Below are 144179 nucleotides of genomic sequence, written 5' to 3' on the forward strand. Positions count from 1 at the left end.
ACCAGTTCCCTCTGCCTCTGAAAGTTGGGCAAATAATAGTACTTTATCACAAATACATAAATAAACAAACCACCTAGATTCTATATTTAATGATATTAAGCTTGCAGTAGTAGGACTGTGCACTCAATTTGCCTTACGAGTAATATAAGTCCCTAGCTGCATGTCACCCTCCCTCTACTGGAGACCAATGAAGGGGTGTGGCCTAGAAAGAAGAGGCAAGTACCTGTAGTGGAGGTGGTAGACAAAGCAGCTGAAATTCAGTTCACTGGTACTTAAGAAATAGTGTTAAGTGAGCTACCTCAGATGCTGTTCACCTGGTGAACTTCATGGTCGTACTGCTTGCGTTGCGATTCGCTTACCGAATGACAACCCTGAAGCTAGCGTTGTGGGTTTGCAAACCCACAAATCCCAATGCTATAGTGGGTTTGCCCCCTTACCTGCACCACAACTATGATGGCTGCTGGCCAACACCTCTCACCCCTTACCCTGGCTCACCATCCTGAAGCCATCCTGTGCCACTGATGTTGCCACCCCCGGCTGGCCCATACATAACTTCCCCTCTAGAGATGGCCCGAACAGTTCGCATGCAAATTTATTCGCACGAACTTCAGTGGTTCGCGTTCGCGGTGAACCGCAAACTATATGCGAGTTCGACCCGCCCCCTATACTACATCATTAGGGTCAACTTTGACCCTCTACATCACAGTCAGCAGACACAGGGTAGCCAATCAGGCTACACTCCCTCCTGGAGCCCCCCCTCCCTTAAAAAAGGCAGGCAGCATCAGCCTTTTCACTAACTCGTGTGGCTGCAGTAATTAGAGAAGGGGAGAACCTGCTGTAGACATAGGGAAAGCTTAGTTAGGCTCTTGTGTTAGGCTTGTTAGCTTGCTCCTTGCTGATACTTATTGCTAAAAAGCAATCATCAACAGCTCTTTTGAGAGGTAATGTTGTTCTTGTGATCAGTGGCGTAGCTACAAACCTCTGGGCCCCGATGCGGAATCTGGATGTGGGCCCCCCCCCTCCCGGCAACAACAGCCCCCCCCCCCCGCAACACCCGAAGCACACACATATCCGAATCCCTATAGCTGTACATGGCATGGCTATATCAATTCAGCTTTCCAGCAGCATGGGTGCCACGTTCAATTTGCAAACATAAGCAGCACCCAGAGGAAATAGGGCAATTAGTAGCAAGATGCCAGTCTGAAGGAAAATAATCGTTATGTGCGCAGCATTCACCAGAAAATAATCGTTATGTGTGCAGCATTCACCAGAAAATAATCGGTATGTGCGCATCATTCACCAGAAAATAATCGCTATGTGCGCAGCATTCATCAGAAAATAATCGTTATGTGGGAGCATTCACCAGAAAATAATAGCAATGTGGGGAGCAGTCACCACAAAATAATCATTATGTGTGCAGCATTCACCAGAAAATAATCGCTATGTGGGGAGCAGTCACCAGAAAATAATCGTTATGTGTCCAGCATTCACCAAAAAATAATCGCTATGTGGGAGCATTCACCAGAAAATAAACGCTATGTGGAGAGCATTCACCAAAAAATAATCGCTATGTGGGAGCATTTACCAGAAAATAAACGCTATGTGGAGAGCATTCACCAAAAAATAATCGCTATGTGGCAGCATTCACCAGAAAATAAACGCAATGTGGGGGCATTCACCAGAAAATAATCGCTATGTGGGAGCATTCACCAGAAAATAATCGTTATGTGGGAGCATTCACCAGAAAATAAACGCTATGTGGGGAGCAGTCACCAGAAAATAAACGCAATGTGGGAGCATTCACCAGAAAATAAACGCTATGTGGGAGTATTCACCAGAAAATAAACGCTATGTGGGGAGCAGTCACCAAAAAATAATTGCTATGTGGGGAGCATTCACCACAAAATAAACGCTATGTGGGAGCATTCACCACAAAATAAACGCTATGTGGGAGCATTCACCACAAAATAAACGCTATGTGGGAGCATTTACCACAAAATAATTGCTATGTGGGGAGCAGTCACCAGAAAATAAACGCTATGTGGGGAGCATTCACTAGAAAATAAACGCTATGTGGGGAGCAGTCACCAGAAAATAAACAATATGTGGGGAGCAGTCACCAGAAAATAAACGTTATGTGGGGAGCAGTCACCAGAAAAAAAACGCTATGTGGGGAGCATTCACCACAAAATAAACGCTATGTGGGAGCATTCACCACAAAATAAACGCTATGTGGGAGCATTCACCACAAAATAAACGCTATGTGGGAGCATTTACCACAAAATAATTGCTATGTGGGGAGCAGTCACCAGAAAATAAACGCTATGTGGGGAGCATTCACTAGAAAATAAACGCTATGTGGGGAGCAGTCACCAGAAAATAAACAATATGTGGGGAGCAGTCACCAGAAAATAAACGTTATGTGGGGAGCAGTCACCAGAAAAAAAACGCTATGTGGGGAGCATTCACCAGAAAATAAACGCTATGTGGGGAGCAGTCACCAGAAAATAAACGCTATGTGGGGAGCAGCCACCAGAAAATAAACGCTATGTGGGGAGCAGTCACCAGAAAATAAACGCTATGTGGGGAGCAGTCACCAGTAAAGAAACGCTATGTGGGGAGCAGTCACCAGTAAAGAAACGCTATGTGGGGAGCATTCACCAGAAAATAAACGCTATGTGGGGAGCATTCACCAGAAAATAAATGCTATGTGGGAGCATTCACCAGAAAATAAACGCTATGTGGGGAGCAGTCACCAGAAAATAAACGCTATGTGGGGAGCAGTCACCAGAAAATAAACGCTATGTGGGGAGCAGTCACCAGAAAATAAACGCTATGTGGGGAGCATTCACCAGAAAATAAACGCTATGTGGGGAGCATTCACCAGAAAATAAACGCTATGTGGGGAGCAGTCACCAGAAAAAAAAACGCTATGTGGGGAGCAGTCACCAGAGAAAAAACGCTATGTGGGGAGCAGTCACCAGAAAAAAAACGCTATGTGGGGAGCAGTCACCAGAAAATAAACGCTATGTGGGGAGCAGTCACCAGAAAAAAAACGTTATGTGGGGAGCAGTCACCAGAAAAAAAACGCTATGTGTGGAGCATTCACCAGAAAAAAACGCTATGTGGGGAGCAGTCACCAGAAAAAAAAACCTGTAGAAATAAAAAAAAAAATTCACTCACCTGGCCAGCCTCTGACGTGAGCTCCCCGACATGCAGCCAGCCTCCCCTGTGCAGCTCCTCCAGCTACGATCCTCTCCTGCAGCCAGTTTCTCCCGCGCTGACAGGCAGAGTGCAGGGCTACGGGAAGATGGCGCCCGAAGCCCTGTACTGGAGACACAAATAGTCTCCAGTGCAGGGCTTCGGCAGCCATCTTCTCGTAGCCCTGCTCTGCCTCCGGGAGCCAGTCCCCGCAGTGCGCTGCGGGGATTTCAACACCTGGGGGGTCCAGGCCCCTGGGCCCCTCCCCTGCCTCTCTAGGAGGTGGGCCCGGTCACCACGGCGACCGTTGCAACCAGAGCCAGGACAAGATCCTCCAGCACCCAAGGCTGAGACACCAAAGTGCGCCCCCCATCCCCCCCACCCCCGCCGTCACACACTGATTGCTATTAGACTAAGAGGCGCCACAGGGCCCACAACCTCCCCAACACCTTAATATCTAGTTATATGGCTTGCAGTCACTGCCATGTATCCCTTTTTCTTATTTCTCTCTGCTTCAAACACAATTAGGAATGACAGCTGAATGAATTCTGCGCCCCCCTCCTACACTGCGCCCTGAGGCTGGAGCCTCTCCAGCCTATGCCTCGGCCCGGCCCTGGTTGCAACCACGGGCCCTACGCCAGTGCTTGTGATCTATTTTTTGTGTGTGTGTGTCCCACAGGCACTTGTGTTGCATATACAGCCCTGTCAGTCAATCTTAGCCGGCCCTTGGCCCCTTGGTAATTCCTACTGTGCCACTGCCAGGACCAGCACATTCAATGACTACCTGTGTTTGTGACAGCTGCACATTTGTAATACCAATCCCTGCATACCTGTTCAGTAGTGCACCTACCTACGTGACCGCGAGCAGTGTTATATTCTATACCCGTCACTCACTGCACCTGTTCACGGTACCTGTGTGTGTGACAGCTGCACATTTGTAATACCAATCACTGCATACATACCTGTTCAGTGCACCTACCTACCTACGTGACCGCAAGTAGTGTTATATACCAGTCTTAAGTATTATATTATATTTATCCCACCCAGGCCATTCATCCTTGCAATTCACACTGCCCTCTGCAATCTATAAATATATAGCTCCTTTTCTCTTCTTCCCCAGTGTCACATGATCATAATGCGGGGAATAGGTAGCAGAAGAGACACATCACTATGAGGAAGAGCTGGAAGATTGCACACAGTGCTTTGAGGTGCAAGAAATAATGGGGGAGTAAATATTCTTGCTGTCACACTCTGCTGTCAGTCTGCAAGAAGAGGTGGGATATTCAGATATTCATTATTACCCTTTGGCAATCACAGCCCTGTGTTCTCCACGCTCCAATGTGCACTCTGGGGAGATATTTTGCTAGGAAGATTTGGTCCACCTTGGAAGCCTCAGGCTGGGTGCACACATAGCAGAAACACTAGAGTTGCGTAAAACGTGGCGGTTTTGCCGCCAATGGAAGTCTATGGGGCGCAGAAAAAAACGCATATAAAACACATATGCGTTTTCTAACCTGCGTTTTTAAAAATGCTGGTTTTGTTGCATAATATTGGTAGATGCATGAAAAACGCACGTAATGAAGGTCAATGGGAACGCAATGGTATGCGTTTTCCATGCATTTTTATATGTTTGTTTCCCCAAAAATATATTTTTTGCTGTATTTCTGCTTCCTGTTGTCTTTCTAGTGATTTGCATAAATGTAAATATAAAAACGCATGGAAGATGCATACAAAACCCATATGCGTTTTGTATTTGTGAATTGCAAACACATTAAAACGCACACAAAATGCATGAAAAAAACTTCGCAAACGCACCAAAAATGCAGTAAAAATGTAAAACGCAGTAAAAATGTAAAAGAAATGCACACATCATTAACATAAAACATTATATAGAATGCAGCCTTTCACGCTATGTTATGTGTGCTCCCAGCCTCAGGATGATGGGCGATGACAGTTTGACAAAGTGCATGGCGGATATTAGGAATGAGCAAAATATGAGCTACTTCCAGTCCGAGATCAGGAAAGATGGAAATTGCTGCAAAAACGGAATATTTTCATTGTCTGTGGCGTGGCATTTCTGACTTTCTGAAACCTGAGATGATATCAGTGGTTGCAAACCATTTATACTTACCTGGGGCTTCCTCCAGCCCCCTTCAGGCTGTGGCCTCCCTCATTGTCTCCTTGGCCCGCTCCAGTCATTCCCTAGTCGCACATGCGCCCTATCATGCTCCCATGGCTGAGAGTGTTCTTCACCTGTGCAGTACCACTGCACAGGCACAGAACATTAACAGATATGTGAGCACAACAGGCCACGCATGCATGACAGACTGCGACTGACCAAAAGTACCGGGACAGCTAGCAAATGACCAGAGCGACCCAGAGAGACGGCAAGGGAGCCTATGGTCTGAAGGGGGCTGGAGGAAGCCCCAGGTAAGTATAAATGTTTTGCATCCTCTTGTCTCAGGTACACTTTTATTGCAAAACCCCTAAACATGATATTGCCACCAAAATTGCTATGTAGGGAACAAGTCCCTGGTGAAAAATATAATTTTATTTTAGAAAATCAAAGTTAAAATTTTAACACCATGAGGTGGAATAACTACCAACTTTTGCAAAGCACCCTTTTCCTAATGTGGACCCCCAAATCCATGGTGAACACCAAGTTTTATTTGTTGACAAAGGGTTAATAGTACTCAGAAAAGGGGGGGGGAGGGGGTGTCACACAGTTTTCTTTTTAAATATGTATTCTCACTTTTAAGCCTAAATGTTTAATTGATTGATGTTTGGAAAACCTGCTGTAGAGTGAAGCATGGGGTACCTATGAGTTAGCACATCCCCCCATGACATTTGAATTTTTTTTTTTTACTGAACTTTAATTTTTATTTACTTATTGTTAATTTTTTTTTATCACTAGGGGCGTGTCCTGACCTCAGTAGCGATTAGCAATTAAAGAGACACTGAAGCGAGAAAAAAAATTATGAAATAATGAATTGGTTGTGTAGTACGGATAATTACTAGAACATTAGTAGCAAAGAAAATATTCTCATATTTTTATTTTTAGTTATACAGCTTTTTTATAACATTGCATCATTCTCTAATATTGGTAGTTTATACATTACTCAGCATTCCTATGTTTTTACAGAACAGGCAGTGAACTTTTGACCTGTCCTGAACTGTTCTCTGCAGAAGAAAAAACAATGCAGTTAAGATAATAGCCTTAAAGGGACTCCGAGCTTTGAATAAAAATGAAATTGGTACTCACCTGGGGCTTTCTGCAGCCCACCTTAGGTCGGGAGGTCCCACGGCATCCATCTGCCTCTTCTCCCAGGGCCTGGCCAGAAATGGCTGCCCGGCGGCTCCCGGCAACACTGGGCCCGATTGTTGGGCTCCATCTTCCTCAAACATCATGGCTGTCGTCACCACGCCGGCCGCCTTGCGTCATCATTGCGGCCGGCGTGACAGTACTGCGCATGCGCGGTTTAATCACGCATGCGCAGTACTGTCACGCCGGCCGCCGTGATGACGCGAGGCAGCCGGCGTGATGACGACAGCCGTGATGTTTGAGGAAGAAGGAGCCCAACACTCAGGCCCAGTGTCACCGGGAGCCGCCGGGCAGCCATTTCTGGCCAGGCCCTGGGAGAAGAGCCAGATGGACGCCGTGGGACCTCCCGACCTACGGTGGGTTGCAGAAAGCCCCAGGTGAGCACCAATTTCATTTTTATTCAGATCTCGGAGTCCCTTTAAGAACACAGCTCTCTGCGACTTTGAAAGTCGTAGAAGTCAATGGCAATTTGCATAGATAACAACTGGAGTTTCTTAACTCTTCCTGTACTGGAAACAACATTAGACTTATGTCTCTGCTCCTAACGTTTTATTTCTTAGCTGTACTACACATACATATATCATAATTTTTTTTTTTGCTTCAGTGTCTCTTTAAGTAGGAATAAAATCCAAGGGAGTCACTCTGTGGACCTCAATGTATTTTAGTCATGATGGTTGAAAGTCAAAATCTGGATAATTCAGAATTGCAATGAAAAGAAATTTGCTGATTCTAGCCATCTTTATCATTTATGTTTAAAGTAGTAAATGTACCAAAACATTTTTAGGAAGAAACTAGAGATGAAGTTAAGAAATTTCCATCTGATAATTTTTTTTGAAAAAAAATGAAAAAAAGTGGTGACTTTTGCATGGGTTTCCCAATTTCCCAACCTACCCTACATGTTTTGGGTGACTTTTAATGGGGGATGGGGGTTAGAGGGGGTAGCAGGAACAGAGTAATGACGATGCACACATCACTACATCAGGCATGGCATATCTGATCGCTAGTGAACAGTTGACAGGGGTTGGGGGACAACTCTACACACTTTGTTAAGGCACTTAAAATAATCACAAAGTGACAAATGTTTTGGGTGACCTACACTGCAAGTGTGTATTTCTAAATATGCAAAACTGACTACCACTCTCCCCCAACCAGTAACAGAGTACATTAGTGAATTACTTCTCACAGTGTTCACAGGGTCAGGAGCCAATGACATGGGATCCTGACCAGCTCACAGAGCTCTGCCATCATAGTGATGGCAGAGCGAGTCACTGTGACGTCAGAACGAGTGGCCTGCAGCAACTGGTGAACAGTGTGAATGGCGAGAGCAGCAGGTCCGTGCAGCGAGATGTTGGTAGGCTCCGTTTTTTGGTTCCAGCAGTCTCTGGTCCATAAGGGGCCACAGATTGCTGGTACGCAAGTGGTTAAAAAAACATGATTATCTTACCAACAGTGTTTGTAAACATACATATGCTGCCTCGCTCTAAGGCCCCGTTCACACTTGCGGTTCTCTGCCAAACGGACCGGATGACCTGACCGGATCCGGACCGGATCCGGTCAGTTTGCATCAGGTGTTCATCAGGATGCGATCCGGATCCGTTTGGCAAAAGATAGTAGAAAAGGAATAAAAATGTTGGGGTCTGGGAGGTCAGCAGAAGGTGGACCTGTGGAATCAGGCCCTCCGCTGTTTAGCACTCACCTCCACCTCCGACATACTGCCAACATCTCCAGCACGTTTAAAATCACTGCTGCTCCACTCCAAAATGCTTGCCCATGTGTCCCCATCCAAAATCGCCGCTTCAATACGCATAGGAAGTGGGGTAGAACATCCGGATTTTTAGCCAGTGTGTTGTGCGCTCTCCGGTTCTCATTGGTTTGTATTGGCCGGATGGTGCAGTCCGGCTCCGCTCCGGATACGGCTGCCGGAGGAGCCGGACCAAAAAATAGCGCATGTTGGGTCTTATGCCAGAGTCCGGATCCGGTCCGGACGAAACGGACGCATGTGAACGGACGCATAGGCTTTCATTGCTATGCCGTGAGTCCGTTCCGTCCATTCTGCATGCGGTCCGGCTCCGGCACAGCGATTCCGGACGGCGACCGCTAATGTGAACCGGGCCTAATACTGTTGGCAGATGTGGTCAGTATGATTATTTCAGTCCACCAAACGAAGTTGCGATCACAATCCTGCCCTCCCAATAGGAGCCTAGGATTTCCCTGTAAAAAAGCAGGAACAATAGTGCAATACTGCCTTTTAAGAAGCACCACGTGAGTCACTTCAATGGTCAGTGCAAATAAGGGCCTCCACCAGGGCTATAAGGAAAACAAGGGGGATCTATGACCCCCTCTGTGAGTCTCACTCACCAGATTCCTTCTTGACTTTTATGCAAACAAGCCCTCCTTCCTGGGCAACAACAGCAGCAATGAACACCTTCAAACACCTTCAAATACAGAGCGGAACTTGCATAGTGTAAAAAAGCTTAAAAGTTTATTACTAAAACACTTAAAAAATCTGCGTACCAGATAGAAGATCATACAAGCGTTTTCTATGTGTGCCAGCACCGCCGCGGTCGGATCTCTACTGCACGCCACAGTCCGCGCTCTGATCACTTCCCCCTTCCGTCCTGCGTGACTCCTAGCTCCGCGGATCCCCATACATAACTGGTGACATTGGTGCTAATATTCAATTATATTTATACGACTGTGGAGCGCTGTCCTTTTCTCCTCTCCTGGGAGTGATCCCAGTATGATTATTTGACAGGGAACACTCAGCTCAACGCCCTTCTGGGAAAGGCATTGTAGCTTTCAAATGTAAAAAAAAGCTCTATAATTAGCTGGTCATCCCAACTGCTGAAGGTACAGTTCTATTTCCATTATACTGAAATTTTACATAATGTAGAAAAACTGGCTACAAAATTTAAGAGAATAAAAGCAAATAATTCACAAAGCCAAGTGGTTTCTGTGTTTCAGTGATGGTAATAGTACACAGCTATAATAAAAAAAAGAAATATTTTTGTTTTGCAATAATGTCCTTTATGTCCTTTAATAGGTATTTAGGGCACTTTCACATTGTACAGGCTACATTATAACAACATTTTTTGGGGCATTGTAACGTGCTGTGATTCAAAGTCAATGAACAGTTAACACCTTATCAATTGTGATGGGATGCAACTGATTCCATTGTTACTAAACAAACAGTTACTGGCTTTCTGCAGTCATGTGACAAGCAGTAGAGGGAGAGAAGAAATTAACCTGACAGATGCAAGCTTAAAGAGACGAAGCACCCTCATGTATTTTATTACATTTATCAGTGGGAACATGACAGTAAACACCTACCCTGCTTTTAGTTTCATTGTTATCTGCTTAATTAGTCTATTAGCAGCTGTGATAAGAATCCTCGACTGGCTCAGTCTAGGTTTGACCTGGAATCATTATAGCCGAGTCACTCTTTTGTGGAGTCTTTTCAAGCCCAAGCCTGCCACCTCCGGGCTCAGATTTCCTTCTTTGCATACTGAGAGCTGTGATGACATGGGAGAGGCTGCTGCTCCTGAGAGAGAAGCTCTGTGGCTGTAATATGATCCCTGTGTGCTCTGTGTGCATAGATACTGATGATGACTGCAGTTTCATTCCTATGAGAGACACTTCCAACAGGCAGCTGCACATCATACCAAAATGAAAGCACATAGATGAAAGGCTGCATTTAGCCTAGATAGCAGCATAGTCTCATATAGCCTAGACAGCACATCCAGAACAACTCATAACCCGGAAGGAGAAGGGATATGAGCCGGCGGCCATATTTGATTTTTCCTGGAGCAATAATGGATAAAAAAAACACTAAAAAAGGCACACCAGAGCGGCGAAATTATCAGGTAGAGCATTTATTCTTTACAAGCTATCGACTGATATGTTTATTTTGTGTGAAACGTTCATCTCTGGTTCCCTTTAATTACACAGCAATAAATGCAAGTGGCTGTTACTTTCTGGATAATCCTTGTATATTTACATACAAACAGCTTAGCTGTACAATGCCACTGCCAGCATAGGGTTAGGAAAACATATGGAGTTGGACTTTCTAAAGGACTAGATTTTCTCTAATGAATTTTGCAATAAAAATTCTCCTTCTCTGTTAGCCCATAAAATATTCTAATAAACTGTCTTGTAAAATACAGATGACTATGTTGCATGTCATTAGGCTGCATATCTTATTTTAGTTTGCAGGCAGTAGCTTTATTTATATTTGCCAACACTAAACAGCCCTGTGTTAAATAAATGAGTGAAATAAAAATTAAATTCAAACTCCGAAGTGACAAAGTCAACTAAAGCGAGAGTTTGGTCACTGCAGAAGCGCTGACTTTGTAAGCATAAACCCGCAACCCTGGGTCAATAGTAATTACCGGCATGTTCTGATGAATCCGAGGCCTAATGTTGCGGCGGCCAATGAGGTCATCTGAGCTTGCTTGTTAAGCTGCTACATGCCCACCCGCTGTTTGCTGCTGTGTTTATTTCACTGGTGTTTATCGACAAAACAGGCGTGCAACAGATAAAGTGACCCAGTTAACATTTGCTATGAATAGCCTGTAATTAATGTCATCTTCCCACTCTGTTTCTTGCTTTCTTATGATTAGCTAATGATCCGGCATCGTGTGCACCACGTCAAGCAGACAAAGCCAGAGTGACAGGCATTGTGGGTTTTCTGCCTGGAACAAGTTATACATTGCCTTGTTATTTCATTGTAGTGTGTGAATTATTTACATGCCTATTCACTTGCAATATTTTGTAAGGGAGAGAACTAAGCCAATGTTGCTTGAGTCATAGACACAGGCAGGAAGGAAGCTGAGGGCATTCATACAGAGAACATTGTTAGCAGACAGTTTATAACTCAGGGTAGCAAACAAGTAAATGTTTCTGGATTGCTTATACCAACCATACACACACACACACACACACACACACACACACACACACACACACACACACACACACACACACACACACACACACACACACACACACACACACACACACACACACACACACACACACACTTATTCAGGGCCTGTTCTAGACAGGCACATATGAGGGGGCAGTCAGAAATGTGAAAGGGACATCATGTTTGAGCACATTTTTTCTAGACATGGTAGTGCGATGTGTGAAGGGCGGGGCTAACTGTAATGTAGTTAAGCCAACTAATGTAGTTACATAAAAAAAATGAAGTAAATGCACATAATGGCAGACAGCATTTCTCCAGTAAATGCATGTAATGAGAGACAGTGTTTCACCAGTAAATGCACATAATGATAGACTGTGTTTCACTGGTAAGTGCACATAATGACAGACTGCATTTCACTAGTAAATACACATAATGAAATACAGTGTTTCACTAGTAAATGCACATAATGACAGACAGTGTTTCCCCAGTAAATGCACATAATGACAGACAGCGTTTCCCCAGTAAATGCACATAATGACAGACAGCCGGTGCCCCCAGTATATGTAGCCAGGTCTGTAGGTGTCCCCAGTATATGTAGCCAGGCCTATAGGTGTCAGGCATAGATGTCCCTAGAATAGGTAGCCAGGCATACAGTATAGATGTCCCCAGAATAGGTAGCAGGCATACAGTATAGATGTCCCCAGAATAGGTAGTCAGGTCTATAGGTGTCCCCTGAATAGGTAGCCAGGTGGCTGGCAGCGAGCGGAGACTTTCCTACGTCTTGTTGCAGGCGTGGGATGAAGCTCTGCATTGCCGCTTGTCTGGTCTGGTCTAGACCAGAGCAGCGGCATGCAGAACTTCCTTCGGCACTTGGAACAAGGCAGATGTAAGTCCCGCCCACTGCCACAAAACTTAGTTCTGGAGGGGGGAGTGAGGAAGGGGGAGCCCCAGGTAAGGGAAGGGGGGAGACGTCCTTCTCTGCACTGCCACCCTTCATGCACACAGCGCTCTGGCACCAACCCCCCTGACCACGGCTGTGCGGCAACCCTATTTGAGGGGGCAAGACATTTGTTTGAGGGGGCCCTGCCCCCTCTCTCCCCACGCTATAGCCGGCCCCGCACTTATTTATTTATTTAAAGTATTTATATAGCGCTGACATATTGTGCAGCGCTGTACAGAGTATATTGTCTTGTCATTACCTGTCCCTCAGAGGGGCTCACAATGTACTCACTACCATAGTCATATATCATGTAGGGCATGTATCATAGTCTAGGGTCAATTTAGAGGGAAGCCAATTAACTTATCTGTATGTTTTTGGGGTGTGGGAGGAAACCAGAGTTCCGGGAGAAAACCCACACAGACACGGGGAGAACATACTAACTCCTTGCAGAACTCCTGACAGCTTTCATGCGTCGGCGGTTAAAAAAGGTATTCCTAAGGGACAATTTTTAAAGGGCCAGGCGGATCTCATCTAGGATTGAGGATTATGACGTTGCAGCAGAGAGTCTTGTCAGGAAGATGGTGGAAAAGGGGTATGTTGAGCATGTCCTTCAAAAGGTCAGTGAGTAAGGGAGATCTATAGACAGACGCTCATTGTTGCTCCCCAAACAAAAAGGTACATCTAAACGGATACCCTTTGTTTGCAACTATGGTCACTTATCTGATAAGATCCGGTCTGCGGTGCGGAGATTCTGGCCAATCCTTGGCCAAGTTCCGGAATTTGGTAAACTATTTATGGACCCACCAGTCTTTGCGTACCACAGAGGTAGGACCATCAGAAATTGGGTTTGCAAATCTGACATTGGTCAGAAAAGAAAAAACACAGTACCTATTTCCAGGAAAGGAACAGTCCCCTGTCTCAGTTGTAATTGTTGCAGTGCCATTATTAAAGGCAATTACATCTCCCATCCGTCTTCCGGGGAGAAAATGTTTGTCAGGGACAGGTATTCCTGCTTGAGCCCATATGTGGTGTATGGGCTCAAGTGTCCCTGCGGATATGTGTATATCGGGAAGACGGAAAGGGCGGTGAAACAACGTATCCAAGAGCATAAAAGAGACATCAGTAATTTCGCAATGGGGAAGAAAGAGTACGAGACTTCGGTCTCACGCCATTTCTTGAAAATGCATCACACTTCAGCCCAATTACGGTGGTTTGTCATTGATGGGGTATCGGTACTCCCAAGAGGGGGTGACAGGAAAAAGTTCTTGCTGCAATGTGAAGCTAGGTGGATTAAGAATTGTGTGCACCCCAATGGTCTGAATGAATCTCTGAGCCTGAAATGCTTCCTTTAATGTGCTTCTCTCCTTAGGTTGGAATTGTGGCCGCCTCTGAAAGCTTGATACAGGACTGTTAAGTGATTGGTATCGTTAATTGTAAAAATGTCAATGTAATATGTGGATTGATTTATGAAGTCCAGAGGTGAGCTTTCCTCAGTGGTCTTCTGGGGTAGACACTTCTGGTGTAGTTCCCTTGATGTAAGATGCATTATTGTGTTTTGTTTGTATTATGTTTTTTTGCACTATGTTAATTACCTGACCTGAATGGGTCAGTAGGTAATTTTCTGTGGGTGGGTATATAGGTGTCACTGGTGTAGGGTGTGACACACCTGAGGAAGGGCGTAGCCCGAAACATGTTGTGTGTCTGGTCTGCTCTGTAAGCTGTAGGTTGTTGTAACAATACAGTTTACTTGAAGAAGTGAACAGTGTGCCGTCTCCTTCTTTTGCTACATAGTCTGTTGGTTGCAGGAGTGGTGTCCCTGCAGGATTCTGGTACAGGCTTCCGGGTCTTGAACTGCAGACCCGTCTGGTGTGGAAGTGTGTTATTACGAAGTGGTCCTTGCAGATGTTGACTTGGCCGGGATTCGAAACAGGGACCCAGCGTTGCAAGGCAAGAGCGCTAACCACTACGCCGCCATGCTGCCCCAACACAACATTTGCTGTACTTTTCCCAGTATGAGCACTAGCCTCTGATAGTTTTACAGGGTTTTTGCTAGGATCCCAGAGTACCTAGCATACCTCTGGGCATCAAAGACTGCGGTGCTAGTGCAGGTGCAGTCAGTGGTTGCCAACCTGGTGTGGTTCATTTTTATGCAAATATATGCAGCTTGAAAATGGACCAATCAAATCCCACCCAGGTTTAAATCGAATTGTCAATTTTCAAGCTGCATACATTTGCATAAAAATTCACATACATTTGCATAAACTCAGAAGTATTTGCATATCATTGATCATCCCTAGTCCACTTTATGAAGTGGCAGCAGATATATTCTATACTATCTGCTCACTGCTTCTGGCAATGCTTCCTTTGAAATGAAAGTGTAGAAAGGACAGAGTTCATCTGATAAAGTGCAAGGTGACTGTGTGTTGTAATGCTTTTGACAAATGTACAATGAGGGTGAGCATAAGATTGGGACACTGAAAAAATGTAAAATAACAGGCATTCAGCAGACATAATAAGGCTAATTAACTAAGCCAGTGATTTGTAAACTTGGCTCTCCAGCTGTTAAGGTACTCCCACAATGCATTGCAGGAGTCTGACAGCCACAGCCATGATTCATAAAGGCAAATGCATTGTGGGACTTGTAGTTCCTTAACAGCTGGAGAGCCAAGTTTGCAGATCACTGTACTAAGCCAAGGGATTGCACATCAGAAGCCCTTTGGTTGAGTGCTGTCATGATTCCCTAAGTAGTAGGCCATTGACAACGTAATATAAAAACGGTAACTATCATGCTATGCTGTGTACCTGGCTGGAGCCCTGCTTTTCTGCTTTTGCAGTTGTGTGCAGCTCCACTATAAATTAATAGAAAAAAAGCGCTCCTATGTGCATAGCTCCCAACCGTCGCTCTTTTGGAAGGGAAAGTCTTTCTTTGGGAACCCAGTCCCTCTGTTCCTCTTTCTCCCTCATTTGTCCCTAATTCAGGAGTGATGTACAGATCTATGTGAATATATGTATTTTTCTAGAGACAAATGTGTGTATTTGTCTCCAAACTTTATTCCCATCATTTAAATTAATTTACTGTATTTCTTATTTTCAAATGTTCATATAAAGGAAAATGAACCAGAATAGAAAGGATCAGTGTAGTTTGAATTATAAAACAACATATTTTTCTTATGAAATTGTTATAGTATGTGTGACTAGGGGTGTGTCAGAGGCTGGGTTAGAGGAGTCGCAGGGGTGTGGCTTAAGTGTCCATCTTTCTGATCTCAAAAAGTTGAGTATGTGCATGTCTCCCAATTCTTTGTCGGACACTGAACTACAAAATTCCTAAAGCATGGTGCCACTCTTGTGTCCGCCCAGCCTCCATAGGTTACGTAACACTGCTTGGATGGGAGCTGATGTGTAAACTGTATATGTACAGCAACCTTTACAGATGACAAACCTCTAAAGTATGTAAACGGTACTAAGAGAAGAAACACAGAGACAATGGGAGCCCAAATTGTGCAGTATGTCACAGATGAATGGGTAGGTATAGGTGTTCAAAAAAGGGAATACTCACAAAGGTGGGTTGCACACGAGGCAACCGACCACTTAAAGCAGGTGGAGTGTCTTATACCTGACTCCACTCAGGTATGCCAGCAATCCTGGAGACGGTCGCTCTCTTGTTGAAAAACCTCATGCACTCTAAAACTGTGAGGTGGTGTGGGTTCCATCTCAGGTTAGGTGTATGGGACTCCCCTCACCAACCCGTTGGGGGGGGGGGGAGTATAACACAGAAGGGGGTAAAGAGGCGCCCAATGAAGTGTAAAAGGTTTAAAAACACACTTAAAACTAAAGATTGAGGTGGCTTACCTCATAGAAGACAACTCACTTAATATTTAGTAACAAGCACAGGCAACATGTTTCATGGAATCTCACCCACTTCCTCAGGCCAAATAAATTGCTAATGCAATCTAACAGCCGTGTTTTATTTGACAAAATGTCACAGGAATGGTGTACCTAATGGCAATCAGGAAAAAAAGTTTGGACACCCCTGCCTTAGAGGTAGACCTTTTAGTATCAGATCCCCTTGGTAAAAGACCCATTAGCAACACATTTCTTAAAGCAGTATCGTCACCATAAAAATCAAATTTCAACAGCAACTGGTCTGAGTGTATTAAGTGATAAAGATGCTAAGCCTGCATTCAAAACTTTGAAAACTTTTTCTGCTGTTATGATTTGGAGTTATCACATACTTAAGGAACACTGGCCCTTTAGTAGTCGTGCCAAAGAATTGCATGCTGGGGGTTCTTTCTATCTATAATCTATTCCTCCTCTTCCCTTTCTTTTCCTGCCAGCTTCTTATCTGAAATATAATCCCCTACTCACTTGTGTTTACAAGCAAGGCTGAGGCGACTCAGCGATTGGAGGAGACAAGAAAAAAAGAAAAGGGCAGAAATGACATCACGAGTTAGCCTTAACTGTGGGCAAAAGACATGGCCCCCACCAGGAACAGAATTCTCGTAATTTACTATATAACATTCACTGAAATCAAAACGTGGACAGTATAATACATGTGTTATGTAAGTAGATCAAGTATTTATCTACTTATATATGAGTTTTTTTTCCCTGGCATAATATGGCTGATCTTACTGCTTTAAGTGACTGACCCCTTACTGACAAACTGCTCAGGGCCAAATTCCACATGTGTAGGCAGTAAGATTATATTACCTGTTTTTGAACTGACTCCCGGTTTTGTGCTCCTGTCTTTGCCTGTTCTCTTTTCCTCTCTCCACTGACCTTCATCCAATTAGATAGCAGTGGCAGAGTCAACTGAAACACAGCATCTTGGATGGCACCGTCTTACAACTGGGGGCACTAGCAAAGGTGCTTCCATGTGGAACACACTGTGTCCTGTGTTCAGTAATTAGTGCGCACGCGTTTGGGGGCTATTACAAAAGGCTTGGCAGCCTGGAGGCGTCTAGCAAGTCATAGCTTTAAGACTGTGACTGACTCTCCAACCTTTGTTTCAGAAAGCACAATTACACTGAGTATCTCAGAACAAGGTATGCCTGGATGAGATAATCCTATCCATTTGTGCTTTGAGATTGTTGCTTAAGCAGGGGGCCCATGTTTTTGTCAATGAATAAAAGTAACTCACTTTTTCAATAAAATACCCTACATATTATCAGTCAAAGGATGTGGCATCAAACCTATAACTCACAACATCTTGTTAATATTTGGAAATAAAATAGCCATACAATGGGCCTGATTCACAAAGCGGTGCTAACAGTTAGCACGCTGGTAAAAAGCCCTTTATCATGCCTAAACTCAGTTTAGGCGTGATAAGTTTAGGTGTGATAAGTTTATGCATGATAAGTTTAGGCGTGATAAGTTTAGGCGTGATAAGTTTAAGCACCATGGCCTATATGCAATTCCCTTTTTCACCTGCGTTTTCTCCTAGGAGATAATTTTTCATCTTCAATTTAAAATAACTTTCCAGCACTTTTCAACTTAAAAAGTACCAAAAAGTAGGTGAGAAAGTACTATTAAAATTATTTTGAGTATTTTCTTGCTTGCTTGTGGCTTAAAATAAATGTTATTGGCATGTTTAAAATTATCGCCTAGGAGAAAACTCAGGTGAAAAAGTGAATTGCATATGGGCCCAACTGGGTTAGCACCGCAGTGCACAGCTGATCAAAAGTTTTGCGCTAGCAAAGTCTGGTGCACTTCGCATAGAGTTTAATGGCGCTGCTTTGCGTGCGGGACTTTGCGCACGATCTAAACTTATCTAAACTTATCATGCCTAAACTTATCATGCCTAAACTGCTTTTCACCAGCGTGGTGCAATGGTTATCACGCCTAGGGCCTGATTCACAAAGCGGTGCTAACAGTTAGCACGCTGGTGAAAAGCCCTTTATCATGCCTAAACTCAGTTTAGGCATGATAAGTTTAGGTGTGATAAGTTTAGGTGTGATAAGTTTAGGCATGATAAGTTTAGGTGTGATAAGTTTAGGCATGATAAGTTTAAGCCCCAACTGCGTTAGCACCCCAGTGCACAGCTGATCAAAAGTTTTACGCTAGCAAAGTCTGGTGCACTTCATATAAAGTTTAATGGCGCTGCTTTGCGTGCGGGACTTTGCAAGCGATCTAAACTTATCTAAACTTAGCATGCCTAAACTTATCACACCTAAACTTATCATGCCTAAACTTATCACACCTAAACTGGCTTTTCACCAGAGTGGTGCAATGGTTATCATGCCTAAAGTCTCTAACTGGGTTAGCACCGCTTTGTGAATCGAGCCCCTAAAGTCTCTAACTAGGTTAGCACAGTGTGCTAACCCAGTTAGAGACTTTAGGCATGATAACCATTGCACCACGCTGGTGAAAAGCCAGTTTAGGCGTGATATGTTTAGGCGTGATAAGTTTAGGCGTGATAAGTTTAGGTGTGATAAGTTTAGGCATGATAAGTTTAGATAAGTTTAGATCGCTTGCAAAGTCCCGCACGCAAAGCAGCGCCATTAAACTTTATGCAAAGTGCACCAGACTTTGCTAGCGCAAAACATTTGATCAGCTGTGCACTGCGGTGCTAACCCAGTTGGCCCACTTATTATGCCTAAACTTATGACGCCTAAACTTATCATGCCTAAACTTATCCCACCTAAACTTATCACACCTAAACTTATCATGCCTAAACTGAGTTTAGGCATGATAAAGGGCTTTTCACCAGCGTGCTAACTGTTAGCACTGCTTTGTGAATCAGGCCCCATGTGTCTTCAATCCTAATGCTTGAAACTTAAAAGAGCACACTAATACATATCTATTCGTCAAAAACATATTTAACACGTTAAAATGCACTGTAAGGCCAGGTGCACACTAGCACAAAAGCAGCGTAAGTGTAAACGGCGTGGTAAGCACATCCGCTCAGGACATGAGCAGATGCACTGGTGCTATTCACACTGGCCTCTACCTTTCTGTTGCCACCTGTCCACTCACCTGTTCATAAACCAATCAGAATTTTCTCTGTTGCAGGAGGATTCCCATGGATTATTTTGCAAACCAACAGGAAGGCCTATACTTCCTGGTCACTGGGACAGGACGAGCAGAACCTTTTTTGTGTGGCTTTAAAGTGAATGTTTACCGTATTAAAAAAGAAAAAGTCAGATACTCACCTAAGGAGAGGGAAGGCTCAGTCCTAATGAGCCTTCCCCCTCCTCTCTCGGTGCCCGGTCCCGCGCAGGATCCCCCGTGGCAGTATTCGACCAGTTCGGTCAAAAACTGCCACTTCCGCATGCCTTCGGGAGCTTTCAGGAGCCTTCGGGCTCCCGATGACGCGGCTGCTCCATACTACGCATGTGCGAGCGCCCTCTATTACGCACTCGCGCATACGTAGTATGGAGCGGCCCGTCTTCGGAAGCCCGAGTGCTCCCGAAGACCTCCGAAGTCCCTGCGGCGGCGGACACGAACGGGGGAGCCAGCGCAGCACCGAGGGCACCGGGAGAGGAGAGGGAAGGCTCATTAGGACCGAGCCCTCCCTCTCCTTAGGTGAGTATCTGACTTTTTCTTTTTTAATACGGTACCCATTGGCTTTAACAAGGAACTTATCTAACGACAGTTGCTGTTGTCTACTTTTGAGTATTTCACGGAAATATGACATTGTACAGTCCCAACACTCAGATTAAGTACAATCCTGCTATTTCAAAAGGGGAAGAACTGTTGGCTTAGTTGTGATGATGTGACGTGTGTACACGTTTTTTCCTTGTATATCAAGACTTTGCTAGTAAATCAAGTCAAAATTTCACAAACATTTTTGCTCGTATTTCAAAGCGCTCTCAAACCAAGTTACATTCAATCCAATGTGTTACTGATTTTCAAATGTGGAAACACTGCCAGACAGATTATGTGTATTTGAGGTTTGATTCACCTTGAGCCTGCAGGTAATCATCTTTGCTACACGCAGACAATAAAAAAATGGACAGCTCCAACTTCTATCATCTACAGTATAAACACACCCACTAACAATATAATTGGCTAAAATGTTGTTTTTGTAATATATAGATGTACAGAGGGAAATACTGCTTGCGTGGCAGTTGGAAACAACCGTTATTTCCCAACAAGGTTCACAGACAGGAAACTGTTGGGTTTCACCACAATACTAACCATTCAGACATAATGATCTATTTGAGAAAAGGAAAAGATTTCTCATGGAAAAGGGGGTATCAGCTATTGATTGGGATGAAGTTCAATTCTGGGTTACATTTCCTCTTTAACCACTTCAGCCTACAGGGGTGAATTTTTTTTGCATCTGAGCAACTTTCACCTCTCATTCATTTGCTAATAACTTTATCACTACTCGGCACAATGAATGGATCTATATCTTGTTTTTTCCGCCACCAATTAGGCTTTCTGTGGGTGATACATTTTGCTGAGAATTAATTTATTGTAAATCCATTTTAACAGGAATATTAAGAAAGAAATGGAAAAAAATCATTATTCCTCAGCTTTTGGCCATTATAGTTTGAAATTAATACATGCTACCATAATTAAAACCTATGTACTTTATTTACCAATTTGTCCCGCTTATTACACCATTTAAATTATGTCCCTATCACAATGTATGGCGCCGATATTCAATTTGCAAATAAAGGTGCATTTTTTCAATTTGCGTCCATCACTATTTAGAAGCCCATAATTTAATAAATCATATTGATATACTCCTTTGACATGAATATTTAAAAAGTTCAGACCCTAAGGTAACTATTTATGTTTTGTTTTTTTTAATTATTGTAATTTTTTTTTTTAATTAAAACTGGTATGTGGGTATTTTTGGTGTGGGAGGTAAACAGGGGATTTTTCATGTTTAAAAATGTATTTATTTAATACAAAGTGTGTTTTTGGTGTAGTTTGTTATTTGGCCACAAGATGGCCACAGTCAAAAAGTCCTGGGAGCGATGGATCTCACTCCCAGGAAGAAGAGAGAAGACCAGAGCTCAGAAAAGCCGCAGCGTCTGAAGAGACGTTGTCGGCTTTTCTCCGGGGGGGGGGGGGGGGGGGGGGGGGTCCGATCAGTGAAAAGGATTTATAATCCCTTTCATTGATCGCTGGGCTAACGGCCAGCAGCGGGGGCGCGCACGGGGAGGGGCCCGCAGGAGCGTGCGCGACCCGCGGGAGTGCGCGCAGAGTAACTGGATGAAAATTTTTGGTTAAAGAGGAACTCCAGTGAAAATAATGTAAAAAAAAAGTGATTCATTTTTACAATAATTATGTATAAATGATTTAGTCAGTGTTTGCCCATTGTAAAATCTTTTAAATCCCTGATTTACATTCTGACATTTATTACATGGTGACATTTTTACTGCTGGCAGGTGATGTAGCTGCTGCATGCTTTTTTGACAGTTGGAAACAGCTGTAAACAGCTATTTCCCACAATGCAACAAGGTTCACAGACAGGAAACTGCCAGGAGTACCACGGTCCTCAGAGTTTCTTGTGGGAGGGGTTTCACCACAATATCAGTCATACAGCGCCCCCTGATGGTCTGTTTGTGAAAAGGAATACATTTCTCATGTAAAAGGGGGTATCAGCTACCGATTGGGATAAAGTTCAATTCTTGGTTGGAGTTTCTCTTTAAGTTGAAGCAGAGGGACCTTTACCTAATAAGCAGAAACTGACTGGCTAGTCATTTCTGAAATGTCATGAAAGACAGATTACTCATTTACAAACATCTGGCCTATTTGTACAATGTTTGTCAGCCAATCCAGCAGGTGAAACTTTAAAAAACATCCTCCCAGTTACCTTTCAAATGACTGTTAGCTATTTTATCTTAATTTCCTTGCTAGAGGTAAAATAACTTCTATTTGGATTCATTCTCTCTTTTTTTAATTGAATTCAATACCAAGTTGGTATAGATGGAGAAGAACTCCTATAGTTTCAAAGTACCTCACAATTTTAGTGAACTGAGCTATTTGCAAGAAAAAGTAAAGAAACTGCACTCATGGGGGGGGGGGCATCACCTAGCAACCATCTTTAGAGAAGAGAAGAGACAACTACAGCAAAACAGCTGCTGCATTGTTTAGCGATGTACAAAACATGCAATAAGCAATTGTTAAAAGAGACTATAGCTCCTAACAAGGACAACAATATCATCCTCTCTAGGACTTATTATCCACTTCCTCTCTTGCCTAACCATTACCAAAGACAAGCTGTGCTGATTTTGTACAAATCATTTCACCTCCTGCCATGATTTGTGTGCTTTCCTGTACAAATGGCCTGTAGAGCTTTATTTAAAAAAAACCCCAAAAAACAAAACAAACCAAAAAAATAAAAAACAACATACAACAAATACAAACCACCAAACAAAAGTTTAGAACCAGCTGCAACCAATACACCATAATATGCCCCACTTCCTGAAAATGCTTTATTATTATTTTTTTTCTCTTGTGCAAACAAAGCTTCAAATGGGAGATTGGAAAATAATACGACAAAATTCATTGGCTTGAAAATTCTTGCATCAATGTCCAAGGCACAAAGGAACAGTTTGTTGTTTTTTCTCCACTTTTCATTCTGTAAAGAGAATAGCTTTATTTCTACACTGTGTCAAAGCCCACGACAATTGTCACTGACTTTTTGTTTTTTGCCATATATTTAGAGGTGAACTCTAAATATATGGCACATGGCTTTTACTTGTGAACCAAAATTCCTTATACAAAAAGAAAAGACTATACAAAAAGAAAAGACTTTGGAACCCCCTGTCACTCTTCCAGTGGGTGCTGAAGGTATATAGGGAGCAGCCAAATGGCGCATCCTATTTATGTGATCAACATAATCACATGATCACACTGATCACATGGGCAGGGAAAGAACCACATGCTGTTGTGGGTCTATTCTCTCCTCAGTCCAGTAATTTGCTTTTAAATGAGTAACATTATTAATTTATCAGGAAAATACAAAACACAAATTAATAACTTAAATTACATAATTAATATGTTTAGAAAGTGTTATTAATCTAAACATACTATTCCAATGATAGTCATAATAATGGCATTATTATAAGCACTAGAAAAGGTATGTTTCTAACACTGAATGAAAAAAGAATCAGCAGAGAACTTCAAGGCAAATAAGCCTTGATTAAAGGCCATCTTTCTTTGAATTTTTTTTTATCAATTTTCTCAAAAACAACAGTCTGTTTGAAAAAATGTTTTTGACTTGCTCCCACTGTTCTCCCTAACCATTCTGGTTTGTGCAAACTTTTCTTTGCAATTTATGCAAAAATTAATTGGCTTGAAAATACTTGCATCATGGTTAATCTCTTTAGTATTTGGCATTTAAATATATGTCACATGGCTGTCACTTGTCAACCAACATTCCTTATACCATGAATGACAAAAGACTTTGGAACCCCCTGTCACTCTGGGTGCTGAAGGTGTATAGGGAGCAGCCAATTGGCGCATTCCACATAATCGCATTGATCACATGGGCAAAGAAAGAACCACATGCTGTTGTGGGTCTAGTCTCTCTTCACATCCAGTAATTAATTTGCTGTTAAATGAATAACATTTTTAATTTATTAGGAAAATACCAAAACACAAATTAATAATTTAATATGAAATAATGAATATTTTTAGAAAGTGTTAATAATCTAAAAATAAATATTCCATTGATGGTTATAGTAATGACATTATAAGCACTAGAAAAGTTATGTTTCTAACACTGAATAAAAAAAGGATGAACATAGAATATCAAGGCAAATATGCCTTGATTAAAGGCAATTTGTCTTTGAATTTTTTTAAATCAATATTCTCAAAAATGACAGTCTTTTTGAAAAAAATGTTCTTGACTTGTTCCCACTATTTTCCCTAACCATTCTGGTTTGTGCAAATGTTTTTCGCAATTTATGCAAAAATTAGCGTACAACTGCCACGTCTGTAATTTTGCATAACATGCAAGATTTACAATTGGATTAGGCAAAATCAATTTAACTTTGAAATCATCATTACATATAATCATCATCTCAAAATGTTATGTGTAGTTTCAACTACCGTAAGTAAAATGAGTACGCTACGATCATTACTATTGGTGGTACATATACAGTATGTGCTTGTCTTTCAATAATCATCCTCTATTTAGATAAAATCTATCATGTGGCAAAAGCAGACAAATGAGGCTCAGTAGTGTGTGTGGCCTCAATGTGCCTGTATAACCTCCCTACCACTCCTGGGCATGTTCCTGAAGAGGTTGCGGATGGTCTTCTGAGGGATCTCCTCCCACACTAAAGCATCCACCAACTCCTGGAAAGTCTGTGGTGCCATGTGGCATTGGTGGATGGAGCGAGACATGATGTGATGTCCCAGATGTGGTCAATTGGATTCAGGTCTGGGGAACGGGCGGGCCAGTTCATAGCATCAATGCCTTTGTCTTGCAGGAACTGCTGACACACTCCAGCCACATGAGGTCTAGCATTGCCTTGCATTAGGAGGAACCCAGGGCCACCGCACCAGCCAGGGGCCTAACTAGAAATCATGGGGCCCCCTGTGAAAATTTGGATGGGCCCCCGCCCTGGGCCTGCTCAGATCTGTTTTGGGGGGCAGGAGAGGTCCCAGCATGGGGGGAGAGCATGGCCACCTACATCGGCGAGGACTCTCCACTCAGCGCTCCCCCTCCAGCATTAATAGGTGGCAGCAGCGGCGGGCAGGAACACAGGCATACCTCTATGTGTTCCACCAGCGGAGGTTCCGCTCTCTAAGTGTCTGACGTTACTTCCTGTTTATCAGGAAGTAGCGCGTGAAACTTAGCGATCGGACGTCTGCGGCGGAACACATAGGGCTTGATTTACTAAAGCGTGTTAATTGTTAGCATGCCAGTGATAAGCCACTTAGCACGTGCAAACTGGCTTTGCACGGGCTAATATGCGCGCAAAAGTTTGCTCGCGCAAAGTTTTGTGCGCACCGCTTTACCGCAGTGTAACTACTGGAGTAACATGTCCACGCATTACTTCCTGTTAGCATACTTATGGTAAGCTAATAGGAAATAATGTGCGAGGACATCTTGTGACCAAATAGTAAAATGACACCTATATTCATTTATTTTAATAAAAAGACCCATATATACATTTAAAATTAACTTCTTACCTCCTACACTCTCCCATAGTTACCTAAATAAATTATATGCATATAAAAAAATGACAAATAAAAAAAATGCCTAAATAGTTTTAATATGTATGTCAAAAGTGTATATTAATGTAATTTATAAAATTATGGGCTTGTAATTAGTGATGGACGCAAAATTGAAAAAATGCACCTTTATTTCTAAATAAAATATTGGCGCCATACATTGTACTAGGGAAATTTTTTAAACCTTTTCATAACTGGGACAAATAGGCAAATTAAATGTGCGGGTTTTAATTACGGTAACATGTATTATTTTAAAAATATAATGTCCGAAAACATATAATTGATTTTCTCCATTTTTTTATTCTTTTTCCATTAAAATGGTTTTAGAATAAAATAATTCTTAGTAAAATGTACCAGCCAAAGAAAGCCTGATTGGTGGCAAAAAAAACAAGATTCAGATCGTTTCATTGTGATAAGTAGTAATAAAGTTACAGGCGAATGAATGGAAGGAGTGCTGAAAGATGAAAATTGTTCTGGTACAGAAGGGGAAAACCCCTCAGTAGTGGTTAAGAGACACAACCTGGGACTAAGGGGCACTTGTCCACTACTTGTGCCAAGCGCCAGCAAGCACTCGGCCGGTGAATTTACTGTCAGCTGCCCATAGAAAAGAGAACTAAATGTTCAGGAAACTGGACTGACTTGGATAAGCTGTCGCCAAGCTTTTTTACATAGATAACAGGTAGGGCTAGTGCTAAATGCGTATTTGTTTATCTCATCATGGGGTGTATGCAATAATCTGTATTTGGCAGAATTATGCTTGTGAACTCGTACTGCATGGTGAGTATCAACAGAATGCAATACATTACATGCAATGCATTACGCTCTACTCATCGTGCGGTAAGACTTTACTCATTTAATTCTGCTCAACGCAGTTTATTGCATATACCCCCATGTCACATGTTACTACAGTTCCACTTTGAGGACCTTATAAACACATAAACAAGCTCTGCAACTGTGTGCTTATTGGGCTTTAATACCATTCAAAGTTTGGTTTCCCAGGATTTAAAATATCAGACTTATTTCTTCCAATTATGTTCCACGCCACTCCAGCAGAATTTGACGTGTAAATCATTTGTGTCTTAAGAAAAGAGAGCTCAGACTACTTTTGCAAATATTTCCCACTATGGGATTGAAAATACGAAGATACGTAAGTTGTACATTTTTTTCAGATTTTTTTTTTGTTTAAATTGAAAAACAGCAATGTGATAGAAGTTGCACGCAATTTACGGGCCTGCTAACAAGCGGCTGTGTTTGCTGAGAAATGCATGTTCTCCTCTTCTGCGGGTCAATGTGGTCCACAGGAATATATTGTACATTTCCTTAGAGAACCCCAATTAGATGAGAAACTAGAACAGATGCTGCAGACTGAGCGTGAATACTGACACTTCAAGCAGATGATGAAAAGACGACTATTCAGGCTCATTGTCACAAAGGGACGGCAGGCAACAAGAGTTATCTTACAAAGCATAATGTCTCCACTTCCCCCCCCCCCCACTTACCCACGGCCATAAGTACCAGGAAGTTCCAGAGATTGTCCAATATGATTGGCGTCCTTGGCTACTCATGCAAAATGATTAATTTCCACTGAAGAATGTGGGCACACTAGAGTCAATGTTGCTAAAAGTGAGATTAGTGATGTAGCAGACAATCTCCTGGACACCATAGTAGTCTCTCCCTGTTGATTCACATACAGGCCTTTTTTTAATTATATGTCAAAACATTAAGATTAACCTGTAGCCATTAAAACCTAAGGTACACCTCCCAACTTTTTGAGATGAGAAATACATTTTAGAACAAATCAACAGTATCTGAGAAAAAAGACCACGCCCCTTGCCACATTTCCAACCATATTTCCAATCACGCCTTTATCATACCTCCATACAGGTATGAGCAAAAGTCATATATTGATATTTCAAATCACACTTGTCCTTCCACCCATCACTAATCTTCCTTTAATATAGCATTTGTTAGTAAACCAGGAAATTATTAAGAGACTGGACATGAAATGTAGTAATATTGGTGTTGTTCCTTATTTGGAAAGCCGGCTTCGAAGGAGGAAGCATCAGTCAAGTGAAGGGCGATGTGAAACTCAACTCCGTGACTCCGATCATAATGGGGCTGCTGGACTGCTTCGGACGGCATCATCTGGGTTCCTGAATAAGGACCAACAACATTCAATCACACAATCTAACCACTTTTTAGTGTGTAAATACATTATGTAAACTACTATAGATCTGGCAAAAAAGAAGTAAATTAGAGAAGAAAAGAGGGACATGGCAACTTGCTTCCAAAGAGGATGAGGAACTTCCAAAGAGTAAATACGAACAGAATGCAATGATTTCCAAATCAATTAAAATGTGTTGAGCATTGTCCATCCCTATTGGTGACAGCTCTCAACTGCAGGCAGGTGAGTTTAGCAGCAGGAGCAATGTGTGGAGAAGGGTTGTTTGCGTGTGTGCGTGTGTGTGTGTGTGTGTGTGTGTGGGGGGGGGGGGGTGTCTGGCCAGAGAGAAGACCCCAGGGAGCTGGGGCTGCAGTGTGGGCTCGTGGAAAACCATTAGGCCCCTCAAACCTCACACAAGCACATTTTAAATGTGGCAGGGTCTCCCCCAAAAATGTACCCCATCCGTAACAACAGTGTGCCCTGTATTTCTTTCACACCAGCCTCCACCTACCCCATAGAAAACTGTCTCCTGACTCTCCTCAACTAGCCCTCCAACCCTACTCCCAGCAAAGTGTGGCCAGTTAACCATGACACTCTCCTGCCCATCCCCCCCCCAAGTGGGACATATCATGACTCCCCCTCTTCCCCCTTAGTGACAAGTTTCCCCCTCACAGAGAGCCCTCTTGCAGCCATGCAGAGCAGCGCGCAGCAGAGCAGCCATACCACATCACCAGGTGCACCATTCTGTGGGCCTGGCCTGGCCTCTCCCTATGTTCAGTCATGTACAGCAGCCCTCAGCAGAGTGTCACCAACCCCTCATACATAGTAGCCATACTCCATAACAAATTACTGCTGCTCCTGCTGGTAAATAATGCCGCTACCACCACTAATTGTGGAAGTGGGAGTTCGGGATATTCTGTAGCGTAACGTCTGCATCCAAATTACCTTCCTGGCGCACCCATAACCTCAATCTCTACAGCGGCCCCCACATTATCAGGCACGATCCACACCCAAATGATCTGATTTGATTGACAAAATCTTTTATTTGCAGGCTGGTCTTGCAGCAGCATCCTGGTTGCAGTCTTTGCTTTTTGTATGCTGGTACAAAGTCAGATGTTATGTTGAATTATAAATGAATCAGTGGTTAATTATTGAAACTTTGGTTATTTTAGATTAATCGATTAGTTAATTGCAAATTAATGACTGTTATTGATACTGCTAATTTAAGACATGAATTATACAGCCTCAAATTCTAGTTCTAACATTTATCATTCAGAATCCCCCACCTCCCCCTCATTATTTCAAATGCTGGATAGTGATTGTCTGCTTTTACTTTGATGTCAACATAATGTTTAGCAGTTCAGCAAAAGCAGTTATTATTTTATTATTATTATGATTATTATTGATTTATAAAGCACCAACATCTTCCGTGGCGCTGTACAAAATAAGAAACAAACACGGGGTACCAAATAATACAGATAATAGTATACGCCAATATAGAAAATACAGAGTTGGTCCAAAGTACAGAATCGGTACAAATTACAGGATTGGTAATAACAGTGACAGAATTAATATGAATAATGTGTTACAAAATCAAAAACACAAAAGAGTGAGAGAGCCCTGCCATTGCGAGCTTACAATCTAAAGGAATGGGGGAAAACGAGAGGTGGGGTAGTATACAATATTTATATCTAGAGGCAGTGTGTTTTCGGTTATCTCTTAGGAAGTACAACTTGGCCAGAGGTCAAAAGGTGAATTGGCCTAAGGTAGAACATATTCTTGATGGAAAAAGTAAGTTTTATGGGCACATTTAAAAATATCAAAGGTTGGGGAGTGACAGATGTGTTGTGGCAGAGGATTCCAGAGGAGGGGTCAAGCACGTGCGACATCTTGTATACTTGAATGGGAGGAGGTGATTCTAGAGGAGGACAATAGAAGGTCATGTGCAGATCTGAGATTGCGATTGGGTTGGTGTCTGGAAACCAGTGAGGAGATGTACAGGGGAGAGAGATTGAGGAGAGCTTTGTAATTTAGAGTTAAGAGTTTAAACTGTATCCTCTGATTAATTGGTAGTCAATGAAGAACTTGCCAGAGAGGAGCAGCAGAGGAAGAGCGGGAAGAAAGATGAGACGAGCAGACGAGATCAGTACATATTGGAGCGGGGCCAGTCTGTTAGTTAGTAGTCCACAAAGTAGTATGTTACAATAGTATAGACGAAATTTAATAAGAGCAAGAACTTTAGTTGTGTCCTAAGTGAGAAAAGGTTGGATGCCAGATATGTGTTTGAGTTGGAGATGACAGGAGCAGGTTAGGAAGTGAATGTTGAGTTCAGGGGAGGATGCTATCCATGCCCAGGTGTCTGTACATTAGTGCAGGAAATATGGGGCTTTGGGCTACTTCCACATCATAGCCAGAGTGTAAAAGCTTGGAGTGACCTTTGTGGGGATATGCAGGGGATGATTTACAAATGAATAATCTCATCATACTTGTGTGGGAAAATAATCACACATGCTGCATGGCAGCATATGCACATTAATAACAATCTCCAAAAACCTAGCAATGGCTACAGCTTCTTATCAAGTGGAAGGAGGGCTTAGCTGCACTCATTTGTTTTATACAGATGAATGGTTCATCCACACATTCAATTTTGATTGACCAATCACTGACCAAATTTACCACTGCCATATACAGTGGCTTGCAAAAGTATTCGGCCTCCTTGAAATTTTCCACATTTTGTCACATTACTGCCACAAACATGAATCAATATTATTGGAATTTCACATGAAAGACCAACACAAAGTGGTGTACACGTGAGACGTGAAACGAAAATCATACATGATTCCAAACATTTTTTACAAATAAATAACTGCAAAGTGGGGTCTGCGTAATTATTCAGCCCCCTTTGGTCTGAGTGCAGTCAGTTGCCCATAGACATTGCCTGAACAAAGAACACACCAGACAGATCAGGGATAAAGTTATTGAGAAATTTAAAGCTGGCTTAGGCTACAAAAAGATTTCCAATGCCTTGAACATCCCACGGAGCACTGTTCAAGCGATCATTCAGAAATGGAAGGAGTATGGCACAACTGTAAACCTACCAAGACAAGGCCGTCCACCTAAACTCACAGGCTGAACAAGGAGAGCGATGATCAGAAATGCAGTCAAGAGGCCCATGGTGACTCTGGACGAGCTGCAGAGATCTACAGCTCAGGTGGGGGAATCTATCCATAGGACAACTATTAGTTGTGCACTGCACAAAGTTGGCCTTTATGGAAGAGTGGCAAGAAGAAAGCCATTGTTAACAGAAAAGCATAAGAAGTCCCGTTTGCAGTTTGCCACAAGCCATATGGGGGACACAGCAAACATGTGGAAGAAGGTGCTCTGGTCAGATGAGACCAAAATGGAACTTTTTGACCAAAATGCAAAACGCTTTGTGTGGCCGAAAACTAACACTGCACATCACTCAGGACACACCATCCCCACTGTCAAATATGGTGATGGCAGCATCATGTTCTGGGGGTGTTTCTCTTCAGCCGGGACAGGGAAGCTGGTCAGAGTTGATTGGAAGATGGATGGAGCCAAATACAGGCCAATCTTGGAAGAAAAACTCTTGGAGTCTGCAAAAGACTTGAGACTGGGGAAGAGGTTCACCTTCAGCAAGACAACAACCCTAAACATAAAGCCAGGGCAACAATGGGAGGGTTTAAAACAAAACATATCCATGTGTTAGAATGGCCCAGTCAAAGTCCAGATATAAATCCAATCGAGAATCTGTGGCAAGATCTGAAAACTGCTGTTCACAAACACTGTCCATCTAATCTGACTGAGCTGGAGCTGTTTTGCAAAGAATGGGCAAGGATTTCAGTCTCTAGATGTGCAAAGCTGGTAGAGACATACCCTAAAAGACTGGCAGCTGTAATTGCAGCAAAAGGTGGTTCTACAAAGTATTGACTCAGGGGGGCTGAATAATTACGCACACCCCACTTTGCAGTTATTTATTTGTAAAAAATGTTTGGAATCATGTATGATTTTCGTTCCATTTCTTACGTGTACACCACTTTGTATTGGTCTTTGCCTTGGAATTCCAATAAAATTGATTCATGTTTGTGGCAGTAATATGACAAAATGTGGAAAACTTCAAGGGGGCCGAATACTTTTGCAAGCCACTGTAGTAGTATATTGTCAACAGGTTTTGGTTACGGGCTGATGGGCTCCCCCCAATTAATATGTCACCCCTGGGAGCCCCTGTAGAGTACTCCCAGAAGCAGAGCACACTTACCTGTCCGGCTGATGAGCTCCCTACATTGTGTGTTTTTCTGTCTTCATCCCAGTTTGCACCTGTGACCCAGCAACATGAATGTACTGGTAACATGCTACTGGGTCACGTTGAATAATAGGCACTGGTATTCGGGGATGGAAATAAACAATAGGACAGGTGAGAGCTCTGCAGGGGCTCTAGGGCAGTGTTTCTCAACATCTTATTGGTATGTACCCCTTTTAAAACCCTGAACTCACCAAGTAGCCCCTAGCATAGTAAACATTATCACAGGTACCCCTTGACAAATAATATTTAATCGTAGTACATGGTAATTGGTTCTAAATCATTTTCAAGCATTTACTATTGCTTTTAATTAGCTAAAACTCTAATTTGTTGTTGTTCAAATAAGACTTATCATTTTCTAAAACACTGAATGTGTTATTCTTGGTTAAGTATATAAAGCCCGAGTACCCCCTGGAACCATCAGAAGTACCCCCTGGGGTACGCGTACCACACGTTGAGAACCTTGGCTCTAGGGGACCACGATTAACTTGGGGGGAGTCCGTATCTGGCTCTGCGACCCTGGCTAAATGCCCAGTTTTTCCCCATGGAAGGCCGTCAATCTATTGTCGCTGTCGATGCACCCACTTTCAAGCAAAAAATGTCATCTACTGTGATTAATAATTTTTAAATCAATCGAAATTATGATTGATCAGCCATGTTCGGGCATTGATCTTGATCTGATCGCTACCGAGGCATCAAAGAGCATTGGGGCGGGGGACTGGGGGGTTGCACTGCTAGATTCTTAGCAGAGGCGGTCATTATCTGCCTCCTTGTCCAAGTTTCATCTTAAGATTGGAGGGATGGCAGTCTATGGGCTTGATTCACAAAGCGGTGCTAACCTAGTTAGCACGCCTAAAGACTTTTGGCCGTGATAAGCATTGCACTAAGTAGGCTAGCACCACTTTGAGGAAAAGCGTGCGAAACTTCGCATAGGGTTTAATGCCGTTGCGCACGTAAAAGTTTGCGCAAAACTTTGCGCGCAAGTTTATTTTATCACGCCTAAACTGAGTTTAGGCGTGATAATGGGCTTTTCACCAGCGTGCTAACAGTTAGCACGGCTTTGTGAATCAAGCCCTATATGTGTTGCAGGCACCAATGGTATAGTTAAATTTTGATCACTCACTGATGATTACGAATGGCAGAACACTCTCGCCGGGGAATGGTTGCCGGCGAACATGCACTACTCACGTGCATGCAAGTAGCGTGAATGATACGGGCTGTTTGCAGCCACACTATACTTTCCCATAGTGCCATTTTTTGACCGTGAAGTCAGATGGGAAAGGACGGTTAATCAGACCTGACCATCACTTGGGCCACTCCCCCCATAAAAGGCACGATCTCGGTGGCCATTTTCATTTTGCATTAGTCAGTGTAGGGAGAGGAGCTGCTGCTGCAGATAAAGGGACATTAACCAGTTCACCCCCAAGGGTTTTTATCCTAACGGACCAGAGCAATTTTCAGTTGTCAGCGCTCCTCCCTTTTATTCCCTAATAACTTTATTACTACTTATCACAAGAAAATGATCTATACCTCGTTTTTTTCGCCACTAATTAGGCTTTCTGTGGATAGTACATTTTGCTAAGAATTTTTTTATTCTAAATGCATTTTAATGAGAAAAACAGAAAAAAAAGAAAAAAAATAATTATTTCTCAGTGTTCAGCCTTTATAGTTTTAAAATTAAACATTCTCCTGTGGATAAAACAAACACGTTTTATTTGCCCAGTGGTCCCGATAATTAAACCGTTTAGATTATGTCCCTACCACAATGTTTGGCGACAGTATATTATTTTGAAATATAAGTGGTTATTTTTCTGTTTGTTCTGGCCATAATTACAAGCCCCTATGTAATAAATTAAAATTAATTTTCCCCCATAAAATATAGAATAAAAAAGCTGAGTCCCTAAGGCAACTATTTTTTTTTTTTTTTTAAGCTGATTTTTTTTTTTACAAGTGTTTTTTTTGGGGGGGAGGGTTGGAAGTGTAATTTTATTAATGATGTGTATATACTTGAAAATGTATGTATTTTGTAGGTGTAATATACTTTTTGGCCACAAGATGGCGCTAGTGAACACTCATAGGACGTGTTCACTTTTTTTTTTTTTTTTTTTTTACACTTTATTAAACTGTTACATTTCCTGTTTATGTGAATGGACGTAGCCGCTGTTCGCGGTCACGTCCATTCACTCCAGGCACTGCGATTGGGTAGAGGACTGTTCGGTCCTCTTCCCCAATCACCCAGCACGGGATCCCGACGGTAATGGCGGCGGTAGCGGCGGACACACGGCGGTAGCAGCGGCGGGAATGCGCGACGTATTAAAACGTCATGTTGCTGTTAATAGCGGTAAGCATGACGTTTTAATACGTTAGGATGGCGGTAAATGGTTAAGAGATAGGCTGTATTGTGATATTGTGTTGTGTAGCTGCCTGCTTCCTAGATGCTCTGCTACTTGTAGTTCACCAGCTAGAAACCCACCAATAGTCCTTTTGAGAACTCTTCCTGAGTCCTGACCAAAAAAAAATAATTTTAAGGACTGACAGTGACCCTGCTGTACTTATTATTTGTTACTTTTGTGTGGTGTGGTATGTTGTAGCAACACAACACCCCCACCAAATACAGTGACATTATGCCTTTGTTGGCAACTACCTGCTGTGTGTGGAACGTGTACTGACCATCTCAGTTCTGTTTCATTTCAACATCTGTGTGACCGTACTGTGTGTGGCTGGGTAACCATTATAGGCCACCGTCACTGTGCATAAGTATTTTATTGTCTGACATTTGTAACGCGCCACGTGCCGTGTTACACCCACACAGCATCCCAGGAACATTTGTGTGACCAACAGTACTGTGTTATCACGTATATCAGTGTGCCAAAAAAAAAAAAGTGTGACAGACATTTGTGACATTATCACATTATCCCTTTGCTGGTCACTGCCTGCTGTGTGTGGAACGTGTACTGACTGTTACCACCATTTCATTTCAACATCTGCGTAACTGTACTGTGTGAGGCTGATTTATTGTTATAGGTCACCGTCACTGCACAAAAGTAATTTATTGTCACATTTGTGACACACCACGTGCTGTGTTACCCCCACACAGTGTCACAGCACTTGTGTAACTGACCATACTGTACTATTGCTGATATCAGTGTGCCAACCCCCCCCCCCAAAAAAAAAAAGTGTGACACATTTGTGACATTATCCCTTTGCTGATCGTGGCCTGCTGCACGTGGAACATGTACTGACTGTTACCATTTCACTTCAATATCTGTGTGTGGCTACATCACTGTTATAAGACACCTTCAGTGCACAAAAGTAATTTATTGGTAATAGAATGCCGGATATTTCATGGCTCTCCTATAGTGGAGGCAACTAACAATGTTTATTCTGCCGCCTGCTGCCTTCTCATGGCCCATGCTACAGTGCCTGCTGCGAATAATGTCAAAAATTGTCATTTTAAAAATAACTTCAGAAAAATTTGGTAATAGATAGAGGTGTACCGAACGGTTCGCCGGCGAACGGTTCCAGGCGAACATTGGGGGTTCGCGTTCGCCTGCGCCAGGCGAACTTTTCCGGAAGTATGATTCGCCCCATAATGCACTATGAGGGTCAACTTTGACCCTCTGCATCACAGTCAGCAGGCACATTGTAGCCATTCAGGCTACAGTAAGCCCTGGAGCCCCACCCCCCCTTATATAAGGCAGCCTCCGGCGGCCATTACAGTCACTTGTGTGTCTGCTAGAGAGAGGAAAGGGACAGCTGCTGCAGACTTTTTCTCTTAGGGACAGATTAGTTAGGTTCTAGGCTGCTTTGCTTGTTCCTGACTGAGTAATATTGCTTTTAAAGCACCCAGCAACAGCTCTTTTCAGAGCTCAACCTGTACATTTTTTTTTCTGACACTTTTGTTGCATGCACAGCCTTGCTAATTGATAGTGTGTGTGCCACTGCCAGCAGCCCAGCACATTCAGTGACTGACTGCCTGTGTGTGTGACAGGGAGCTGCACATTGTACTACCCAGTACTGCATATACCCCAGTACCTGTTGTGTTTACTTAACCCACCTCATCACTGCATATACCTAGCTTTGCGTTGAGTGAACCCAGCTCACTGCATCTAACTACCCAGTACCTGTTGTGTTTACTTAACCCACCTCATCACTGCATATACCTAGCGTTGTGTTGAGTGAACCCAGCTCACTGCATCTAAGTCTAACTACCTGTTGTGTTGAGTGAGAACCCACCTCACTGCATCTTAAGTACCTTTACTGTATACTGTTCAGTGAACCCAGCTCACTGCATCTAACTACCCAGTACCTGTTGTGTTTACTTAACCCACATCATCACTGCATATACCTAGCGTGGTGTTGAGTGAACCCAGCTCACTGCATCTAACTACCTGTTGTGTTGAGTGTGAACCCACCTGGCCACCTCACTGCATCTAACTACCTGTTGTGTTGAGTGAGAACCCACCTCACTGCATCTTAAGTACCTTTACTGTTGAGTGAACCCAGCTCACTGCATCTAACTACCTGTTGTGTTGAGTGTGAACCCACCTGGCCACCTCACTGCATCTAACTACCTGTTGTGTTGAGTGAGAACCCACCTCACTGCATCTTAAGTACCTTTACTGTTGAGTGAACCCAGCTCACTGCATCTAACTACCCAGTACCTGTTGTGTTTACTTAACCCACCTCATCACTGCATATACCTAGCCTTGTGTTGAGTGAACCCACCTCACTGCATCTTAAGTACCTTTACTGTTGAGTGAACCCAGCTCACTGCATCTAACTACCCAGTACCTGTTGTGTTTACTTAACCCACCTCATCACTGCATATACCTAGCGTTGTGTTGAGTGAACCCAGCTCACTGCATCTAAGTCTAACTACCTGTTGTGTTGAGTGAGAACCCACCTCACTGCATCTTAAGTACCTTTACTGTATACTGTTCAGTGAACCCAGCTCACTGCATCTAACTACCCAGTACCTGTTGTGTTTACTTAAACCACATCATCACTGCATATACCTAGCGTGGTGTTGAGTGAACCCAGCTCACTGCATCTAACTACCTGTTGTGTTGAGTGTGAACCCACCTGGCCACCGCACTGCATCTAACTACCTGTTGTGTTGAGTGAGAACCCACCTCACTGCATCTTAAGTACCTTTACTGTTGAGTGAACCCAGCTCACTGCATCTAACTACCTGTTGTGTTGAGTGTGAACCCACCTGGCCACCTCACTGCATCTAACTACCTGTTGTATTGAGTGAGAACCCACCTCACTGCATCTTAAGTACCTTTACTGTTGAGTGAACCCAGCTCACTGCATCTAACTACCCAGTACCTGTTGTGTTTACTTAACCCACCTCATCACTGCATATACCTAGCCTTGTGTTGAGTGAACCCAGCTCACTGCATCTAATTACCTGTTGTGTTGAGTGTGAACCCACCTGGCCACCTCACTGCATCTAACTACCTGTTGTGTTGAGTGAGAACCCACCTCACTGCATCTTAAGTACCTTTACTGTTGAGTGAACCCAGCTCACTGCATCTAACTACCTGTTGTGTTGAGTGTGAACCCACCTGGCCACCTCACTGCATCTAACTACCTGTTGTGTTGAGTGAGAACTCACCTCACTGCATCTTAAGTACCTTTACTGTTGAGTGAACCCAGCTCACTGCATCTAACTACCCAGTACCTGTTGTGTTTACTTAACCCACCTCATCACTGCATATACCTAGCCTTGTGTTGAGTGAACCCAGCTCACTGCATCTAATTACCTGTTGTGTTGAGTGTGAACCCACCTGGCCACCTCACTGCATCTAACTACCTGTTGTGTTGAGTGAGAACCCACCTCACTGCATCTTAAGTACCTTTACTGTTGAGTGAACCCAGCTCACTGCATCTAACTACCTGTTGTGTTGAGTGAGAACCCACCTGGCCACCTCACTGCATCTAACTACCTGTTGTGTTGAGTGAGAACCCACCTCACTGCATCTTAAGTACCTTTACTGTTGAGTGAACCCAGCTCACTGCATCTAACTACCCAGTACCTGTTGTGTTTACTTAACCCACCTCATCACTGCATATACCTAGCCTTGTGTTGAGTGAACCCAGCTCACTGCATCTAATTACCTGTTGTGTTGAGTGTCAACCCACCTGGCCACCTCACTGCATCTAACTACCTGTTGTGTTGAGTGAGAACCCACCTCACTGCATCTTAAGTACCTTTACTGTTGAGTGAACCCAGCTCACTGCATCTAACTACCTGTTGTGTTGAGTGTGAACCCACCTGGCCACCTCACTGCATCTAACTACCTGTTGTGTTGAGTGAGAACCCACCTCACTGCATCTTAAGTACCTTTACTGTTGAGTGAACCCAGCTCACTGCATCTAACTACTTGTTGTGTTGAGTGAGAACCCACCTCACTGCATATAGCTAGCATACCCCCGAGATGGACAAAATGGACAAACCAGGTAGAGGAAGAGGTAGAGGCAGACCCAGAGGAAGGCCACCAGGCACCGGCAGATCTGTGGCTGTGCGAGGTGGTGTTGCTGTGATTTCATGCAGACCTGCCCCAAAATACAGTGCTCAGAAGAAGGCACGTGCCATCACTTCCCAAAATCGTGAGGAGGTGATTGAGTATTTAACACAGAACACCTCATCTCCCGCAGCCACCAGCGCTACAACAAGCACCACATCCGCTGCATTTGACACTTCGCAGGAGTTATTTGGTGGTGGTGGTGAAATCACTGATTCCCAGCCACTACTGCAACAACAACAAGAAGGCGCAGGTACACCACCTCATACGTCTGAGTTAGGTGGCGATAGTATGGACGTAACGTGTGTGGATGGGGATGATGGTGGACCACCTGAAGTTGGTGCACTTGAGGAGGTGTCTGAGGAAAGCGCAGCTGGCCAGGAGGATTATGATGACGATTATACGGATAGCACATATGTTCCCGGTAGAGGAGATGACCAGGGGGACAGTTCAGAGGAGGAGTCAGAGAGGAGTAGGAGGAGACGACTCCATGATAGAAGCAGAGGGAGCTCGTCCTCAGAAACAGCTGGGGGCAGTGTCCGGTGCCATGTATCGCCAGCTATGGCCAGGGAGCACACATGCCCTTCAACGTCAGCTGCTGCTGATGCCACCGTAGCGCCATCACCCCAGGGGGCCTCAGCGGTTTGGAAATTTTTTCACGTGTGTGTCTCAGATCGGAGCAAAGCCATCTGTTGTCTCTGCCAGCAAAAATTGAGCCGTGGAAAAGCCAACTCTCACGTAGGGACAAGTGCCTTACGAAGGCACCTGGAGAGAAGGCACAAACAGCTATGGCAAGAACACCTGAGTAAAAGCAGCACTCCTCAAAAGACAAGCCAAACTCCTTCTCCTCTTCCTCCTTCAGGTGCATCGTCTTCATCCACTTTCTCCCTTGCACCTTCACAGCCACCCTCCTCCACACCGCCTCTTCCCTTGAGCGGTTCCTTCTCCTCTGCCCACAGCAGTACCCAGCTGTCCGTGAAGGAAGTATTTGAGCGGAAGAAGCAAATGTCTGCCAGTCACCCTCTTGCCCGGCGTCTGACAGCTGGCGTGGCGGAACTATTAGCTCGCCAGCTATTACCATACAAGCTGGTGGAGTCGGAGGCTTTCCGTAAGTTTGTGGCCATTGGTACACCGCAGTGGAAGATACCAGGCCGCAATTATTTTTCTCAAAAGGCCATACCCAAACTGTACCGTGCAGTTGAGAGGCAAGTGGTGTCATCTCTGGCACACAGCGTTGGGTCAAGGGTCCACCTGACCACGGATGCCTGGTCTGCCAAGCACGGGCAGGGCCACTACATTACATACACAGCCCATTGGGTCAACCTGGTGACCGATGGCAGCAAGCAGGGAGTACGTGGCTGCGCAGAGGACCGACTTGTCACACCTCCACGGCTTGCAGGCAGGCCTCCAGCCACCTCCTCTCCACCTGCTATCACCGCTTCGCTGTCGTCATCCTCCTCCTCCTTGGCTGGTGCCGCCATCTCCTCCCCAGCTACACAGCCCCAGCACCCCAGGGCCTATGCTGCATGCCAGGTGCGACGGTGTCATGCAGTGTTAGACATGTCTTGCCTGAAAGCGGAGAGTCACACTGGAGCAGCTCTCCTGGCTGCTCTTAACAAACAGGTGGAGCAATGGCTGACCCCGCACAAGCTTGAGATCGGCAACGTGGTGTGTGACAACGGCAGCAATCTCATTGCTGCGTTGAATTTGGGAAAGCTGACACACATACCCTGCATGGCACATGTGCTTAATCTGGTCGTGCAAAGATTTGTGTCCAAGTACCCAGGCTTAGAGGACGTCCTGAAGCAGGCCAGGAAGTTGTGTGGGCATTTCAGGCGCTCTTACAAGGCCATGGCACGCTTTGCAGAGATTCAGCGTAGAAACAACTTGCCGGTGAGACGCCTGATTTGCGATAGCCCGACTCGCTGGAATTCCACCCTGCTGATGTTCTCTCGCCTGCTAGACCAGGAGAAAGCCGTCACCCACAACCTGTATCATTACAGTACAAGGACACAATCTGGGAGGATGGGGATGTTGTGGCCCAACAACTGGACACTGATGCGAAATGCATGCAGGGTCATGGAGCCCTTTGAGGAGGTGACCAAACTGGTGAGTCGCGATGAGGGCACCATCAGCGACTTGATCCCCTACGCCTACTTCCTGGAGCGTGCCGTGCGTAGAGTGGTGGATACAGCTGTGGAGGAGCGTGAACAAGAAGAGTTAGGGCAGCAGGATTCATTGGAGCCATTTACACACGAACCCGATGTTTCCACAACACCGGCGGCAGCACAGAGGGGGGAGGAGGAGGAAGAAGAGGAGTCGTGTGGGGAAGGAGAGGAGTCAGACTCTAATGATGGTGATGATGAGGAAGGTGTTTCTGTAGAGGAGGAAGAGGCGGCGGAAGGAGAACAACCGCGGCAGCCATCACAGGGGGCTTCTGCTGCTCCACGTTCCCGTGGTATTGTTCGTGGCTGGGGGGAGGAAGAGGAGTTGCGTCCCGTCACTGAGGAAGAGCATGAGGAGATGGAGAGTACCTCTGCATCCAGCTTTGTGCAGATGTCCTCTTTCATGTTGTCCAGCCTGTTGAGGGACCCCCGTATCAAAAAACTCAAGACGAATGACCTGTACTGGGTGGCCACGCTACTAGACCCTCGGTACAGGCACAAAGTGGCGGACCTCTTACCAACTCAACAAAAGGCGGAAAGGATGCAGCACTTGCAGAACAAGCTGTCGATGATGCTTTACAATGCGTTTAAGGGTGATGTGGCTGCACAACGCAATCAAGGTACCACTGGCAGTAACCCTCCTCCTCCCAAGTCCACGCAGGCAAGAACAGGACGCTCCAGCGATCTCAGGGTGATGTCGGACATGCGGACGTTCTTTACTCCAACTCCTCGCCATAGTCCTTCCGGATCCACCCTCCACCAACGCCTGGACCGGCAGGTAGCCGACTACCTGGCCTTGAGTGTGGATGTAGACTCTGCGAAAAGCGACGATGAACCCTTGGACTACTGGTTGCGCAGGCTTGACCTGTGGCCAGAGCTGTCCCAATTTGCCATACAACTCCTCTCTTGCCCTGCCGCAAGCGTCCTGTCAGAAAGGACCTTCAGTGCAGCTGGAGGCATAGTTACTGAGAAGAGAAGTCGCCTAAGTCACGACAGTGTTCAGTACCTGACCTTTATCAAAATGAATGAGGAATGGATCACGGAGGGCTACTGCACGACCGAAGACTAAGTCAGTCCACTCCCCACACACAGCATCTCTGCCTGCAGGCCGCTTGACTGCCTTCTCCGCCACTACCAACAGGGTCCAGGACTCTAGGCGGATTCCTGAATTTTTAAGGCCGCTGCTAGCAGCGGCCGCTACACTAATTTTTCTGGTGCGTGTACATGTGCCCATCCCCCTTCGTGATCATTACCTTGCCGCGGTGAAGGGGCTTGCGCATCACAATGAAGCAATGACCGCCGGCTATTTGAGTGTCTCGGGTGGGGGTGGCACACAAAAGATATTAAGGTCGTTGCTTCATTGTGGTCAGACCAAATTTGATCAGCTGGAAAGTCACTGTTCTGTCATTCAGCTACATCAGCCGGGCAAGCATATGAGCTGAAAAGCCACCATCACCTGCACTCTCGTCACGGTGCGCACCAGTCCAGCACGGCCGTCACTACACAAACGGCTGTTTGCAGTCACTGCATACCTTTCACTGCATCTGTGACTGCACATTATACCTGGCAGTCAGTGCATAACTTGCACTTGAATGGATACACTTTCAAACAATTTAAAAATACAACCATCTAAACTTTCAAACAATTTAAAAATACAACCATCTAAACTTTCAAACAATTTAAAAATACAACCATCTATCATTTTCAAAAAATTTAAAAAAAAGGCAAAAAAACTTGCCCTCCGTAAAACATTCCTGGCAAATGCTTTCGACTTGGTTTGTCTTCCGCTGGCTCAAGGGTCCATCTGACCACAGATGCCTGGTCTGCAAAGCACGGTCAGGGCAGCTACAGCATGGGTCTCAGCAGGCTCCCACTTCGAACCTTCATTCCCCGCGGTGACAATGGCAGACTTGCCCTCCATAACGGATTCCCGTTAAAGGATTTAAAGTTAATTCATTTCAAATACACAGCAGGGCCTCGAAAGTCCGCCTCCTGTATTGTTATTTTTGATCACTACCTCGGGGCGGGCGTGCATGCCTACCTGCTGCCCTCCTTGGATGTGTAGTGGTAGCCGTTTCTCAGGCTCCACACCGGATTCCATCCCTCATTTCCCGGCCATTACCCGGGGTCACAAATGACAGACTTGCCCGCCTCCATATGATTCTCGTGAAAGGAATGTGGTGTCATCTTTGCCCGCCATAACTGGTTCTCGTTAAAGGATTTAAAGTACATTCATTTCAAATACACAGCAGGGCCTCGAAAGTCCGCCTCCTGTATTGTTATTTTTGGTCACTACCTCGGGGCGGGCGTGCATGCCTACCTGCTGCCCTCCTTGGATGTGTAGTGGTAGCCGTTTCTCAGGCTCCACACCGGATTCCATCCCTCATTTCCCGGCCATTACCCGGGGTCACAAATGACAGACTTGCCCGCCTCCATATGATTCTCGTGAAAGGAATGTGGTGTCATCTTTGCCCGCCATAACTGGTTCTCGTTAAAGGATTTAAAGTACATTCATTTCAAATACACAGCAGGGCCTCGAAAGTCCGCCTCCTGTATTGTTATTTTTGGTCACTACCTCGGGGCGGGTGTGCATGCCTACCTGCTGCCCTCCTTGGATGTGTGGTGGTAGCCGTTTCTCAGGCTCCACACCGGATTCCATCCCTCATTCCCCGGCCATTACCCGGGGTCACAAATGACAGACTTGCCCGCCTCCATATGATTCTCGTGAAAGGAATGTGGTGTCATCTTTGCCCGCCATAACTGGTTCTCGTTAAAGGATTTAAAGTATATTCATTTCAAATACACAGCAGGGCCTCGAAAGTCCTCCTCCTGTATTGTTATTTTTGGTCACTACCTCGGGGCGGGCGGGCGTGCATGCCTGCCCGCTGCCCTCCTTGGATGTGTAGTGGTAGCCGTTGCTCAGGCTCCACACCGGATTCAAACCTCTCATTCCCCGGCCATTACCCGGGGTCACAATGGCAGACTTGCCCGCCTCCACAGGATTCTCATTGTAGCGGTACTGAACAAGTACACAGCAAGTAGAAAATGTAAATTAAAAACAAAACGTAAGCTTTTTAACAATGCCATGGAAAGTTGAGAAGGAAGTCACACATTACCTGACATCACTGAGTGAGGAAGAGCAATTACGCCATGTTGCGCAGTAGTCCAGCATGGCCGTCACTACACAAACAGCTGTTTGCGGTGCGTTACACAGTGAGTTTGGTGTGTCAGTGTGAAGCAGTACTCTAATTACACTCCCTGTTTGATGTATACACATGCAAGATGTTGTAAAGCACTTTATGCCTCCAATTTAGCATTCAATGTGATTTCTGCCCTTAAAACGCTGCTTTGCGTCACATCCACATTTTTCACCGGGACTTTTGTCATGTATCCCACTCCGCCATGCCCCCCTCCAGGTGTTAGACCCCTTGAAACATCTTTTCCATCACTTTTGTGGCCAGCATAATTTTTTCTATTTTTCAAAGTTCGCCTCCCCATTGAAGTCTATTGCGGTTCGCGAATTTTTCCACGAACCGAACCTTCTGCGGAAGTTCGCGAACCCGGTTCGCGAACCGAAAATCGGAGGTTCGCGACATCTCTAGTAATAGAATGCTGGATATTTCAGGCCTCTCATACAGTGGAGGCAACTAACAATGTTTACTCTGCCGCCTTCTTCAAGCCTATGCTACAGTGCCTGCAACTAATGTGTTATCAGAGTGGAAACATTTTGGTGACATAAAATATTTAAAAATGTCATAGATCATTTATCAATACCACAAATGACAGGCCTCTCTGAGGACTGGCGTTATTTTCCATTGGGCAGGAAGTATGGTGTGGCTCTAGAGTGGAGTTTCTCGCACCACATATTTTTCAGGCCACTCATACAGTGGATGCAGTTACAACATTGTACACCAGTTGACATAACATATTTGAAATTTAACATTTTGATGTCATACAATTTTTAAAAATGTAATACATACATTTGGAATGACACATATTTCAGGCGTCTTTGAGGACTGGCGTTCTTTTTCGTTGGGCAGGAAGTATGGTCTAGCTGTAGAGTGAAGTTGTAGGCAGCGTGACACGTTGAGTTGAAATATTTAAAACGTTGAAATTTTAGGTCACAAAAAGTTTCTAAATGTGATAGATAAATTTGCAATGACACACATTTGTGGTCTCTGCTGAAGTGGCTGCAATTTTTAGGCAGGAAACAGCAGCGGACATTCTACAGACTTTTTTTTTTAAATCTAGAAACGTGTGATTTTTGGCATTTATGCATGAATAAAGCCTCTGCGTAAAACACACATTTTTTGTGGAATATTTCGCACTTGATCCACCTTCGCTATGTCACTGTCCGGGTTTTGTACTTTTTACAACTTTTTTTTAAAGAAATTGGGACTGCAGAGATACCCAGAAGTTTGTAAGCCATTAAAGTCAATGGAGTTTGCCACAAACGATTGGTTTATGATAACATTTGTTAACATCTTTGTGAATGTGAAATTGTGCTGTTTGGCCATGCCTACTGATAATGTCCATGATAAATAACAATGTATAAGATGTAACTGTAAATGGAATGAAAGGAAGGAAGTGCATCCTGTATCCTTAGGGGAAGTTGTTAATTGCATAATTTCAGACTTGCTCTTTGGACATGATTGGGCAGTGATTGCGTTGCTGCTTAGCCCACCATTTTGCACTGTGTTTATAGCATATGCGTATATAATAAATATGGGTATATATAAGTGCTAAAGGGATTCTGTAGTGAGAAGGGTAGGGAAGTTGCCGTATTTATTTCCTTTTAAACAATGTTGATTGTCTTGCTGCTCTGCTGATCCTTTGCCTCCAATTCTTTAAGCCACAGACCCAGAAAAACTATGTAGATCAATTGCTTTGACTAAAGCTACGTACACACTAGCAATTATCCTTGCCCATTGGGGAATTGGAAACGATCCCTCGGATGACAAATTGGGGATTGATGCTGTACAGACACATCTCTAGCATTCCAGCTAGCAATGCAATCTGTTGATATGGAGAGGGGTGGAGGGACGATGTTCTGCACATGACGGAGTGGCTTCCCACTGTCGAAGGGAGCAGAAATAACATTTCAATTGGACATGCTCAGCCATTGAGGGTCATTAAGGATCCAGCATTTGGGATCCAAAGTGATGTCAAGCGTACATTGTACACACTGTAGAAAGGCAGACAATTAATGGCCGAAGCAGTCAATTTTATCAAATGTGAATACGTACCTTAACACTACCGAAGCTAGATCAGCAGGGCAGTCAAATCAGGGACGGATTTGTGGGCAGGCCAAGTAGGCCATGGCTTAGGGCGGGGCTTGAACTAGGGTGGCTTGCAGCTGACAGCAGATCAGCTGTTTTTTATTTACTCTGTGTGTGGTGCTTTGATTGAGTCCTCGTACCGCCATTGATCCGTCTGCCGCCCGCATGATGACAGTCCCTGCTTACTCTCCTTTCCCGCTCACTGCACTGCATACAAAAAGTCACCGATCAGCAGCAGCGTGATGAGCGGTGCCCAGTAATGAATGGCAGCCGTATACAGGAAGTAATCACTTGCTGGCTCTCTCATCATCACTTTGAGCCACCATGCTGCTAACGATCTGTAGCTCTCAGTATGCGGTGAAGCAAGTGAGGGGAACTCTGTGACGTAGACAAGAGCAAGGCTATCACTGACATTGCGCAGAAGGCCCAGACAGTGGTGCTATGAGAACAGAAACATACACAGGGGTCATTAGAAACAGATGAAAGCAAAGAGTCCAGCACAGACTAGAGACTTGTAAGTAAACAAGCTTGCCTGATTTATTGCCCATTCCGTCTCTCCACTGTGACAGGTAAAAGGTCTTCTTACCTGCTCTACCCTTTCCTTCAGATCACACTCTCCCTTTCTTGTCCTCTCCCATCTTTTGCTATATTTCTGTCTCCCCCCCCCCCCCCCCCCGTACCCTCTTCCCTATTGTGTTCCCTCTATCTTTTCCTCTTCCATCTTGTGCTGTCTCTCCCTTGCTTTTCCCTCCTCCCCATCTCTCTCCTATCTCTTTTGACTTTCAACTGTCCTCACAGGAACTCACAATCTAATCCCTACTATAGTCTGTTCACCGTATTATCATTATATATTTATATAGCACTAACATCTTCTGCAGCACTTTACAGAGCGCATAGTCATGTCACTGACTGTCCTCAGAGGAGCTCACAATCTAATCCTACCATAGTCATATTCTAATGTCCTACCATACTATTATTATGAATTTATATAGCTCTGACATCTTCTGCAGCACTTCACGGAGTACATAGTCATGTCACTGTTCTCAGAGGAGCTCACAATGTAATTCATTACATAATCCTAGTCTAATGTCCTACTATATTATTATTATGTATTTTAATCATAGTCTAATGTCCTACCACATTAATATGAATTTATATAGCGCTGACATCTTCGGAAGCACTATAGAATATATACAGTGGAATGCGAAAGTTTGGGCAACCTTGTTCATTGTTATGATTTTCCTGTATAAATCGTTGGTTGTTATGGTAAAAAATGTCAGTTAAATATACTGTATATTCCTGCGTATAAGACTACTTTTTAACCCTTGAAAATCTTCTGAAAAGTTGGGGGTCGTCTTATACGCCGGGTGTCATTGATGCTGGGAGATACGGCCTATTCTGTTACTGCCTGTCAGATCTCCCTGCTGAGGGAGCGCAATCTATTCTTCCATACCGCTCTGATAAACAGGTAGACAAGGAGAGCTGACCAGTCTACTTAAAGAGACACTGAAGCGAAAAAAAAAAATATGATATAGTGCATTGGTTGTGTACTATGAATAATTACTAGAAGATTAGCAGCAAAGAAAATATTCTCATACTTTTATTTTCAGGTATATAGTGTTTTTTCTAACATTGCATCAATCTATAATATGTGCAGATTACACAACACTCAGCATTCAAAATGAGTCTTTCAGAGCAGTCTGTGAAGTAATGACCTCTCCTCTAGCAGAGGAAAAGTAAATAGTCCAGGAACAGTTGAGATAATAAAAGTCAGATAACAACCCTCTCCACGACTAACTTAGTCGGAGAGCTTAATGGCTTGTTTGCATAGAGATAACAACTGGAGTTTCTCAACTCTTCCTGTACTGGAAACAATCACACTGATGTATCTAATCTTAAAGAGGAACTCCAGTGAAAATAATTTAATAAAAAAAAGTGCTTCATTTTTACAATAATTATGTATAAATGATTTAGTCAGTGTTTGCTCATTGTAAAATCTTTCCTCTCCCAGATTCACATTCTGACATGTATTACATGGTGACATTGTTACTGTGGGCAAGTTATGTAGATGTTTCTAGCTGCTCTGGCTATTACAGACAGCTTTAAACAGCCATTTCCTGTCTGTGAACATTGTTACATTGTGGCAGTTTGCCCAGAGTACCGCGGTATTCAGAGCCTCTTGTGGGAGGGGTTTCAGCACAAAATTAGTCACACAGCGCCCCCTGATGGTCTGTTTGTGAAAATCATTCTATTTCTCATGTAAAAGGGGGTATCAGCTACTGATTGGGATAAAGTTCAATTCTTGGTCGGAGTTTCTCTTTAATGTTTTATTTCTTAGCTGTGCTACACATACAAATCATAATATCATCATTTTTTTTTTGCTTCAGTGTCTCTTTAGGGAGAGTTGACCAATGCAACAAGTCAATTGACTATATAACCCATACAGTACTGCACCAGTATCTGTTCATACATAGCCCCAGTACATGATTTTTTAATTTTTATTTTAATTTGGTGTGTGTTGGAAGAGGGGTAGTCTTATACGGCGAGTATATCCCAAACTCTATATTTTAACTGGAAAAGTTGGGGGGTCGTCTTATACGCCCAGTCGTCTTATACGCCGGAATATACGGTATCATATTGGAGACACACACAGTGGTATTTGAGAAGTGAAATGAAGTTTATTGGATTTACAGAAAGTGCGCAATAATTGTTTAAATAAAATTAGGTGGGTGCGTAAATTTGGGCACTGTTGTCAGTTTATTGACTCCAAAACCTTTAGAACTAACTATTGGAATTCAAATTGGCTTGGTAAGCTCAGTGACCCCTGACCTACATACACAGGTGAATCCAATCATGAGAAAGAGTATTAAAGGTGGTCAATTGTATGTTTCCCTCCTCTTTTAATTTTCTCAGAAGAGTAGAAACATGGATGTCTCAAAACAACTCTCAAATGACCTGAAGACAAAGATTGTTCACCATCATGGTTTATTTATTTATTCATTTATTTATTTTTATATGGTTTAGGGGAAGGATACAAAAAACTGTCTCAGAGATTTCAGCTACAAAACTGGGGAAAAAGGTATACCTCAACAACTCCGCACCAGACTGGATGTAGGCAATACAATATATTCTTTATAAACATCAATTAAAAACACTTAAAAATCCATTGTTCAAAGGTAGGACTGTATACCAAATAGAACCAAATGATTACATCTATAGGGGGTCCCTTTAAGAGGGAAAAATGAGTGCCAATATAATAATATAATAAAGTGCCTAGTGCAATCACAACAGTATAATCATGATACAAATTCCTATATAAACAATATATAATGTATTATATTAACTACTAGCCGACCGCGTCACGCCGATGGACATGGCTGCGGCGGCAGCCCCAGGACTGCCTAATGCCGATCGGCGTAAAGTCCTGGGGCTCTGTTTTGCAGGAGATCGCAAGCGCATCTATGCTTGGTGGGTGGAGCGGAGCTCTGCCTTCAGTCTCTGAGCGGCTATTGCCACTCGGGAGACTGTTAGACGGTGTAACCGCCGTCTAATTACATGTACAGTGCTGCGATCTGCAGCAGCGCTGTACTGGGGACAGCCGTGTGACACGGCTGTCCCCTCCTGAGACACAGAGGTGATCGGCTGTCATAGGCTGAAGCCTATGACAGCTGATCATGGGGATTGGCTGGCGGGGGGAGGGAGGGGGGTTACAGTAGTAAAAAAAAACACATTTATTTTTATTAAAAAACACACACAAACAAACATGGGGGGGCCGATCAGACCCCACCAACAGAGAGCTCAGTTGGTGGGGAGAAAAGGGGGGAGGAATCACTTGTGTGCTGTGTCGAGTGGCCCTGCAGCTTCGCCTTAAACCCGCAGTGGCCAATTTAATGCAAAATGGCCTGATCTTTAGGGGGGTTTAACATTGAGGTCCTCAAGTGGTTAAAGTGCAGGATAGATCAATTCATCAATCAATACAGTGCAAAATAATAAAATCAAATCACAGCAAGAATAGCAACTAATCTAAAGTGCAGTGCATAAAGAGGAAAAGGACAACAGTATATAAAACCATAAAGATGAATCACCAAAGTGATACACAGTGTGAATGCAAAGGACCCCGGAAGGGGAGCTGTATGAAAAGCAAGGTGAATAGAGAAAGAGTCCCTCAGACCAGGAGCACCCAAAAGTCCATACCTGTGCTATCGCGATTCGCCGACTGCTGCGGCTTCCTCAAAGCTAATAAGTGAGAGATTGTGGCCCTGTTATATATCATCATCCAGAGCGGTCATTAGGGAGAGGGAGACGTCCACAGCGTGGCCATGCAGCAGCTCCAGCAGTGCTGTGTTGCTATGCAACACTAGCGTGCTGTCGGCTTCCTGACTACAGTGGCCTAAATAGACCACAATTAGAGGAAAGGCGCAACTCTGTCATAGGTGCCATCTAGTGTCTAAATAAGAGATGACCGCTATAGATTAAAAAAAGAGAGCCAGAGTCAATGATACTAAGGCGGAGCCAGGAGCGCCTGACGCCACAGGGAGTGTGGTGGATTATCGGTCGGGAGGACAGTCTGAAGCAGACACGGGAACGCCATAGCGGGAACGGGACGCCGCGACTGCAGTGGAGGCGACACCGCTGGGCTATTGTGCCCGATACGCGCAGAATACAACTGGATTATGGGAGTGCGCACTCAGCGCAGGGCACTATTGGAAATTTTAAAAGGTTTTATGGATATCTGCTACTACTGAGTCGTTGGCTGGTTTTGCCTCTGCTTTAGACCCACCTGGATTTGAGGTGGTGTATATCTGGTGAGCCTGCATTTTTTAAGGGAACTACGTAGATGTTCACAGTCCAAGTGGAGCACGAGTGAAGCACTTTAAAGGGGAACTGAAGAGAGAGGTATATGGAGGCTGCCATGTTTATTTCCTTTTAAGCAATACCAGTTGCCTGGCTCTCCTGCTGATCCTCTGCCTCTAATACTATTAGCCATAGCCCCTGGACAAGCATGCAGCAGATCAGGTGTTTCAGACTTTAAAGTCAGATCTGACAAGACTAGCTGCATGCTTGTTTCTGGTGTTATTCAGATACTACTGCAGAGAAATAGACCAGCAGGGCTGCCAGGCAACTGGTATTGATTAAAAGGAAATAAATATGGCAGCCTCCGTATACCTCTTACTTCAGTTCCCCTTTAACACTTTGGGTGTTTGCATGACCGTGTTATTTTAGCAGTGATGCACTATGTCTAGTTTTATTTGATTTTACAGGTGGCATAACAGAAGAAGAGGAGCGCTGTCTTCTGTTGTGATTGCACTAGGCACTTTATTATATTATTATATTGGCACTCATTTTTCCCTCTTAAAGGGACCCCCTATAGATGTAATTATTTGATTCTATTTGGTATACAGTCCTACCTTTGTACAATGGATTTTTTAAATGTTGTTTTTAATTGATGTTTCAATAAAGAATATATTGTATTGCCTACATCCAGTCTGGTGTGGAGTTGTAGAGGTGTTCCTTTTTCCCCAGTTTTGTAGTTCATGTCTACACCATTCTGCACATTCTGGTTTAAGTGATAGGCTAATTAGTATTGTTTCCAATAAATTTTCTGGTTCCCTATGTATTTAATTTTATGGATGGTGCTTATCCACACAATTATATCAGAGATTTCAGCTCTCTGTTTCCACAGTTAGGAACATATTGAGGAAATGGAAGACCACAGGCCCAGTTCAAGTTAAGGCTCGAAGTGGCAGACCAAGAAAAATCTTGGATAAACAGAAGCAACAAATGGTGAGAACAGTCAGAGTCAACCCACAGACTAGCACCAAAGACCTACAACATCATCTTGCTGCAGATGGGGCCACTGTGCATCGTTTTACCATTCGGCACACTTTACACAAGGAGATGCTGTATGCGAGAGTGATGCAGAGGAAGCCTTTTCTATGCCCACAACACAAACAGAGCCACTTGAGGTATGCTAAAGCACATTTGGACAAGCCAACTTAATTTTGGAATAAGGTGCTGTGGACTGATGAAACTAAAATTTAGTTATTTGAATATAACAAGGGGCGTTTGCATGGAGGAAAAACAACACAGCATTTCAAGAAAAACACCTGCTACCTACAGTAAAATGTGGTGGTGGTTCCATCATGCTGTGCGGCTTTGTGGCCAGTGCAGGGACTGCGGATCTTGTCAAAGTTGAGGGACGCATGCATTCCACTCAGTATCAGCAGATTCTGGAGACCAATGTCCAGGAATCAGTGACAAAGCTGAAGTTGCGCTGGGGCTGGATCTTTCAACAAGACAATGACCCTAAACACTGCTCAAAATCCACTAAGGCATTCATTCAGAGGAACAAGTACAATGTTCTGGAATGACCATCTCAGTCTCCAGACCTGAATATCATTGATAATCTGTGGTGTGAGTTAAAGAGAGAGCTGTCCATGCACGGAAGCCATCAAACCTGAATGAACTAGAGATGTTTTGTAAAGAAGAATGGTCCAAAATACCTTCAACCATAATCCAGACTCTCATTGTAACCTACAGAAAGCATTTAGAGGCTGTAATTTCTGCAAATAAAGGTTCTACTAAATATTGATTTCATTTCTTTTTTGTGGTGCCCAAATTTATGCACCTGCCTAATTCTGTTTAAACAATTATTGTACTCTTTCTGTAAATCCAATAAACTTCATTTTACTTCTCAAATATCACTGTGTGTCTCCTATATGATATATTAAACTGACATTTTTTATCGTAACAACCAATGATTTATACAGGAAAATCATGACAATTAACAAGGTTGCCCAAACTTTTGCATCCCACTGTAGTCGTGTCACTGACTGTCGGCCTAGGGCGGTAAAAAGTACAAATCCGGCCCTGAGCCAAATTATTGTCATTGTTTTCAAAATAATTACATATGACAGCCTCCATATCCCTCTGAATTCAGCAAAAATGACTCTCAGGGGAGTGGGAATTTAAATTTGTTAAAAGGTATATGACTACAAAGGCTGAAATGTTCATAGTCCATCTTGAAAAACAAGGAATAAAGTTGTATTCAGTAAATCTGACTAATGAGCCCTGCAAGTATATTTGACAATAAAATGAGTGTGTTTTGCAGGACATCCATTAATTACAGCCATGTGGCATTGCATAGAAATGAGCTCAATACAGTAATGACTAGGGCTATTAAAAGGGCACATCCTTAGCCTAAGGTAAAGTCATCAATAGAAATAAACTGATTTTTAAAGAAAAAATAAATATGTTGTGTCTGTTACTTTGTCAGTAAAATGCACTAAAGCTAGTATTGTTTTTTCTGATTACATTTTTAGATTATAAGGTCAAATGAATCCTATGAAAAAGGAAAAGACAAAGATAATACAGAGAGTCAGTTTAAGGCCTCTTGCACACTGCAAGCGATTCCGATTCAGATTCCGCTTTTTAATCTGTTTTTACATCCGATTCAGATTCCGATTTGCAGTGTGCAGGGAGCAAACTGCCTAAGGCCTCTTGCACACTGCATGCATTTCAGATTCCGATTCCGCTTTTTAATCTGTTTTTACATCCGATTCCGATCCAGATTTTTAATCTTAACTGCATGCTGCGTTTTTTGATCCGTTTTTCTGTTGAATGTATTCAGGGAAAATCGGAAACGGAATCGGAAACGGAATCGGAATCGGAATCGGAAAACGGATTTGCAGTGTGCAGGGAGCCTAATAGAGTCATTTATCCTATTGATCACTACTTAGCTTTGACCTATGAGGTCTGTGATTTTATCTACACTGAACTTTATGCAAACTTAAAAGCCGCAGAATTGTCTACAAAAAGAAAACAGTGTCTTAACAATTCAGCTGCAGTACAATGTGGATTTAGAAACTTATTTTCCTTTCTTTTTACAAATATAGTTTTCACATTGTTGTAATACATGACAGGGTATTTTTTCTTCTGATGAATATGATATAGGCTTTCTGTATTATTTGTATCAGTGATGAAGTCTACAGTATATTCTTTCAAGTAGGGCCGAATTTACCTTAAGGTACTGTAGGCACGTGCCTACACGTGCCTGATGATGGAAAAGCAGCATACTCTCATCCCTTTGAGCCTTTCTTCCTCCTTCCTTATGCAGAGTCCTGAGCAGAGCATGAATTAGAGGTTACTCAACCAGCTCTTGGTATTCCACTGCTGAGATCTCCCGTCAGTCAGGAACACCAGTAGCTACTTAATACTGAGGGTACCTCTAGCTACCTAAAGCTAAGGGGCACCTGTAGCTACCTATGACAGTTAAGGGAGAAGTGACAGCTGGGCTAGCCAGCACACTTTTGGTTCGGCAGGGTGTTTGTAGGTTCATGGAGGGCGAGGTCTGGGGTGCGAGGACATCTGTGCCCATAGGCTACTGTGATGTAAATGTGGACCTGCTTCCAGGCATGGAGGAGAATGAATAGAAGGATATGACTGGGCATAGGTAGAGGGATGGGAAGTGTGTGGGGATAGACAGTTGGGTGGGTTTTATAGCATAAAGATGTCTTGATGGCATTATTGGTGGTGTAGTAGGTCATGTATTGTCTGCTAAATGGATTACCATCTGAAACATACGAATATTCAGTCTTTGCCGTGTATCGGATGGCAAGAGCTGTAGATCATGTGGCATTAAATGTAAATAAAAAAAACACACTGTCCATCTTCTTAGACTCTTGTCTTTGGTCCAGCTTTGAACTCATACATTGTATGATCTCTGCTAATTTGTTCTTCTGTCTTTCTCTTCGGCTGTGACCAAGTTTTGTAGGCCTAAATGACTCAGTGACACAGTTAATGCTTCTATCTCTGGGGTTTCATATTCGGTTACCCCAGTGCCCATCTCTTATTGCATCTTGTAAATGCTCAGTAAAGAGGCGGTCTCACTTTTTGGATCAGTAGGTTGTTCCATGTTACCTGAAATACCAATGAGAACCTTGCATACATTATTCATTGCAGTTGTAAAGGCAGGTTGAATTATACGTCTTCTGTACTGACAACATTGTTTCTCATGAGGTCCAAAGCAGCGTGCCTCATCACATCTTCATAACTAGGGGGTAGGGTATTTTGAACAAAAGGTTTACATTGGTGGTTAATAAATAGTGTAACGTTTGTGGAATATCTCCGTGGTCAGTGCACAGGATGTGCGCTGACACTGCGGAAATCCTCCACAAATGCCTGAATAACAGAACCCAGCTGTAGTGCAACACACCTGTAGAGGGGAATTCCCACTGGCAGATGGAGCTGTGGAGTGCAGAGGAATAAATCCTCCGCACTGCCACAGATGCCAAATAGGAATTGTACGAAGGGAAGCAATATAGGGCAAGATAGCCCCTAGTGAAAGAGAGTGAGCACAGAGACAGAATGTATGTATGTCCAACAATCTAGTCGCCACCTGGCGATGGTGAACACACAACAGAAGACCAAGTGTAAAGGCCATCGCAAGAGATGGCGATTGCTAACAGCGACACAAGACTGAGTAAAGACAGAGCATAGATATAGTAAGAAAGACACAGCACACAATAATGATCAGAACGCCAAAGAAAATAACAAACGCGGTCACCGCGCGAAAAGCGCAACAGCGACAAAACACGTTAATGGCGCGGTCTCCGCACAAAAAGCGCCACAGAGACAAAACACGCCAACTTTAACTAACACATGAATCCAGAAACACAAACAAACAAATAACGGAAACGCTTGCTAATCGGTTGCCTTACTTCAGGCAATAGCAAGCATTTGCTCTGGACAAACAGACAACAGGAACAAGACAGATAGGATCCACTGCTCTTCCGCAAGAGCGAGTGTGATCCGTACAACAAGACAGACAAAAGGAGTAACCAGCAGCAACCGCAGCTGAGGTTAAACTCAAAGACAGAATACAGTGAGATCCACCACCTCTAACGCTAGGGCGAGTGCGATCCAAACAGACAGATCGATTTCCTGTCGACCGCCGCTGGCAACCGGACAATCGCAACAGAAGGACAGTACAAGGCAATACAGGTAACAAAGAACCTGACTATGCTAGCAGGAATGCTAGGGCACTCCCAAGGAACTACTCTAAGATAGCAATATTAGCAAACAATAAGCAAAGGGCTGAGACTCCAGGTAAGTTAGCAGAAACAAACCATCATGACCAGCAAGGAATTCTGGGAGAAAATGGAATTTATACTGCAAGCCATCAAAGCAATTTGCATGACAAGTGGATGCAAATTCCTCACCAGAACAGCAACTCTGCAAGTTGCGGAGTGAAGACAGGTCTCTTTTCAGGGACCTGCAGCACTCAGACCTAAAAAATGGTCAAAAAGCTGTCTGCCTGTGCAGACAGCAGAGCAGATCATTACAGTCCAGATGTTCCTTAAAACTGATATTTTCAACAAAATAGTCTAACTGAACACTCATGAAGGTCGGGTCAGCCCGACACAAGGCCCAATTCCAGAGTAAATCCTCCCGAAACCGAACTCATCGGAAGCAGAAGCCACTGAAACATGCCCATCAGTACTACAAGCCTCAGCGTAACACCCATCAGAACTGTGAGTGCCAGAGAAGAACCCATCGAAACTCTCCGAGCAATACCCACCACCTTCCAGGGACCGTCCAAAAATACCAAACCTCCCACAATACCTATTCGAAGTGTCCCTATCAACACAGAAGCCACTGTTGATCCCATCCAGGGTACCCAAAACAATTTCTCCCAGAATCTCCCATAACACTTTGAAGCTCCGCAGAGATCCCAAGAGGCCAGAATGCTCATTAGGCTCACATGGAGAACTATCAAGATCCCCTATAGAACCCATGACAATTCCGGATTCAGGATTACCAGGACAACCATCAAGATCAGGGCTTTCAGGGACCACTTCTGGGCATGCAGGCAGGCAGGCAATATCAGAACATGTCTCCACCGAGGAAGCATCTGAGCATGCTGGTAACCGAGACACACTTGGGCATTCTGGCTCACAGAGCGCATCAGGGTACACTACTACAAGAGAAACATCAGGATATGTCGAGGAACTGCAAACCTCAGAGTCCGTCACGACAAGACCAAAACCAGGACCGGGTAGAAAATCATCACGAGTAGTGGTTACAAGTACTGGTGTTTCAAAAGAAGACTTGGACTCAGACTTAGAAGTCTCTGTGACTGTAATTGCATCTAACGGAAACTCATCATAGACTATGCATGACTGAAGCTCCACAAGAGCTGCAAAGGTAGTCAGCATAACAGCAATGCCCACAGAAGTGGGCAATACCTCAGAAAGATCTGGGGGGCAGGAGGCATCTCCTAAAAATTCTGCACCCTTTGGGAGAAACTTGGAGACCTCCAGAACACCCAACAAAACCTCAGGAGTATCATTTCCCAAGTTTTCTGACAAAGTCATTGAGGATTCTGAACTATCCATGTTACAGGGCAAAACATCAAATACATCTTGCGGACCGGGCAAATGTCCCAGGGATGGTTCTACAAAATGCTGAGACTGAATTTCATCTTCAACAACAGGATGCACAGGAATATCTACTGGAACAAACACTGACTCCCTGGCTCTAATCTCACTGCACACAGAATCCTGCATAGCAGTCAAACTAGACTGCAATTCCAAACTGGCAGAAAGACAGGTGAGAGTAGTTGCAATACCTGAACGAGCCTCTAGGTTTACTGCAGGAGATTTTATGCAAGGCAACATTGACTCATCCAGAGTACAGGGTGGAGAGTCCGTGCTTTCTTCAGAGCAAGAAAGGGACTCACAAATGTCAGTGCAAGTGGACATCATTGTTTCATTCATGATACAGGGTGGACTCACAGAAATATTCTCTGGGCTAGGCAAAGATCCCTCAAAATCAGAGTGAGACATAGATTTATTTGCAGACGAAGTTGCGACAACAACATGAGTAACTTTATTAGTCATGTTAACATTACTCTTGAGGTTGCATAGTTTAGTAATTTTCCCCATAGCAGGATCATAGATGGACGATCCTAAAGAATCACTGGGAGAAAAAGATCTGTTTTCAAACGACAAGGGATCCCATACATCTCTGAGAAAACTGACACATTCATTCAATTCAGATCGCACAGGGTCTAAACTCACTTGCTTTACCCCAGAAATGCAGGAACACTCATCCGATAACGGTGTCTCCTTATTGGAGTCAATTGGTTGGTGTCTGTGCAATTCATCCAAAATCGTCTGCCACACACAAATCACCGTATCCACAAAACACTCGTCACACTCATCAGATTCAATCAAAGTGTACACAGAATCAACACAAGCATTAAGAATCTCTTTGCTTTCTGCGATGTAAAAATCGCAAAACGCCTTCCAATCAATCTCGAACTACTCAATCAAAGCCCCAATCTCCCACGGAGCAAATGGAGGCTCAAATAACTCTGTATCAAGGTAACACTCATATGGGTTGGGATCAGGAACATGCATAGATTTTCTTACTGCTTTAATATACTGAATGGTTTTGCATGGAAGGGATAGAACAGCTGACTGATTAGCAGGTACACACTCATCAAGAATGGGTGGTAAACAAGGCAGTTTAAACCAGTGGGAAAAAATCAATGTAAGAAACTGATAAGGATTATCATTCCAGGAATTGCTTTTCAAAATCTCATAAGCGCACACAAACAGATCTCCTTGCAATAGAGTATAAGCTAATTGGAGAGCCGACGTGGACGAATCAGTAATTTAAAAGGTAGAATTCAGAAAAAATCTTACACATTCAGAAAAGAAGTCCTCTTTGGTTTCAGAGTCGAGTTTTTTAAAGCTCTTAAAGGTATAAGAACCATATTTGACAAAATCGTACAAATCGGAAATTCCCTCTACACTGGAAATTTCGGTTTGGCTGGTCATACTGTAACGATTGTGGAATATCTCCGTGGTCAGCGCACAGGATGTTTTCTGACACTGCGGAAATCCTCCACAAACGCCTGAATAACAGAACCCAGCTGTGGTGCAACGCACCTGTAGAGGGGAATTCCCACTGGCAGATGGAGCTCTGGAGTGCAGAGGAATAAATCCTCCGCACTGCCACAGATGCCAGGTAGGAATTGTACGAATGGAAGCAATATAGGGCAAGATAGCCCCTAGTGAAAGAGAGTGAGCACAGAGACAGAATGTGGTGTTCAGCGCTTCACCTTTTTTATCCATATATGTTTAAGATTGCCTACCTCCTTTATTTCTGTCTTTTTCAGTAAGTGCTGTCCGTCTTGGCACAAACATGTGGGACACTTCTTCCTAGGCTATTCCATTATATGAGGCAGAAGAGAGGTCATATGGAAGTGCCCTGATCTCTACTACATATATGATCTCTGATGGGTCTGCAGACTGGGCTATTCTTGCTGCACGCTGACACTTCGATGGAGCTCATAGACAATAAAGTAGCCCATTTTGGCACTCACTGTCTTTCCACTAGAGGATTCTGAGCAACTTTCTGTGATTTTTAGACCATCGGAGAACTTGTGAAATCCAAAATCGTTTTCCTCTGACCTTTCCTTACATTATTTCACTTTGAACATCCATCAGGCACTGTAGGTAATGCTTTTTGGCACTAGAAAAACATTAAGCTGGCATGATGCTAGAACAAAGGCTGACACAATAAATGTTATTTCTATTGTGGTTCTTTACACAGTGTTAAAAAATGCCTGAACTCTGGATGTCTTTTTTAAGTGAAAACTACTTCAGTGTTCTGAGCCAGAATTATGTATTTAACTTAAGTATGCTTCTGTGTTGTCTCATTAAGCATCTTCATCTTCACTTTCTCAATAGCTGATTCTGCTAACAGTCAGCAGCAGTTTCGAGCTTCCATCTCTGCCCCAGTCCTTGTGTGAGCAGTGTTATTTCTGAACAGTCTAGAAGCAGAAATTAACATTTGAGAGTCAGAAAAACAGTGCCAAATGCATTTAATTTAATTTTTTATTTGCACGATGGTGGCCACCATGACAAAGGGACAATGCATTCTGCAGCTCTGAACAGATAGATTAAATGGCAGTATTAGAGAAACAATGTTATTTAGATCTGTAGAACATAACAGAGAGTAGATCGAGTGAAGGATGCTTTAGTTCAGGTGTGCACCAGGGGTCTAGTCCTGGGAAAAAAGGTGAGGACTCACCCTAAAAACCCCTGCGCCACGCGTAGCCAAAAAATGGGCATGGTCAAGCATGGCGTGGGCGTGGTCATGGATGGGGCCAATTATACATGAACTTAGCAGTGGTGTAAAAGGTCTGCCGGGGAAGTCTGAGCTCTACCGTAGTGTATCCCCCAAAAATAGATGTAATCTGACAGCATTTCACCAAAAAGACACGTAATCTGGCAGAAATTCCTCCAAAATACAGATAATATGGCAGTGGTTCCCCCAAAATAGACAATCTGGCAGGAGCAGTTCTCCCAACATACACATAATCTGGAAGCCGTTCCCCAAAATACGCGAAACCTGGCAGTGGATCACCCAAAATACACGTAACACCTAAAATACATGTAATCTGGCAGCAGTGGTCCCCCAAACATACACAATCTGGCAGCAGTTCCCCAAAATACACATAATCTGGCAGCAGCCATTCCCCTAACATACACATAATCTGGCAGCTGTTCCCCAAAATACACTTAATCTGTTAACAGCGGTTATCTGCTAATCTGACAGCAGATCACCCAAAATAGGTACCCCCAGCATAGGTAGCCAGGTCTATAGGTGTCCCCAGTATAAGTAGCCATGAGTATAGTTGTCCCCAGAATCGGTAGCAAGGTGTATAATGTCCCCAGAATAGGTAGCCAGGTCTTTGGGTGTCCCCAGAATAATTAGCCAGGTCTATAGGTGTCTCGAGTACAGATAGCCAGGTGTAGGTGACCCCAGTACAGATAGCCAGATTTTTAGGTGTCCCCAGAATAGTTAGACAGGTCTATAGGTGTCCCCAGTATATGTAGCCAGGGCTTTAGGTGCCCCCAGAATAGATAGCCAAGTCTATAGGTGTATCCAGTACAGATAGCCAGGTGTATAGTGTCCCCAGTACAGATAGCCAGGTATATAGGTGTCTCCATTATATGAAGCCAGGCCTATAGGTGTTCCCAGTATATTTAGCCAGGTCTATAGGTGTCCCCAGTATATGTAGCCAGGTCTATAGGAGTCCCCAGTATATTTAGCCAGGTCTATAGGTGTCCCTAGTATATTTAGCCGCGTACATACAAAAAGGGCGCCCGGACAAAAAGGGCGCGGGGTGTAAACGCTAATTAATAATTAATCATTAATAGCGTTTATAAAAATAGTGTGCTATATTTCGTTTACAAATAATGTTTTACAAAATTATAAATCATTAAATTATGTTTATGAAATCGGCAATTGTGAAAACGTTAATCTTCCCTGTTTCAAAAGTGAAACTTATAATTACGTTTATTAAAAAAACGATAATATATGTTTAACCTCCCCGGCGTTCTATTGAGATCGCCAGGGAGGCTGCGGGAGGGTTTTTTTTTAATTAAAAAAAAACTATTTCATGCAGCCAACTGAAAGTTGGCTGCATGAAAGCCCACTAGAGGGCGCTCCGGAGGCGTTCTTCCGATCGCCTCCGGCGCCCAGAATAAACAAGGAAGGCCGCAATGAGCGGCCTTCCTTGTTTTGCTTAGATCGTCGCCATAGCGACGAGCGGAGTGACGTCATGCCGACGTCCTGACGTCAGCCGCCTCCGATCCAGCCCTTAGCGCTGGCCGGAACTTTTTGTTCCGGCTGCGCAGGGCTCAGGCGGCTAGGGGGGCCCTCTTTCGCCGCTGCTCGCGGCGAATCGCCGCAGAGCGGCGGCGATCAGGCAGCACACGCGGCTGGCAAAGTGCCGGCTGCGTGTGCTGCACTTTATTTGAAGAAAATCGGCCCAGCAGGGCCTGAGCGGCAGCCTCCGGCGGTGATGGACGAGCTGAGCTCGTCCATACCGCTCAGGAGGTTAATTGTTATAATTGTATATTATTGTGAATAACCTTCATTTATGGTTTGTTCTTATAATAAAATCTGAAAATATTCTTTATAAAGATGAAATAAATATAACTACGTTTGTAATAAGTGTTGTAAAACATTAGTAAGTATTACTAAAATTTTACTAAAACTATACCTAAGCCTACTCTTACACAGAACCCTCCCTGTACCTATCCCTAACCCCTAGACCCCCCTGGTGGTGCCTAAACCTAAGACCCCCCTGGTGGTGTCTAACCCTAAGACCCCCCTGGTGGTGCCTAACCCTAACCACCCCCCTGGTGGTGCCTAAACCTAAGACCCCCCTGGTGGTGCCTAACCCTAACCACCCCCCTGGTGGTGCCTAAACCTAAGACCCCCCTTACTGATCGCTTTATTATGTGGATAATAATGTTTTACTAATTGTGGCTGCAAAAAATATATTGCAATTTACGTTACGTACTGATCGCTTTATTTTGTGAATAATAATGTTTTACAAACAGTAAGGGATAAAACTTTAAATAATGTTTTAATTAGTTAAATAAGATAAATATGTTTAGTATTTTTATAAATGTTAATTCAGCACGGGTGCATTTTATAAACGTAAATCACCACAAGCAGACTTATAAATCATTAAAAATCTCCTGGCGCCGTTTGTAAACGTTATTTATCTCCGGCGCCCTTTTTTCCTGCTCAGCGCCCATTAAACGTTTTTTATTATGAGAGTGAATGGCGGCGCCCTTTTTGTCCACTAGCTGCCTGCGCCCTTTTTTCCTGCTTCCTATTTAGCCAGGTCTATAGGTGTCCCTAGTATATATAGCCAGGTGTCCCCCTAGCAGGAGGGGTGAGCTCAGAGAAGGGGGAGCGGTAGGTACAGCAGTAGAGAAGGAGGGACGTCTCCCCCCCTTCCCTCACCTTAGGGCTCCCCCTCTCTCGCTCTCCCCTCCAGAACTAAAATGTTGCTGGCAGCCGTCGGGATTTACCTCTTCCTCATTCTGGCGTGAGATTGAGCTTTCCATTGCCGCTACTCTGGTCTGGTCTAGACCAGAGCAGCGGCACGCAGTAAGCTAAAATCCACCTGATGAAAGCCATCGTTAATTGGCTGAAACGCGTTGAGGTGAAGAAACGCTATTGATTTGTGTGGGCAACGCAAATATAGGATTGGAACCGGGTATGCAGTGAAAGTGCGCAGCTGCTGCCCGTGAACGAAGTTCCAAAGTCCTATGGTGACGTCACCGTGTTAAGCTAATCCCAGTGTAGCCCAGCCGGGCGGAAGTGCTGAGAGCGGCTCGCTGAGCCTGACGGGCGGAAGTGACGCGGCCTGTGCGAGATCGCCGGTTTGGAGTAGACGCCTGGGAGTTGCAGCTAAAGTAACTATTACGCTTTTGAGGAGCGCTGAGGTGGACACAGGTGGACAAGCTATTTGGAAAAAGTAATACTGACACAAGGACACGTGAGTTTTGTACAGCCTGTCTAAGTATATACCACTTATGAAGGTGCTGGACAAGGAAGTGTAATTTCTTAAAAGGAACTTTAGACACCACCGATATTGCGGTGAAGTGGATGTTTTTTACAATTTTTGCAGTTTTTTTTCAATAGTAAAAAGGAGAAAATCCATTTTTATTGCTTTCATAACTTTGAGAATATTGAAGGGCCCTTCAATTTGGGTGTGTGGTGTATGAATGATTGACTAAACCATTGAAATTATATATGGGATAACTTGTGATTTTATTGAAATTTCGTATTCTTTGGGTTTGAGAATAAAATAGTATTTGGAGTATATGGCACGCAGTACTTACCCGGCGCTTGGAACGAGGAGGAGGTAAGTCCCGCCTGCTGCCAACCGCCTGCACATTTTAGTTTGGGAGGGGAGAGCTAGGGAGGGGGAGCTCCAAGGTGAGGGAAGGAGGGGAGACATCCCCCCTTCCCTACCACTCTGCCCAATGCTCCCCCTTCACTGTGCTCTCTCCCTCCACACATGCCAGGGTAGGCGACGTGAACCCTCTGAAAAAGCTGGTGGACATCGTCCACACGCGTTCACGCCCTACTAGACCGCTGGTGTGCACTAAACTATGCTTTCTAAATGACAAATAGCTAACATCTAAAGTCTTGTGTAAATGTAGCCTTAAAGTAAACCTGTACGTTTATAAAAGTAAAAAATCTGATACTTACCTTGGGGAGAAATTCTTGAAGCTTGGGCATGTGCTAAAAAAAAAGATATGTTAAAATGTACAAACGTTATTTACTTATGTATTTAATCAACACATAAGAATAACATGATTTTAAACAGCATGCAAAAGATGGTCCCCTTTGGGTGGTGGCCAACCCTTGGGGTGAGCTGTCTGCAGTGCCCCCCCCCCCCCCTCCGGGTGCAGTTGCTGCTCTCCTTAGCAGTGATAGGGGACAAACAGTATCTCGCTAGTAGTACGAAGTGGACAGAGGCGCTATTCATGCTACTAGCGAGATACTGTTTGTCCCCTATCTTATTACCTGATGAAGTGGGCTGTGCCTGCGAAACGCATTGCACCTTTGGGAGTACTAATAATAAAAGTGTTTATGCAATTCAGATAGTCTATCGTATCTGCTTTCCGGAGGTAAGTCCACCGCTTCCTCCCAGCTACTTTTAAAAATGTTTATTACTTTTTATCCTGCTGGCGCCTCTGTTCTCTAGTGATTAGTTTAGACCCAGCACATTCTGGCAAGCTTATGCACTATGCATTTGTGCCATTTTAATTAGTCAGTAGACAATTGACAGCCAGTATATAAGTCAGGTGATACCTGGTCTGAGCACACACCTCTTTTTTCTTTTGTATGCATAGCATGATCTTATCAGGCAGACCAAAATGTTGACAGAAAGAACTCCTGAGAGACAAAAGTGCATCATGTGTGCAAGCATTTACATGTGGTTTAGGCTGTTATTGTCATAATATAGCAGCCATTTGTGATATTGTATATAATACAGAAGCATTTTTTTGTTCATTTTCTGTCTGCTGTGTACTATTTTAGATGTGTATGTGTAATGCTGGGGCGGTATACTTTCTGAGTCAGCGTGTGTGCTCAAGACTATGTAGCTGGGTAATGGTAGAGGCTACACAGATGGACACAGGAGTAATGAACCAGGTTACTCAATCCTGAGTCAGCTTGATTACAACCTGCTAGCTGAAAGACTCTCATAACAAATACATGCAATATTATGCAACAACATGCATGTAGGAAATCCAGGGCTATCTGGCTACAGTTCAACTGCAGCAAGCAAAAAAAGGAGTTATGACAGCATCCTGAGCTGCTCTGAACTGCAGAGTGATTGCAATTGACAATGAGACTTATTGCGAATGCGCAACCGAATGCAAGCAGATAAGTCAGAACTGCCTGGTTGCAGTTCCACTGCAACCGACAGAACATGCTACAGGAGAATTCCTGACAGTATGTATTTTAAGAGGCCATTGAGGCAGCTGGCTTTGGAAATAATTGTAATCTTGCTGAAGGAAGCTGCTAATTTGATTGTCTGTATGGCAGTGTAAAGTACATTTGCATTCAGTTTCCTCTGGACACTGTGGCCTCCAGCAAGGAAACAGTTAATTAGATAATGACCAACTCCTTTGTCCTGCATCCTGAAAAGGTGCTGCATTGCTTTGAAACCTATACATGTAAACGGCTACCTGTTATTCTGAATATTGGTCTAGATACTAAGTGGGACAGGAAACCCTTGAAATTTGCATGTCACAGCAAGCCCAGATGTGACAGGGGGCTCTGCAAATGGTGATATCACAATCTGGGGAAATTGCATTATTTCTGGAATTGCACATTAAGTGCCTCCAGGCTACAAATCAGCCTATAAGAGCCAGCATAGAACACTCAAAACTTGTACTTCCCCAGGAGCTAGCAACACACTAGAAGTGCCCCGGCTACTGGTCGGAACCGGGGACTCCTCGCAAACATGCTCTGATCTGTATGCGGGTAACGTTTTATTCCCGCTTTTATTTTGTTCATGAGCAAACTGTGTTTTTGTGGGTGTTTTTGTCATTTTTACTTTGTTTTTGTAAATGTTTTGTATATTCACCTTTCTGCACTATTCCACTTTTTGTCTGGAATATAAAATATTTATTTAAAGGGGCGCTACTGTGAAAAACTGTAACATTTAAAATATGTGCAAACATATACAAATAAGAAGTACATTTTTTCCAGAGTAAAATGAGCCATAAATTACTTTTCTTCTATGTTGCTGTCACTTACAGTAGGCAGTAGAAATCTGACAGAAGTGACTAGTCCGTCTGTTTATAGGGAATTCTCAGGGATATATTTATTTTTTAAAAGCACTGCCAAAAAACTGTGTAGCGAGCAGGGAAGCTGCCAGCATCATTATTTAAATCCTTTTTCAGGAATATCTTTATAAAGAATAAAAGCCTTGCTGAGAATCCCCTATGAAGAGATGGACTAGTCCGAAACCTGTCACTTCTGTCAGACTTCTACTGCCTACTGTAAGTGACAGCAACATAGGAGAAAAGTAATTTATGGCTCATTTTACTCTGGAAAAAATGTACTTCTTATTTGTATATGTTTGCATATATTTTAAATTTTACAGTTTTTTGCTGTAGTGCCCCTTTTATAAATTCTTCTGATGTACTAGCAAAACTCATAGTCGTGGAGAGACTGCAGTGTAATTTGCATTACAAGTTCAGTGCCTGATTGTGTCTTGCTACTGTGTGATTGTATTTTGTGTGTGGCGTTCACGTATTTTGGCCTAAGCGCAAAGCTGACCCAAATACAAAAACGCTGGACTGAGTTCAGACCACTCGACAGCAGAGTGGGAATTGTTGGAGTGTCTAGCAGCAGCTAGTGGTGGCAGTGAGAAGTGCTTTTGAGGGGTGACAGCCTTGTGTTAGCTTGAATAAGGCTGCTTCCCCTAGCGATCTGGTCCAACCCCCAGTCGGGAACCGTTTCTGCAGGCTTGCCATGGGGCCGGTTCCTGAAATTATTGGTGGCAGTGTGGTGGAATCGCTTAGTACATTAGTATGCAGTTTAACTCCCTATCCTGTGTACTAAAGGCTGGAACTGTTAGAAGCAACTAGCCTACAGAAGTCTACTCAGTGCAGAATCTATATACTTTTTTTTCACAAAGGTACACACTTGGCATTTTGCTTCCCCTTCCCCCTTATTTCAATTTTTTTGTTTGGCAATACGATGGCTCAGAAAGCAACCAGCTACGAGAAACAGAATCAAAATGACTTACTCAACCTGTGTGAGCACAGAGGCATCGAGACGGTGAGAGGCCCGACTAAGGACCAGTTAGTGTCACGGAAGAGCCATGAGACCAGGGAACACAATCACAATTAGTTTCCTGCACTGATTGGTGTAGTGTTGCCAGATCAAGATTTTATGTCTAGGGGGTAGCAGACTGTGAGCCTGTGAGTCTCTGGTTTCATAGCTGCTATAGGAACTCTTTTGTCTCTGACTGTCCCAAGTTTGTTTAATTAGCAAGGAACAAAGGATTTCTTGTCACAGGCAGATCACAGCTAGGTGAAAAAAGATACCATTTGGTGAACCTAGCAAACTGAGCCTTCCACACAGCATGGCTCAGACTCAGTGGAGCCATGTAGACAGCTTAGAAATACGTGGAGTTTATGATTTTTAGCCCGTTTAAGGAATACCCTTCATATGAGAGGTATGAAAGTTATCTCATTCTGCTGGCTTGGATCTTATGAATATTTTAATATTAAATTGAGGCCACTGACATACCCAGAACCCGAGGTATTCCGCTACTTCGTAACCGGGCATGCAAAAGCACCCAAGTTTGATGTCATATGAACTGTCATATTCTGAGGAATATGAATCTGTGACTGTTGTGTGTGCAGGAAGCGTAAGCTGAGATATGAAAAATGTCATATTTGGTGGGCATCAGAAACCCACCCAGGAGGTGAACCGCACCCTGTCCAGCCCCTGGGCTGAACCTGAGACCCCACCCAAAAAGTGGATCATTCAAAAGTGCTTGCCAGAGACTCCTCCTTTATTCCCCCAATTCCATCTACAGGGAAGCCTGCTGCTGCTTTGAGGAAGAGTAGTGGCTATCTTGTCTGAACTGGCTCATGAACTGAAACATAGAACTGCACGTGTTTTCGCAGAAAGGACATATTTCACCTGACTTTAAGTATACATATTTTCTTCCATTTTTATTTTCATACTGCGCTACTAATGTCTCTATAATTGTTGATTTTAATGATTTTCTGTATATATTAATTATTTATATTGCATTAATAATAAAGACTTCTAAAAAGTCATTTTATTTGTTCAGCTACCCCTGCTATTCAGCCCCACAAACTGAACTCTAGCTTCTGTAGAGTCGCTACTATTGTTGATGGCTAGATAAAATAGAGTGTGTTTAACTGTTTTATTTGCAGGTATTAGTCTCTGTATAGTTAGGACTCCTACCATTCTGTAGGAGTGGTGGCAGTTATACCCTGAAATAGTGTGTAGTCTGTATTACCGTAACTCACAAGCTCCCTTCTAGTCGGTCTGCTGCCAAAATCCCAGTGGTTTCTGTGCACCGATTGCGACCACATATTGCATGGTCTGTGTGCTGAAACTGATTGGAAGGCATTGTGCAGTCCGGCCACTAGGGGGCTTGTGACAGTTAGTTTGTGCCCTCCAAGAGTATGATGAGGCAGAGCAAGCCTGCGCTCCAATGCCAGCAGAGACAGCTCACAACACATCAGAGGATGAATCCCTTCCACCACAGGATGCGAGTGCGACGATGTCCTGGATATGGATACGGAAATGACATCTCTGGAAGCTGATCTACAGCTACTAGGCTCGGCTGATCCCGAACTGCGCCTAAAGCTGATCCTGGAACATCGGCAAGCAGAGAAGGAAATACGACAAGCAGAGAGGGAAATACAACAAGCCGAGAGGGAACAAGCTGAACAGCGACATCAGGCAGAGAGAGAAAGTGCTGACCGGTGACACCAGGCAGAAAGGGATAGAGCCCATCACCAAAACCAGCTGGAGCTGGCTAACCTTCAGCAGCAGAACTGGTCTGCTGGACCCGCAGAACGCGAAGGTGAGCGAGTCCACAGAATCCCCCTGCATAATTTCCCCGCTATGGACAAGGACTCTGACATATACACTTTCTTACAGGGGTTTGAAAGGACTTGTCGTCAATATGGGGTGCCCCGAGAGCAGTGGGCAAGATATCTCACACCAGGGCTGAGAGGCAAGGCCCTGGAGGCATTTATGAGTCTTCCCCAGGAGGAAGAAGCGGTCCTTGAGGCGATTAACCACCCTGGCGTTCTATTAAGATCGCCAGGGCGGCTGCGGGAGGGTTTTTTTTAAATTAAAAAAAAACTATTTCATGCAGCCAACTGAAAGTTGGCTGCATGAAAGCCCACTAGAGGGCGCTCCGGAGGCGTTCTTCCGATCGCCTCCGGCGCCCAGAATAAACAAGGAAGGCCGCAATGAGCGGCCTTCCTTGTTTTGCTTAGATCGTCGCCATAGCGACGAGCGGAGTGACGTCATGGACGTCAGCCGACGTCCTGACGTCAGCCGCCTCCGATCCAGCCCTTAGCGCTGGCCGGAACTTTTTGTTCCGGCTACGCTGGGCTCAGGCGGCTGGGGGGACCCTCTTTCGCCGCTGCTCGCGGCGAATCGCCGCAGAGCGGCGGCGATCGGGCAGCACACGCGGCTGGCAAAGTGCCGGCTGCGTGTGCTGCTCTTTATTTGAACAAAATCGGCCCAGCAGGGCCTGAGCGGCAGCCATCGGCGGTGATGGACGAGCTGAGCTCGTCCATACCGCTAAGAGCAAGCCATCATTAAGCGATACCACCTCACGCCAGAGGTGTATCGCAAACGTTTCAGGACAGTACAGCAAGGTCCTTATAACAGTTACCTGGATCATGCTTGCAACCTGCGCACTGCCTTCCAGCAGTGGTTAAAAGGACTGTCTGTTGAAACCTTTGATGCCCTGCAGGAACTGTTGATCAAGGACCAGTTCCTACACACTTGTCCTGCTGAGGTCCGGCTGTTTGTGCTGGATCGAGAGCCAAAGACAGTGGTTGAGGCTGCTGAAATTGCAGATTCCTACACAGCCCATCGAGCATCCGAGTCCCGGAGGACTACTGCACCCAGCTAGAGGGGAGAATTGATCGCTAAACCTGCTTCTCCCATCACCCAGAGGAGGCAAGCACCGCTGTCTCCTGGATTCAAGCCACCAAACACTGACACCTGGAAATGCTTTGTATGTGACAAGGTGGATCCTATCAGCGTGACTTGCCAAGAGAGGAAGAGGGAGGCTCCAAAATCCACTGAGGCTCCAAACCCCAGTGAATTCCAAGCATTTTTGTGTTCTACCAGGAATGCCACTAGCTATGCAGATAATCTGCAGCTTGTCATGATTGAGGGTACAGTTGCCACTGGGCTGAGAGACACTGGAGCAGAAGTGACTCTCATACATCCCCAGCTTGTAAATCCAGAGCAGTACATTCCTGGGAAGATGATTGCTGTCAAAGGAGTTGGGTGTGTCACCCCAGCCATACCCACCGCATTGGTCCACCTGGATTGGGGGGCGGCAGTGGAATGAAAGAAGTTGGGGTAACTGATAAAATCCCCACCAACGTTTTGCTGGGTACTGACCTGGGATGGTTAGTAGCCCGGTATGAGCCTAGTCACACCCCCGTGGTGCCTGCATCTCCACCAGAAGTCCCGAACTCATGTAAGGTACTGTGTGATAACTCTTTGCAAATGGGGGAGGGTGCTGGTGAGTCTCCAGGGGATAAGGACAGTTTTCTATGAGCGAACCCTAGTAAATCTCCAGTGCCTAGGCCTGGAAGGGGACATGTTGATACAAAGAATGCAGATACTGATGATGTCATGTATGACGCATGGACTATCAATGCAGAAACTGTTGATGCTACTTGTGAAGTGCTGAATAGCGATTTGTGTAATGCAGATAATGTCGATATTGTATGTGGTGTTCTAAATGACAATATGTGTAGGGCAGATAATGTTGATGTCATATGTGTTGTGATACATAATGCTGTGTGTCATGTGGACACTCCGTCAGCTGCAGGAGTAACCAGCAGTGTTCGTTGGCTGCAGCAGATGAACTGCCCACTGAAGGGGCAGATGGCACCAGGCCAGATCCTTCCCCTTCAGATGATTTTTAGATCAAATGTATGAGCGATGATATGTGTAATGCGGACACTCTTTCAGCTGCAATGGTAACCAGCAGTGCTAGCGGGTCTACAGCGGAGGGACTATATCCACCAAAGTGGCATATGTTGCCGGGTCAGCAGCACCCGCTTCGGAATCTGGCCCTGAGGGCTCGGGAGCCTCTCAGTTTGCAGCCTCCCTGGCGCAGGTGACAGGCAACACTGAGCTCTCTGGGGCTGTTCGATTTGACAGCAGCCTGGAAGAGCTCAGGGGTCTGGCCAGCAGGTCCCCAGCTGGGAGGGGCAGGCAGAGAGGGTTCTGGGAAGTTATTCCCTCAGAGCCGTCTGAAGTGGAGGAGGCAGACCGACAGATAATCGTTCCCCAAAGGGACAGAGAGGTAGCTCCTGCCACTATAGAGAAAGTACGCATAGTGACCCTTCACCAGCTGCAGCACTGTCTCTATGGTCGCAAATTCACGGACGTCACTGACCATCATCCCCCTGGTTGGTTACGTCAGGTTGCCGGGGGCAATGGCACATTGCAGCAACCTGGCCTAGTTTTCCAGTCGTGTAGCTTGGAGCTAACTGCCAGGTGGGAAACCCTCCTGAGAATGCTAAGAAGTTACCCCACCAGGCCAGGCGGTCAGTGTAGGTGCTGGCAAGACGATTCGTGGGAATTATCTGTGGTGCGCCATTTTAAAAAGGGGAGGTGTCATAATATAGCAGCTATTTGTGATATTGTATATAATACAGAAGCATTTTTTTCTTCATTTTCTGTCTGCTGTGTACTATTTCAGATGTGTATGTATGTTAAGAAGCCAGTCTGGCAGCTGGCTTTGGAAATAATTGTCACCTGGCTGAAGGAAGCTGCTAATTTGATTGCCTGTATGGCAGTGTAAAGTACATTTGCATTTAGTTTCCTCTGGACACTGCGGCCTTCAGCAAGGAAACAGTTAATTAGATAACGACCCACTCCTATGTCCTGCATCCTGAAAAGGTGCTGCATTGTTTTGAAGCCTATACATGTAAACGGCTACCTGTTGTTCTGAATACTGGTCTAGATTCTAAGTGGGACGGTCTATCGGTGGACTCAATCCCGCTGTCACAAGCTACTTAACAAACCTGATCATTGGCTTGTTGCCAAACTCAGGGAGAAACAACAGCTAAATGGTGTCAGGAAGATCAGGCTATCTAATGGCAGGGAAACCTGCAACCCTGACGAAATCCATGACCGATTTCTTCAGTATTATGCCTCATTGTACTCCCAACCTTCCTCCTCGCCCACTCAAGACCCCCAGTCCTTCCTGTCGAACCTGCCAATCCCATACCTTTCACCTTTATCAGCAAGCTCACTTAACCTCCCTATCTCTTTAGATGAAGTCAAAGAGGTAATAAAACACCTCAAGAGTCACAAAGCCCCGGGTCCTGACGGTTTCGCTAAATTTTCTGCTATCTTAATCCCCCACCTAACTTCACTATTTAACTCTATCCTTAGAGGTGCCCCGGTCCCCCTTGAATTCTTAGCTTCCTCAATAGTAGTTATCCCAAAAGCAGGTCGCGACCCTTTAAATCCTCCTAACTACCGTCCCATATCCCTACTAAACTCTGACTATAAAATTTTTACCTCAGTCCTCGTTTCTCGCCTTCATAAATTCCTACCTTTACTCATTCACAAAGACCAGGTGGGATTTATCCCCCAACGTCAGGCCACCGACAACATCCGGAAACTCCTTAATATTGTCCACCATGCTCATCGCCTTAAACATCCCTTGGCAGTGCTCCTTCTTGATATTGAAAAGGCCTTCGATACCCTGTCTTGGCCCTTTATGCTTCATACCTTACAAAGATTTGGTATCACTGGTTCCTTTCTCTAGGCAATCAAATTGGTGTACTCCCTTCCAACCGCATCCCTCAAACTTCCCTCCACACGTCAATCTTCAATTAACATAGAAAGGGGAACACGGCAAGGTTTCCCCCTATCCCCAGCATTATTTGCTCTCTGCATGGAGCCTCTCGCAATCAAGGTTAGACAGGAATCAGACATTCAGGGTTACCAAATAGGCAGACGTATCTACAAATTATTATTTGCAGACGATTTGGCCTTAACTTTAACCAGTCCCACTACATCTATTCCCTTATTACTAAATCTATTATCAAGTTTTAAAGATCTGTCCGGTTTGTCTCTGAACATTACAAAATCAGAATTTCTTCCCTGCAACATTCCTAGCTCCACCGTTTCTGCACATGCCTCTCACTTTGGGTTTCATATCCAACATAAGTATGTAAAATATCTAGGTGTGAAACTTGCTAAAAATCCCTCTGATATGTTTCACCTCAACTATATACCCCTCTCTTATCTAATCTCCTAAACCTACTCGCTACCTGGACCAAGCTCCCGATTTCACTTAGTGGACGGATTCATGCAGTACGCATGACCCTGCTCCCTAAGATTCTCTACTACTTCAGGGTTCTCCCTATTTTAGTTCCTAAAGACTCTTTGGCCCCTCTTCAGAAGAGAAGTCTCTAAATTTATATGGGCTCACAAGCCTCCCCGAATATCCTCTAAGAGGATGCAACTTCCTAAGTATGCAGGGGGCCCAGCCTGTCCCCAACTTCTACAATTACTACATAGCTTCTCAATTAGCTCATATCCCACCTTCCCAGGCTGGACCTAGCGCACCTTTATGGGTAAGCATTGAATCATCTTTACTGAAGCCATTCACAGTTGAGTCCCTGGTTTGGTCTTCACTGGTGCACTCTTCCCAACTTTTATCTGCCTCCCCCTACACCCTACATACCTTAACCACTTAAGGACCAGGGGTGTTTTGCAGGATCTTTGCTGCGTGGGCTCTCCAGCCTGCAGCACAGATCAGGATTTAGCCAGGGCGATCAGAGTTACCCCCTTTTTTCCCCACTAGGGGATGTCCTGCTGGGGGGGTCTGATCGCCGCCGGCTTGCTGCGCTTTGCGGGGGGGGGCTCTTCAAAGCCCCCCTCCGCAGCGTTTTCGGCGCTCCCTGCCTTCCCGTCCCTCCCTCTCCCTCCATGGGCTGCGCAGGACGGATATCCATCCTGCGCATTGAAGGATAGGCTTCAGCCTATCATATGCCAATCAGAGGCTGGGGATTGCCGATCTGCCTTACGGCGCTGCTGCGCAGCAGCACCGTATGATGTAAACAGCGGGGATTTCTTCCCCGCGTGTTTACATTTTGCCGGTGAGCCGCGATTGGCGGCTCTCCGGCTGTTCACGGAGACACCCTCCGTGGACTGACATGGAAAGGCCGCTCGTTTCCATGGGAAACAACTTAAGACCTGCCGACGCCTATGGGCGTTAGCTGGTCCTTATTAAAGATTTGGAAAAGATATCGCTTTGTATTAAGCCTACAGGCTACCCCCTCGCTATCTACTCGACTATTTGGTAACCCTGACTTTCCTCCAGGTCTAAACTCTGATCTGGCATGGCTAATCTCCTCCCATCATACTAACTTAGCTAATTATCAAAGGCTAGGGATCCTGATCCCCCCTTCCACCTTATCTGAATCGCTTTCTTGTAGGCCTCATCAATTTTTCCACCTTCAACAAGTCTACCATTTCTGGTCTACCCTAGGTCCACTATCATCTGACACTTCATTTACTTATTTTGAAAATGTTTGCAAAGTCTCACCCCTAGAGGGCGGAATTATCTCATATCTATATGCCCAACAGGCTGCTCGAGCCCAAGCTGCCATGGACACTGTTCTGGAGAAATGGGAGGCCGATCTCAATTTTCATCTTACACCTAAAAGGTGGGTGCATTGTTTTGAAACCCTAATGAAAGGAAGCCTCTATTACTCTATTTTAGAGACCAACGTTAAACTCCTTCATACAGCCTACCTAACTCCGGAGCGGGTCTCTGGCATCTTCCCTCAAGCTTCCCCCTTGTGCTATAGAGGCTGTGGCACCAAGGGCACTCTAGCTCACATGTGGTGGACCTGCCCCCTGGTTACCAGATTTTGGTCACAAGTTGCTGGACTGATAGCTTCTGTTCTTCAGATACCATTCTCTCCTACCCAATCTGTCTTTCTGATGGGAGATAAACCTAATAACATAAAACACCCAGCTCATAGGCTAATCCAACACATCCTAAATTCCGCATAGACATACCTAGCTTCACGTTGGAAGGATCCTCTCTTATCTCTAGATCATGTGATCGACAAAGTTCACAGAATTATGATTTTGGAGAGAATGATAGCTATATCAGATGACCGGATGCTGCAGTTTAGCAACACATGGTCACCCTGGGTTGATTATGCGAATAACAATGGTCTTCGTTATGCCACCTTCTTTACCTAATTTTTAGGCACCATACTTGTCCTGTATAGTAAAGAATCTGTTTCAGTATTTGCAACATTTCAAGCCTACTTTTCTGCTGCACTGGTACCCTGTTTATACTATTCTGTTGTTATTGTTATTGTTTGTTTATGATATCTTGCTACTACTTTTGCCCCCTGCGTGGGGTATCTATATATACACTTTTGTCCGATCTTTTTGCTAACATTTAATAAAAAATGTTGAAACTAGATTCTAAGTGGGACAGGAAACCCTTGAAATTTGCATGTCACAGCAAGCCCAGATGTGACAGGGGGCTCTGCAAACGGTGATGTCACAATCTGGGGAAATTGCATTATTTCTGGAATTGCACATTAAGTGCCTCCGGGCTACAAATCGGCCTATAAGAGCCAGCAGAGAACACTCAAAACTTGTACTTCCCCAGTAGCTAGCAACATGCTAGAAGTTCCCCGGCTACTAGTCGGAACCGCGGGCTCCTCGCAAACAATGCTCTGATCTGTATGCTGGTAACGTTTTATTTCCGCTTGTTGTGTGTCTTTGTAATTTTTACTTTGTTTTTGTAAATATTTTGTATATTTACCTTTCTGCACTGTTCCACTTTTTTTCTGGGATTTTAAATATTTATTTAATAAGCTTGACTTCTGATGTACTAGCAAAACTCATAGTCTTGGAGAGTCTGCAGTGTAATTTGCGTTACAAGTTCATTGCCTGATTGTGCCTTGCTACTGTGTGATTGTATTGTGTGTGGAGTTTCCACATTTTGGCCCAAGCGCAAAGCTGACCCAAATACAAAATGCTGGACTGAGTGCAGACCACTCGTGTAATGCTGGGAGGTCATACGTTCTGACCACCCAGCACAACAAGGCTAAGAGCTGGATAATGGAAGCGGTTACACAGGCTGCCCAGAGCAACTGCAGCTCTGGGCTTCCGATATCGCTACAAATAAAACACAATGGCAGCGCAGTGGGATGTTGCACTGCCTTAGTTTGCACTGTGCTGCCTTAGCGATAGCAAGTATTCAGACAGGTACAAGACAGGACTATTATAAGCGTAACTAGTAGCAAACACAGCTCACAGTCACGTCCACAGAAGCAGAGCAAGCTGGCTAACAACAGTCACCAGCAAGCATCTACCCAGGCAAGACTACAGGATAGAACGTAACTAGTAGCAACTGCAGCCTATATTTACGTTCCCAGAAACTAGAATAGCAGGAATACTACCAGTCACTAACGTGGTGATGGCAGAATCCAAGCTATCTGGATAATGGACTTCACTGATCCACCATGGATGCAGCAAACGTCCATCAAGCATGGAACTAGGCAAGACAAGACAAGACAAATAAGACAAGACAAATAACATTTATATAGCGCTTTTCTCCTGGCGGACTCAAAGCGCCAGAGCTGCAGCCACTAGGACACGCTCTATAGGCAGTAGCAGAGTTAGGGAGACTTGCCTAAGGTCTCCTACTGAATAGCAGTTGGCTTACTGAATAGGCAGAGCCGAGATTCGAACCCTGGTCTCCTGTGTCAGAGGCAGAACCCTTAACCATTATACCATCCAGCCACAGCAATACACCATGATAAGAAAAATAACTAACAACTAACAGATAAATATATATTAGCAAGTCTGCATATATATTTATCAAGAACTAGCTAAAGCACAAGTAATACTGTCGCTTAGAACTACAATAACAGAACTATACAGAGTACCACGGTGCCCAGTAGATCAGCGTAGTGACGGGCGGGGTATGAAATGGGAGGCAGACCTTTATGCTGGCATCAGCCAGTGGATGCAGGTATGCAAATCTCCACACAGCTAATGGGTAATCACTCAATCCTGAGCTGGCTTGATTACTATTTGCTAGCTGGCTGTGAATGCAAAGGACCCCCATAAGAAATACATGCAGAATTATGTAACAACATGCATGCAGGAAATCCAGGCCTATCTGGCCGCAGCTCAGCTGCAACAAGCAATTGGTGGAATGATGACAGCATCCTGAGCTGCCCAGAACTGCAGAGCAATTGCAAATGACACAACCAAATGCAAGCAGATAAGTCAGAACTGTCCGCCTGCAGCTCCACTGCAACGGACACAACCCGCTACAGGAGGGATCCTTACAACTCGACAGCAGAGTGAAAATTGTTGAATTGTCTAGCAGCAGCTAGTGGTGGCAGTGAGAAGTGTTTTTGAGGGGTGATAGCCTTGTGTTAGCTTGAATAAGGCTGCTTCCCCTCGCAATCTGGTCCAACTCCCAGTCGGGAACCATTTCTGCAGGCTTGCCGTGGGGCCGGTTCCTGACTGTTATATACAAAAGCTAAACATTGAACATGTAGAAGAGTGGATGACTGAGCATAGGTCAATTTAAACCACCACCTCTTCCTTCTCTTTCTCTCAGGCACAAAACATATAATTTGTGGTGAGCAATGAACAGGCTTTCTATACATCCAGCAGTGCCATATCCCTAGATATTCTGTAGTAGTTGTCAATGAGAACATTGTAGAACTTTGTTTTCAGCATTACATGTTGGGGCTGTCTGTGGAACTAAAAAACTATAGGGAGAGATCCAACAGACACCGTACACTTATTCCCAACCCTTAGTTTCCTTGGAAGAGTGAACAGAGAATGACTAGTTAGTGGATGAAGAGCAGGGGAGTCAGTGTCCTTCACCAGCTCTCCTTAAGACATGTCTGAGAAAGGGGACAACAGGCATGCAGATCCAATCACTTACTGAGAGAGTAAGCCAGGACAGGAGGTGGAAGAGATGGCAGATGATGAGCTGCGTGGCTGCATTTTGGGTGTTGAAGGTAACTTTGTCTGCATTTCATGTGTTGGAGGTAACATTTGCTGTATGTCATAAGTCACAGGTAACATTTGCTGCATTTCATGTATGGGAGGTATTGTTGATCTGCATTTCATGTGTGGGAGGTAACGATTGAGGTTACACTGTTACATTAAAGTTAGCTCCACCCACATCATGTTATGCCCACCCCCATTTTCTGCTGCAGCATACTTAGTAAGCAGAGTTGCTCGGATACCTCTGATCACGAATACGAGTGATCACGAGCATGATTCTACCCACTTACAAATTGACTCGTCATCACAATCACGAGTATAAAGGGATATGCGACTCGAGTGCAGTTTTCAGTCGAATAACCGCATGTAATCACGAATCACGAGTCGGTATTCGTGATTAAAAACCTGTGGACTTTAGCGGTTAATAGCAAAGCCCCATTACATGCTAGAAACACCAGATTTGCATGCAGGGCCGCAATCAGAAATTTTGGGGCCCCTCACACATCATCAGACCTGGGCCCCTGCTGATCCCCCCCCCCCCCAATTTGGAATGATGGATGATCACACAACTCCCAACATTTTCATCCTCAGTATAGGTAGGTAGGTAGGTAGCAAGGTATCGGTTCCCCCTGTAGAGGGTATCCAGGTATAGTTAACCCCAGTATAGCCAGCCAATATTGTTTCCCCCTGTATAGGTAGCTTAGTATAGTTGCCCCAGTATAGATAGTCTAGTTGCCCCCAATATAGGTAGCATAGTTGCCCTAGTATAGTTGATACAGTATTGGTAGTATAGCTGCCCCAGTATAGGTTAGCAGTGTCAGTGGCAGCGGGCGGGGAATGACTCACCTGATTCCACGTTCCAGATACCAAAGCGCTGCGTGCCAGGTCTTCTCCGCCTTCAATGCTGCTCGCTGTACTTCCGCTAATCAGGAAGTACAGTGAGTGCAACTGAGGTGGAGAAGATCTGTGGCTCGCAGCGCTCTGGTATCAGGAATGTGGAAGTCAGGGGAGTCATTCCCCGCTCGCTGCAGCTGACACTAATCTAATATCTGAAGGGGGAGCGCAAGAGGAGGGGACTCAGGTGAGGTGGGGGTGGTTGTGAGCTTCTCTGAGGACAGTCAGTGACATCACCATGTACTCTGTGCAGTGCTGCAGGAGATGTCAGTGCTATCCTATATAATAAAACCCCTGTGTCCGTGCGTTGTCCCTGTGTAGCGTTGTCCGTGCTGAAGCGTTGTGCGCATGTGACAACACTACCCAGGGATAGCTTGGGACCAGGGAGCCGAGCGGGTGGCATGTCAGCGGGCAGCTGGGCGTGCGGCGGGTCAGCGGGCGGAGTGCGCGCGCGGCGGGTGCGCGCATGCGCGGTGACACTGCGATGCAGAGTGGGAGGGGAGTAGAGGAGAGGGGAGGTGAGAGGGGAGGAGAGGGGAGGTGGGAGGGAAGGGGAGTGGAGGAGAGGGGAATAGGGGAATGGGGATTCGACACAGACCTAGAGCCCGTTTTTAAACGGGCTTAGGTCACCTAGTATAATAATAATATGGTAGGACATTAGACTATGACTATGGTAGGATTAGAGTGTGAGCTCCTCTGAGGACAGTCAGTGAAATGACTATGTACTCTGTACACTGCTGCAGAAGATGTTAGTGCTATATAAATACATAATAATAATATGGTAGGACATTAGACTATGACTATGGTAGGATTAGAGTGTGAGCTCCTCTGAGTACAGTCAGTGACATGACTATGTACTCTGTAATGTGCTGCAGAAGATCTCAGTGAGGTATAAATACATAATAATAATTTGGTAGGACATTAGACTGTGACTATGGTCGGATTAGATTGTGAGCTCCTCTGAGGGACAGTTATGTGACGGGAAAATATAGTCTGTACAGCGCTGCAAAATATATAAATACTAAATAATAAGAATGCATTATAATCTGAGGGCTATAAGGCAATAGTGCTCTTGCCTTACAGTGCTGGGTCCCCGGTTCAAATCACAGCCAGGGCACTATCTGCATGGAGTGTTTTTGTGTCTGTGTGGGTTTCCTCCGGACACTCAGTTTCCTCACACATTCCAAAACATACAGATAAGTTAACAGGTTTCCTCATAAATTCTTCCTAGACTACAATACACTACATGATCCATACATAGACATATGACCATGGAAGGGACTCGATTGTGAGCCCCTGTGATGGACAGTTAAGTAACAAGACAATATACTCTGTACAGCACTGCGGAAGCAGTGGGCGCTATATAAATACATATTAATTAGACAGAGAAAAGTGATAAAAACATAGCAGAGAGAAGGCAGGTAGATTAGAGAGACAGTAGAAGATGACAGACCAGGAAAGTGAGAGAGTGTCACAAAAGAGAGGAGGTACAGAGGAAGAGTGGGAAAGAAAATAGGTAGATAGGAAGGAGAGATGTTGGGAAATGGAGGAGAGTCAGAGTGAATGGGAGAGACAGACAGGGGGGCATGCAGAAGCATGGGGAGGAGGAATACAAGAGGAGGGAGGGAGACAGGGAGATGGGGCATATGGGAGCAGAGACTAGCAGGGCAGTCATACACAGGCACTTTATAGTGATACCTTCTGTCATCAGAGGGGGGAGGGGTGACTCCTCACACAGCTCTCTCTGCTCACATGACAACCGTGCCTGCTGTGCATTCCATACTGTCCCTCTGGCTGAAGCTGGCTCTCTCTTCCCCTGCTCTGCTGTCCCTGGGGGGGGGGGGGGGGGTTGCAAGGGTGCACAGGCTGGCCAGGGGTCAGCAGCATTAACTAGCCTGACATCTAAGTTAACTTCAGGCTTCACTGGCAGTGGGCGGGGGTTAGGGGCATGGCTACACGCAGTAAACACTGCGGCTGTGGCTGAAGAAAGGAGGAGAGGCTTGGAGCAGAGCTTTCTCTCCTGTCTATTGGCCGGCCAGCTTCAGGAGGCGGAGGGGAGAGACTTGAGTGCCCAGCACGCTGCACTCACGTATGGCATCGCCCTGAAGCTGGCTGCCGCAGCTGACAGGAGGTCGGGTCGGGGCAGAAATAAATGTTATTGTTGTAGCTGCGGGCGGCCGCTGCTCCAGTGTAGTTAGAGCAAAGCTACAGAGAAATGGCTACCGATGTCTGCATTTGTGGACATCGGTAGCCATTTTCTTGTAGCCTGCTCTGAAAAAGTGGGATCAGCGCATCACCAGGCCGCCCCTGAATGGCCTCAGCTCAGAGATGCGCTGAGCCCCCCCAGGAACTACGAACGCACCTTGAACCAAACAGAGGCTCTGCATATACACCAAAGAAACACTAACAAGTGGGAGCAGCTGACCAGAATTAAATCAAACACAGCAAAGAAATGAACAGCGCTACTTAAAAACAGATGAGTGCTTACCTGCAAAAAAGTGCACACCCCACTCATGGGATTCAAATACACAATGAGCACACACATGACCTGTCTACCACTTGGAGGATGTTAGTTTCACTAACAATTTGCAATTGTTAGGTACTTGTCCCTCCCACTGTCGTAGAAGTCTTTCCTCCATGGGAGGGGACCTAACACTAACTAAAACCTACCTGTGCATATGCATAGCCTGGGCGCGCTACCAGTAAAATTAAGAATTGCGCAGAAAAAGTGGGATCAGGTCATGTGGTAGACAGGTCAAGTGGTAGACAGGTCATGTGTGTGCTCATTGTGTATTTGAATCCCATGAGTGGGGTGTGCACTTTTTTGCAGGTAAGCACTCATCTGTTTTTAAGTAGCGCTGTTCATTTCTTTGTTGTAGCCTGCTCTAACTACAGTAGAGATGCGGGGAGAGAGACCAGAGCGGGATCCGGGGACACATACAACAGGTGCCGCATGTCAGAGGGGGGGCCCGGGCCCCCTGGGAGCTTGGGGCCCGTCACTGCAATGATGGTTCTCCCCCCCCCCCTGATGGCGGCCAGTGGGAACAAGTGGAAAAAAAGTAGTTTTTCAGAAAATTGATTTTAAAATTTTAAAGGAAAAAAGTATACATTTAAATGCGGTAAATGACAGTTAATGTAGAAAACAACGGTAGTGTAAATTTACATATAACAAAAGAAAGAGCAATGAATTTCATAACGGGGTCATGAAACAGCTCGTCGTCATGAGTTACTTGTGACCATGAGCTTGTGATGAGCACCACTGTTAGTGAGCTGCACTCGGTAATTTCCCCCAAATTTTGCTGCAAGGCACTTAGCATGCAAACCTCTAAAACACCCCTCAAAAAATTTTCGGTTGAGTGTGTGTGTTTTTAAATAATTTAACCACCACTGGGTGTCAAATACCCTAGGTATTCCACTGCACCTTGCGTTGTCCAATAACAGCACAATGGAAGAAGAATGAATGCCATGTGGCTGCAAGAAGCGGAGGATTAGCCCATTGTTTGGCCCTGTCCAAAATCTGTTGTGGTCACAGACAGTTTTTACTGCGCCAGTTAATGACTGCTAAAAGCCTCAGTCAGCATCTGCAAAAAGCAGTGTCAGCCAATACCTGCTAAAAGAACTAAGCACCATTAGCCTTGTTCAGTGCTTCAGTGAGAACGAGCCTTTACTCGCTGATAACATTTAACAGTAAGTGTCCATATCTCAACAAAGACATACTACTTTGAATGAAGACTGTAGATTCAGTGAGCTGTAATTCATTGCGTACAATTTGACTTTAGTCTCAATTATGAAAAAAGTGACAGGATGTCTTTCATGCATTTCTCTTTCATTTAAGGTGAAAATGCTTTTTTTTCATTTCAAAAATATATCTGTTCCTACAAAAGTAATGCTGACATATTCAACTTCACTTCTCTCCCTTATATGTTGCTATGATTAGCTCTGCAACCAGTTTTAAACCAGCTGTTTAATCCATCTTAGTTTACTTCTGTGCTGTCACCTGTTTATTTTGGTTTAGATGCTGTTTGCTATCCTGCACTTGGAGTAACCTTTGCCTCCAGCACCAAGCTTATACAATCTGTGTCCATCTTTGAACTTTACAAGGACCAAAGCAGTATACTGGAGCTCAGAAGGGATGGAGACCTCCCAGCAGACCCGCTCCATCCTGCTTTCTTCTTCTTGATAAATGCAGAAAGAAGTTAAGGGTTAGCATTTAGCAAGTCAGGCATAAAGTTGTTCACAGTGATAAATCTCAGCCCTATAAAGAAAGTGTCGATGAACCAAAGATGGGCACTAGAGGCAAAAAGTTCAATGACATTTGCTTCAAAGAGGGGAAGCCTGATGTGTGAAGAGTAAAACAGAAAATATGTTATAATAAAATTTTAAAACGATAATATGCTGCAGGGGTGAACGCTGTGGTTCTTTTTCAAGGGAATTGTTTTGAAGACAGACTTTATGGGTCCAGCCAGCATCATGTTGTTCCCATCAAGATGCCAGCTGTTAGTACCATGGTAGTCATGAAATTTTACTGACTGTTATATTAATACCTCGGGGAAATTGTCACAGAGGATCATATATTTTATCCTGGACTGATAAAGCTTAAAGCCCATCTAAAGTCAAAAATGAAAAATCAATGGATGAATTGTAGGTACATATATAGTGCATTGGATTCGTGACACAGCTCCTTATTTAAAAAGCTGATTCTTGGCAAACTGCCGTTAGGACTAAAGTATCTCAGGCTGTAAGAATATTTAGTAACGGCCCCTTAAGAATCGAGATAATTAATATTAACCGCTTCTGGATGGCACTAATTGAAATGTATACTGTATTTGGGAGCTGTTATCCGTCGGTATGAAGGCAGAGCTCTGTGAGCTGGTCAGGAGCCTATTTCATTGGCTCCTGACCCTGTGATCCCTGTGAGCCAATCTCATTGGCTCATATTGATCACAGGGTCAGGAGCCAATGAAATCGGCTCCTGACCGGCTCACAGAGCTCTGCCGTCATAGTGATGGCAGGGCAAGTGAGCCTCAGCGACGGAAGAGCAACACGATCAGCGGTAGTGGCAAATCCATGCAGCATGACCACAATTGGCCCCCGTTTTTCATACCAGAGTCTGGTCCTTAAGGGGCCAGAGATTGCTGGTACCAAAATGGTTCAAAAACACCTGTCATGAAAATACAAAAATAAAGTGAAATATGAGTGAATCAGCAATAGTGATTTACTGCACATTCTGTGTATGCAGAGTAACACAAAATAACAGAATTTTATGTGATTTGGGCATCAGTGCTGTAATGGGTAATGTACGTACCAATTTAGGAAGGCATTTGTTTTATCACTATCTTTTCCCACATTTGAAAAAGGGTTATGGCATTGCTCTCAGAGCTACACTGCTTCCTGCATTGCTATGAGATTTCTGATTAGTGTTACACAGTAACCAAGCAGCTCGGGGTGACCCAAAACTACAAGGAAAGTATAGGGGGCTAATAGAGACTGCAAAGCCCTCCTACTAAAAAGCTTTGCTTAGTGTGGTTTGCCTTCTTAAAACAGAAAGAGTTTGCCATAATTCAGCTTTAAGTGAATATCTGTGGTTACCCACAATGCACCGCTACTGAATATGCAAATTATCTCTTTATGTCCCTGAAGCCAGGCTTGCATCCAGAACCACTGGATTCTAGCAAGCCTATAGCTTTACATTTTTCAGAGCCACATCAACCCCACATGCAGACAGCCAGTTTCATTTTCTTGTCCGTTTTGCCAGATCTGAACTAATGCAAAAACGCTGATGTCAATGGATCCTATAGTATAAATAGGATCTGTTCACAAATGTCAGTTTGCATCCATTCAAACCATTGTTGTGGTCAGCGAAATGCAAAGTCCCGACCTACACAATTCTTCTGGACAAGTAGATTAATTTCCGATAGAAGCCTATTGAGGAAATGCATCTGCCTCCTGGACGCCAACAGAGCACAGGGGACACTGTAATGTCCACTCTCCAGCTGGCATTTGGAGATCAGGCAAGTGTGAACTGAGCCTAAGAACCTAAACACACTAGTACGCTTCTGTCTGCCTTTCAGCAACGATATCAATCTGTAACATTGATCTGTAGCTGAAAAATGTACAGAAGCGCAGTAATGTGTTCAGGCCATAAAGGTGGCGACACACAATTCAATTTTTTTTTTTTGCAATCTGAAAAACCTGATTGTTTATTTTGCTTGTTCAAATAAATCTAAAAAATCAGGCCTTACTACCATGCACGAATGGTTGAGATTTCTGAAAATCCAAGAAAAATAATGAAATAATCAAAAACCGTTGGAGTTGGTGCGCACTCCGCTGCCACTGCTCTGCATATACAGTATCTATATAGGTAAGAGAGTAGGAGAGTGTTTGGGGATTTTTTGCAGTTTTCTGTACAATTCGATTGTAAAAATTGCTTCGAAAGACTGCATCTGTTGAAAATATTGTACAGTTAATGGACAACTTTACTCTTCTTCACAAGTGGGGAAAGATAGTAAGGTATACAACAAATAGATCCCTATATGGGTAAATTCCCCATTATGAAGATGATGCTCAAAACAGATGCAATTCTGTTATTTATCATCCTCCACTCCACACTTTTACTCAGACAGTGGAGAACATTTTTTCTTTTGCTTTATGTTTTGTTTATGCTGTCTGCAATGTCATGATCACATGATTCATTGCTAATAATTAACAGCTGAAATCAAGGGAGTGTTGAGTAAAAAAAAAAGAAATGGCTTCAATTCACTAAGATCATGCTGGAGATAGTAAGGCAAGAGAAAACTTACCTCCACACAGTGAGAGAGTTATCCTATTATGGCCTCAATTCACTAAGCTTAACTCCTGTCTTTAATAACTCTTCTGAGCTGTTTTACAGTTATCACAATGATATCACCATGGTGATAACTGTAAAACAGCTCAGAAGAGTTATTAAAGACAGGAGTTAAGTTTAGTGAATTGAGGCTGTCTTTATTCCTTACGTTACCTCTTCTGTAGTTAAGTTACCTGCTCTGTAGTTAAGTTACCTCCTCTGTAGTTATTTTCACACACAGTTAATTAACAGCCTGTCTTTAACTTTAGAATCCTGGAGTTATTTTAAGGATTGAAGAGTTAACTGAAAGACAGAAGAGGTAACTTTAGGTTTGCCTGAGGTAAAAGGTTTCCTGAATACTACATGCCTCATCACCATGAGAGAGATAAGGTTAGTGAATTGAGGCCATTGCGATGAATATAGTGACTAACTGTTGGAAACAGGTGACAGTTACTAGATTCCAGAGACTGTAGGCTTGTATCTAATATTGGCTCTTTTGCAGAAAATAGGTATTTTAGGTTTTATGTCTTACAAATAGAGATTGCCCAAACCTCTGATTTTAGGTTCACGAACCCGGTTCACGAACTTACCGCGAAAGTTTGGTTCGCGCGTACTTTCGCGAACCGCAATAGACTTCAATGGGGAGGCGAACTATGAAAACTAGAAAAAATTATGCTGGCCACCAAAGTGATGGTAAAAATGTTTCAAGGGGTCTAACAACTGGAGGGGGTCATGGCAAAATCTGGATTTGACGCAAAGCAGCGTTTTAAGGGCAGAAATCACATTGAATGCTAAATTGCAGGCCTAAAGTGCTTTAAAACATCTTGCATGTGTATACATCAATCAGGGAGTGTAATTAGAGTACTGCTTCACACTAACACACCAAACTCACTGTGTAACGCACCGCAAACAGCTGTTTGCGTAGTGACGGCCGTGCTGGATTGGTGCGCACCATGGCGAGATTGCTCTTCCTCACTCAGTGATGTCAGGTAATGTCTGACTGCCTTATCAACTTTCAACTGTTCTTTCTCTACCATTGTTAAAGCTTACATCTATTTTTTTAAATACTTGTTCTGCTTGTTGTTCAGTACCTGCAATGAGAATCTTATGGAGGGTAAGTCTGCCATTGCGAGTGACCACGGGTAATGGCCTGGGGAATCCTGGTTCAATTTCGGTCCGGAGCGGGAGCCGAAGAAACGGCTACCACCCCCGCACATCCAAGGAAAGCAGCATGCATGGCATGCACGTCCCGAGGTAGTGACCAAAAATAACAATACAGGAGGACTTTCGAGGCCCTGCTGTATATGTGAAATGAATCAACTTGAAATCCTTTTTAACGAGAATCTGTTATGGAGGACAAGTCTGATGGTGCCTTCACTGCGACTCACCAGGTTGGTCACCTCCTCAAAGAGGTGAGAATTTGTTATGGAGGGCAAGTCTGCCATTGTGAGTGACCACGGGTAATGGCCGGGTAATCAGGGTTCTATTCCGGTCCAGAGTGGGAGCCTGAGACCCATGCTGTATAAGTAATGTACCTGCCCTGACCGTGCTTTGCAGACCAGGCATCTGTGGTCAGATGGACCCTTGACCCAGGGCAAGACGAACCAAATTGAAAGCATTTGCCAAGAATGTGTTATTATGGAGGGCAAGTCTGCCATTCATTCAACTGTGTGAAACTTTCTATGGTACTTTCTCAGTACCATGGTGACCACAGGTAATGGCCGGGGAATCCTGGTTCGATTCCGATCCGGAATTGGAGCCTAAGAAACGGCTACCACCACACATCCAAGAAAGGCAGCAGGCAGGCATGCACGTCCCGAGGTAGTGACCAAAAATAACAATACAGGAGGACTTTCGAGGCCCTGCTGTATATGTGAAATAAATCAACTTTGAATCCTTTAACGAGAATCTGTTATGGAGGGCAAGTCTGATGGTGCCTTCACTGCGACCGTTTGGTCACCTCCTCAAGCGGCCGCATGAGCCTGCATGCATTTCGCATCAGTGTCCAGTTGTTGGGCCACAACATCCCCATCTCCCCAGATTGTAGAGTAGTGGAGAGGGAAAAGCACAAAACAAGTCCGGGAGCCCAATCTAGTGCAATATCGTTAGTGGGTATGGGTATATTGTAAAGTAATTGAGTATATACTCACAAAAGTGGGTTGCAGCAAGGCAACCACTCGTATTCGCAGGTGGAGAAGTACCGTCCCCACTCGGCCTTGTAAATCCCAGATGGTCGCTACTCCCAAGAAAAACGATTTAATTGTCGAGAGACTAAATCACCCTCGGTATAGAACATATACGAGGGGAAGTGTTACTAAATTTATAGTGGGTAGGAGGCGCCCGGTCTGGGTAACATCATTGGCGCCCGGATACCCGTACGAAATCTCCGACAGGCACATGTATTGACCTGAGGAAGCGGCAGTAAGCCGAGAAACGCGTTGTCGAAGTGCACCAATAAAAACCGAATTTAATCGTAAATATCCACTCGTTTATATTTTCGACTATACATCTATAAGGTAGGACGATTTCAATACTCCATACCTTGTGGAATGAACATAGTCTCCGTTTGCTCCAAATTTATATAGCAGTAACTGATTTCTATCATGATGTTACCCAGACCGGGCGCCTCCTACCCACTATAAATTTAGTCCCCAGATTGTGTCCTTCTACTGTAATTGGACATGTACTGGGTGACGGCTTTCTCCTGTTTTAGCAGGCGAGAGAACATGACCAGGGTCGAATTCCAGCGAGTGGGGCTATCACATATCAAGCGTCTCACCAGCAAGTTGTTTCTCCGCTGAATGTCCACAAAACGTGCCACTGAACACAACAGGTAAGTATATGCAGTGATGAGGTGGGTTCACTGAACACAACAGGTAGGTATATGCAGTGATGAGGTGGGTTCACTGAACACAACAGGTAGGTATATGCAGTGATGAGGTGGGTTCACTGAACACAACATGTAGGTATATGCAGTGATGAGGTGGGTTCTTTGAACACAACAGGTAGGTGTATGCAGTGATGAGGTGGGTTCACTGAACACAACAGGTAGGTATATGCAGTGATGAGGTAGGTTCACTGAACACAACAGGTAGGTGTATGCAGTGATGAGGTGGGTTCACTGAACACAACAGGTAGGTATATGCAGTGATGAGGTGGGCGCACTGAACACAACAGGTAGGTATATGCAGTGATGAGGTGGGTTCACTAAACACAACAGGTAGGTATATGCAGTGATGAGGTGGGTTCACTGAACACAACAGGTAGGTACAGTATATGCAGTGATGAGGTGGGTGCACTGAACACAACAGGTAGGTATATGCAGTAATGGGTATTACAATGTGCACCTGTCCCACACACAGGTAGTCACTGAATGTGCTGGGCCTGGCAGTGTGGCACACACAGTATGAATTAGCAAGGCTGTCTATGCAACACAAGTGTCAGTGGGACACACAGATAAAAAAAACAAATATCACAAGAACAAGATTAGCTTTTAAAAGAGCTGTTGTGGGGTGCTAATTTCGCAATAAGAATCAGCCAGGAGCAAGCTAAGAAGCCTACAAGAGCCTAACTAATCTTTCCCTATGAGAGTCTGCCAGCAGCTGTCCCTTCTCTATTTACTGCAGGCACATGAGTGAGTGTAATGGCAGGCAGTGCCTGCCTTATACAAGGGAGGAAGTGGCTCCAGGAGTGAGTGTAGCCTGATTGGCTACAATGTGCCTGCTGACTGTGATGTAGAGGGTCAAAGTTGACCCTAATGGAGCATTATGGGGGCGAACCGAACTTCCGGGAAAGTTCGCCTTCGCCAGCGAAGGTGAACCACCCAAAGTTTGCCGGTTCCCGTTCGCTGGCGAACCGTTCGGGCCATCTCTACTTACAAAAGCACAAGACAATATCTCTGTAATGTAATGAATACAACTCAATTGTATATTATGTTTTTCTGAGTTTAGATAGGCTTTAAAGGGAACCAAAAGGGCCATCAGGATAAGCCAAAGTTACTACCTTGCCTAAGTCCCCATTTCATCTTAATCCATCATTGACCAAGGGGCTTGAGTTTGGCACGAGGTTCAGAAAATTGTTCCCTTGTCCTGGGCTTGGCAAGTGTTCGGCAAGTGGCATGTTATTGTGAGTGATCAGTAAGCAGCGCCGTACCTTAGAATGATCGAAAAGGAGCGATGGCAAGGGTTCAGCAAATGTCAGCTAGTGATCGGTAAGCGGCACTGGCTATGGCACATGTTCAGCAAATGTCAGTTAGTGATTTGTAAGTGGCACTGACTACAGCACATGCTCAGCAAATGTGAGCTAGTGATTGGTGAGTAACACTGGCTATGGTACATGCTCAGCAAATGTCAGCTAGTGATTGGTAAGTAGCACTGGCTACAGCAAGTATTCAGCAAATGTCAGCTAGTGATTGGTAAGTAGCACTGGCTACAGCAAGTATTCAGCAAATGTCAGCTAGTGATTGGTAAGTAGCACTGGCCAGGCTCGGACAGAGCCGCCGAACCACCGACGGTCCATCGGTGGGCCCCGACTGCCCCTCCTCCTGGGGGCCCCTAGAAGGGGTGCGCTGGAGGGGAGAGCCGTGGGGAGGGCAGCCCGACTGTTTTTTTTTTTTTATGTCCCTTAAAAAAAACTATTTTCCCCGGGGGGGGCCCCCTCCTATCCTCCCCCTCCCTCAACCCGGAGGGCCCCCCTCCTGTTACGAGCGGCGGTAGAGCGGCGGGTAAAGCAAAGTTCCGGCGAGGTATAGCAGAAGATAGAGGTCCAGCTGCCTCCCGGGCTACGCTGTCTCCTCTATGCCGCTCGCCTCGCACTGCTTCCTGGTTTAGTGCGTGGCAATTACAAAGGAGACAGCGACTGGGAGGCAGCTGGACCTCTATCTTCTGCTTTACTTCGCCGGAAGTTTGCTGTACCCGCCGCTCGTAACAGGAGGGGGGCCCTCCGAGGTGAGGGATGGGGAGGATAGGAGGGGGCCCCCCCGGGGAAAATAGTTTTTTTAAGGGAAAAAAAACAAAAAAAAAACAGTCGGGCTGCAATCCCCGCGGCTTGTAATTGGAGGGGGGACACCCAGGTGAGGGGGAGCATAGGAGTCGGGGCCCCCACTGGCTACCCACCCGGCTACCTAACTGCCCACCCGGCTATCTAACTGCCTACATTCCCACCCGGCTACCCTTCTGCCTACCATCCCACCCGGCTACCTAACTGCCTACCCTCCCACCCGGCTACCTAACTGCCCACCCGGCTACCTAACTGCCTACCCTCCCACCCGGCTACCCTTCTGCCTACCCTCCCACCCGGCTACCTAACTGCCCACCCGGCTACCTAACTGCCTACCCTCCCACCCGGCTACCTATCTACCCACCCGGCTACCTAACTGGCTGCCCACCCGGCTACCTATCTACCCACCCAACTACCTATCTGCCTACCCTCCCACCCGGCTACCTAATTGCCCACCCGGCTACCTAACTGCCTACCCTCCCACCCGGCTACCTATCTGCCCACCCGGCTACCTATCTGCCCACCTGGATACCTATCTACCCACCCAGCTACCTATCTGCCCACCCGGCTACCTAACTGCCTACCCTCCCACCCGGCTACCTATCTACCCACCCAACTACCTTTCTGCCCACCCTCCCACCTGGCTACCTATCTGCCCACCTGGCTACCTATCTACCCACCCAGCTACCTATCTGCCTACCCTCCCACCTGGCTACCTAACTGCCCACCCGGCTACCTAACTGCCCACCCAGCTACCTATCTGCCCACCTGGCTACCTAACTGCCTACCCTCCCACCCGGCTACCTAACTGCCCACCCAGCTACCTATCTGCCTACCCTCCCACCCGGCTACATAACTGCCTACCCGGCTAAATATCTGCCTACCATGCCATGGGCGTCCCTACATAGGGCAAAATGGGGCATGCGCACTCCCCTGGCTAGCTGCTGCCCCCCCCCCCCCCTAGCTACCCGGACGTGGCTGGCCCGCCCGCCCTGGGGTGGCAGCGGAGAGAGAAAAGAAGCGGCAGGCACAGCTGCGCTGCCTGCCGCATCACTTAATTCTAAAGGGGGGAGCGAGAGAGGGGGAGCCCCAAGGTGAGGGAAGGGGGAGGGGGAAACGTCCTCCCTTCCCCACCGCTTCTCTTCTCTCTCCGCTGCCACTGAGGACACCTATAGATCTGGCTATTTAAACTGGGGACACCTATAGACCTGTCTATCTATACTGGGGGGCCCTGTCACTACCTAAACTAGGGGCTCCTGTCACTACATACACTGGGGGGGGGGGGTCCCTGTCACTGCATACACTGGGGGGCTCCTGTCATACCTAAACTGGGGGTACCTGTCACTAACTGAACTGGGGGGGCGCCTGTCAATACCTGAACTGGGGGCACCTGTCACTACCTGAACTGGGGGGCCCTGTCACTACCTAAACTGGGGGCTCCTGTCACTACATACCCTGGGGGGCACCTGTTACTACCTTAACTGGGGGGCACCTGTCACTACAAACACTAAGGGCTCCTGTCACTACCTAAACTGGGGGGTATCTGTCACTAACTAAACTGGGGGGCTCCTGTCGCTACCTAAACTTGGGGGTCCTGTCACTACCTAAGCTGGGAGGCTCCTGGTGCTACCTAAACTAGGGTGCACCTGTCACTACCTAAACTATCCAGGCCAGCCCAGCATCACCACCAGCCAACCAGCCCAGAATCACTGTCAAAAAGGCCATAGCATCACCACCAACAGTCAGGCCAACATTTACTTCAACCAGCCAAGTACAGCCCAGCATCACCGCCAGGCCGGCCACAGCATCACCGCCAGGCCTTTCAGCCCACACATCATCCCCAATCCTGCCAAAAACAGTATTGCCTGGCACAGCAGCCTGTAGCTGCCCGTCCAAGCCAATCTAAGAACTGAACAGCATAATCTATATGTTCTCTATAGTCACTGTTAAAATAAGAGAAGTTGATAGAAATTTAATGCTAGTTTTCTGTACAGAACAATACATATATACCTATATAGGTCTGTTGTATGATAAGCAGAAAAGTTAGCCTGCTGTTAAAGTTTATTTGTGTGTAGAGTAACAGCCTGCAGCATCAGCTACAATATAGCTAGCTAAGCACAGGACATTACAGGGTTAATCTGAGTACTCCAGTCACCTGACACTCTAGTCCAATCAGAACCCAGCCTCACTCTGAGATCTTCTAGAATCTTCTATCCAGACATGCCAGCAGCCATCTTACAGACAGAATCTTCAGAGCTTATGAGAGAGACAGAGCAGAGAAACTGCCCTTAAGATCCTATGAGGCCAAAATAGGTGAGCTACCTTGGTATATATGTACTGATTCATGCTGCTAATGACAATGTTAGTGGTTATATGTTAGAGTCTATACTGAATACTGTTTTTGTATGTTTGCCCCTAGTTCTACCGCTTTCTACGCTTTCTATGCTTGAAATCGCTTTCTACCACTTGAAACTGCTAAGATCACATTCTACCATGTTCAGCCACCAATATTACTAAAACTGTGATCATCTTCATTCCTGATTCCCTATCCTGATGATGTTAACAATAAAGAAAGTTATTTTTGTACCAGCGGTATGTTCTTAAAGTCTTTCAAGGATCCGAGGACAGTTACAGTAGAACTATTACCCTCTGAGGAGGCGAGAAGACGCACCTCATCAGAGCTAGAGCAGAAGCCATACCAAGTGTGCCTCAGAGTGTAATTGCAAAGCCCTTAAAGTGACAGCGCACAAAATGTCAAAAAGCACTTTAAAGCTAACCTGCCTTCCCTGTGGCCACAGAGTTCACAAAACACCACAGTAGAAGCAGAAATAGAGCCAAGTATTGCACCCAAGTAGATGTATGCCTTTCCTGCGGCCTTCAGAGTCACAACATTGCCACAGTGAGAGTGCACATATCGACAAGCGCGCCACCACACAGAGTGAAACAACCACGTGCTGCAATTCACCCTGAGCAACTGCATACAAGCAGAGCAACAACACTCACAGCTGCATCTCTGCAAGCAAAGACACACACACTCACTGCTGCATCTCTGCAAGTAAAGACACAGACAGTCTGCATCCTGTAAGCAACTACAAGCAAGTCAAAGTCCCTCACCTTGCATCTACATCTGCAAAGACTGATCCTGAGTGATTCCTAACTTCTGTTTCAAAAGACACTAATATTAAATCAGCAGTCAAGTCACTGTATCCTGCTCTTCATAATAAGGTCAGAGTTTCCTGTTTATTCCTTATTGATGATTGTGTGCTGAATTTGGCACATCAAGAGACATTTGCATTATAAGGACTTTATGTGTATTTGAACAAAGTTATTATTCCTTTGTGTTTAACTGCTATTTAACTATTTCAGGTCAAAATGTCTGTTTATAGTATTTCAATGCCATTGTTAGAGGGTGAAGAGTTAAATAGTGAGAGATATTCCTTACAGCAGAAGGTATTAGAGTTGAGGGAAACCTTAGAGGCAGAGACAGATCCTGAAGAGATAGAAAGGATAAATTGTGACCTAAAAGAGTACCTGTCTATGATAGAGAATTTAGAAGTTGAGCTTAGGGAGTCTCAGGCAGTCTCAGAACAGATAGGCCAGTTGAGACAGTCATCTCGTGAGATAAGACCCACCCCCAAAATGCAAGAATATATGCAACAAGAGTCTGCACAAAGAGAAAGGAAATTCAACCAAATGTACATAAAATGGAAGACGCACACCAATGAGGTTCGCATGAAGCTAAAACTAGAGTGTGCAGAGGATGAATTATCCAACATGATGGATGCTGTACAGAAGCATGAGTTAGATATGAAGACAATATATGATGAGCTAAGGTCACACACAACACCCTCCCAGGACATAAAGAGGAAGATCGACACCTGCACTGCAATAACAGCAGATTTATTAGAGCTTATGAGAATACGATCAATTGAAACCGACTTTGATGCAGAGACAGAGAGGACAAGGCTACGACAGCTTTATAAAAGGGATTATGCCAAGTCTGTATATGGATCAACAGTTTCAAGAGTAACCTCTTCTAGCAAGCATTCTAGCCACTTATCTAAGTGCACAAGTACCTCAGCCAAAAGGGTAGAAGCATCTGCACAACTTGCCGCTAAAAGAGCTGAGATTGAGATGGAAGCTGCAATTGATGCACAACGTCTACAATTAAAAAAGTTGAAAAACCAAAGAGACATCGAGGTCATGGAAGCTAAACTTAGAGTATATGCTGAAGAGGAAATAAAAGAAAATGGTGATAGATCCAGAGCAGCACTACATGAGAGAACAGATCCCTGTCCTTCTGTCCTCACTGAGGAAAATAGAAAGAAATCTAAATCAGTGTGCAGTGAGAGAACAGATTCCTGTCGTTCTATCCCCACAAGTCATCATAGTGACCAAGAAAATGTTGCAGCTATTGCCCAAGCTATACATGAGACAATGGTTCTTACAAGACTTCCAACTCCTGAACCTACTGTATTCTCAGGAGACCCACTGAAGTTCATAGAGTGGAGTACAAGCTTTGAAGCACTTATTGCACGTCGCTGCCCCAATTCAGCAGACAAGTTGTTCTACCTACAGAAGTATGTTAGTGGAGAAGCAAAGAGTGCTCTTGAAGGTAGCTTCTACAGGAAAGATGAAGAAGCCTACAAACAAGCATGGGAAAAACTGAATGCAAGGTATGGTCATCCCTTTGTAGTACAGCGAGCCTTCAGAGAAAGACTTAACAGTTGGCCAAAGATAGGCGCTAAAGAGTATGTTAAGCTTAGAGAGTATGGTGACTTCCTGCAAGCATGTAGCAACGCCATTCCACACGTAAAGGGTTTGCAAGTACTGAATGACTGTGAAGAAAATCAGAAAATGTTACTTAAGCTACCTGACTGGGTGACCTCAAGATGGAATCGTCATGTAACTAAACAGTTAGACCAAGGCAAGGAGTATCCCAGCTTTGAAGAGTTTTCTTCGTTTGTCAATACAGAAGCACGCATAGCATGCAATCCAGTGTCATCCCTCCACATTCTGAAACCTTTGGAAGGAAAGCCAACAAGAGAGGTAAAGCGTGCAAAGGCAACTTCATTTGCAGTCAATGCAGTGGATAAAGGCAATGATACCAAGGAGAGTAAGCCTAAGGTCACTGATGTGAAGAACAGAGAGAAAGTACAGACGGATAGTCACACACCTCTTCAATGCATGTTCTGTGGAGAGAACCACTCCATCTACAAATGTCAACAAATGAAGGAAAGGTCTGTAGAGGAGAAGAAAAGATTCATACTGGATAACCAGCTCTGTTTTGGGTGCCTACGAAAGGGACACAGTGCTAAGGACTGTAAGAGAAGAGCCACCTGTGGCATTTGTAAAGGACGTCACCCAACCCCATTACATGAGGAGCACCCAAAGAAGGATAAAGCTTCAACACCCAGTACTCCAATTGAGGGAGAAAGCGTATCCACACTATCCTGCTGTATGGTTGAAAGTGAGAGCAAGAATACTTCAATGATCATCCCAGTGTGTATCTCATCTCCGGGTACAGAAAGTAAGGAAGTACTTGCTTATGCACTACTAGACACACAAAGCAGTAACACTTTTATTGACCAAGAGGTCTGTCAGAAATTGCAAGTAGCCATGGAGCCAGTGAAGCTTAAGCTCTCAACAATTATGGGAAAAGACTCATTGGAAGATAGTCAAAGAGTCACAGGACTAAAAGTCAAGGGACTTTGCTCAGATGTCAGAATAGATCTACCTTCGGTCTATACAAGAGACTTCATACCCCTTGATCGTGAACACATACCTACCTGTGAAACAGCTAAAAAGTGGAAGCACCTATCAGTCATCTCTCATAAAATACCCCCTCTGAAGGAGTACGGTGTTGGGCTCCTGATAGGTTATGACTGTTCTAAAGCACTGACGCCACGACAAATAATTGCAGGAGGGGATGATGAACCATATGCCATCAAAACTGATTTAGGATGGAGCATTGTCGGAGGGCCACAACAGGCTGCATGCTCAAGACAAGTAACCGGGTTATGTCATCGCATATCTGTCAAGATGTCACTAACTCCAAGTCCTGATACAGTAATCAAGATTTTTGAGTCTGACTTTGCAGACACCAGCTCAAAGGAAAGGAGCATATCTCAAGAAGATTTAAAATTCCTACACATCTTGGAAGGAGGCATTGAGCAAAACCAAAAAGGACATTTAGAGATGCCCTTACCTTTCAGAAAACGCCCTTACCTTCCAGACAACAGGAATCTCGCCTTATTGAGACTAAGACGTTTGGAGAGGAAGCTGGGAAGAGAGCCAAAATTCAAAAGTGACTATTTTAAGTTTATGGAAGGCATCATCCAAGACGGAGATGCAGAAAGAGTTGACAATCAACCAGACCTGGGAAAAGTTTGGTGCATTCCACATCAAGGTGTCTATCACTCGAAGAAACCAGACAAGATCAGAGTGGTATTTGACTGCTCAGCAAGGTATGATGGTGTTGCATTGAACGATTATCTGCTAACGGGACCAGACCTCACGAATATGCTGTCTGGAGTTCTCTGTAGATTTCGGAAATACCCTATTGCTGTCATGTGTGACATTGAAAAGATGTTCCATAGGTTTCACGTGAAAGAAGAAGATAGAGATTTCCTGAGGTTCCTATGGTGGGAGAATGGAAATACTAATACAGAGCCTGTAGAATATCGCATGAAAGTTCATCTGTTTGGAGCAGCATCATCCCCAGGTTGTGCCAATTATGGTATGAAACACCTTGCCAGTCAAAACGAAAGAAGTTATCCATCTGCAGCAAACTTCATTAAGAAACACTTTTATGTCGACGATGGACTTATAAGCCTGGAATCTGCTGACTCAGCGATCAAATTAGTGAAAGAAACCCAAGAGTTGTGTGCAAAGGGAAATCTGCACCTTCACAAATTCATCTCAAACAACAGAGAAGTGTTGGAATCCATTTGCGAATCTGAACGTGCATCAGCAATGGAAAATGTAGACCTCAACTATGATGATCTTCCAGTCCAGAATGCACTTGGCCTGAGGTGGGATGTTGAAAAGGATGAGTTCTTCTTTAAGGTCTCAATTGAAGAGAAACCAGCAACAAGACGTAATATTCTCTCCATGGTAGCTTCTGTGTATGATCCATTGGGATTCTTAGCCCCAGTGATCCTCAGAGGAAAAGGAATACTCCAAGAGCTGTGCAGGCAGAAGCTAGGTTGGGATGACTCTATAACAGAAGAACTGAGGCCAAGGTGGGAGAGTTGGATTAAGGATTTGCCAGATCTTGAAGGGGTCAGAATACCGAGGTGCTTCGCACCCTACAACTTTGGAAAGTATGACAGAATTGAACTGCATCACTTCTCAGATGCTAGTACTTACGGTTATGGCCAATGTTCCTACATCAGGGTGATAAGAGATGAAAAGGTACATTGCGCCCTTGTCATGGCCAAGACCAGAGTTGCACCTACCAATGTTCTCACAATACCAAGACTGGAACTAGCAGCTGCTGCAGTTTCTGCTTCAATGAGCAAGTTCCTGAGAGATGAATTAGAGTTCAAGATAGATGAAGAGTACTTTTGGACAGACTCACAGGTGGTTCTAAGCTACATAAATAATGAAGCTCGAAGATTTCATGTCTTTGTGGCGAACAGAGTTCAAAGAATTAGAGAAATTACTAATCCAGACCAGTGGTACTACATTGAGTCAGAAAATAACCCAGCTAATCATGCTTCAAGAGGTCTTAAAGTTTCAGAAATGAAGGACTCAAACTGGCTCACAGGCCCAAAGTTCCTATGGGAAAGGGAAATAGTACCCAAGAAAGGTTTCCTAGAGCTATCAATGTGTGATCCCGAAGTGAAGGCCATTCAAGCCTTAAACACAACAGCCAAGGACCAACAATGGCATACTCCTAGGAGAAATGTTCAAATAAACGACATAGTGATGGTCAAAGAAGAGGACATACCCAGAAATCGATGGAGAATTGCTAAAGTTCTTGAAGTCCAGAAAGACAAAGATGGAATGGTGAGAAGAGTGAAATTACAGATGGGAGATTCCAAATTAAGTAAGAAAGGAGAACGTCTCACCACTCCACTCATACTAGAACGTCCTATCCAAAAACTGGTTGTTCTTATCTAGAATAATAAAGGACATTCCAAAATGCCTAGCAAGAAGGAAGAAGTAAAATTCCCTTAATTTATGCAACCCAACTCAACAATTAAAGCATAAATTAGAGGTAATTTGGTGGGAGTGTAGCTGCCCGTCCAAGCCAATCTAAGAACTGAACAGCATAATCTATATGTTCTCTATAGTCACTGTTAAAATAAGAGAAGTTGATAGAAATTTAATGCTAGTTTTCTGTACAGAACAATACATATATACCTATATAGGTCTGTTGTATGATAAGCAGAAAAGTTAGCCTGCTGTTAAAGTTTATTTGTGTGTAGAGTAACAGCCTGCAGCATCAGCTACAATATAGCTAGCTAAGCACAGGACATTACAGGGTTAATCTGAGTACTCCAGTCACCTGACACTCTAGTCCAATCAGAACCCAGCCTCACTCTGAGATCTTCTAGAATCTTCTATCCAGACATGCCAGCAGCCATCTTACAGACAGAATCTTCAGAGCTTATGAGAGAGACAGAGCAGAGAAACTGCCCTTAAGATCCTATGAGGCCAAAATAGGTGAGCTACCTTGGTATATATGTACTGATTCATGCTGCTAATGACAATGTTAGTGGTTATATGTTAGAGTCTATACTGAATACTGTTTTTGTATGTTTGCCCCTAGTTCTACCGCTTTCTACGCTTTCTATGCTTGAAATCGCTTTCTACCACTTGAAACTGCTAAGATCACATTCTACCATGTTCAGCCACCAATATTACTAAAACTGTGATCATCTTCATTCCTGATTCCCTATCCTGATGATGTTAACAATAAAGAAAGTTATTTTTGTACCAGCGGTATGTTCTTAAAGTCTTTCAAGGATCCGAGGACAGTTACACAGCCAGTAGAGGAGAATTCAGAAGCCAGGTGAGAGGTGTCTACCATATTAAGTGGGCATTCTGCCTATTTATGTGAAATGCTGTTTATTTTTGTGCCTCATGACTGCTGAATTTGTCTTGTTGGGGGCCTCATGGTTACTGAATTTGTCTTGTTGGGGGCCTCATGGTTACTGAATTTGTCTTGTTGGGGGCCTCATGGTTACTGAATGTCTTGTTGGGGGCCTCATGATTGCTGAATTTGTCTTGTTGGGGGCCTCATGATTGCTGAATTTGTCATGTTGGGGGCCTCATGATTGCTGAATTTGTCTTGTTAGGGGCCTCATGATTGCTGATTTTGTCTTGATGGGGGACCTCATGATTGCTGAATTTGTCTTGTTGAGGGTCACATGATTGCTAACTGCGAGACTATGGAAAAAGCTGAATCATCATCATATAAGACAATAGCTACTTTTTAAAACAGAAAATAAAACTGGGAGGTTCTAAATAAAAAAAAATAAATAAAAAATACATTTTTCAGGAGTTGGATGGATGAAATTGTTTATCTTCACAGTTTATTTTCAACTTGGATTTTCCATAATGTTCATGTATGAGTTAAAACGTTTTTATTTAGTTTAAATTGCTGTTGCCACTTTGCAATAGATAAGTGACTTTTGGGTTGCAGTTTGGGCACTCTGCCTTCAAAAGGTTCGCCACCACTGTCCTAATCTAATGTCCCACCATTCATGCAAATTTGTCTCCACCCATGACTACACCCACATTCTGGTCCATGACCACACCCAATTCTTCCATGACCGCACCACTTCTTCCCCCTCCCCCTTTTTTCTATCTGCCCACCCGGCTAGCTATCTGCCCGCCCTCTCACCCTGCTAGCTATCTAACCTATACTGGGGGCAGCTACCTATCTAACCTATACTGGAGGCACCTACCAATGTAACCTATACTGGGGGCAGCTACCTATGTAACCTGTATTGGGGGCATCTACCTTGCTAGCCTTTACTGGTGGCAACTATACTGGCTACCTATATTGGAGGCACCTACCTAACTAACCTATACTGGGGGCACCTACCTATCTAACCTATGCTGAGGGAAACTATTCTGGCTACCTATATTAGCCCACTGCCTTACTGTTACAGTTACATTACAATTACCCCCCACCCATGTGATGTCATGTCCACACCCATTTTTTTTGTCGCTGCACGCTTTGCTTTTTGGGGGGGGGGGTGTTGGTAAATTATCCGCACCGGGTGTCAAACACCCTAGCTACGCCACTGGAGGGGGCACAGCTTGGAAGGGGGGGAATTGGGCACAGAGCGGCGGGGAGGGGGGGAAGCGTCCCCCCCTCCCTCACCTAGGGCCCCCCCTTCCGCGCACCCCCCTCCTCCAGAAGTGCAGCCAGCAGCGAGCGGAGAATAGCTACAGAGATGATGCTATCTCCGCTACGCGTCCGCATGCCGCTGCCCTGCTGGTCTCTGACTGTAGTGTGTGACGCTGTCCAATCACGCTCTCGCAGTACTTCCTGCTAGAGCGTGATTGGACAGCGTCCCTACAGGAGACAGAGACCAGCAGGGCTGCAGCGGCATGCGGAGCGGAGATAGCATCATCTGAAGCTGGTAAGCTATTCTCCGCTCGCTGCTGGCTGCACTTCTCGAGGAGGGGGTGTGCGGAAGGGGGGGCCCTAGGTGAGGGAGGGGGGGAGGCTTCCCCGCTGATCTGTGCCCTCTGCCCCCCCTTCCAAGCTGGGGGGGACTTGCATTGTGTGGGGGTATCTCTGCCACCAACCTGATTGCATTGTGTGGGGGTATCTCTGCCACCAACCTGATTGCATTGTGTGGGGGTATCTCTGCCACCAACCTGATTGCATTGTGTGGGGGTATCTGCAGCCAACCTGATTGCATTGTGTGGGGGTATCTGCAGCCAAACTGATTGCATTTTGTGGGGGTATCTGCAGCCAAACTGATTGCATTTTGTGGGGGTATCTGCCGTCAACCTGATTGCATTTTGTGGGGGTATCTGCCGTCAACCTGATTGCATTTTGTGGGGGTATCTGCCACCAACCTGATTGCATTGTGTGGGGGTATCTGCCGTCAACCTGATTGCATTTTGTGGGGGTATCTGCTGCCATTTGACTACTTGATGAATTATCATGAGGCATGTAACTACTTGAATATTCTATCTACAATGTATCTGGTCGGACCTAATCTCTGTGAATAACGCCGCTACTTATTTTGTGTTTTGTATTTTTTTTTAAGTCTGCCCATGACTCATCATGACCACGCCGATGTTCCAGTGCATGGTGACACCCATTTAGTTTCGCATTTAGACATATCCCTATTGGAACACGGTCCTCAGAATTGCTCACAATCTATTCCCTACCCTAAAGTCATGCAAAATTTCTAGAGTACATGTGTATGTGAGCCCAAAATGGGGGGGGGGGGGAGGAGGAGGAGAGGGGGGGTGGGCCCCAGGCTGAAACTTCCTTGGTGGGCCCTTGGTGTCCCAGTCCGACCCTGGCACTGGCTACAGCAAGTATTCAGCAAATGTCAGCTAGTGATTGGTAAGTAGCACTGGCTACAGCAAGTATTCAGCAAATGTCAGCTAGTGATTGGTAAGTAGCACTGACTACAGCAAGTATTCAGCAAATGTCAGCTAGTGATTGGTGAGCAACACTGGCTACGGCACATGCTCAGCAAATGTCAGCTAGTGATTGGTAAGTAGCACTGGCTACAGCAAGTATTCAGCAAATGTCAGCTAGTGATTGGTAGGTAGCACTGACTACAGCAAGTATTCAGCAAATGTCAGCTAGTGATTGGTAAGTAAATGTCAGCTAGTGATTGGCTACAGCAAGTATTCAGCAAATGTCAGCTAGTGATTGGTAAGTAGCACTGGCTACAGCAAGTATTCAGCAAATGTCAGCTAGTGATTGGTAAGTAGCACTGGCTACAGCAAGTATTCAGCAAATGTCAGCTAGTGATTGGTAAGTAGCACTGGCTACAGCAAGTATTCAGCAAATGTCAGCTAGTGATTGGTAAGTAGCACTGGCTACAGCAAGTATTCAGCAAATGTCAGCTAGTGATTGGTAAGTAGCACTGACTACAGCAAGTATTCAGCAAATGTCAGCTAGTGATTGGTAAGTAGCACTGGCTACAGCAAGTATTCAGCAAATGTCAGCTAGTGATTGGTAAGCAACACTAGTTTCGGCAAATGTTCGGGAAGTGGTGGCTAGTGATCAGTAAGCAGGCGAGATTTGGTAGGAAGTTTTGTTTTAGGCATATCAGTAGAAAGGTTAGTGTTAGGCCTATCGGTTGGAGGGTTAATGTTAGGGGATAGAGTAGGAAAAGGTTAAAAGTAGGGTACATTTGGGAATACAGTAAATTGCGTAAGAACTGTCACAACTTGTAGCAGGATGCCAGTAACAGTATACTACCAACATTTGAACTATCAGCACAGTCCGCGCCCAGTTTCAACTGCCACATTTATAAATGTACGCCTTTCACCGACTTCTTTGTTAGGACAGATAGAAGGACACACAACTATAACTCAAAACAAGTTCTACCCCCTTTCCACAATATTCAACACTAAAATAACTTTTCTTTCCTGGAATAGGACATTAATACAAAGCATTAAACTCAATGTGTTACATTTTTCCAATATACTCAGCAGGCGGTATACAACTTTATAAAGCAGCATCTGGTTAGATCCCTGAAGAGGCCACTGTTGCAGTGCTAAGGAGACATGTACTATCCCTGCCCATGGTGTCTTTTTACACCTCCCCCTCCCTGCTGTTAAAAAAATAAGCACACAAATATTCAGCCTTCTTTGCTATTGCCAATAATAATAAGTGACAATATTGAGAGGAAAAGAACAGTACCTGGCACCAAACGCAGCAGGGCAGACACACCGGACCCGGAAGAAGGAGCGTGCTCATCCACAAGTTTGTTGCATCCAGTAGACTTGAAAAAAGGAAAAGGAGGCACCGCTTCTTTAAAATTCCTTTATTCCGGTGGGGGAAGTAGCAGGTACACAGCAGTGGGGGTAAAAAAGGCCTGACCGCTGTTTCGCTGGTTTAAACCAGCTTCTTCAGAGGCAAATTAAGCGCGCTTAATTTGAATCCTTGTGCAGATTGTTTGATACTCCTCCCTATATTGCCTGCTGAAGCGGGGTTGAACCTGCGAAACGCGTTGCATTTCTTTTTGGAGTTCCTAATAAATGTGTTTGACTGTCTGAATCGCAGTCGTTGTCGTGTCTGCTTGAGGGAGGTAAGACCACCACTTCCTCCTTCAATTTTGCCATTTAAGTTGGTTTTTAAGCTCATTTAAACTAATCTTATACTTAGGGCTTTCAGCAGCGTTCGCGTTGCGTTCGGATGCGGTCGCGTTTTTCTTCCCCTAGGGGGACATTACCCGTCGCGGTTAACCACCCCTTGAAACTACATGTAGCTTCCAGGGGCTCCTTGAACGCCAGGGAAAACCGGGACCCGAACGCCACGTTCGTGTAAACGCGCGTGAAAGCTTGGTACAAACGCTCCCATTCACTTGAATGGGAGCGTTTAACGCCAAGCCCCGAACGCTGGCGTTAAACACTCCGCAAGCGTCCGTCTGAACCAGCCCTTAAAGAGGAGGAAGAGGCGGTGCAGTGCCGATTGGGCACTGCTCCTGTCATCCCAGCATACAGCAAGGTGATCAGCTGCATGCAGGGATGACAGGGCGGGTGCCTAATCAGTACAGTAGCATACCTTCAGATCCAGCAGAAGAAGTGGCAGCACAGTGGGGAAGGCAGGAGGACACACAGGAACAGCACAGTACAAAGGAACAGGAAATGATCGACATATAGAGGAACCTTGGTTTGCAAGCATAATTACTTCCAGAAACATGAATCCAAAGCACTCTTATATCAAAGCAAATTTCCCCATAAGGATTAATGGAAATTCTGAAGATTTGTTGCACAATCCAAAGCACTTATTGAAATATATTTAATACAAAGGACAGCACTGTAAGCATATAGAAAAAGACTAACAGAATCATTGCTATCTGTTTGCTCACCCCAACCTTTTTGTGGGTGTAGCCAGTGGCGTAGCTAAGGAGCTGTGGGCCCCAATGCAAGTTTTACGATGGGGCCCCCCCAAGTACTCTACACATAACAATTGATACGGTGCACCAAAACCTGCTAATGGCAACGACAGTGTCAGAGGGGCAAGAAGGGGATGGGGAACAGTCTGTTAATGATTACCACTATTCAAAGCATCTATAGAAGTGATTATTATGAGCACAGGACCAATAGAGAGCTTATACTGTAGTTGAGGGAGGGCCCTTCGGGGCCCCTCTGGCCCAGGGGCCCCGATGCGGTCGCTACCTCTGCACCCCCTATTGCTACGCCCCTGGGTGTAGCTTTAACAAGGAACTCATCCAATGACAGCTACTGTTGGCCACTTTTGAGAATTTCATGGAAATGTGACATTGTACAGTACCTACACTAACATTAAGTACAATCCTGCAATGTCAAAGGGAGAAGAACCATTGGCTCAGTTGTGATGTGATGTGTATGTACTTACTGTGCGTGTATGTCAAGACATTGCTTGCTTATCAAGTCACAATTTCATAAAAATGTTTGCTTGTCTTGCAAGGCACTCTGAAACCAAGTTACTTGCAATCCAAGGGTTTACTGTATAAGACATCTCCTGAAAATAAACCCTAGCACATCTTTTGGAGCAAAAATTAATATAAGCTACCGTTCTATTTTTGGGGAAACACAGGTACTGATAAACGAGTTGTAAAAACATGTTTTATTTAATAGTGTCTATTACAAAAAATATAAATGATCTAAACTGATGTGATTGACCTTGTACAAACAAACAGGAGGGCAGACCAGCTTTACACTTTAAACTCAACGTGGATGGAAAAAAAATGACTATAAACAGCAATGTTAGTTATACAGCAAGCATAAGTATGTTCAATCATAAAGGCATTTCAGATCTCAGAGAAGTACAAATAAGCAGCAGTAATACCATATGATGCACCCGCTGCCATGGCAACTATTTTCTACAGCGAATATTCTATTTTGAATTCTAGTTTATATAGTCATGTGGAATCTACATTAAATGTTGCAAAGTAAAAATACCTCAGGCTTTAATGAATGGGAGAGCTTAAAAGGAGAACATTTACTCTTGCCTATAATTAGTTTTTTCCCCCCGTTATGTCCTTTTTTTTGCATATAATAGCAGATGGGACCTATGCTTCATTCTTTTTTGTTAATGTTCTGAGGTTTTTTTAATTGGCTCGGCAGCTACTTTTAGCAGTAAACTCAGATCCACTGTTCACCCTCCCATGGGATAAAAAACTGAGTTTACCTTTGGAACTTTCCAAACAGAATGTTGCTACCATGATAAGTGCATAGATTAGCCTTGCTACCCCACCAAACTAAAAAACCACCACCCCCTTAGCACTAGAATAAAGACAGGACTGCTTCTTAGAGAATGGATTTTATTAAGGCCAAAGCAGCCCATAAATTCCTAATACAATAATCTGTATAACCATATAACTAGTAACAGGAAACTGTAAACTTGCTAGGGGAAGAGCTCCGGGGTATTATCAAACCTAATCCACAACCTTCTCTGCAATGTAGCCTGCAATCTGCCGGCCCCGCATGGACCGGCTCAGGGACAGCTGCATGCACAATCCTTAAATTTCTCTGAGTAGAAACCCTTCGCAAACCTACAAACCCGAAGTGGGAGATTTTACTTACCCCCATCATTAATTGTGCCCAATTTCCGGAGCCCTACACCCCGCCAAGCCACACAGGCATGAAACCTTACGCATGTGAGGCCCCCAAAAACAACGCCCTCTGTATGCCATCTGACAAAGCTAACGCCCATAAGTCCATCCCTATTTCTGTGAGGTGAACCCCATCTCTAACCAAAAAGGACTCTGTGTCGGTCTCCAGGTCTAAGTGTCGCACTGCCACCCCCCCGTTTCTAGTCACAAAACGGGACACCTCCCTATTCAATTTCTTTCTGGCCCTATTAACCCGGTCTACCGATCTAGCCAACCTCCAGGTATTCCTAGCAATCACCTCTGACCATACCATAACCATGGCCGGAAATTCCGATCGGATTGCCATAAAGTCTGCTTTAATGTCCTTTATGATTTGCCTCGTGGACCGAGCGGCCAAATCATTTCCCCCCGCATGGAGGACTAGGACATCAGGGGCCCGATCCCAATCCACAAACCGACAGAACTCCGGCAGCACTCCAGACCACATCATCCCCGGCACGCCAATCCATCTTATGTCAGCCTGTGACCGAGGAAATCCCAGCTGTCGACCGTCCACTCTGACCCGTGCCCTTCTGGCCCCCCGGGCCACGTATGAGTGCCCTAAGATCCACACCAGACGCGGAGATTCATCTGTAAACCAAAACAAAAGCGAAAAACACCCACGCCCAAACACCACCAAAATAATAGTCACAGTTAAGAATTGACTCACACTCAAACCAGGTGTGGTCGTACATATGAGAGAAATCTTGCCGATTCCCACCGCCCGATCCTCTTTATGGTTCTGTCATCTAAACCCCAACGCGCTGCTTCTATAGCGGCCCCAATTCGGAAGGAATGGGAAGCGTATTCCAAAGGCGGGGCCCCCACCCTCCCGAGGCTTTTCCGGAGAATTGCCACGAATTGAAATTTGGTCAACGGGGCCCCGTCCAAATGGCAAAGAAAAGACCCGCCGCCCATGGGGCGCGCCTGGGAAAACCTGCCCAAGACCTCCACCGGACACAAAGGGGAACCCTGTATGCGCTGCAGCGCAATAACCCGACCCTTACCGGACTGGTCCGTTTTGGATCGGCGCAGAAAAATCTCCGCCGATCCTCCTGACAACACGACCTCCCCTTCCCTAATACCCGATGCTGTCCGCTTGTTGGGGCTCACTAGCTCACTCACCCGAAACGCCCCGAAAAAAGCTAGGACGAAAGCTGCCGTGAATAGCAAAACTTCAAAACCCGAACTGCAAATCTCCGGTAGCACCGATACGAGGGATGACAGAAGCTCGAACGTAATCGGGCGACGCCCATCCCTCTTCACTGGTTTAGATCTGAAACCTCGCAACGCTAATTTAACCCGAAAATCCTTCGTAATGTCTACTTCGCCTCGTAGCTTAAATAAAAAGGCCAAAGCCGACACCTTTTTGGACATAGCCGAGGGTGACACCCCCGCCGCGCCATTTTGCACCAGAAAATGAAAAAACTGACCCAACCTATCCGACGATGAGCTTCCCATTTCGGCAGACAGCGTATCCCATTGGTCCCAGACGGACGAATATGATGACCAAGTTCCGTCAGACAAAGAATGAGCCATCCATCCTTCTATTTCCCGAACGGGACTTCCCACAAATCCTGGGGGCAAGGAATTCCGGATTGTGCTGCACCAGGGACGAGGCCTCTGAATCTTTGCCACTGAAAGCGAGAAAGCACATCTGCTACGTCATTCTCGGTTCCAGGCAGATGCACTGCATATAAAAACATGTTAAGTCGCAGGCAGGTCAACACCAAGTGTCGCAGTAGCCGAATGACCGGAGGGGAAGATGCGGAGACTTTGTTAATTGCCGTTACAACCCCCAAATTATCACAGTTGAATTTGATCTTTTTGTTAGATAACTGGGCACCCCAAATTTTTACTGACACCACTATGGGGAACAGTTCTAGGAGCAGCAAATTTTTTGTGAAGCCGGCCCGTCTCCAGTCCTTCGGCCATTCCGCTGCGCTCCACTCTCCTGCGAAAAAAGCCCCATAACCATGGGCGCCCGACGCGTCGGTGAAAAGCTCCAGATCAATGTTCTGAACGCTCTCCTCCAACCACATCGAGCGCCCATTGAATTCAGAGAGGAAAACCTGCCACATTCTCAAATCCGCTTTGTGTTCTCTGTTCAACCGCACATGATGGTTAGGCGAGGAGATCCCTGCGGTTGCCATTGCCAATTTTCTACAGAGGATTCGCCCCATGGGGATAATCCTGCACGCAAAATTTAGTTTACCTAATAATGACTGGAGCATGCGCAGGGTGACCTTCCTTTGCGTCAACGCCTCGCCTATAACCCTCTGTAAATCCTCGATCTTATCCTCAGGTAAGCGGCATTCCATTGCCATTGAATCTATGGTGATACCCAGAAATTTGATCACCGTCTGGGGCCCTTCTGTTTTGTCCTCGGCTAGGGGGATCCCAAAGCTAGCACAAGTCTGACGCATGGTCGCCAAAAGGTAAGCACACGTGGGAGAGTCGCTCTTGCCCATGAATAAAAAGTCGTCCAGGTAGTGTATAACCGAACCTACCCCGGACTCCTCCTTAACCACCCACTCCAAAAAGGAGCTAAATTTCTCGAAATACGAGCAAGATATAGTGCAACCCATTGGTAAGCAGCAATCAATGTAATAGCTGCCTTCCCAGAAGCAACCCAATAGATGGAAACTTTCCCTGTGAACCGGGAGCAACCGAAATGCCGATTCAACGTCGGTTTTGGCAAGCAGGGTGCCACGCCCCAAACGCCTGACCCACCGCACTGCCACATCGAAAGATGTGTAAGCTACCGTCACATCCCCTGGATCAATCCCATCATTAACGGAGCTTCCCCTGGGATGTGACAGATGGTGGATAAGGCGGAAAGCGCCGGGTTCTTTTTTGGGGACGATGCCTAACGGGGAAACAATCAGATTATCCAGAGGAGGGGAAGCAAAAGGCCCCGCCATCCGGCCCAGCCCGACCTCTTTTTGCAATTTAGCTGTCACTACTTCCGGAAAGTCTGCCACTGATTTTAGGTTTCGGAACAGGGGAAAGGAGCTAGACGCTCCCGAACTGGGGATACGGAAACCTTCCGAGAAACCTTGGCGTAAGAATTCAGCCGTGACGGTATCCGGGTACCTACTTAGGTGCCGCTCCATCTTTTTGAGAATCACTGGGGTCCTCCCTCTTACTGGAAGACTCGCCGCCCCTATTTTTACCCTGTTTATAGCAACGGGAACCTGGATGTCCGCCCCCGCAATTTCCACATTCATGTTTGAAACGGCATGAACTCCCGAATTTGCATGTGTTGTCGTTGTACTTCCAACACACTCCTGGACGTTTGTTGGCCAGCTGCCCTGAACTGCTGGAGCTGCTGGCCCCCCCTTGAAAGGACTGTGATCCTTTGCTTGCGGGGATCATAAGCTTCATCCAAGGGATGACATCTTTATGATCCCAGCGAATTTCGGGGCGTACCGCCTTACGCTGGCGAAACTCTTCATCATAACGAAGCCATGCGTTGCCTCCGTATGACCTAAACGCTTCCCCAATGCTGTCCTGGTACCCGAACAGCGCTGCGCAACACTCGGACTGTTTTTCCCCGATCACACTAGCCAATATGGCGAAAGCTTGCGACCAGTTTTGGTCGGTTCGCGGGATGAGCCTGTAACGCCTGCGCTCCTCCTCCTCCTTCTTGCTTTCATCCGGCTTACCCTTATCCAGGTTAAATTTAGAAAGCTGCAGCAAAGAAAAAATTCCGATGTATTCCCCTCTCCAAATTTTTTCTTTCACTTCCTTTTTGAGGTGCGTACCTAAGGGGGCCTCAAGGCACAGGTAAAGCTCGCTCTTCGCTGAGTCTGACAACCTCACCGAGTCAAACTCTGTGCCGGTCGCAGCAATGGGCTCATTATGTGACGGCGTGGCCAACGCCACCGGAGCTGCGACCACTGCTGCCGGAACCGAGGTAAGGATCGTTGTGGAAAGTGGCCCTGGGGGTCCCACTAGCGGGGCCGGTGCAACCCACGCGGACGTGGGAGGGGCAACACTGGGCCCGCCACCCGCCTGCAAAGCCTCCCGAATCCCCAACAATAACGTATTGACAAAGGACAGGGCCGGGGACATGGCACTGTCCCTTATCAGCGGCGCCGCTACCATTCCGACTTGGTCGGTTGGTACCAGGCCCCTTGTACTCCCCACATCATTAGCAATAGGAAAAGCTGGAATTAAATTAATCTCACCTGGCTGCACCGGACGCCCGTCCCGACCAGCCGATTCCCTGGGTTGATCCGCAGACTCCTCGTCCTCCGATTGCGAAGAAGCCTCTTCGTCTGGCGATGCGTTTCCAGGCCCACTGGCAGGATTGGCGGTGCCCGACCCCCTGTGGCCGCTGGATGAGCTGCTGCCGGCTGGGGACTGTTGGCTCCGCGCCCCCGAGTTGCGCGAGCTGCTGCTCCCCGTGCTGCTTGAACTACGGCCCGGCTGCTGGCCCGTATTCCGCTTCTGGGGCGGCTGCCCTCTCTTGCTAGACGCCTTAGATTGCTGCGCAGGGCGCTTGGCCTGAGCCTGGGATGGCCCAGCCGCGACCCCATGGTCGGCCCCACTCCTGGATTCCCTGGAAGATTGATGGGGCCCCTGCTGCTTGTCTTTTCTCCTTGGCTGTGCTGCTTTCTTGGGGCCTGCTGGCGCAGGCTGCTGTGGACCCCTTAGCGCCCCGCCGTGGTGCACGCTGCCCCCCTGCTGGCTGGATGTGCCCGGCTGTTCCAAGTCCCCTGCGCCATCTGTCTCCTCTGCGCTGGGCTGTCCCTTGCTCTGCTTCGTCGGCCGCTTCGGGGCTGGAGCAGGCGGTGTGGGAATAGGGCTGCCCGTGCGCCTACTCTGCCGCGGGGATGCAGCAGGGCTCAGCCTGTCCGGCGGGCGGGTGACCCGCGCGCTAGTGCGAGGTGTCTGGCCTGCTCCCATAGCAGACATCTGGATGGCTACCCACTGCGGGCCCCGGGATTCTGCCTCACTCCTCACCCTTTGAAGCAGCTCTTCTATGTCTGCCATGACGCACTTTCTTCTTCCGAGCAGAGCAGGGGAGAAACCCGTCCTGCTGTCTCGGTGTCCCAAGCGCGTCTGCCTCCGCCGACGTCACTTCCTCCTACACTTCCACCTCTCCTTCCCCACTACACTGCGCTCTTTCGCGCTGCAATACGGAAAGGGCTGGCCCCGCCCCCTCCCCTCTTCTACTATTAACGACTTGCATGCAATCTAGCCCTATCATGGGGCCCTGCACTCCACCTGCTGCGCTGCTCGTTATGGGCCTTCTTTACATTTAGTTTTATTTATTTATTATTAAAAAAGATTCATTTCTATTTTTTATTAAGAAAACCATCATTATCATTGAAAATATGAAATGTATTCACAGCTCCACCTGCTGGTCCACCTTTCAAAAAAAAACTAGACAGAAAACCCCCCAGAAATAATCAGATACTTACCAAAAAAGAGGGAAGGCACTGGATCATGGAGAGATTTCCCACATCCTCCTCCAGACCGTGGCTGCCCAGGGCCCTCCAGAAGTTTGCGTCCATGCCTTACTCTTGTGCGCGAGCATGGCCGTACTGCGCCTTCACAACTGTGGCCGAGCCTGTACAGTAGCACGGGGTCCCTCACGGATGAGTGGATTTGGCTTACAGCACAGGTGCGGCCATTCTCGCGCAGGTGCAGTATGGCTGTGATTGTGCATGAAGAAGAGCACAACCATGATAACAAATACTAAAAGCTTCTGCTGGAAATGTTCATAGGTTCCGCATATGGTAAAGGTGGGGGTGAGGAGGACACGGGAAGCCTTTAGACTGTCAGAGGCTCCCCTCTAGTGCCTAGGTACGTATATATCTTTTTTATTTGGGCTGTATCGGGTTCACATTAAACTAAGCTTCACAGTGGGAGCTGCAACGGAGGGGAAAAGTCGCATAGCACATTATGCGGGTGTGACGATGCATACAGTAAAGCATCCAGTAAAAGAAAAAGTATGCTTCACTGCCACTGTTAATGTGCGCGTTATGCATTGGATTGCTGTAGTCCATTAAATGCATTGCATTGGATACACTCTAAATGAGGCATTGACTTTGTGTGTTAACCACTTGAAGACCGTAGGCTTCCACCCCCCTAGTGACCAGGCTATTTTTTACAATTCAGGCCACTTCAGCTTTAAAGGCTTGCTGCAGGGCCGTACAACTCAGTACACAAGTGATTCCCCCCCCCTTTTCTGCCCACCAACAGAGATTTCTGTTGGTGGGCTCTGATCGCTCCTGCAATGGTTGTTTTTTTTATTTATGTATTTGTTTATTTATGTATTTGTTTATTTCTTTTGAATAAATTTGGTTTTTTTTTTAATTTATTTTTTTACACCCTCCCTCTCAACCTATGCCAGCCAATGACAGCAATCGGCTGTAATAGGCATCAGCCTATGAGAGCCGATAACTCTTGTGCCTCCCCAGGGGACAGCCGAGTGACACGGCTGTCCCCACTCTAGCCCTGCTGTAGAACGCAGCACTGTACAATGTAAATGTAAATAGACAGCGGTTTCACCGCCTAACAGTCTCCTAGCGGCTGACTGATGATGGTAGACTGATGACGGAGTGGGAATGTGCATGCATTGGGGCACACGATCCCCTGCAAATCATACCCCCAGGACTTAATGCCAGTTTGCGTTACACAGTCCTGGGGGACCAATAGAAGTCATCCTAGCGCCACCGCCACCTCTACTTGCCAGGCTGCCCCCCATGTAATGTGCCCCCCTCAGGCCTGTGGTGAGTGTAGCAGGCTCACCCGTCATGTTGGTGCTCTCCTCACCTCCTTCTGTGTCCAGCGTCTTTTTGAATCAAACTTTCCAAGAGGCCTGATTGTCAGTGGCGTAGCTGAGGAGCTATGGGCTTCGGTGCAAGTTTTACATTGGGTCCCCCAATCGCTCTATACATAACGCACCAAAACCTGCCAAGGACAACCACAGTGTCTGAGGTGCACAAAGGGGATGAGGAACAGTTTGTTAATGATTGGCACTATTTAAAGCAGTGCTGTCCAACTGGCGGCCCGCGGGCCGCATCCGGCCCGCCAGGCCTCCTGCTGCGGCCCGCTTGTCTCCGTGAGCTGCAGGCATGGCTTCCGCTATGGGCGCCATGCCTGCAATCTCATATTGTGCACTCTGCTGTGTCCCCCGGCTGGCGCTGCCTCAGCTCAAACCTCACAGATCGCGGCGACTGAAGAGAGCAGAGTGCACATGGCACCCGCATACACGGAATACGTCACATGCGAAAGTGACATCATTAGTCACTTCCGCATGTGACGTTCCTCCGCGCGGGTGCTATGCGCACCTCTGCCTGCTTCAGTCGCCGCGATATGTGAGGTCTGAGCTGAGGCAGCGCCAGCGGGGACACGGGATGGGAGAGGACAGCGCTAATCAAGGTAACGGGCGAGGCACTGACTGGACACCTCGCTATCTAGCTGGGGGGCACCTGTCACTATCTCAGCTGGAGGGCACCTGTCACTATCTAACTTGGGGGGCACCTGTCACTACCTCAGCTGGAGGGCACCTGTCACTACCTCAGCTGGGGGGCACCTGTCACTATCTCAGCTGGGGGGCACCTGTCACTACCTCAGCTGGGGGGCACCTGTCACTACCTCAGCTGGGGGGCACCTGTCACTATCTCAGCTGGGGGGCACCTGTCACTACCTCAGCTGGGGGGCACCTGTCACTACCTGAGCTGGGGGGCACCTGTCACTATCTAACTTGGGGGGCACCTGTCACTACCTCAGCTGGGGGGCGCCTATCACTATCTCAGCTGGGGGGCACCTGTCACTACCTCAGCTGGGGGGCACCTGTCACTACCTCAGCTGGGGGCACCTGTCACTATCTAACTTGGGGGGCACCTGTCATTACCTCAGCTGGGGGTCACACTATCTAACTTGGCGGGCACCTGTCACTACCTCAGCTGGGGGTCACCTGTCACTATCTAACTTGGGGGGGGGGGCACCTGTCACTACCTCAGCTGGGGGGCACCTGTCACTACCTCAGCTGGGGGGCATCTGTCACAATCTAACTTGGGGGGCACCTGTCACTACCTCAACTGGGGGGCACCTGTCACTATTTAACATGGGGGGCACCTGTCACTGTCTAACTTGGGGGGGCACCTGTCACTACCTCAGCTGGGGGGCACCTGTCACTACCTCAGCTGGGGGGCACCTGTCACTATCTAACTTGGGGGGCACCTGTCACTATCTAACTTGGGGGGCACCTGTCACTATCTAACTTGGGGGGGGCACCTGTCACTACCTCAGCTGGGGGGGCACCTGTCACTATCTAACTGGGGGGGGCAGCTGTCACTACCTCATCTGGGGGGACACCTGTCACTACCTCATCCGGCCACACCACAGCATCACCGCCAGCCCGGCCACAGCATCACTGCAAGGCATTTCAGCCCACACATCATCCCCAATCTGGCCAAAAACAGTATAGCCAGGCACAGCAGCCAGTAGAGGAGAATTTAAAAGCCAGGTGAGGGGTGTCTACCATATTAAGGGGGCATTCTGCCTATTTATGTGAAATGCTGTCTATTTATGTGCCTCATGATTGCTGAATTTGTCTTGTTGGGTGCCTCATGATTTGTTGGGGGCATCATGATTGCTGAATTTGTCTTGTTGGGGGCCTCAAGATTGCTAAATGTGTCTTGTTGGGAGCGTCATGATTTGTTGGGGGCCTCATGATTGCTAAATTTGTCTTGTTGGGGGCATCATGATTGCTGAATGTATCTTGTTAGGGTCCTAATGATTTGTTGGGGGCCTCATGATTGCTGAGTTTGTGTTGTTGGGGGTCATATGATTGCTAACTGCGAGACTATGGAAAAGCTGAATCATCATCATATGAGACAATAGCATTAAACCTACTTTTTTAGCTTTTTAAAATGGAAAATAAAACTGGGAGGTTCTAAAAAAAGAATACATTTTTCAGGAGTAGGATGGATGAAATTGTTTATCTTCACAGTTTATTTTCAACTTGGATTTTCCATAATGTTCATGTATGAGTTAAAACGTTTGTATGTAGTTTAAAGGGAACCTTAACCGGCGGGGAAAAATAAATTAACTTACCTGGGGGCTTTCCCAAGCCTCCTGCAGCCGTCCTGTGCCCGCGCCGGTCCTTCGGTGCCCTCCGGTCTCCCTCCGCCGCTAAGTTTCGTTTTCGGCCGACCGCCAGTCGTCCTCCGGCAAAGCGTCCTCTTCTTCCGCATTCCCCGTCGTAAAGAGCCGAAAAGCGCGTCCGCATGACGCGTTTGGGTCAGTTTGCGTTACACAGTCCTGGGGGACCAATAGAAGTCATCCTAGCGCCACCGCCACCTCTACTTGCCAGGCTGCCCCCCATGTAATGTGCCCCCCCTCAGGCCTGTGGTGAGTGTAGTAGGCTCACCTGTCATGTTGGTGCTCTCCTCACCTCCTTCTGTGTCCAGCGTCTTTTTGAATCAAACTTTCCAACAGGTCTGATCGTCAGTGGCGTAGCTGAGGAGCTATGGGCTTCGGTGCAAGTTTTTCACTGGGTCCCCCAATTGCTCTATACATAACGCACCAAAACCTGCCAAGGACAACCACAGTGTCTGAGGTGCACAAAGGGGATGGGGAACAGTTTGTTAATGATTGGCACTATTTAAAGCATCTATAGAAGTGAATATTACCAGCACAGGAACAATAGAGAGCTAAGACCGCAGCTCACCAAATCTTAACGGAGAGGGCTCTATTAGCTGCCCACGCACTACAGACAGATTTCCAATAGAGGTCATCCTAGCGCCACTGCCACCTCCACTTGCCAGGCTGCCCCCCATGTAATGTGACCCCCCCCCCCCAGGCTTGTGGTGAGTGTTAAAGGCTCACCTGTCATGTTGGTGCACTCCTCACCTCCTCCTGTGTCGGGCGTCTTTTTGAATTGCCACTGGGGGCACCAGTACCATGTCACACTACTGTATGTAGCGGTGTCAAGTGATACTGGTGCTAGGTGGCAATGGAGAAAGATACCAGACACAGGAGGAGGCAAGAAGTTGCGCAAGACGACATGTGAGCATGCTACGTTCACCAGGGAATATAACTCCACTTGGGGGGAGACCGGCTGGGGGTCCGTTGACCATCAAGAAATTAATTGCCGTTACTGCCACACAATTGAGACCTTGTGAGATTTTCCAGCATGCTGGATCAATCCTTTCAAATGAAAAACGATTGCAATGATCAATTGGGTGACCATGCTATAGCATCTGTAATGTATAGGCACCCTTAGTGAGCGATTGCTTGGTCTAATCAGAAAACTATTCTCAACTAAAAGCAAGGCAGGGCACCAATCCACAGTCTCAGCATTTTAATTACTAGTGACAGCACATACAGAGTCCAGACACTTTGATCTGATATCTGTTAGGGGGCTCTCCTGTGGCTTTAGATGGCACATACAGACCAGAAAACTGTCTCATGTGAGGATGACTTTCAAATATCCTTCCTGATCAAGAATGGCCTTTATTTTAAATAAGGCAATGGGTTATTCTCCTGTAATTCCTTGAAACAGCCAGAATACATTATAGGTAGGTAACACCATGTGACTCGATCCAGCCATTCAGAAGCCGGCAGCCGTAGGAGGAACATCTTTGGACATTGCATCAGTGTTGTTAACTGCAAAAAGATTACAACCTATTATAGTTTTTTTTTTAGAACTGTTGCAATGTGGATGAAAGTGTAAACCTGTGAATTATCACTGCTTTCCAAATAGGCCCCCCCAAGTGTATTTGAAGGTACTTAGTTATATCCAGGCCATGATGTACCAAAGGAAAATAATTTCATTTATTTTTCAAAACCACTAATCTAAATGGCAGTGAAAGTTACTTACTACAAGCATCATACTGTCTAGAACAGGCTTTCTCAACCAGGGTTCCTTGAGGACTCTGCAGGGGTTCCTTGGCATTTTACCCCATCGTGGGGGAAGTATAATAGAGCACACTATAATAGGTGGTACTGTAACAAGAAGCACTAAATTGGGGGGTCAGGAGACAGTATAATGAGTGGCAGTGTAATAGGGGGTAGTGAAATTAGCAGCCTAACCTACTTAAAGACCACGCCTCCTGAAAAATAACTGCAGGGGTTCCTCGAGACCAAAAAATTGTTTGCAGGGGTTCCTTGAGATCCAAAAGTTATTTACAGGGTTCCTCCATGGTAAAAAGGTTGAGAAAGGCTGGTCTAGAACTAAACTAAGGCATAAACTCAAGAACATGTGTAATTATGCTGCTCTTCTTGCAGAGACCCTAAATAATGAAATTGCAGATGCTAAAGGATGTGTCCTAATTAACCACTTCCCTACCACATGTTTTTACCACTTCAAGACCAGAGCAATTTTCACATAATGCACCTCCCATTCATTCGCCAATAACTTTATGACTACTTAACACACTGAAATGATCTATATATTATTTTTTTGCGGGACAAACTAGGCTTTCTTTGGGCAATACTTTTTGCTAAGAATTATTTTATTATATATGCATTTTACAGGGAAGAAGAGGAGAAAAATTGCAAAAATGTATCATTTCTTAGTTTTCAGCCATTGTAGTTTAAAAAAAAAGTACTATTGCAGGTAAAACAGCCACATTTTTTTTGCCCATTTGTCCCGTTTATTACAACACCTAAATTGCGTCCCTAGTACAATGTATGGCGATAATATTTTATTTGGAAACAAAGGTGTATTTTTTCAGTTCAGTGTTTTTTTTATACTTTAAACATAATTATAGGCTTTTATTTACAAAAGCAACATTAATATATCGACATAACATACATATTTAGAAAGTCCCTAAGGTAACTATTTATGTAGGGTTTTTTTTATGTTGTAATTTTTTTTATTTTTTACAAGTTTTATTTTGGTAACTATGGGTTAGGGGTAGAAGGGGTTTAACAATAGTAAATATTTAAATAAATGTCTGAATGTAAGAGTGTATTATGGTATATTGGGGTGTATATGGATGTATTTTACTTTTTGTCCACAAGATGGCACTACACTTAGCTCATTGTCTGCTGTTTACAGCAGATAGGAACGAAACTGTTTGTAACAGTTTCCTTGGGGTTATGAATGAGAGATGCTCTCTCTCCCATTCATATCGGCACGGGGATCAGGGCTGAGAATGGATTATTCTCATGCCCTGAACACAGAAGAACGGGGATGCAGCGGAAACGGCGCTGTAATCGCGATTGGCGGCGGTGAGTAAACAGTGCGTATATATACGCCCCTGATCTGCTAGAGGTAAACACAGGGGCGTATATATACGTAGCAGAAATCTGGAACTGGTTAAATACAAACCAATATTAACCCTTTGCACATAAACACTCTATAAGGCTCAGTGCACACCAAAAACCTCTAGCAGATCTGCAAAATGCTAGAGGTTTTTGAAGCAGATTTCAGAACGATTCTAGAGAGGTTTTCTACACATGCCTAGCGTTTTTTGGAGCGTTTTTGTGTAGCAGATTACAAATATTGTTACAGTAAAGCTGGTATTGAATAGCTTCTGTAACAAAAATGCATGGAAAAACGCTCTGATCTAGCTTTTTTCAGACCGGTTTTCCACTTTCCTATACTTTAACATTGAGGCAGAAACGCCTCAGAAATCTAAAAAATGCTGTAGCCCCTGAGTTTGGGTTTGTGGAAAAAACGAACCGCTCTGGTGTGCACCAGCCCATTCATTTTCATTAGCAAACCGGTTTCCCCCTGCAAGCCTTTTAAAAAACGCTCCAGAACCGCTCTGGTGTGCACCAGCCCTAAGATAGGTTCATATCTATGTGTATTTTCAAGAGTCTCCGACTCCCAGTCAGTCAATATTTAACCCCTGTGGCGGTAAGCCCGACCTGAGCACAGGCTGTGATTTACAAGTGCAGAGCGGTATGCCCGTGCTAAGCTCGGGCTGTCTAAAAATAGCTCTTGCACTGTCTTCCTGGGTCGCGCGCGCGATCAGCGCTGCACAGGAGGACCGAGGCTGCATTCAATTCAATGTTGCCATTTGCTGTCTGGAGACCATGGCTGCTGGCTGTTTGATTTCTGTGATCTGTGAGTTGCTGATTGCTGATTTGGATACCCGTTAACGATTTTTGCCTGGACTTTGACTATTCTTTCTGCCTCCCCCCTGGATTGATTGATTTACCGTTGCTGATTTTTGCCTGGACTTTGACTACTCTTTGCCTTCCCCCTGGATTGATTGATTGATTTACCATTGCTGATTTTTGCCTGGACTTTGACTACTCGCTGCCTTCTTTCTGGATTGATTGATTTACCGTTGCCGATTTTTGCCTGGACTTTGACTACCCTCTGCCTGCCGTTTACACCGACCTCTGCCTGCCTGTCATTTATGATGGCGTCCGCTTCCAGAAGGCGTCTCCCTGTGGAATCGCTGGTGGAGTTGGAGGACAGCGATCTGCAGTCACTGGCAGACTCAAGCGACAGTGACGCACCTGGGGATCTCTCATGTGACCCAGGTAGCGAAAGCGACAGCGGCTCCATCCCCACTGAGGTCAGTGATGTCTGGGTGTGGTCCCCCATTGACCTGTCTCAGGCTCCGCCACCGCCTCCATGTTTCCCTTTTACTGGGGAGCCTGGCTTGAAGAAGTGTGAGCATAGCCCCCTGGCCTACATGCAGCTCTTCTTTGACGACGCGGTTATCGAGAAGATAGTGGAGGAGACTAACTGCTATGCCTCCCAGCAGCTGGCTGCTCTACGACGCCCCTTTTCAAGGACCAGGACCTGGGAGCTGGTCACTAAAGAGGACCTGTGGCTTTTCTTGGGCCTCATCATTCTGCAGGAAGTGGTGGGGAAGCCCCTGCAGAAGTGGTATTGGACCACAAACAAAATGATAGCCACTTCTTTTTTTGGTACAGTGATGAGCGAGTACCGGGTTTCGCTCATCATGAAGTGCCTCCATTTTGCGGACAATGACACCTCTGAGGAGTCCACTCACCCTACTCCAAAACTCAAAAAGATTTGTGAAGTGTATGAGATGGTGGTGGACAACTTCCGCACAACTTATATTCTGGAGAGGGACATATTGGTGGACGAGAGCCTGATGGCCTACAAGGAGAGGCTGAGCTGGCTCCAGTATATCGCTTCCAAGCGGGCCCGCTTTGGGATCAAGTCCTGTACCCTCTGTGAGTCTTCAACAGAGTACATTTGGAACACTGTGCTGTACACCGGCAAGGGAACCAAATTCAGTCCCCGGTTCAGCGAGTATGGAGTGGCAACCTCTTCAGTGCTGTCCCATGTGGAGCCACTACTGGACAAAAGCTACTGCGTCACCACTGACAACTTTTATAGCTCCCCGGAACTTTTTGAGTTGCTGATAAAACATCGGACTGATGCCTACGGCACCGTTAGGCCGAACCGGAGATGCCAACAGCTTTTGCGAAGCAGAAGTTAAAAGCTGGGGACATAGCTGTTTGGCAGAAGGGGAAGATGCTGGCTCTCCGCTGGCGAGATAAAAAAGACATATCTCTCCTCTCCACAGTCCACGATACCTCCACTGTCCCCACCCGGACGAGAGGAGGAAAAGAGGTTGAGAGACCGCAAGTCGTGGTGGACTATAATCTGACAATAGGTGGAGTGGACAGAGCTGACTAGGCGGTGACCTTCTACTCCGCAGTCGGCAAGCAACAAAAAAAATTATAAAAAAATTTCCGTCACCTCCTGGAGCAGAGTCTCTGGAATAGCTACATTCTGTTCAAGCAGTGCAGTGAAAGGCCAATTACACACGCGGACTACATATGGAGGATGTTCGAGTGTATCTGCTTGAGGTACCAGGCTGCAGCAGATGTCAGAACAGAGCGCCGGGCCTCCTATATTGTGAATCCGGAGCAACTCACTGGTCGCCACTTCCCGGAATACAGACCCCCACTCCCAAAAAATCCATACCGTGCAGGCAGGGCCGGTTTAACCTCCTTGGCGGTAATCCCGAGCTGAGCTCGGGGTATGCCGCCGGAGGTCGCCGCTCAGGCCCTGCTGGGCCGATTTCAATTCTGTAAAAAGCAGCACACGCAGCCGGCACTTTGCCAGCCGCGTGTGCTGCCCGATCGCCGCCGCTCCGCGGCGATCCGCCGCGTGCAGCGGCGAAAGAGGGTCCCCCCAGCCGCCCGAGCCCAGCGCAGCCGGAACAAACAGTTCCGGCCGGCGCTAGGGGCTGGATCGGGCGGCTCTGACGTCAGGACGTCGACTGACGTCCATGACGTCACTCCGCTCGTCGCCATGGCGACGAGGAAAGCGAAACAAGATAGGCCGCTCATTGCGGCCTATCTTGTTACTTTCGATTGCCGGAGGCGATCGAAAGTACGCTTCCGGAGCGCCCTCTAGTGGGCTTTCATGCAGCCAACTTTCAGTTGGCTGCATGAAATATTTTTTTTTTAATTTAAAAAAAACCCTCCCGCAGCCTCCCTGGCAAAATAAATAAACCGCCAGGGAGGTTAAGCAACAATGGGGCCCAGGGCAAAATAAACCTGGGGGGGGCCCCAACAGATACCCCAGAACAAAAATCGGCATTAAGGGACCTTTTTCGCAGCTGTTATAGTCAGGGTGTGAAGCCCCAATCGGTTGGACTCCACATTCTGGCTACCCCAGCCTGCACGGGGGACAAGGGGTTAAAAAGTTTTAGATGGGGGGACCCCACATAATTTTTTAAAAAAAAAATTCCCACACTCTAAACATAAAAAAAAAAATTGGGAAAATAGGAAAAAATGCCAGGGATCTTCATACAGCCATATTGCGGCTGTATAGCGATCCCTGGCCAAAGCGCTGCGGCTGCGTATGGACCCCCTGGAAACCCCGTCAGGAAATTTATTGCTCTTTCTTTTGATGCATGTAAAATTACGCTACCGTTAAGGTTTGCAACTAAAAGTGACGATTACCGCATTTAAAAGTATACTTTTTTCCTTCAAAACTTTAAAATTGATTTTCTCAAAAACTATAAGGTATTTTTGAAAAATTGTTTTTTCCTCTTATTCCCAATGATCTCCTTAACATATCCTGCAAATTTATTTGCTATTAACCATTAAAGTCGGCAGGTTTTTAAATGTGTATTTTTTTTCCTTTGAAACTTTAAAATCGATTTTCTCAAAAACTATAAGGTCGATTTGAATTTTTTTCCCTCTTGTAGCCACTGGAGGCCCCTACAAGCTCTGGGGCCCTGGGGCAATTGCCCCCTTTGCCTCTATGGTAGCGCCGGCCCTGCTTGCAGGACATGTGTAATTTGCTGTTCCAAGACCTACGACGAGGGCAAAAAAGTCAGAAAGGAGTCACGCATTTACTGCCCTGACTGTAATGTTGGACTCACAGTTCCCTGCTTTAAAATATATCATACACGAGAGGTGTACTAGATATACAGTACATGTACATAGTGTATACAAATCTGCTGCCTTGTACAGTTTTCCAATTTTTTTCAGATTATTGATAAATTAAATTATTTCATCAAATTTGTGCTCTAGTCTTTTATTTATATGCATAATGCATACCAAGCCTTTATTCTGACATATTTTGTTGAGTTAAGACTTTAGAATTGGGAGACCTAAAATTCTTGAAAAACAATGTACCGCTTTTGACTCATAATTCCAGACAGAAATGCCCGCCAGGGAGGTTAATGCCTGGTAGTAGTATTGATTCACAATGATTGTTTAAGGCTTATGCATAAAGCAACTGCACATTAAAATGAGTCTACAAGAGAAAATGAATTTTGAATTTTCAGTTCACAGGCTCCGTTCCCACCCCCCCCACTCCCCTTCATTTACCTGCTTTTGCTGCCTTTCCAAACTCTCCCCTCTTCTTTGTCTCTTTTTCCCCTTTCCTCCCACTATCCCCCCTTTCTTTTCATTTTATTCTTCTCCCCTGTCCCCAACCTCCCCCATCATACAGTACCACCTAGGCAAGGGCCAAAAACATTTTCCACATATTACCAGAGAAATTGTAATATGTCCTGACAATGGTCAGTTGGGCCTTCTGACAATCTACAGTCCAGGAGAAGGTTGCTAAATAAACCTCTTAACCTCCTTGCCGGTTATCCTGAGCTCAGCTCGGGGTAACCTGCGTAGGAGGATTTCTCAGGCCCCGCTGGTCCGATTTAAAAAAAAAAAAAAATTCCTGCACGCAGCTAGCACTTTGCTAGCTGCGTGCAGTTTCCGCTCGCCGCCGATTCGACGCTACCCGCCGCGCCACCCCCCCCCCCTCCAGACCCCTTGCGCAGCCTGGTCAATCAGTGCCAGGCAGCGCTGAGGGGTGGAACAGGATTCCCTCTGACGTCCCGCCATGGCGACCGGGAAGCCCAGCAGGAAATCCCGCTCTGAACGGGATTTCCTGCTTACTCTGATCGCCGAAGGCGATCAGAGTGGATAGGTGGATGCCGCTTGTCAGCGGCTATCATGTAGCGAGCCCTGGACTCGCTACATGATTTAAAAAAAAAATGTAAAAAAAGTGTTGCGCTGCCTCCTTGCCGCCAGAATTGTAACGGCAAGGGGGTTAAAGGACAAATGTCAAAGAAACTGTCATTCTGTAAACCCCACATACAAGGCTTTTCAGAAGTCTCTTATCACAACCTTTGTGAAGGAAATGCATTGTGTATCAGAGCCCTAATTTTTGAGTCTGCAGGACTGTACAATGTAGATAGGTGCCACTTCCCTGTTATTATTCACATAGGAATGACTTACTGTTTGTTTCTGCCCTGCCCACACACACTGCTTTCTCACAGATCATAGGAGAAAAGCTGAGAGATTTTTCAACTACAGAGTAGCTTTTAAAGAGAAGAAGTTTTACTTAAAGGGAACCTTAACTGAACGGGGGGGGGGTAAAGAGTTTCACTTACCTGGGGCTATTATCAGCCCCCTGCAGCAGTCCTGTGCCCTCGGGGGCTGCTCTGGAATCGTCCGGTCCCCCGCTGTCACTTAGTTTCGTTTTTGACGACTCACCAGTTGGCCGGCCGCCATGCGTATTATTGGTCGCATTCCCTACTGCAATTAGCACTGTTGCGGACCGCAACGTGTACAAAAATACGCGTTGCTGAATTCCGCACGCGTAGATATGTGGCAACGAGTATCTTTGTACGCGTTGCGGTCCGCAACAGCACTAATTGCAGTAGGGAATGCGTCCAATAATACGCATGGTGGCCGGCCGACTGGTGAGTCGTCAAAAATGAAACTAAGTGACAGCGGGGGACCGGAGGATTCCAGAATGGCTCCGAGGGCACAGGACTGCTGCAGGGGGCTGGTAAAAGCCCCAGGTAATTGAAACTCTTCACCCCCAGTTCAGTTATCACTTAATACACTCAGACTAGTTGCTTTTTAAATTTGATTTTTATGGTGACAATCCTACTTTAATGTATGACTTGAAAAGGGTTATTTTCAGAAAGTCCAATTTTACTTGGTAGGGAGCAAATTGGCAAATAAATAATTAAATTGACAGCTTCATAATGAAAATTCTACTCGGCTGAATATTGTAAATGTGAAAGATGAATGAAGATGTATTGAACATCTGAGACTGAAATATTCCAGGAGAGGAAAGAATTGCGTCAGCCACACTTGTAGAACTAGGAAGCCAAAGTTTCTGTTTCTGAAAGAGCCATCCTGGTATTGCAGAAGGATCAGCAAAAAAGGTCTGTGGGGCTCTTCAGGCAGGCTACAGATACACTTATGGCTGTAGGCTCTCGTGACATAATTGTCTACTAGGTAGAAGAAAAGACTTGCCTTGACCCCTTGACTTGTATCCCCTTCATAAGCCAGCACAATTGGTGCTCAAATGCTACTTTGCCGTCCATTCATCAACGTATAAGTAGCAGCACTTCACTAGTCACTACCAGGCTAAGCACACATGTGTGCAGTACAGCTCACAAAGGACACGGAGACATGGCACACGTGCTTCAGAATTCATTCAAGTGAATGTCAAGATGCAGTAAATAACATGATGAAATCTTTGTCAGGTTTACATTGTTACATATGTCCTTTTTTGGTGAGCCATTGTCTTTTCCTGTTCCTGTGACATTTCCCACAATAACAAAAAGTCAGATAACAAATTTAAAGTTTGGAATTTATTTGAACTGGACTTGTAAACACTCTGTGATCACTGCATAGCCGTGATTCACAAACATTTTTTCACTATCTGACATTGTGATCCGAATCCGCGATCAGGAATCGATCACGGAATTCAATCACGGATGCGGACGTTATTTCGCTTATTCGGCCCGTGATCATGGCCGTGATCACGAAAAATATATTTGTGATTATAAGCTGAAAAGCCGCCGACTTTAGTGGTTAATTGCACTGCCCCCTTACATGATATAAATAACAAATTTGCAGGATATGTTAAGTAGAACAGTGGGACAAGGGGGAAAAAAGACCTTATAGTTTTTGAGATAATGGATTTTAAAGTTTCAAAGGAAAATTCAAAGGAAAAAATTATACATGTAAATGCGTTAAATACATTAAGGGCCCTTTTCCACCAGCGCTGGCTGAATCGCAAAATCGCAAACCGCTAGCAATTTTACAATCGCTACGGTTTGCTTTTTAACATAGGAATCGCGGTAGGTCATTTCCACTACCGCGATTCATTTTTGCCGGGAACGCGAATGCGCGGCGGAGCGATATTTGCCGCGATTTTGCTATGCAGTGCATAGCATAGAAAAATCGCGGCCGCGAACGTCGGGGAATCGCCGGTAATTGCGATTCAGCAATCGCTAGCGTTCAGCGTGAACGCTAGCGATTGCTAGTGGAAAAGGGCCCTATCTGTCATTTACCGCATTTAAATGCATACTATTTTCCTTTGAACCTTTAAAATCCATTATCTCAAAAACTATAAGGTCTTTTTGTAAAAAAAAAAAAAGTCCCCTTTTTCCCACTGTTCTACTTAACATATCCTGCAAATCCCTCTTACATGCTGGTGTCTATAGCATGTAAGGGGCTTTGCTATTATCTGCTAAAGTCGGTGGGTTTTGGCGGTATTTGATCATCAATACTTTTTCATTGGCAACTTTAAATTCGATTTCTCAAAAACTATAAGGTCTTTTTGAAAAATGTTTTTAAAGTTGTAACCACTGATCACCTTTGTAATCCATGCAATTAACATTAAAGGCAAATCCGGATCACGAACCCGTGATCATAGATTTTACAGGCAATCACTGGTGAAATCCGAGTCGAATTCATCAGTCAGTTTAAAATCCGGATCACAATCATGCCTTATCCTGATTTTGGGATTGCCTTGGCCGGATTTATTCGAATCTGTGATCAGGGGTATCCGAGCAACACTAGCAACACCTTTTGAGGAAATTTCTTTATGCTCCCTGCCATATGGCTAAAGGTGGCCACTAACGGTCCAATTTCTAGCGAAAAATCGTTTGAGTGATCAGAAATTCTGATCAGATTGGTTGAAAATAATCTCCGTTGATGGGCACAATTGATTATGAACGATTATAAAAAAAATCGTCTGGATTTTGGATTGGACTGGATTTTTTTCAAACCAAAATTTGAATCTTCTTGATTGGTTGTGATAGATAGGAAGCAAAGATTGGTTCATTGATGGTGTAGTGAACGATTTTTCTTCCAATCAGAATTTCTGATTGCTCAAATGATTTTTCGCTAGAAATTGGACCATTAGTGGCCACCTTAAGATAGTAAGCTCCTTTGAGTGAGAATTAGTTAATGATACATTTGCATAGTTTTTACTTCTATTTCTAATTTACATGGCACCAACTGTGGCATTGTAGATTGCAATATAGACAGAACTGGGCAACATACCTACAACTGTAGTTTATGCCTATAGTACCGTATTAAAACAATGAAGAGATATAACATATTTATGTCTTGTGCTGAAAATGTAAAAGCAAACCAAAACCATTGTCTAACATGAACAGTCGTTAGCCACTTAAAAAGAAACTCCGACCAAAAATTGAACTTTATCCCAATCAGTAGCTGATACCCCCTTTTACATGAGAAATCTATTCATTTTCACAAACTGACCACCAGGTGGCGCTGTATGACTGATATTGTGGTGAAACCCCTCCCACAAGAAACCCCTCCCACAAGAAAAGTACATACTTTTTTTGGCAGTTTACTGTCTGTGAACCTTGTTGTATTGTGGAAAATAGCTGTTACAGCTGTTTCCAACTGCCAAAAACCATGCAGGAGCTACATCACCTGCCAACACTAAAACGTTCACTGGAGTTCCTCTTTAAGTACTTACATATAAAACCCCCTTAAAGAGGAACTCCAGTGAACAAAGGGGATAAAGTTCAATTTTTGGTCGGAGTTTCTCTTTAAGGATCAGAGCAGTTATGACATTCTGTTAGAGGTTGCGCACACACGTGTGCATATGCTTGCAATCCAAATTCCACTTCTGAGTATAAAAAGTCCTTGATACCTCTTAAAATAATCCAGTATAGAAAAACTAAGCCTAAATGCTATATAGGCACTTTCTTTATCATCCATACTCATACGTGACTCCTTTTCAGCAAAAAGACCACTGTCTCCATTCCAACTAGCAGGCATCTGGATCTCACAGCCGCTCACCCTTTTGCCTTGCTGCCTCACAACAGACAGCTATTAGACAGCAATAATTGCGCAAGTTTTCCAGCACTTGCTTTTAATGTCTGGTCCAAAGAGAGATTCCTTCCATAACCACACATTACTTAGGGCTTCCTAATAAATTTAAGAGCACCCATAGCAATATATATTTTATTCAAATATTGTATAAAGTAGTACACTCACATTTTAGTTTCCAGATAAAAGTATATCATAAAACAGCAGACTGTCTAATGTGCTGACTGCTTCAGCCCTAAGGGCAGACCAAACGTTAGAAGCAAGTAGAAGAAAACCTCAGCTCCGCCCCTTCATCATGTCTCTGTGTTTGCATAGTAGTGCACTGCACATAATGGGGGTATTTGAATTTTACAGGGTAGTTGTTTATACTACATGTACCAACAAATAGGGGTGAAGATATTATTTACTCTGGATTTTGGCCTGCCAACTCAACCAAAACTGCTCTCACCAAAGTGGTCAACGACCTTGCCTTAGCTAAAGCTGAAGGTAAATACTCCATTCTCCTTCTCCTTGACCTTTCAGCAGCTTTTGACACAGTAGATCATCCCCTACTCCTCCAGTCCCTCCAGTCCTTGGGCATTCATGATCTCGCCCTGTCCTGGCTTTCATCCTACCTCTCCAACCGCTCCTTCACGACCGCCTTCAATGAGTCCTCGTCCACCCCCAACCACCTCTCGGTGGGAGTCCCCCAAGATTCGGTCCTTGGCCCCCTATTGTTCACCCTATAAACATCCTCCATTGGCAAGGTTATCTCCTCCATGGGTTTTAACTATCATCTGTATGCAGATGACACCCAGATCTACCTCCACACCCCTGACATATCCACCACTACCATGGACAAGGTCTCCTCCTGCCTATCAGCCATCTCCTCCTGGATGTCCGCTAGGTTCTTGAAACTAAATCTAGACAAAACGGAATTTATGATCTTCCCACCCCGGCCATCCACGAACCTCCCAGATGTGCATGTCACTGTTAACCACACTACCATTCACCCTACCTCTCAAGCCCGCTGTCTGGGTGTCACCCTGGACTCCGCACTCTCCTTCACTTCCCACATCCAAAACCTCACAAAGTCCTGCAACTTCCACCTTCGTAACATCTGTAAGATTCGCCCTTTCCTGACCTCTGCCACCACCAAACTCCTCATCCATGCCCTCATAATTTCTCGCCTTGACTACTGCAATGCCCTGCTGTCTGGTCTCCCTATGACCCGAACAGCCCCACTGCAGTCCATCATGAATGCGGCAGCCAGAATTATCCACTGCTCCCATCGCTCCACCATGGCAGATCCCCTCCTAGAATCCCTCCACTGGCTTCCTATCCAGTCCAGAATCAGATTCAAGATACTGTGTCTGACCTACAAATCTGTCCACAAAACCTGTCCAACCTACATTTCCTATCTTACTCAGAGGTACACACTTAGCCGCTCACTCCGCTCTTCCAATGAACTTCGCCTAACCGCCCCCCGCATCACCCAGTCCCATGCACGCCTCCAGGACTTCTCAAGAGCTGCTCCAACACTATGGAACTCCCTACCTGCACCCATTACGGCAGCCCCCTCCTTCAACATCTTCAAGAAAGCCCTCAAAACTCACCTTTTCACTCTGGCCTACTACCCCTTACAAGTGCTCTAAACCTACAGCTGAACTCTGGTCCACTACCGTTCGTGTCCTTACCTCTCCCTCTAGATTGTAAGCCTTTGGGCAGGGTCCTCCTCCTTTTGTGTCCTACCTGATCATGCACCTCCATTACTGTGAACCCATGCTATGCATCTGCGTGAACCTAACTTCACTTGCCTAATCTCCATGCTCCATCCAGTGACTGACTAAGCATTACCTGGTACTCATACTGTGCTGTGTGGTCTGGTTTTCTTGTATTCCTGTATTGTCATATTGCTGTATGTCACCCCTAAATATTGTCTGTAACCTACATTAATGTTCAGCGCTGTGTAATATGTTGGCGCTTTATAAATACAATAAATAAATACATAAATAATACTCTGCAGTTTATGGTGACTATCGATGGTGTGGAGTAAAGGCTGTTACTTTATGCGTGCAGAATATATATGTTTAATAATCACCCACACATTGTGTCCATATTCAAAAGGAACAGACCACTATAACTGGAATTAGCATGGAGCACTGGGATCTTTCTATTGGTCTCCTGGCCTTCAAGCAGGTTGCTGTTATGGATTAGAACAGGCATGGGCAAACTTGGCCATCCAGCTGTTACGGAACTACAGATCCCACATTGCATTTGCCTTTATGAGTCATGACTGTGGCCGTCAGACTCCTGCAATGCATTGTGGGACTTGTAGTTCCTCAACAGCTGGAGGGCCAAGTTTGCCCATGCCTGGATTAGAAGCATATTTTATGCAGCTGTGAGGAAGCATTCTGTGGCCTCATATTTTCCCTGTTTGTTGTTAGTAAATGTTGTTTGTGCTTCAAGGTATGGCTAAGATACTCGTGTGTATGGATTGGTGAAATAGAGGAGATCCATAGTTGAGCAGCACAGAGGCACAGTGGATAGCACTTTCCTCTTTCAGCACCAGAGTTGGTTTAATTCCTGACCTGCATGGACTATGTACGTTCTCCCTGTGTTTTCTTCCCACATCCCACAAACATACTAATAGCTCAAATGAACCCCCGAGAAAAACTGGCCTTGAGACTAAGGTAGAGACATATGACTATTACTATGTTAGGAATTGTGAGCTTCTCTGAGGGACAGCTATAGCCATGACTATGCACTATGTAAAGCACTGTGAAAAATCCCAATGCGATTTAAATACCAAATAATAATCATTATAGTTCATTTTTAGTATACGGTTGTACCATTACTGTGTCTCTATTGTCCTCTTCCTTTTATAATGGCTCCATAAAAGTCCTGCTTCCATTAAACTACTGCCCCTATTATAGTGCCTTCATTGTGGTGTTTCACCTGCTATACCTCCATTATGATAATGGCACAGTTAAAGAGAAACTCCAACCAAGAATTTAACTTTATCCCAATCAGTAGCTGATACCCCCTTTTACATGAGAAATTTATTCCTTTTCACAGACAGACCATCAGGGGGCGCTGTATGACTAATATTGTGCTGAAACCCCTCCCACAAGAAGCTCTGAGGACCGCTGTACTTTTGACAGCTTTCCACAATGTAACAAGGTTCACAGACAGGAAATAGCTGTTTACAGCTGTCTCCAACAGCCAAAACAGCTAGCAGCAGCTACATAACCTGCCCACAGTAAAAATGTCACCATGTGATACATGTCAGAATGTAAATCGGGGAGAGGAAAGATTTTACAGTGAGCAAACACTGACTAAATCATTTATACATAATTATGGTAAAAATGAAGCACTTTTTTATTACATTATTTTCACTGGAGTTCCTCTTTAAAGTGGTACCCCATTGTTGTGCCCTTATTCTAAACCTCACCATAGTGCTTCTGTTATAGTTCTCAACTCATTTATAATACTCATTCCCATTATACTTCCTTCATGAAAGTGCTTCCCCTTTATAGTGACTTCATGATACTGCTACCCTCATTATATGCCCCCAATAATAGTGCTTCCATTATGGAACTTACCCGGTTATACTGCTGCCTTTATTCCACTGTCTTCATCATAGTGCTTCTGCACTATAGTGCCTCCATGCCAGTGATTCCCCATTATAATGTTTCAATTATAGTGCCTCCTTTAGAGTGCTTTACCTATTACAGTGCTGGTCCCATTGTAGTGCCCCATCATAGTGCTGCCCTTGTTATAGTGCTTTCATTATGAAGAAGCTTGTGTTATAAGTTACCCCATTATAGTGCTCGAATTTGCAGATACTTACTCCCTTCCTGCAGAGATAGCCAGTGTGTGCTCATGGTATCATAGTTACCTGCTGTCTACTCCAGCCTGCCTTGTTCCAGTCGCACTCCAGTCCTGTGCCCCTTTGTCTGTATCACTGGTAGGAGGGTTGTTAGCGTCACATACCAGTGATCAAGACATGCCTGGAGGTAGAGACTCAGGACTGGAGCAAAGTAAGTGGTGAAGAGAACTTGTAACACCTTGGGCACGGGTGGGTGAGTGGGTAATTATATGAACTCCTGCACACTCCATACCAATATCTGCAGCCCGACACGGACTTACTCTGTCCTATCGTGTTAATAGTAAATAGACCAATTTACTGTGCTTCCTGGGTAAATTAGTGGTATCTCAGTGAGACTCTCTGAGCTTACTAATAAGCATATAATTTAGAGAACAGTGGAGTGGAGATTAGTTGAGGATAGCTGAGTAAGTAGCATACCACCACTGAAGAACTAATACAGCAGTTGAAGAAGGGCCCCTCTGATCCCAGGACCCAAGTGCATCCTCTGCAGTCTCCATTGCTACACCGCTGGTCATATGGGTATTAGTTAAAGTGTCTTTGAACTCACATTTACTACTATAATAAACTCATTCTTCAGTTACAACTGTGAAAGCATAAGTTGTTTTTCCAGCTAACCATGTGGTGGCGCTAGTTGGCCACATGTTTTAATGTTTGTTTACATTCTTATGATGGTCTGTAGTTACTGTCATCACTATGTAACAGTTAACCTCAGCAGCCCAGGAAATAAGGAAGGGGGGCAGGATCAAAACGGCATTTTTTATAAGGTAAACATACGTTTTTAATGGTAAATATTGCTTCTTTTTGTGTAAGCCATTAACTCTCCTCTCATAGGAAATAAAGACAATAAACTGACTTTAGTTCCACCTTTAATTAGTAAATGTTCTTCTTTTATCTATTAAGCACCAGTATAAGTCAGTTCTCATAGTTTCTATTGAATATTAGTAGAAAGGAATCCTTGTAATGCTCCTACAAGACCTTTTGAAGACCATCTTCATACACTTACCCACTGTAAGATAGTAGATAACAATTACTGTAGGGTAACTTCAATGTCATTATGAGTCGAGTGTATACTGTAGGCTTAGTTGAAAAAAAAACAGTATATGTATCAGTCCTTGAACTCAAAGCATTTAAGGCATTTGGTAGCCAAGACTTGCATTCCATATATTTTCAATGTACTGCAAGGCTACATATTTCTTATTTGAGTCAAAGGGCTATTATCTACTTATAATAATGCTATACAGCACACGATGCTGTACATCAGGAATTCAGATGTATTCTGAGATGTTTCTGAGAAGCACATCCATTAACATAAAATGGGAATGTATGTCCTATTATTCCAAGCCACATGTACTGTATCTATATATTATTTAGATAACAGCTACTAAAGTGCATTGCTAGGCCATCATCATGTCTTATAAAGTGTCTTGTTTATATGTATACCAGCCCTTGATCATGCCTGATTATATGCAACATTACTGGTCCTTAAAGGACTTACGAGGCCAAAATGACGAAAATGGCACTTTACCTTTTCATCTGCAGAATCCACGGAGGACGCCCTCCGCGTCCTCCGCTCTGTACCGCCGTCAATCTAGACTTTTTAGTTCCCCCAGGGCTTGTCCTGACCCCACCGAACGGGTCGAATCCATTCCACCCCTAAGATGGCCGCCGCCTTGATCCGCGGCTGTGCAGTACGCATTGCCGCGAGTGCGACTGCGCAGCCTTTAGCCCGCCTCCAGCCGCGTAGTGGTTCCCGGCATCCTCCTGAAGCGTACGTCGGGCGCGGCTGGAGGCGGGCTAAAGGCTGCGCAGTCGCACTCGCGGCAAAGCGTACTGCGCAGCAGCAGGAGGTGGCCATCTTAGGGGAGGAATGACGATGCGACTCGTTCGGTGGGGTCGGGACAAGGCCTGGGGGAACTAAAAGGACTAGATTGACGGCGGTACGGAGCAGAGGATGCGGAGGGCGTCCTCCATGGATTCTGCAGATAAAAAGGTAAAGTATCATTTTGGCCTCGTAAGTCCTTTAAGGGGCCAGAGACTTCTGGTATGCAAGTGGTTAAGTACTCAAAGAACATGCAGATCTATCCTCTTTACTCTTCATCTTCTACTGCTCTGTACAAAACTCCATGATTATATTTCCATTCAGAATCAAATTCATCCTACTGTGCTTTGTCTTTAAAACTCTCCAGTGATCCTGTTCCATGTACTGTAAATTTCCAACCTAACCCTTAGCATTTCTTTGCTTTTCCAGTGAACTATAAATAACACCCTCACTCATAACCTTTCACATGTATGGCTCCAAGACTTGTCTAAGGCTGTCCCACACTCTGGAATTTCCCATCTCCTCTCATTAGAACTTTAACTTGGAATTTATGTAAGTATGTCCTCAAAACCCACCTCTTCAAACTTTTCTACCCAACTTCCTCTCTCTTTTAGAGGAAACTTGTAATGTCACAAAAAAAAGTTAGATACTTACCTAAGAAGAGGGTAGCTTCTGGATGGTCCAGAGGCTTCCACATCCAATCAGGAGCCCACTGTTGCTGTGGAAGGTCCCTCCCTCTGTACACAACAAGCACATGAACAAGTGGCTTTGGCTTACTGCACAAGTGTGGTCATACTCACACGCAATACAGCCGTAAACTAGACAAGGGTCCTGGCCAGCGGCATAAAGGACAAGGGAACATGAAAAGCCTCTGGAGCATTCCGAAGCTCCCCTCTACTATGGAATCTAACTTTTTTTCCCTGGGGACAATAAAGCTTTGCATTAACCGTTACTAGTTAGCCATAATTCCCAAACTTACAGAATGTAAGCTTGACTGTGCAGGGTTCTCTTGTTTCTCTAATATCGTTTGCCATGTGCATTGATATTTTAGTGCTTTGTAAGTAAAAGAATAATAATAATAATAATAATAATTCAATTCAGCAGACTGGGCACCATAAGCTCGTAGATAATGCAAGAAAAAAGAACATGGGACATTGGGAGCCAGTTTTAGTGCGGTACGGTTAAAGTTTGGATTGCAATGAAGATATAGGATACTCATAAGTCTGGTTTGCAAATCCAGCAACCACTCTCTGCACATGTGGAGAAGAACTGTCCCCACTCAGCCTTGTGAGGGTTTAGGTGGTCACAGCTCCAGAAAAAAATATTAAAATTATATAGTGCTTTATGAAAAGGCACAAAAGGCACCCCAGGTTCCATTACTACTGGGATAGGCAGATTATTAACCTGATAAAGTGGTTATAGGCCGTAAAACGCAGTGTCCCTGTACTGAATAAAAGTTCATCACCATAAGTGAAAACAGACTAAACTCACTGGATATATAACTATTATCACAGGACAGAGTCTAAAACATCCTTGAGAGGATATGGCTCCTGCCCCGCCTCTCTGGCTTCCTTTCTCCTCAGCTTATGCAAGGTGGTCCATCCCTTATAGACTCTCACTACAAGGTTATTGCCTTTTCCCAATAGATTCATACACCATAGGTTTTGCAGACAACCTCAGATAGAATAATATGTAGAAGCTTTCCAGAGGCGCCAATAGAATAAAAGTCACTTAAACGAGCTTAAAACTGATGGGGCAGTGGTGGGCCTATCCCATCCATGCAGACAAAGCAAACAAAGGAAGGACTGTGGCATCAACAGTCAAACAACAATTTTATTTATAATCCACAGTAAAAATAGGCAACGCGTTTCACGGGCTCAATCCCGCTTCATCAGGCCAATCAAAAAGGAGCATACAGCTTAACAGCATCAAAACCACACTGAGCGCCTCTGTAACAGAGGCGCTCAGTGTGGTTTTGATGCTGTTAAGCTGTATGCTCCTTTTTGATTGGCCTGATGAAGCGGGATTGAGCCCGTGAAACGCGTTGCCTATTTTTACTGTGGAGTATAAATAAAATTGTTGTTTGACTGTTGATGCCACAGTCCTTCCTTTGTTTGCTTTGTCTGCATGGATGGGATAGGCCCACCACTGCCCCATCGGTTTTAAGCTCGTTTAAGTGACTTTTATTCTATTGGCGCCTCTGGAAAGCTTCTACATATTGCTAAGTCCACCCTTGGTGGAGGGTTGTACCCATCTTCTTCCCATCTACAGAGAACGACTTTTAATCCTGAGTGGGGTCAGGTTAATCTCCCCACCTGCCTTCACAGTGGTTGCCTAATGGTAACCCTGGTTTGTGAGTATTAAATTGTTATATTACTCATTATTAATTATCATCTATACAATATCACACTATTGGGCTCTTGGTGTCCCCCCTCCCTTTATCAGATAGAATAATGATCCATTTAGTGTAATAAGGTTTAATAAAAGTATAATAGGCTTAACAATGAATAGAGAAGACTTGGAAAAGTGGTGAATTTTCCTAACAGAGACCAACTTGCAAAACATTCAGTAGCATTGAAGAGGCTGTCTTTCCTTCTGGGCCCCTCCCTTGAAAAAAGGGGCATTGCTTTACAAGTTCTGGAAATATCAAGGGTCTAAACAAAGTACAGCATAATAGTACAATTTACGGTCTTTGGCCCATATGCAATTCACTGTTTTACCTGAGTTTTCTCCTAGGTGATATTTTTAAATGTGTCAATAAAATAAAATGCTGGGAGACTGATGGCGGAGCAGAGCTCCATCATCCACACAATCTCCTGCAAATGGGGCTGCTGCGGAGGACATGCTCATCGGCGCAATGCGGTCGGCAACCAGTTAAAGTGTAACTGTCAGGCATAAAATAAAAAATCAATTCTTTACTTGTATCTGATAAACAAGTAATAAGGGTGCTAACCAGGTATTACAAAAGTTAAAATTACTGCTACTTTTCTTCCTGATAAATGATCATTCCCCAGTTTACCTGACTCTTATTTGGTACACACAAAATTTGGTACGCACAAAGGAAGTTGCAGGGCATACTGGGTTGTCCTTTTTTGCTTCTCTGCTTTCCCTTCAGACTTAACTAATGCAGCCTGATTGGCTGAAGCCTCTTTCCCTCCTGTTTCCCCTGCCACACTTCTGTTCCTCTCTGATAGGCCAATATTTATCATGCTGAGACAATGCACTTTCTATAGTGGAGGGCAGGCAATGCATACACAATAAGGCAGAGGAGATTAAAGCAGATCCAAGATGAAAAACTAACTATAACAAGTAACTTGTCTATATATCTTATCTAAAGTTTAGATCGTTTATACAGCAAATCTAGCTGCAAACAGCTTTAATAGAATATGATTGATTATTCCTGTGATACAATGACAGCAGCCATGTTGTTTGTAAACATTACACAGAAGCAGGCTTATCTGCATCTTGAGCAAAAAAAACCTAATCCCCCCTCCTCCTCCCTCCTCCCCTCTGCCTCTGAAATCTCTGGCTAGTAATACCTCCCCCTCCTCCTGCCCAGACTGAGCTCCCATGAGCCCTTGCTACTGTCTGAAAGTGCCTTGGCTCTCTGAAAACCTATGGGCGTGGCTTCTTTAGTTTATAGGGAATTAGAGTATGAAAACAAAAAAGTATTTGGCTTCAGGAATGCCATATAAACAATAGGAAAGGAACACAATTATGCAATGAGTAAAAGTTCATCTTGAATCCACTTAAAGGGAGGAAATGACATCAGGATTGGCTTCAAAATAACCACAGTTAAAATGGGAAATGCTAAGAAGAATTTTCTCTTTTTTTTACTGTAGAAAATACCTAAAATCAAAACATGGACAGTGCAATACATATGTTATGTAAGTATTTATTTACTTATACACTCACCTAAAAGATTATTAGGAACACCTATTCAATTTCTCATTAATGCAATTATCTAATCAACCAATCACATGGCAGTTGCTTCAATGCATTTAGGGTGTGTGTGTCCTGGTCAAGACAATCCCCTGAACTCCAAAGATGATTTGAGCAATTTTGAGCATAGCATGGTTGTTGGTGCCAGACGGGCCAGTCTAAGTATTTCACAATCTGCTCAGTTACTGGGATTTTCACGCACAACCATTTCTAGGGTTTACAAAGAATGGTGTGAAAAGGGAAAAACATTCAGTATGCGGCAGTCCTGTGGGCTACCATGCCTTGTTGATGCTAGAGGTCAGAGGAGAATGGGCCGACTGATTCAAGCTGATAGAAGAGCAACATTGACTGAAATAACCACTCAGTACAAACGAGGTATGCAGCAAAGCATTTGTGAAGCCACAACGCACACAACCTTGAGGTGGATGGGCTACAACAGCAGAAGACCCCACCGGGTACCACTCATCTCCACTACAAATAGGAAAAAGAGGATACAATTTGTACGAGCTCACCAAAATTGGACAGTTGAAGACTGGAAAAATGTTGCCTGGTCTGATGAGTCTCGATAGAGTCAGAATTTGGCGTAAACGGAATGAGAACATGGATCCATCATGCCTTGTTACCACTGTGCAGGCTGGTGGTGTAATGGTGTGGGGGATGTTTTCTTGGCACACTTTAGGCCCCTTAATGGCAACTGGGCATTGTTTAAATGCCACAGGCTACCTGAGCATTGTTTCTGACCATGTCCATCCTTTCATGACCACCATGTACCCACCCTCTAATGGCTACTTCCAGCAGGATAATGCACCATGTCACAAAGTGTGAATCATTTCAAATTGTTTTCTTGAACATGACAATGAGTTCACTGTACTAAAATGGCCCCCACAGTCACCAGATCTCCACCCAATAGAGCATATTTGGGATGTAATGGAACGGGATGCCCTGGATGTGCATCCCACAAATCTCCATCAACTGCAAGATGCTATCCTATCAATATGGGCCAACATTTCTAAAGAATGCTCTCAGCACCTTGTTGAATCAATGCCACATAGAATTAAGGCAGTTCTGAAGGCGAAAGGGGGTCAAACACTGTCTTAGTATGGTGTTCCTAATAATCCTTTAGGTAAGTGTGTATGTGTTTTTTTTCTGAGATAGTATGGCTGACAGCTCCTCTTTAAAAGGAAATAAATATGGCAGCCTCCATATCCCTATCAGTTTAGGTGTCCTTTAGATGAAACCCTTAAATAATTATTATCGAATCGGATGAAAATTGGTGCCGCCAAGAGCATGCCCTATGGACGATTCAACAAACGACTATGGCGCCACCATAGACTTTAATGTTATTGCTGCAAATCTCGGCTACAAGGTGGTGAAAAGGGCGCCCAAGTTTTCCTTTCGGCTACAAGATTTTCGATTCGGCTACAAAAGGGCGCCCCTTTGTAGCTGAGATTTTTGATTCTGCTACAAAAGGGCTCCCCTTTGTTGCCAAGATTTTTGATTCGGCTACAAGTTTCTTTGATTCTGGTACAAAAGGGCGCCCTTTTATAGCCAAGATTTTTGATTCTGGGTTGCAGGGGGCGTTAGGATTAAGCATCACAAGTGTGTGTGTGTGTGGGGGGGGGGGGGGGTGTCTTAGGGTTAGGTACCACTGGGGGAGGGGGGGTCTTATGGAAAGGCACCACCAGGGCAGGGTTCTGTGTGAGAGTAGGGAGAAGTTAGGTTACAGTAATCACCGGGGGGGGGGGGTGTCTTAGGGTTAGGCACCACCAGGGAAGGGTTAGGGTTAGGCACCACCAGGGTGTGTTAGGGTTAGGCACCACCAGGGGGGGAAACAGTAAATTCGGGCGCCTGAGGCTAGTGGACAAATCGGGCGCCGCCATTCACTCCTATAATAAATATCGTTTAATGGGCGCCCGATAGGAAAAAAGGGCGCCGGTGAAAAATAACGTTTTGAAAGCGGCGCCCGGAGACTTAATGTTTTATTACTGCTTCTCATGATTACACATTATTTAATGATTTATACATTTTTAAATATTATTTTTAAACGAAAAACAGTACAATATTTTTTTTCAAACATTATTTTTAAACGAAAAACAGTACATTTTTTTTTTACATTATTTTTAAACGAAAAAACCAACAGGGGGGTCTTAGGTTTAGGCACCAACAGGGGGGTCTTAGGTTTAGGCACCAACAGGGGGGGTCTTAGGTTTAGGCACCAACAGGGGGTCTTAGGTTTAGGCACCAAAAGGGGGGTCTTAGGTTTAGGCACCAACAGGGGGGTCTTAGGTTTAGGCACCAACAGGGGGGTCTTAGGTTTAGGCACCAACAGGGGGGTCTTAGGTTTAGGCACCAACAGGGGGGTCTTAGGTTTAGGCACCAACAGGGGGGTCTTAGGTTTAGGCACCAACAGGGGGGTCTTAGGTTTAGGCACTAACAGGGGGGTCTAGGGGTTAGGGGTAGGTACAGGGAGGGTTACTTAGGCACCAACAGGGGGGGTCTTAGGTTTAGGCATCAACAGGGGGGTCTAGGGGTTAGGGGTAGGTACAGGGAGGGTTACTTAGTAATTTTTTTTTTTAACGTTATTATACGTTTCAGTATTTAAACGAAAGATTAACGTTTTTACAATTGCCGATTTAATGCACCTTATTTAATGATTTATAACTTTAAAAAACATTAATTTTAAACGAAATACAGTACAATACATTTTTAAACGTTATCCATGCTTATCGTTAAAAACCCGGCGCCCTTTTTTCCCAGCGCCCCTTTTTAACGTACGCACCAGGGGGTTCTCAGGGTTAGGCACTACCAGGGAGGGATTAGGGTTAGGCACCACCGGGGGTGGGTTTAGGGTTAGGCACCACCAGGGGGGGCTAAGGGTTAGGACCCACCAAGAGGGATTAGGGTTAAGCACCACCTGGGGAGGGTTCTGTGTGAGAGTAGGGAGAAGTTAGGTCATAGTAATCACTTTTCTCGGCTATATCACTTTTCTAGGCTATATCCAGAGCCCTTTTATAGCCCAACAAAATTTGCCTCTAACAGCATCCTTTTTATAAACTAAAACTAGCTTTTTGGCTACACCAGGCGCCCTTGGTAGCCAAATTTGGCATTTTGGCTACACCAGGCACCCTTTGTAGCCAAATTTGGGATTTCACCTACACCAGGCACCCTTTGTAGCTGAATTTAGCATTTCGCCTACACCAGGCACCCTTTGTAGCCAAATTTGGCACTTTGCCTATACCAGATGCCCTTTGTAGCCGAATTTGACATTTTGCCTACACCAGGCACCCTTTATGGCTGAATTTGGCACTTCGGCTACACCAGGCGTCCTTTGTAGCTAAATCTGACTTTTTTCGTCTATATCAGGCGCCCTTTTTTACAGGAGTGCTTTTCAAATGTATGCTTGTGGCGGTAATGGTATGCAATAACTGAGTACGACAAACTTGTCACAACCCCCATCCCCCCGAATGCTAGATGTTCCTCCCAGTGCCGGTGCATTTATACCTTACCCATCACACCGTCCATGAGTGTCCGCTGCTGTGTCTGCCGTACTTCCTCATTGGTGCCCCACGTGGTTGCTGGCGTATTGCATGTGGGGTGGGTGTGTGACGTCACAGACACCCCCCAATGTGTTATAATTGCAAAACCACTTGGGGCACCAAAGAGGAAGTACAGTGCATTCCAGGGGCAGAGTCTTGGGGGACAGCGGACAGGAAAAGTATATATGCATGGGCACCGGGGGGGGGGGGGTTATATCTAACATTTGGAGGGACACATCTGGGGCGGTGAGAGAATGAGGCGGCATCACAAGGTCGATTCCCAAAAGATTTCATGCTGAAGTCGATTGTGAATCAGCCTGTGGTTTAAGTCAGCCAACAGATCTGTCTCTGATTAGAGAGAGAGCTGTCTCTCGGTTGATTGCCCCCCAAAATCGCTTGATATATTGGGCACCTTAACAGGAATAACAACTGGCATGCATGTGATGAACCATTTTTTTGTTTTGTTTTGTCTGTTGCGTGTTTTGTAAAGTGGAGACAGCTGGTTCATTAGTAGTTCGCAAATTGTCTGAAGTTCAGAAAAAAGCAGGCAAGCTTTTTGATACTACAGACTTTGGTTGAGCAGCTGCAACCCCCATTCTTATTCCATGTTTCTCTGTAGTTTACTGCTGTTTTTTCAGTTTTGGTTTAATATTGATTTTTACAAGCCAAAATCGGATCACACTGGAGTTTTACTACCAACTAAGAGTGATTTTATTGGGAACAAAGTTGCAGCAACAGCATTAAATATGTTTTGAAGTTTTCACTTAAAAAGGGATGTTTTATAGTGAAGTTTACAGACTCTGTAAATAACGTGAGAGCAAAATTACTGACAAATGTGTACGTGTTAAGAATTTATTAGTGTTAGGCTAATATAAAAATATGAGTTCCTAAATCCATCATTGTACCAATCCCCTGTATATCAACATTCACACTGCAAGAGAAATGGCCAGAACTAAGTTGCCAGTCTTACAACTGGAGGATGCTCACAAGCAGGGCCAGTGCTTTCATATGGTCAGTTCAGTTGCCCCAGGGCCCCGGGAACGCTGCTGAATCCTCCCAGGTCTCCCACAACTATATGGTGGTCTCTGACCCCTGCACAGTTTTTGACAGCATTGCGACTCGCCAGTTTGGGGATGGGGGGGATACGGGGGGGGGGTAGGGGGGGAGGGGCACGCTCCTCCATTACTCTCTGTGCACTCCCGTCTTCACCCTCGCTGGCCACATGTTATTACATAATAACATGTGCCAGGTCACAGAGGAGAGGTGTTCCTGTGTGGATGAAGATGGGTGTGTACAGAGAAATGGAGAAGCACACCCGTCTGGATAGGTGAGTCTCAGTGCTGTTGAAACTAGGGACCACTATGTGCTTTGGGAGAGACATCGGGGGGGGGGGGGGAGGGGGAGGGCAGATTTTCCAGAAATAAAAATGCTCCATACCCTAATGCCGCTTGGGGGTGGGGGGAGGGGTGGGCCTCAGGCACACAACATTAGAGACCACAGTGATGACTCATCAGTATGCTATTTGGGTTACGTCTGAGACCACAGCCTGATTTACTAATCTGAGGGACTGCACACTGTGAACCAACTGGGTTAGTCAATGAACAAATCATACACATGGCACCACCAAGGTCTGGAAGCAGGGGAAGCATGGACAGTGTGACTCCCAGACCCAGGGTTGCCAGCTGGTGCACTGTGTTGGATGCAGGAGGCAAAGAGTGAGCTGAGGACAGGATGCAGGTCAGGAACAGGATAAGACTGGATTTGAAGAGAAGACAAGCAGGTCAGCTAGAGGGCTGAGATGAGGGCAAACCTTAGGCTGGGTGTGATGCAAGTACCACACACTATCGCTTGACCAATGAAAGGAGAAACTGAATGACAGCCTACAGTAGGAATGATGCCTGGGTGACTGCTGAGGGAGGCAGATGAGATGACTCAAAAAATGTGTTTTGCTTGGCCACCATGGGAACAAGGAGTTTCTTCTCTGCTCTTACCATTACAGACTTCCCAGAAAGAGCAAGCAGAAGAGGTTTATCACCAGGTTCCTGGTGATTTTTGTCAGTAATCATATTGTGCCACTTTCTGTCTGCTGGTGGCGGGCGACATTGACCTGGACTTTTATAGATTTCCATTGTGCCACCAGCAGAAGGCTCTGTGGACTTTGAACAGCCCTAAATTTCTGCAATTCATCAAATGCATCTTGTTTATTACCTGGGCTATTTAAAGGAATCATCAGGCAACTATATAGCAAATCTGATTTACCTACCTGGGGCTTTCTCCAGCCCCTCGCAGCTGTCTGTTCCATGCTGAGAGCTCAGTTCACAGACGCCGGCCCGGGGTCCCCGCACGGTTCAGAGGATGACCTCGAGGTTGTCCTTACTGTGCCTGCGTGAAGCGCCACTGTCAATTAAGCCCACGTTGTCAGCGGTGCACTGCGCAGGTGCAGAACCACTACAAAGTAGTACAACTACTACTACAACGTGGGCTTGATTGACAGCGATGCTTCACGCAGGTGCAGTAAGGACGACCTGCTCCGTGCGGGGACCCCAGGCCGGCGGCTCTCATCGTGGGACAGACAGCTGCGAGGGGCTGGAGAAAGCCCCAGGTAAGTAAATCAGATTTGCTATATAGTTGCCTGATGATTCCTTTAAGAACTGCCTCTTCCTCCTGCTAATGGCCAGAACGTTGTGCTTCCAGGCCTGAGCTTCTGGACATCCTGATTTTTGTTCCTGTTCCTTACCCTGAAATCTGTATTTGCCTTCCTGTTCCCAAACTCTGTA

General features: G+C 45.2%; 1 long non-coding RNA gene across 2 annotated transcripts; it reads right to left on the reverse strand.

Moving 5' to 3' along the window:
- Positions 1 to 27035: 27035 nt before the first annotated feature.
- On the reverse strand, positions 27036 to 81078 carry LOC137522669 (uncharacterized). 2 transcript variants are annotated; one of them, XR_011022391.1, is made up of 4 exons: positions 80769 to 81078; positions 64089 to 64121; positions 44694 to 44767; positions 27036 to 27683 (listed from the first exon to the last, which is right to left on the reverse strand). It is a non-coding gene; the product is annotated as an uncharacterized lncRNA (long non-coding RNA). The 2 variants fall into 2 exon arrangements; XR_011022392.1 differs by lacking the exon at positions 64089 to 64121.
- Between the last annotated feature and the right edge of the window lie 63101 nt (positions 81079 to 144179).

Source organism: Hyperolius riggenbachi, chromosome 6 (assembly GCF_040937935.1).
Source record: "Hyperolius riggenbachi isolate aHypRig1 chromosome 6, aHypRig1.pri, whole genome shotgun sequence".
Taxonomy (NCBI): domain Eukaryota; kingdom Metazoa; phylum Chordata; class Amphibia; order Anura; family Hyperoliidae; genus Hyperolius; species Hyperolius riggenbachi.